Source organism: Mchenga conophoros, linkage group LG13 (genome assembly GCF_057382185.1).
Source record: "Mchenga conophoros isolate Kocher_MC1m ecotype Shallow Benthic linkage group LG13, M_conophoros_male_GT1.1, whole genome shotgun sequence".
NCBI lineage: Eukaryota > Metazoa > Chordata > Actinopteri > Cichliformes > Cichlidae > Mchenga > Mchenga conophoros.
Window position 1 is genome coordinate 7,494,751 of NC_140538.1, and position 144,179 is coordinate 7,638,929.

Here is a 144,179-nt window from a genome sequence, read left to right on the forward strand (position 1 = left end):
CTATTTCCTCAAGTAAAAGTTAGGAGATTATCACTGTGAGCACGACTGAACCTGAACAGAGAAACCCCGTTGAAATGGTTGGTTTTAGAAGAAAGAAATGAATAAACATATGTTACTTTACACTTCAGAGTTAATTGCAACTTGCAGAGGTTACAAAAATAACAAAAAGGAAGGCATGCTGTACTTTACCTCCTGTAAGAGTGAAAATCAGTTTACTCAGATTAACACAGCTCTTGTCAGCAGGAGATTGTCTGAAAGGAAATTGGTGTTGGCAGTGACAGACAAAAAGGACGTCAGAGACACAAATGAAGAGACGACAAAGAGCTGAGGTAGACAGAGAGAGAATTGTTAGCTTGGATGTGGATGGAGAGTGGGTAGGAAACCAGAGGTTATCGTTGTCCCTGGTCTTGATCACTGCATCATAAGCCAGGATTGAGAAATCTGCCGAGCCGTTTCAGAGAGATTTTTGTCGCCTACATAAATTTAATGGAGCACTCGCTGAGAAATGAAATGGCAGCCTCATATGTGGGATATTTACTTTATAGTGCTCCTGTGCCTAACGGTGGGGGAAGAAAGAATTCAACTTTATGAACAGATTATACACTAAACAAACCCACTATAAGGGTCAGAGGTCACCACAATGACAGATTCACTGACTGAATGCTCTTAACAGCAATGCAGGTCAGATAGAGTGAGAAATCCTTAAACCAATTTTGCTGGTTATTGGTGAGATTTATCCACATCTCTTCCAGTATATTTTTGCCTTGCTGGAAACTTCCTTTTATAAACGGCAAAGCTAAGGTTGATGTGCATTGTCTCCCCAGAGTTGCACATTGAACTAAGGTCTTTCCTATCATCAAACCCTCTGACTCAACTCCATATTATCTCAGCACCAGTTCTGGCTGCAAGATCCTCATCTCGCTGGATAATGACAGAGTAAATAAAGGGTGAATGTAGCCTCAGCAGGTACAGGCACATCTTATTTGCAAGAAATGTGCTTGTTTTGAAGTGGTTTGCATACAACAAAAGGAACCGTATGCTGAATTGATTTAAATTCATGTTATAATAAATGTTGCATGGTTTAGTACGTCCTCTCTGTCCCAAGCAAATTTACCCTCTGGCACTTATCTTGTTCTCTAGCTAGTAAAAGTCACACCCCCAAAGTGGTGTTTTCTTCCAGCTGAGTGGCTCCTGTCAGTCACTGCAGATGGGTAAGCATTGCTCCGAAATCGTTAAGGCTCTGAGGCATCTTGGCTCAAAGACTTGCAGCTAATATCACGCTTCACAAACCGGTCAATACCCAGCAGCTCCGTGAAAAAGCCCAGCCTGAGCCTAAATGCCCCCAGAACACTAGAGGACATGCTTTCATTCACCCCACTGCTCACTGAGGTCGGAGCCACCAAGAACAAATCAGCTGTCATATGTCTGGGAAGTGTAAGAGCAGTCACTCAATCAGCAAGACAGCCAGACAATAAATATGAAAGTCAGTTTTTCAGCTAAAGATCGCAGCTCGGGTGGTCGACTGCAGATTTTTGTTTGTTTGTTTGATGTCACAACCTTTAAAATCATTAATCAGTAGTGACCGGCTGATTCTGCTTATAATCTTATCCAATTGAAAGTTAACATATTAATGTAATAGGGACTTTTTTGGAAAAAAGCCCAGCTTAGACATTCATGCCAAATGAACACGCAGGGACACACTAGTGAGATTTATAGAAAAAGTTTTGTGTGGCCTGAAGCATGCGAAGATTATTTTAATGCTTTTGAACCTTCATTCACTAAGGACAGAAATCAGCAATTGTGGGAGACTATCAATCCATTTTCTTCTGCTTATCCAACTAAAGGACACAGGAGCCTATCCCAGCTGTTTTAGGACACACTCTGAACAGGTGCCCAACCTGTCATGGGATTAACACAGACACACATGTGCACAGGGACAAACAAACACACACAAAGCCACTCTAAAATCATCAGTTGTCTTTGGATTGTGGGAAGATTTGGACTGTGGGTAACAGAAACGCACCCCATAAACCGAAACAAAGTGGTGGAAAAATATTGTTTCAAATCTTATAAAAACTTAAATGCATCTATCTAATATAAAGTGAAGAAGACAAAAAATGCTAACAGGAGGTGAAACGGTCTGCTTCCAGGTGTTTGCAGCAGTTTTTCTTCTGAATGTATTAAATCTCTGCAGGATCAGTGTGAGCATCTCTGAAGTAAGAGAGCTGTGCTGATTTATGCATATGTCTCTGCAGAGAAGCAGCTTGGGTTTTATCCACAGCTGTCTAACATTGTGACAGGTAAGCTGTCAAACATGGAGGTTTCAAATAGCTTTTTGTTGTTACACAGTGACCGTCCTCAGGATGAGCCCTTGGTTCCATCACAGGCATTTTATCTTATATCTGAATATTTTTTTATCATGCCAAATTATTATGATTTTTTTTATTATCCAGTCTCACAGTGGGCTGTGTGTTTGTAGCAGTAATTACATTATTATGCATACTTTGACATTAAAGCGTACACCAAAATATTGCCATATGTAGACTAGTAACAAGGAGTGCACAATGCTGATTGGATACATTTCTATAACATAGAGAGTATCCAGAGTTTTCATCAGCTTCACAGACAGATATGCTGTTTATTTGGACTGATATGGAACTATCCTCTTTCTTATGCATGCTCCATTGTGGTCTCATAATCAGTTTTTGACTTGTGTTTGGTGCCGTGACAGTCATTAAATTAATCTGCTGTCATGATTGATTGCTGGGGCATTAATATATGGAAATTTAGAGTGGCTGATATTTTGGTAGGTTGAGCGGTGCAGTAGCTCTGTCATGCAAGTGAATGGGGGGAAGGGATTGCCTTGAAAAAGTCAGAGCCCTGAGGCCCTGTTGTACTTTAATTTGCCCTTGTATTACAACCTCTGTTTTCTCCACATTCTTAGGGTTGACTGAAAGCTAAGATACCAAATCTTACATTATGCATGTACACAGTTTTCATGGATGACATTGATTTTTCAAAACAAGAAACACAAGTGCTGTATGAATCAGTCTGTTTCATCAATGTTTATTAAAATTATTCATGCATTAGCTGTTTTGGAGTTCAGCTGAAATACAAAGAAACCAAGCATTTCTCATGGCCAGTAATGAAAGTGAAAAAAGTGAAGTCAATAGTGGAAACAGCCACTTCTGTGAAATTAGCCATGGCAGCATTCCATGTAGAGGAATTCTACCTAAAGTGCTCTTAGTCATATTATTTAAGAATTAGCTGCACATTCAATTGAAACAAATAATCAGCTAGGCAAACACTGCTGCTACCAAAGTGAAGATGCACTTTTCTGCAAGAAAGTGCTCCAGGCTGCCAAATAAACAATGCATGCCAGTGGTTTGCAGATACCCCTCATAAATAAGTCAGTTTCTTTGTTGCAGGATAAATTTTCATTAATATTCAAGGTGACCAAAGACTGAACATTAACAACCAACACTATTCCCCCTTTTAAGGTGTTAACAAAGAAATCTGTGAATTTCTTTTTTTTTCGTAATGCAGTGAATGAAGAGAAAAAGAGCAACATCACCGGTTTAAATGCTTACCATTTCATGGCTATCACTAGACCTTGACTAAAAGATCATGCTTTTATTTATGTATAAATAACATTTTCTGCTCAGCAAAAAAATCTAACTCCAAGCAAATCCAAAAAACAGCTCTGCATTTGCTAAATACTTAATAACTGACAGCATTTTTCTCAGTGGAAGTTACACTTAACATCTCTTCCTAACATTTATGATAAACACTTGTAATTGTAATTAGGAAAACAACCCATACATCACTGTTACCCTGTAACCACTCATACCCACTTCACAATGAACCGCAAAAAAGCAAAAAGCAAAATCAAAACACTGACCACCATTAAAAACTGTCCTTGGTCGTCATTACACGGGGTAAAATCAGCAGTAATTCCTGGATCAGATTGTTCTGCAGTGGTCATGGGTATTTATTGGCTCCAGCTCTCGTTGTCAGTGATGGAAATGTGGTGGACATACAATATTTTTCCCCTTTTTTTATTTCATGTCCAAGTACTTAAACCAATAACAGTGCATATGAGAAAAATGTTAAGAGATGCCTGACAACAACATGATAATAGTGTCAATAACCCATACGATTGTACCATTAACAGGATACATTTGTAACCTCACAAAATTCATATTTAGTTTAGACTGTGAGAAAAGTCTTGGATTTCCCTGTTTTGACATTTGGCAAGTTAATAATAAATATAAAAAAACAGGATGAATTTTAGCTTTCCCCAAAGACAAAATCTTTACACAGACAGTGAAGTGAAGCAGAGTGCGAGTACATCAGTCATTGGTGGGCTTTATTTGGTATGTAACAATAAAAACGATTTCAATAAATGATCCCTGACACGTGGCTTCAGAGGGCCTCAAATACAGCTGCAAAGCAGAGGGACAAAGTCAAGGCAAAATAAGCACTAATGCACCAAAAACACAATGTCAAAGTAATCTCAGTTATTTTCACTTTGATACAATTCATAGGAATTCATTAGCTGTTTGAGTTGCCACCAGGCAGATTTGGAAATGACATCCAGTCAACTACTATAGGAACATGCATAATTTATACCATTTTTTTTTTCTAAGAGAGCAAAAATGGCATGGTTTGGTCGAAAAATATTTTTCACATTATAACCCAGATGGTAGATTTGTTGATTCAAAAATGAAAAAATAATTCTGCATCCAGGATGAAACAGCAGGAAAAAGAAACTAGCAAAGATCTACTTAAAGGAACACTATTAATATGTGACTTAAGTAAATTAGGTTGGAAAAGGCTGTACTCAGTTGTACCACAAGAAATCGAATGGATGATATGTTTGTTGCATAATGTACAAAATACTGTATTTGTTAGTTTTGATCAAAAAATATTCTCAGCTCTCAATCTGAATAAAAAATATAAATTAATTAAGTGAATTTATTAACCAGATGTTTTAGTTGCTTCATAGGTGCAGCATATTTAGACAAACTGCTCTCAGTAAAGGGAACCAAATATTGGAATAGCATACGAATGGCAATGAAAGAAACCTCTACACATCCTCTACACAAACAATGTATGATGGCAAACCAGATCTGTGGTCACATTTAGCTCACCTTTGTAAGATACTGAATTTGCTTTTGTTTTTGTTGTGTATCTTGGTTATTGTAAAGTTTCATTTGCCCAGGGACCACATATGCCTTTGTGCATGGCATTTGCCTGTTCTACCTGTGCCTGCATGGGTCCTCTCTGGGTTATCCAGCTTCCTTCCACAGTACAAAGGCCCACAGATGTCTGCTGAGCCCAGGACCTTCTGCATCACTGGGTGGCCTAATAAAGAAGAAAATCATCATATTTTTCAAAGATCCACTGAAATGATGGATAATCACTAGATGGTTTTTACATCAGTATTTACACAGTGAATCTGCTGATGACACACAGAAATATTTGAAAATGCTGAGTAAATATTATCCATGGAAATATTTACAGTCAGCTTGGTCATTACCCTACAGGGCACTGAGTGTCATCCTGTCACTTTATAAAGTCTATGCAGAGTAGAAACTTTTTGGAAATGTCATGCTTTTTAGAAATGAAGCAATGATAAGCTTAATGCATGGTAATTATTGCTTGCACACCTCCGGGATACTGAGATAAGAAAGCGTGCTCTCCCACCCATCCCCCTGGAGATTGCAGTTAGGGTTCATCAGGACAGATTCCTCATGGCACATGAGCACTTTCCTTCCTCATGCATTGGACTTCTTAACATACCCTACACCCCACTCGCAAACCTACCATTGGTCAGGACATAGGTGATGTGTTACGATAACACACTTATTTGCTCAGGCTGTAACATTTTACACACTAGTTTGATTAGAAACTCTGCAGATCATGCTTTCACTTACATTTTGCACATCTCCCTGCCTGCTGTCAAAAACATGCATCCAGGCTCAAAAACTTCCTTGAATCTTATCTTTATCTGTCCCTTTGCAAGTTGTACCTCAATCAGATGTTTTTAGTGTTTCAGTGAAAAGTGTATAAATATTTGCCAGATGTTTTAGTCAGTAAGCTTCTGTCATAATAAAGGCTGGAGATTTAACCACTCTTCTTAGCAAAATTGGTAGAATTTATTTAAGATGGTTTGTTAGATTATAGATCATGATGCTGCCATCACCATGCTTGACATGAAGGTTACCATTATTGACAGCAGGTTGTTAAGATTATGAAGCTTCACCCTTACTCCTGTGTCTTGTCTTCTTGTCAATCTTCCTCCCCTCTCACCATTAAACTTTTCTCCAGACTTGGGAAGCTTGGTTTCCACCCTCTTAGTCCATCTACAACTTGCTTCATTGTGGACAGTGATGCTCGTGTTACAACAATTTCCAGTGCATGGCAGGCTTGAGACTTTGGATTATTCCTGATCAGCCTAACCAATTTCCTAACTTTTCTCTTATCCTCTCAATTTTATCCCAACTTAAATCTCTTCTCTGTCTTCTGTCTCTGTCTGTTCACCGAGTTTGCTGGACTTTCTCCGTTCTGATTGTATTGGTCAATCAGAACGAATGCTTTTGACTTTTTTTCTGGCAAAGAGAAACTATTAGTCTTACTTTATCATAATCACTAGTGTGACGTTAATAGGCCTTGGTCTTGTGAAGTTAAAAGATACTTTGGACTCTTCAGTACCATTTATTCAAATATTTTAATGAGTGTATGCATATATTTGAGGCTATACGTAGAGTTTTAAGCCTGTGTGGATTAGAGAAAATCCAAACTAAATTCAAACTTGTTAACCTAATTCTTTTCTTTAAAAGTCATTTTAAAGTCATTAAAGGTGCATGCTGTACAATCATTCCACCCTGAAAGAACAGAAATCAACCCCCCAAATTACCATGACATTCATGTTCATGATGGTTTTATGTAAACATCTGACCACATCTGGATATTCCATTTCTGTACCACTCTTTGCACGGCACCAAGCCAACGTCTCTTTGTGTAAAAGCTTGCCAATAAATGTAATTCTGACTCTGAATGACCTTTTTGCTGACATATAAATACTCAGAATACCCAATGCATGTTCTTTGTGCGTGATAGGATGAGAGTGGGTTTCAGCTTCTCACTTTCAGAAACGTTTAAAACTAAAATTACACTTCAATAAGATGCAGGCAGCTTCAGCCCGTATCTCTAGTTTCTCTGTCACAGTGCTTACTCATTCATATGCAGCCTGCCTCCCTGCTCCTGAAAAGCCTCTCTCACATTCCTGAGTGGCTGCATGGTAAGCCATCATGGCAGATAAAACAAGCACAGTGACGTGATCCAGGAATAGTTATATTAACTGTGATAATGCCACAAAGACCGCCGTATTATCTACTTCTTCATTCAGAAGAAGTGAGCTATTTACACAGTATTCACATCAGTGTGTGAAAACCCAATTTAGACAGAGAAATTACTTCTCTCACCTCCTCATTATGTGTTGGTTTCAAATGACAGATGACTGCGCAGCAATGTCGGACTTTTCAAGTGAACAATAAAGAGTATTTTTTAAGACAGGTGGTGTTTTATCAGGCCTGTTTTTCTTGTCTTTTTGTTTGAGTACAAAGACTGGAGGTGGCGAGAAGAAAAAAAAACAATACCTGAGGCTTTCTGTCACAATCCAAGAGCATTGTTTCGATTTGGCAGTTTTTTTTATTACTATTTTAAAGCTGTTGCCATATTGCCATATACATTTTAGAAGCAATAAATTTCCATGCTTGGACTCGAATGTATCAAATGAATATAGAGATGAAGAAAATTTGAAGCCTAGATTTTGATTTCTAGCTTCCATGAGCAGAGAATAAATTGTTCTGGATGTTGGAGGAGTTCGGACTAGTGTATATAAATACTTGCAAATTACAACTTCAGACCTAATTAAAAGGACTTCTGTTTTCATGCTATGAAGCACTCATTGCCAGCAGGAATTTATACTGTCAAACCAAAGCCAGTGTAGTGCTAAAATCTTTGGATGTGATTACAAGAGGGCGTAAACTCATTATAATTATAATTCTTCATTGATTAAAGCTGATTGACTAAAATACTTGGAAAATAATACAGATGGTGATTAGCTTGTATGTTCAAAGTGGTTATATATTTGTGCATTGACCTTATTTTAACCAGTTTATGGTGCATATGTTGCATTTATTGCCATAAAAATATTTTCATGTATTTTTGGGACAGTTTCTGGATCTAGATTTCGCTCAGAGTAAAGATTAAAGTAACAGCGCTGAGAATCAGACCTTTAATTTGAAGTCATCCTTTAAATTCCTGTATCATCCTTCACTGTGCTGCTTTGGCTGATTTGCAGTGACTGAGTAACTGTGCTGGGGATCCCGTCACTGACCACTGGACCTGAACTGTTGGATTACACAATGACAAACAGACCGTGAGCAGGAGCCCCGAACCCAGTGGGACCTAAGATGACTCTTTTTCTCAAATGTTGCTGGAACACAATAGCCCAGCCTGCAGTGGGTTTTCCATAGTTTTCCACCAAAGGATTCAAGCACACTAGAATTTCTTTAAGTCCTCTTAATGACTAAAGTACCTTGCTTTGGCGCTGTGACATAATGAAAGCTTTCTCACTCCTCTCTCTCTCTCTCTTTTTCTCTTTCGCTCTCTCTCTCTCTGACTGTGTGCCTCTCTCCCTCACTTACTTCTTTCCCCTCACTCTGCAGAGTGCAGCCAAACAGAGAGCAGCCTTGCTTCTGGTGCTATCTCTTTGGAGCCAGGCGGATGTTGGTAAGCACGTTGGACGCAGAAGCAAAAAAATTCATCAGGGATCTGGGGAGTGAGAGAGTCTGGAGGACTGAAGTAAAGAGGAGTGGAGAGGCAGACTGTCTCCCTCCTTCCCCGTGCTTTTCTTCAGCATCGTTTCACTTCGTCATGGATCTCTGGAGTAAAACAGTCCTGGGAATTAATGCACATGTCGCCCTTATATTATTCAGCTTGTATGGGGCAGTGAAAGCTGGTGAGTAGAATGAGATGTCATGTAAAGTTGTTTTGCAGTTTGCATTAATACAAGTAGCTCATTTGCCTTGGAGTTGGAGTTTTTGAGCTCTCAGATATTTTGCATTCTGTGTGTCATCCATAAAAACTAACTTTGCTGTTTCACATGCTTTTTACAAAAACAATATCTGGATTTGGGAAAATGCACTCAAATCTTTTCATTGATTTTGTTTCGGTTAAAAGAAGGCACTGGGAACCAGTGCATGAAGCATGGGGTTGGGAAAAGCGAACAAGAAACAATTTCTTCTCCCAAACCTTATTAAGCAGTTGCCCTTGAGCAAGGCACCTGCTCCAGTGAAGCTGCATACTTTAGAAGCATGAACATTGTGAACCAGGGAAAAAAGATAAAATAAGTTGTTGTTTTTTACTTTAATAATTCTTCATTTATTTCCTTAGTAGAATGTAGATATCAAAATGCTCAGAGTGTGAGAAAAAAGGCCTATTTGTTTCTGAAAACTTAAACTTCAGACTAAATTCACTAAGTTTTACTATTTTCATCTTTTTCTCCCTGTTTGTGTTTTGCAAATTCTTTTGCAGTAACACGTTTCTTTTGATTTATTTCTCCCTTTTTTTGTTTTAAATCAGTTGCCATGTGTTTTTTCTGATTTGGAACTTTTGAAGCACAATTGCTGATGATTTAGCAAAGCATAAAAGATCAACCGTAGGCATGAATCAAAGTATCCTGCCCTCACAAAGTGAAATATATCCCAAAATGCTTGTGTCACATAATCCCACTACACCACTGGGATCCAGATCACACACTGTTTTGATGGAAATGTTAACAGAGGGATCACTTTACATCTGAGTTGTTTGCATGTGCCACACACTGGTGTATCAGTGACAAAGCTGCTAACACAGTGGAATGAAGTGGGCAAATTTCTCCACTCCTAGAGGTGATGGTGTATTAAACTGTATTTTGAGTCAACATGCCTGAACAAATACGATTTATTAAGCTTTTCAGAAACACCACAGGCTTCATTCGGTGGAGGCAGCATTGGACAGGCAGATAAATGGTAGATATTACTACGTCAGGCTTATATTCCCCTTGACAGACAACAGCCGCTGGACACGGAGATGTGCTGATATTATGGGCTTTGAAAGAGTGAAAAAAAGAGATAAAGAGATTTCTCTGCCTTGGAGGAAATGGTTTGGGCTGAACAAAGTGCCTACCAGAAACTATAACTAAAACAAAAGAAAATGCAGCGGTCACTCTCAAATCAATAAGGCGTACTTGTAACCCATTTCTGCACTCTCGGAAAGCAAACATACAGTACATCATCCACTTAATAATCTCCAGTGCCCAGACCTCTCTCCACATTTTATTTGACTTTGTGTTAGTGCTGAGCCAGTGCCATAGGCAAGGTCTGACTCAAGCTATTTGTCAGAGTGAACAAAGGAGGTAAAACCGTCACAAGAGGGCAGATGCTTCTGTTTCTGCAGCTGGTCACAGTGACCCTGCCGTCCACCCGCTGCTTCTCCCAAAAGTACTGAAGCAGCAATGTTCTTTTGGGAGAAGCAGCAGGTGGATGGCTGGACAAACATTTCTGTGACATGACAATTCAGGCTTCAGACAGGTCTGTAATGGGCAGCCTGTTTGCCCTATGAAGACTTCTAACGAATGAAAAGGCTCAACATCAACAACAGCAGGTGTTCTGATTAGTGGGTGCCAGCAAAGATTTCAAGAGAATACATGAATTATCTCAGGTTATAATCATTAATGTTGTAGGAAGTTCTTTGATATTAGCCATATCCCATCTTATGAATTCCAAATGATACCAGTAAAAAAAAAAAAAAGTGGGTATTAAAGTGTACCCACATGGGAAGTGTTGTGTGAACTGGCGTGATGACCAAACGCGGATGAAAATCAGTGACATTCTATGCCCAACTCTGAGGTAAGCAATTAAAGTAACTAAATTAAGAGCACAAGATACGAGTGATTGACACATGACAGAAGAGCATTAGAGGGTTACCTAGGCAACTGGAACCTGGAATGTGCGTTAGTAACCAATTGTCAGCTTCATAGTGATGTGAAAAAAATTGAATCGCTACCTGTGTGAAAGCGACTTTGTGATGGTCTGCACACATGGAAGCTTTGCTTCAATCAGTCATGTCCTACAGAATAATTTGAAAGATGCTAACAATGGACATACACCCACTGGTAATTTAATGTATTAAGAATTAGCATAAGTGTCCAGTTTTAACATTCTTAGGGTTTTAGGGCTGTGTACACTGATATACATTGATTGAGGAATAGTTTACAATTTTAAGTCATCCCTCTGGACCAAAGAACCACAAAGAAGAACTTTTTTTTCCCTCCAGTGTGTTTCAATCAATTTGTGTTCACAATCTGTTTGTAATTTGCTCCTGATGAACTAAAACAGCTGCTCAGTTGGTGCCCTTGACTGTTTGTACAGTTATTTTCTGCAGATCATAGAAAGCGCAGATGCAATTTAGTGGTGGGATTTGTCCAGGATCACCAAGCTCCCTAATGAAGTTGTGGCTGTAGGAACAGCAAAGTAAAGACAGCTGATAACGAAAACTCTGAGGAAGGAGGAAAGATGAAGCTGATATAGCTAATATCTCACTAACACTGCACCTAACTGTTAACATCTTATCAGAATCATTCACATCCCAGCGTGACTAGATATCCTGTTCCAAGTCTCCCCAGTCTCACCTGAAGAAAGACAACAGTGGTTGATTTTTGACTACAGATTAAACGACATCTTGTTTGGATGATAAAAGGCCACTCACCTAAACACATTTTCCGTGTCTCCACAGGCCATTGTACAATAAAAATGACTCTCTTCTCATTAATTATGAGGCATTCATTAAATTCACATCCAACTTTCAATAACCGTTTGTTTCTCATTTCAAACCAACAGTCAAAGTGGTTCTTTTTACTCGCAGGTTACAAGTCTGCCGTAACCAACGAGAGTGAATTTTTTAACAATGACAGCAAAAAACCTTAGAGTGCTTAAGAAAGCCAACCCATGATCCTTCCCTACAGTATATATAAGAAAATTTTAAGCAAAACTTTCCCATTATATTGCTGAATAATGATGTGGTTATTACTATAGCTATGATCTTACCACGAATATGCTTTATTTATTTATTTCTCTGTCATCTATAAAATTAAAAGCTTAGGTTCTTTTTCAACCACAGCCTTCCTCTGTTACACCGTGCTTCAAAGACACGTTTTTCCGCTCCAAAATGGTCCCGCATAGGTTGTGTGAACCTGGCACATCCAGCTGAATGCACAGAACTACTTATCTCCTCCAATTATCTACACCACGTTCCTCCAAATTCACATGCTGACAAACACAGACCGCTAATGACGAGACAAAGCACGCGTCCAGACTGCTGTGTCTGTTCACACAAGACTTTAGACACCTAAAAGAGGTGCGAGGGATGTTTTTCTCTCTCTCTCTTCTTCTACTTGTCTCTAAAGTGCAACGTGGGATCATTATCTCTTCACTCAGCTGATTTTGGACTCTGTGAAATGTGTGTTTCACCCGGGGCCTAATGACAGATAATACCACTATCTGTATCCTACGCACAGACACACTAACCTGTGTGTCTGTGCGTAGGAGCATGCATGCGCTGATGTGTGAAACGTGTGCATCCTCTGACAAGAGGATGTGTGAACATGATGAAAGCAGAGCAAAGGAATGCTAATAAGAGATGTGCCTGTGAATGCACACATGATGGCTAAAAAATGTTTACATAATGCATGAATCACCAGTCTTTCACACATACTAATAACCAAGAAGAGAGGTTTCCAAACTGAAACATATATACGGTACTTAACTGGCAGTAGGTGCTGCATCTCGTAAAAACAAAAAAGCACAAGGAAGTGTTGTCTTCTTTAAGTTCAGTTTCCTTTTATAGTTAATGTCGTGCAGGCACTTGTGGAGATTCTGGGGAAAACACAATAGAACAAGAAAAGTTTCCAGTGACCTTAAATAGATCACCTTATTTTCAGACAGGGTAAAAAACAAAAATCTGAGGATATTTCAGCCTAATAAACGTAAACATGATCAAAGGCACGGAGGCTAAAGCTTATAGAAGACTGACATTAATCTCAAGCACGGATATTTATGCCAGTAGAAGAAATTAGGAAAATGTACCGTACATAATTTAAAAAAACAAATGCAAAATGAACTTAAATTGCAGGAACTGAAACAGTCATATTAACGTGAAACTGCTATGTGAACCTTCAGTATTTCAGCCACCTTCTACTTTAACTACAATAATTGCTTGGCAATATTGTATCGATACAGGAAAACCAAATATTGCTTTTCTATTAAATAAATTAAAATAACCTGGGAATAATATGAACAAGAGGATTCATCTCATGGATCACCATCTAATCTGCAATCATTCTCAGAGTGAGCTCAGCCAATCAGGAAGCTCTGTGAAGGTATGTCATTTCCTTGTTACCTGGAAGCAGGAGCTGAAAGTTTACCATCAGTGCTTGAGCTAAGCTACCGGTGCTAAAGCAGCTGGTCATGAATGAATCAACTTTTGAGTACTCTCTGCGGGGTTTTAAAAATGATGAAATCTTTATATCACTAGCTGAATCGCTTGTTCTTATTATCAGCATAGCAGCAATGTATTCATGTTTAATATATATTATTAGCTCACTGATACAGTCACTACCCAATTTACATATTTTATGGAGTTTCCTGATTTTCTAATGGCTAACTCGAAATTTTGAGTTATTTTCTCAAAATGTTGCCTTGTTTCAAGTTGCACAAGTTGTTCAAGTTAGTGTATGAGGTTTGACTCACTTTTGGAGCCAGCCTCAAGTGGCCACAAGAGGAAGTACAGTTTGGTCAAGCCGACATTCTTTTGTTCACAAACAGACTGAAGATGCATTTTCTGACACAGCACATTTATGTGCTCATAACATAGTCTAATGTTCAAATATGAAAAACTGATTTTAACCAAAAACCCTCGAGCACTATAGAGTGTGTGTCTGTTTTTTAAACACATTTTGGAAAATAAAATCTATTCAGTACTCTCAAGATGATTAAATTTGGTTGAAAATTGCATGAGCTGGGTAAATTAGCACCTGCCACAAGCCAAATTCCAGTAAAATATTTAAGTGGTTAGTATATTCCATTCATAAAATGAAAATCAGAAGTAATTATTTTGTCACTGGATGTTACATTTTCACATTTTATGATGTTAATTTCTCACCCTAGTCCTCAGAAAGATGTAAGCTGATGGGTTCCCAGAATGGGCATCAAATAACACCCTAGGCAGATGACCAGTACATCATAGGTCCAACACATCAAGACAGTGATTAGCAATGTGGCATCACAGCCAAAAGGTCCTGGGTTTGAATCTATAGCCCGGCTGTCCCCCATCACTGTGAATGTTGATGTTCTCCCCATCCCTGTGTGGGTTCTGTCTAGATACCATGACTTCTTCCCACAGTACAAAGACACGCACATTACATTAACTGGTGATGCCAAATTGGCTGTAGGTGTGAATATGAGTGTGAAAGTTTAGCTCAAATTCAAAACTAGGGATTTTTGTCGAATGAGCTTTAAAGAGATTTACACTAGACAAAGTGGGTAATTAATGAAATGCTGGATATGTGATTTTCCTTCAAGATTCGATTTGATTTCAGACTGTCCATTTCACATAGAATATCCAGATAAAATTTTTACTTTTCACTGTTTTGATATAAACATAAACCTGCAAATTTCATTAGTGAGGAAAGTGTTGTGCATTTCTTTACGCCTTTGATGTGATGGTGATGAATGATTCATGAGACACTGGTTTGTGACAGCAGAGATGAGAAAAGTGAGAGGAAGCTAAGGAGAACCCCTTGTCATATTTCTTCTTTAGTGTCATTTATGAAAATGTGTGTTCAGAGAAGGCGAGTCATGAATGTGAGTTGATGAAGTCAAGGCCACGTTACGGCGGCGGCACCCATCAGAGTAAACTTGGAGCTGTCAGTCAAGAATCAGGATTTATTAACCCAGAGACAAGTAGTTAAGTGATAAAACTGACAGTCCTGTGCGGTCCATCCATCTGAGTTTGTGACACACTGATATTTGCTCAAGGCCAATGCCCCTGAATCTCTGGCTCCCTAAACACACGCTCATTTATCACAGGGTCCTGTCATCACTGTAGATCATGTGTAGCTGGTCCAAGAATCTGTCAAACTCTGCTAAGATCATTGTGTTCGGTCACCGCATTGTTGTGGGTCCTAGTTTGTATAAGAAGAGAACTTCAATTTACTGGTTGAAGATTTAAACCTTGCTGTAAAGAATCACTTGAGCAAAGTGTGAGAATCCCAACATACTAGAAGAATAAAGTGATGTTAAACCTAACTCAGGGCCAGATGTATTCTTTTCAGATTTCTAAAACTCTCAAGGATCTCAAAAGTTTGATTAGCCAGATTTAAAATCCCATCATTAGCTATGAGCGGAGTGGCTCCATAGTGTCATGGTTAATACATTCAGCTTACAAGCAAATATTCTTGTGAGCACTCCCAGCGGGGGAGGGATGTGTGTCAGGAAGGCCATCTTGCATCAAATTTGCGTGAAATCAAATATGCAGACTCATCATGTGACATTTAGAACAAGAAAAGGAATTTCAGTGCATTCTTATTTAATTTGGACGTAAAATCAATCTTTGCACAAAAGGATATTAGACATGGTAATGAAGACAGCAAAAAACAGAAAAGTTCTCATAAGAAGATTGGAAGATTGTTCGTGAGTAAAAATCCTTTCTCCAAGGACACTGGCTTTGTTTGTTGGACCTTGATAGTTTTGCGATATAGTTTTTTCACTTAAAACATCGTTGAAGGGTAAATATGTAGGCCTCCACATTATATTTAAAAAACAAACAAACAAAAAGAAGTCTCTCTTTTTGTTTTAACTTGCTTTTTGTTAAGCTTGTGGTTAGGATTAGGAAAAAAGAAATTGGGTTAACCCCAAATAATAACCCCATGTTACAAAGGTCTATTTCTATTTTGCTACACTGCCAAGTCACACCCTGACAACTTGACCCCAAAAACAAGATTTTCACAGTTTTTGTAAAAATACTACCCTTGTACCAACGCAGCTGTGACATTCTGCTCCAAGTCTGAGCTCATGCACTGTATCTCTCTCATTAGCTGATAGACATGTTGTACCTACATGCATTTCTTCACAGAAATTAGAATGTGGAACTCCTCAGTTACATAAAAGCCTTTCTACAGTACTTCTGGGTCATAGTTTATTATTTATAATGTACTGTTATAATACTTCTACTTGTTAGTTTTAATTAGTAAGCATGCAGTATTCCTTCTGTGTTTGGTGTTGTACGTATTTATTCTGCACGTACCGTACATTGTTTACCGGTCATTTATTACACCTGCCCTGACTGTAATGCATTAACTTTAGGTTGATTTAATGGATGTCGCTGACAGCTGAATGTCATCTCTAACATGCATATTTTACGAAGAACAGGGACAACGTAATGTATTCATAATTCAGAAATAATTTAGCTTGCCACATGTATGCTTTGTCATCCTCACATTCCTTTGGACTGCAAATCATCTTCTGCAACCTACCACACTCAGAGCTGCCACTGTAATTAGATTAGATGCAGCATCGTGGCAAATGTGAGAGCGGTTGAAATGCCAAAACATAATCTGATATTGAACACCTTGGGATAAAGCTGAGTCAAAGCTAAAACTTTGAGATGTAAGAGAAATGTATATCTGACAAGCAATTTAACGATTCAGTAAACGAGGCTGAAGAAATAGCAGAGAAAGATGAGTGTGCACCGTCAGAGTACTGAAACTTTCAGTTCCATTCATTTTATGTTACTTCACTATATAATCAGTTTGAGAATAGCATCCCAGCAGCTGGCAAAGATTCAAAGACAAAAATCTACACCAAACAGCTGAGAAAACTCCCACTGTAACTACTGTGACCCCAAATTATGAATAGGCTAAAACTTATGCATTTTACATAATAATAATTAGCTGGTGACATAAATATTTCTCACTGATTAAAATCTAGCATCATCTCATTTGAATTGTTTTCATCCTTCCCTCTCATGCATACTAATCCTTCTTCCAGAAGCAAGCAGAGAATTGTTTGTAATAATCATAAAATCTGTCAGAGGCGCAGACAGCCACGGTTATAAATGCGTCTCTCTGAGATGAGATAATGAGTAGCAAACATTGTTTCATTTAGGAAAAATCATATAAGAATATGATCAGTAACCTAATTCAGTTCAAGTTTAATGTGTAGAAAATAAGATTTCGCAGCAACACTTAAATAATTACAAATACATGCAAAATTAATTTTTTCTTCATAAATAAAAGAAAATATAACAGTTATTGTTGCATCAATGTTGCATCCTGTCATGTTGTTGGCTTTTTGGTGTATTCGTTGGCTTCTGGTTTCCATGTTTACTTTTCCTAGTTCTAGGGTCACTGCTTGCTACAGCCCATTTAATTTTAATGATATAGGTACACTAACCGGTCCCTTTGTCTGGTACCCCTGTTCAGCTGCTGGTGAACGTCCAAACCGAGCATCAAGATGGTTGAAGAAATACGATTTAAGTGACTTTGAATGTGAAATTGTTGCTGATGCCAGACAGACTTGGTTTGAAGATTTCAGAAATTGCTAATTGCTAATTGCTAATAAAAAAATATCCAATGAGCAGCACTTCTCTGAGCCAAAATGCCATGATGATGCCAAAGATCAGAGCAGAATAGCCAGACTGACAAGCTGATAGGAGGCCAAAAGCAACTCAAATAACCACTGTTACAAAGGTGTGCAGAAGATTATCTGTAAACGCACAACATGTCGAACCCTGAAGAACTACAGCAGCCGCAGAAGACCACAGCGAGTGCCAAGTGCTAAGAAAAGGAAAACTAAGGCTATAATGTGCACAGGCTCACTAAATTTGTCAATATGATCCGAACTCTCAGAGTAATGCTTCCAGTACCTTGTTGAATCAATACCATGAAAGTTAAAGTAGTTCTGAAGGCAAAGTGGGGTCCAAACTGATACTAGCAGTGATTGGTGAGTGTATATTCCAAAGATTTTCCTTGCGCTTGTTCCTTTTGTTGTTGTACTTCCTTCACATGTTTACATTGTGTTCACATGCTCAAAAAATTAAGTGAACCTTCAGACATTGAATCTTATTGAATGGAATTTTAAAGTTTTAAATCTCTACTAACATATATTGCGCACTTTGTTAAAAAAAACAGGAAAAGGTCAGTGGAAACCAAAATAAGCATTAACCCTTTGAGGATTGGTTTTTAAAGGGGGATATACTTAATTTATCCCAAATTTAGGAAATTACTAATATTATCAAGTTTTGAAGTATGTCCTCCCAACAGGAAGTCTTATATCCTCTCCTGTGTCAACAGACCTTACTAAAAATGTATTTGTGTGTAACGATGAATCCCTGCCAACTATAAAAGTGCTGATCATTAGTATATGGACTAATCTACTTGTGCATTACTAGTTCAGGAACCAATACAATGAGACACAAGAAAGAAAGGCAGATGAACGCTGTAAAATAAAATCTTTTGTTGATAGTTCTATAAACTCCTCAGGGTAGAGGCAGTAGCATGAAGCCATGATGAAGTATGGAGTTAAATATGGAGGTTAAGGCAGTTGGTGTAACTGTCATATAAGTTATGCACCCAATCTGTCTTTAACGCACAAATGTACAAAGATGAAATGGCTTCAGGTGTATAGCAACAGCTTAAGAGAAGTCCACGCTGTGCTGTCTTTGCACTGTTGTAAATTTATCTGCTGGTAAAATCCAGTTTTTGGAATTAGCCTCTTGGTTATTTTCTCAAATGGGAAATACTAAAAACTTGCAAAACGATAATAATAAAAATGTCATGCTGTGACAAAAAAAGGCTTCCTCTTCACGCATATATGATTAACTAGTAGCTCCCAGTTATTCCAGCAAATGACAGACTTAATGTGATGAGCTGAATATTCAGTATTTCAAAAATGCAAAACAGGAACCATCAACAAGCTCGGCCAGCAATGACTTGTTTTTGTTTTTTTAGTATGTTCCTTTTGATTTCTATGCCGCATTACGTGAGTAGTTGGGAGTCCAATATTTCATCAGTAATTGAAGTCTGTGACGTTTTGCATTGTTTTGCCGTATTCTGTAACCTTTCCGGCACTGAGGAACCAGGGGTTTCAGTTTTCTGTCACTGCAGATGGGATGGAAGTTAAACGTGTATGCAGAGTATTGCTCCTCTGGTACTCAAAGGATTACAGTCACCTGCACATCTCAAGTAAAGGTCTGTTTCTCACTTGAAAACATTTTCGTAATGTAGACAGCTCTCTTGATATGCTGCCAAAATCTTATTGAATCTAAATTTGGTCAGAAAATATGCTTCACCGAGCTGCTACTTTTTTCTTTGCCCTTGGCCTAAATTATATGCGAATGTGCCAAGGATTGTACCTAGGACATGCATGAGCGAACACAAGGTTTTGCAGCAGCATGAAAGACTTCTACCTGTCTTGTTCCCTAAATATTCCTGCAATGAGCACAAAGTAGTGATGTGCGGATCGATCCTGAAATATCGATTCCTCCGATACCAATCATTTATGTTCTAGAATCGATTCTCACATTAAAATATCGATATTTTAGTAATTTAGAGTAAATTTGTAGTTTATCATTAACAGGAACACAGTGGAAAGAAACTATATCATTCGGATTGTCTACATTCAAAGGAACTACTTCCTCTTCCGCCTTTCATAGTCATGTGCGAAATACGGCTGTATAAATGTCTCGCAGCCCCTTTGGCGCGCGCACTCACAACAATGGCTGAGCTTAATTGTGCGGACGTATTTTACCTCCACAAACAGCTGAGACGTGGTTTGCGATACATGTGGCAAAAAAAAGTGCTCCAAGAGTGAGGTGTTGTGGCCATACTAGGGAGACATTCAAGAGGTCTGTTGGTGCGGGGGTGGGGGGGGGCGTGATAAATACATTTTACAGGGTTTATTTATCGGAAAAAATACGTTAAATCACCGTTATTATTGGCCGGCCCGGAAACAGCGGGGGTGTCCAAATTCAGAGGCTGCTTCTACCTGAGGACCCGCCCTTCGCGGTCTAAAGAAAGCCGGGTTGTACATCACGAGCTCCCTCGGTGGAGGGTGAATACAACCGGGCGCTGACGTAAACTCTTCTGTTTAATCATTTTCTGTTTGACGTTTATTCAGCTTTGTGAAAACCCCGGAGGAACCCTCCTGAGGGATTAATAAAGTTACATTTAATTTAATCTAATCTACAGTAATAACTTTATTCTCAGCCAAACTGATTTACTCACGAACAAATAAAACACTGAAAAAGCCAAACAAGAACATTTTTAGGTTATCAAAGTGACTTATATATCATGTTTAACCTGAGTAGCGAAAGACCGCGGGGGTTTGAAGACGATGTGTCGGCTCAGATATTTGAAGTTTACACAGCTACATTCTCACCTGAAAATATGTTAAAAGTTTTTTTGTGACCCAGAAAGAGAAATAAGAGTGATATTAAAACTAAGTAGCTGCCGCCATTGTTGGAAACTGGAATTGGCTGGGCCGCGCTATGAATTCTGCGATATGGTTTTTCAATTTTGTTGTCCGGGTGGAAAATCGGGAGAAATTGGGGAGAATGGTGGCTCCGGGAGATTTTCAGGAGGGGCACTGAAATTCGGTATTCTCCCGGAAAAATCGGGAGGGTTGGCATGTATGGTTGTGGCAACATCACTAACCTTGTCAAACACCTCAGAGTAAATCATATCACAGAATATGACGAGCGTATGTTGAGACGAACTGAAGAGGAGGAGAGGGACAGGTGCTGCTAGGGTGAGACAGACGTCTCTCACGGAGTCCTTTAGTGCTGCAGGCAGACAAGGTGTTCAAATAGCACAACTTCAGGTTTTTTATTTCTATATGATGAACTCTGCATTATTAAGTGATAAGAACAAATAATCTGATGTCCTGTAATCATTATGACGCTATAATTTGAGATACAATAAATAAAATACGTTTTTGTACAAAGTATCGGTATCGGATCAGTATCGTCGATACCACCCTGAATATTACTTGGTATCGGATCGGAAAGGAAATCAGTGGTATCGCACATCACTAGCACAAAGATGCTTTGATATTGTTAGAATTCTGCACCATACACAGGGGTCAGGCCCTCCCACCAGGGGAGGAAGCCACAGTTTCTGCTCAGTGCAGGAGCCCAGTGGAGATTTAATGCGTAGCGCATTTCTACATATTTCTTTTCCTTTTTCTTCTTTGATTTCTCTCTGGTCTCTGTTTTATTTTATTTGTAACCAGAATTTCCAGAACCTTATATTTGCATACTAAAGAAAAACATTGTCTCTGTGAACTTATTTTTATCTGTTACTCTTAAAGAATGAACTGCGAAAATTCCTCAGTGATTGTGGTTCATTTTTTTTTAGAATTGAAGACGTGTGTAGGATGAGTGGTGAAACATCTTCCCGAACTCAAAGAACTCCGGTTGGCTTTATTGTACACGTCAACATGTACAAGTTATTATGTGACACATCCCACAGCTGCCACAGATTTGTCAGCGGCACAACTATAATGCAATTATTGCAATCCAGCACATTCTAAAATTGCTCTACTGGACTGAAATCTGGTGACAGTGAAAACCATTTCTGTACAGTGAACTCACTCTCATGTTCAAGAAGACAGTTTAAGAGTTAGATTAAATGTTTTCCTGCTGGAAGCAGCCATCAGAAGATGGGTATATGGTCATAAAGGGATGGACATGGTTACACAACAGTACTCATTAAAACGATACCCAACTGGTACTAAAGTATACCAAGAAAATATTCCCCCCACCGTTTTACCACTACGGTGATACATGGATCCATGTTGTTTACACTAAATTCTTTGTGTAGCCTCAGTTTCCCATCAGGAATGCAACCCAGTGTGGTCTTCTGCTGCTGTAGCCCATCTGCTTCAGTGTTTGATGTGTTCATTCAAACATGCTTTTTTTCATACCTTGGATATAACAATCGATTTCATTTGATTCTCTGTTGGATTTCTGTCAGTTTGAAGCAGTCTGGGCTTTCTCCTCTCACACAACAAGTCATTTTCATCTAGAGTAAGGTCTCAAGAACTCAAGAGATGGTTGTGTAGGAAAATCAAAGCAGTTTCTGAAATACTCAGAGCACATCTGTCACCAATAACCATGGCATATTCAAAGTCACAAAAATCACCTTTCTTTCCTATTCAGATGCTCGGTTTGAACTTCAGTAGGTGGTCTTGAACATGTCTACATGCCTACATGCTTTGAGCCATATGACTGGCTAAACTGAAATTTGTGTCAGCGAGTAGTGACTGTATTTCTGAAGGTGTTACACGATCAATAGAAACAGCAATGTAACACAGTCTAACACAATATCCAGCCTCAAATATAACTCTACTTAACATCAGCATTAAGACATTATGTGTCATTGTTAGGTATTTGAAAATAAATTACTCATGTTGCCTCTTTAAAAAAAAGAAAGAAAGATGTAATACGCTTTGCAAGATATGACTTGCCCTGGATACTGTGTTTGACAGTGAACTGAGCTACTGACCGGCAGTTTCTGAGTGGATAAGCATCCGTTTCAAACAATACCAGCATGCCAGAGGTGTTTATAACAAGGCAAGACTGGAAACATTTTTTTTAGCATTCAGTCGCAGCTCAGGAGCTATTCAATAGGCAGGCTCCTGTCTCAAGCCAGAGATACATGCTGGAATGAAGGCACGCAAGTCAGAGCAGAAGAGAGATCTCCCCGATGAAATGCCCCATTCTGCTACCTATATACACTAGCAAAAACGTGACATTACGAAGCTTATTTTTAATTAAAACACAACTGAAGACACACATACTTAATTGGGTCTGTGTAAGCGCGCCATCATGAAAAAATGCAGTCCTGAGATCCCAACTGTAGTGGGAAGTACCACAGGGATGGATTTAAGTACTTCAACAGGTGTTTAGAAGTCTGTCTTTCTCTCTTTGGACAGATTTGTCAATACAAGTAGTCCCTAGGTGCTCACAAATAGAAATATAAACATCGTAATGGTCATTGCTGCCGGTGTGATGTTACTGCAAAATGGTCTCTGGTGCACATAATTCACAGTGATCCAGAGACTCCACTATTATCTGTATAATAATTTATCACCTAGTAAGGCTGAGGCCTGTCAAGCTAGCACTCCATTACTAGCCCTAACACCCAGTCCTCTGAGAGCCTACACTGTCTGCTTCTACATGGTGTTAAAAATATGCTAAGGCTGGAAACATAAATCTGGAAAGAAATAACCAAAAAAGTGAGTATAATGAGTACCAGAGAATTTAATTGTACTGTGTGGTCTCTGTTTTATGTCTTAACTCTTCCATGAGAAACTGAGCTCCAGTTGAGTAAGCAGTAAGTGTTCAGAGCCAGCTTAATTCATTATGCACAATTCTGTGATTGTCTATGCAGCTTCACAGCTAACAACACCAGCTACTGGACCTATAAAATGTTATGATTGCGTGAGTGCAGACCTAATAGTTAAAGTTAGTTAAACTTAAGTTTTCTTAAGAGAAGCCCTTAAAAGGTATTACAACCATTAGAATCAAATTTGGAAAAATTACAACATTTATCAATCCACAGGTTTAGCTTCATATACATGAGTGTGAAACAGCAGAAGAAGAAGTTCTATTGGGCTTAGTTAGGTTGTGACACTCAGGAGGCAGCTGACAGGTACAAAAAGGACAGTTGGAGTGAGGTCCTTGCAGTACGTGAAGCAAAAACTTGGATGTAGCAGGAGTTTGGGTAGGCCATCGAGCAAGACTTTCAGCCAACATCACGGCACTTCTGAGAAACCGTCAGGTAACTGCAGAAGGGCAAGCAACCTCCTTTTCAAAGTGTATACAGTGGGGACAGAGTGGTGCTGACCTTAACTGAGGTTATAGTCAGTTGTTGCAAAGAATACTTTAAAGAATGTGAGAGGAATTGAGGAGATCCTCAAAGTGGAAGCAGAGCAGGGGACGATGGGGATGACTCGCTTATCAGGGTGGCCGAGGTCACTGAAGCAGTCAAAAAGTGACAAAGCTTTGCTTTGGGTTTCTTAAAGTTGACTGACACACCTCTGCAGCGTCAGATAGACGTTAGGGATAGTGCCTCTGTATTGACACCGGACAGTGGTCACCCTTTTTAAGAAGTGGAACCAGGAAATGTGGTCCAGTTTCAGAAGCATTGCACTCCTCAGCCTATGACTTTATCCTGTGCTTTCTGTTGCTAAATGTGCATAGGTGAACTCAGTGAAGGTCTTTAATTTCAACCCACAAAAAGCTGCATTTCAAATATGTAATAAATGAATAACTGGACACTGAACAAAATAAATAAGAACAAGGTATCGAAGTTCTCTTTAAATTTCTTTTTAAATGGACACGAGAAATTTCAAATATATTTTAAATCATTAAAATGTTGACATTCAAGAATGCCTGAAATATCTTGTATTATAATGTTTCATAGGAGTTCGAACAATATATTCAAAGATACTGATTATTATTATTGCAGTTTTGAATTATATCTTTATCACATATGTTTGCTGGAAATACAACCAACGCCTAGTCATCCTGCATCATCACATTCTGCCTATTTGTGAAATACCTGTCTCACTATGTAGAATGTCACCTTTGCTTTTAGTCCTTGATGCACTTAATGCAGCAATATTTTTCCTGAGAAATTAAAACAGTTGTGTTTTAAGGCACAAGGTCTAGATTTGGAAGTTAGCAGGGTGTTGTGGTTAATGTCCTGTTTGGACATTTGTGTTGCAAGTTTCTTTTTTTACTTAAAACTAACTAAAACTACATGGTCTGGTTTAACTTAAATAAATGTTTGAAAAAAATCAGGAAAGCGTGACGTATGAGCACCCATATGTGACTAGTTGGAAGTGAGCTATCCATCTCACTACTGTCGCTACACACTGCCGCTAAAGGACACCTTGTATTCAAAATTAGCTTTGACAGCAACACAGAAATGGGAACCGACTACATAATAACTTCTCCGCTTAAAGAATCAAATGATCTCTTACTCATGAAAACTTTATTTCTTATCTTTGCATAATTTTAGACACACAAAACCACAAACAGTACACATTATACCTCTCTTTCATATTAATTTCCAACCTTGGCATTCTTGGAAATCTATATAGGTATTTTGTTTCGTGTAGGCAATGGCACAAACACCATGGTATGCCTAAACATATATACGGTTTTAATCTTCGGTGTTTCACCGAAAGAAGATCTGTTTACACCTTAATTTTCAAGTCCAGACTCTAAGTGTCTTTTTCATACACATTGAAAGGGGATGAAAAATGCAGCTGTCAGCTTCACCTCTCTCAGTTGATAATTGAAAAGATAGACTAGATGGCACTTTCATTCAGGAAGGGGTGGGGTGAAAAACTAAAAATATATTGCAAATCATCAATTGTCATAGGAACAGGAACACCTGACTGTAGACAACTGTGGAAGTCCTTTCAAGTATCAAGGAGACATTAGTAGATTTTTATAATTATGCATTCTCTTTAAGTTGCTCCCCTTTATCAGCTGCCAGACACAGGTGCTTTTGTTTGGAGATGAAGTGCACAGATGTAGATCTTTCAGAGTAGAATCTTTAAAAAAAAAAAAAAACATTTTATGCAAATAATCTTTAAACTGTGTAAACACACAAATGCCTTTTACGCTTTATCAAAAAGTTCAATTGTATTTAGCTTCTGATCATTTTTATCCTTAATGTCAGTACTTTTGTTTATAATCCAGAGTAATTTTGTACTTGATTTTTAATGCTTTACTTTTTACATTGCAAAAATCGCTGTACCGTGTTGTTTAAGCACAATTAAAATGATGAAAGTGAAAGCAAAGTCAAACTTTCTGTCTAATTTCCCAGAACAGGCAGAAATCCAATATCAAAGCAGGAAGGCAAAGTCTGATTAAATCTTGACTAAACAAAGCTTAAGATGCTTCATTTATATAATCTCACCAAGAGATATCTCTCTCTCCAAGCTCTCTAAGATATTTGGCTCCCGGCCACAAAGATCATCTAGCAGGAGGATTTAGCTGAAGTCCAATCCTCAAGTCACTTCAGCGGATTACTGAACATTTTAGTTTGTTAAATAACTGTTTATCAGACATGAATGCACAAAAATCTGCATATTTCTTTTCTTTATTGCTTATAACTGACAAAATGTTGCCTTGAACTTATGCTTGCAGTGTTTTTTTAAATGAACGTAAAAATGTAATTATGTATATTCATGTAATCCTTGGAGAAACTGATAAAGCTGAAAGATGCTGCTGAGTCTGTAAATTGAAAGAAAGGCTAAATGTTGTATCGTACCACACTCGGCATCAATTTAATATAGTCAATAAGAATTAGACAGTATGAGTAGCCTCACATGACATGACTGATCCACTCCACTGTTGGCCATTATGTTAAATGAATGTGTTTTGTCAGATGGCGAGAACACTACACAGCTTAAAGCTAATCATGAACATTAATCTCTATTGTTGTTTACCATTTGCAACAATGACGAGGTGTATGCTCACCTATTGTTTTAAATTATGTGTTCTCTGATTCTCAGAGGTGTGTCACAGTCCGCTAGTATCCAACCTGCCACCATCATCGTTCAGGAGCTCATCACAATTATCCGGCAGCCATGGACCCGGCTTTGCCAAGCTGAACCGGAGAGAAGGTGAGTAACAGTAATTACTGCATTTGTCTTGGCTGAAATGTTTTTGATCAATAAATCAAACTCCATTAGCTTTCCACATGGATTCTCCTAAGTGTTGTTCTTAGGGCACAAGGTAGGCATTACTTTTCATATTAATACTTACTCAAACGAAAGTGTGAAACTGTGTGATATGAGCGATTCTGCAGATTTTAGCAACTCCATCCACTGCTGTGTTTCAGCAACCCATGTACAACTGTCAATATGAAATTGGAGGGCATAACTCTAAAAGGAGCTGTTGTTAAGAAGCTAGATAAACTAAAGTTTAGTTTTTCTATATAGCACAGATTCACAAACACTTATATTATGGTAAAAAGCCCCTTAACACCTACAATATTAGAGAGTTAATGCCAATGATTTAACAGTCCTTTTTGCACAAGGACAGCATGATGCTTGGGAGCAAGATAGCTCTGAAATAACCAAGGCTCAAGTAGCAGCAGTCATCTCCCTCCCACACACTGGAGGCTTAGGGGTAAAGAAAGGAAAGAAAAGCAATACCTCTGTACAGGACAGAGTAGACAATGCAGTTGTGGCAGAGATTGCATGCAGAGTTTAAAAAAAATAAATAAATAAAAATTGAGAGTCATTGAGAGTCCCACTGAAGTTTCAGTCTATTGCAACTTGACCCAGCCCTAACTATAAACTCAATCAAGAAGTTTTAAGCCTAATTTCCTGAACTCAAACTAGGAATAGTTTTCACAGCAGAGTAGACCAATAGCTAAAAGTTCAGCCTCCCATTTTATTTTTGGAAACTCCTGCAAGTAAGCCTGCAGTTTGAGAATGATGTACTATGACTAAATATTATGGGCTGATCATTCAAGAGTTTGAATCCCTTCTACTCACAAATTAAATCTGGCATTGACATTTAGGAGAAATATGATCTCTCTCCCTCCTCCCTGTTAGTGCTCTCAGTGTGGTTTTTAAACTCAACTGAATAACTTCACTGGGAGCTTTGAGAATAAGCTAATAACAAGAAATTATTATGTATAGGCTAGAAGTTAGAAATGCATGGACTAGAATATAACCAGTGTTGTAAGTGGTGGAAAAGGGACAAAAATTAAGAGGTTTCAATGCAAAACTTAATAAACAACCTGAACCTAAGTTAGTTGGATTATAGAAGTCAGTCACAAATCCAAAAAACAAATATAAACAGCAGAATCAAAAGTCACCCAGCAAACATGAGGGACGACAACAACCAAGCAAGGGACACAAAAAAATCTAACAGAGGTCAGAGGAAATATATGGCTATTTATACACTAAGTTAATTAGGACAGAGTGGAAACACCAGGGGAACAAGACACAGCTGAACCAAGTCTGAAAATGAGACATGAGGGGGTGTCCAAATTCACGGGCTGCATCCTCCTGAGGCCGCATTTGTAGGCCAATTACGTCACAGCGATGCGACGAAGGCTGTCCAAATTCGTAGACTCAAATGCAGCCGACAAATGCATCCTCATTTTCCCCGAATTTGAAGGATGGGTTGGTGTGTCCTTCGTGGCCTACCATATCCCAGAATTCATAGCGCGGCTCAACCAATTCCGTGTGTGAATTATTTAGGACCCAAGATGCGGCAGCTCTGGTGCAAGTGAGTTTATTTAGCAAAAGTAGACACAAACAGAGATGGTGAGGGTGAGCTTAAAACTAAGAAAGCCTAAACTGGGAACAACTAAGGAAAAACAAACCTGAAATTTTGAGACAAGAAACCGAGATACAGGGAGACGGCGACGAGGAGGCGAAGAAGAACATAGGGAAAAACCACACAGGATGACGGCGGGAGAAACGCAGACGAACCAGCAACTAACAGAGGCAGACACAAGATTTAAATACACAGAAGGATAACGAGGGAATGAGACACAAAAGGAGGGCACAGCTGGGAGTAATCCGGCCTGACGAGACAGGGGAAAAGTAAAGTGAACACACTGAGATCAGACACAGATCTTCAAAGTAAAACAGGAAACACATACACGTAATGACATAACCCACAACCTTAACACAGACTGGGGGACACAGAACATAGGAACATGAACCATGAAACAGAAGAGTACAAACACCCAAGGTAACCAAAACCACAGAATAATAATAATAAACTAAAACATAAACACGGAGTCACAGACTCCGGATCATGACAGGTACTAAGTTTTAAAATTACTCTTATTACTCTTTCTGGGTCACAAAATAAACTTTTAACATATTTTCAGGCGAGAATGTAGCTGTGTAAACTTCAAATATGCTCAGTTTATCAAGATATCACATGTTTGCAAAACGTCTTCGGAGACGTCTGTTATCCACCAGCTTGATAGCTAGCCGGAAGAAGTATTATAAGTGACATTTTCAATGCTCATATTTCAGTCTGTGCTTTCACCGGTGCCTTCTAGTATAAAAGGAATCCTGGGCTTGCAAGACTTTTAAAATAGAAGGTGCGATCCTCCAAAATAGATTCATAGAGCGTTCTCCTATTGTGTCAAAGATATTATATATTTCTTAAAGCTAATAAAAATCAAATAATGGATTTGAAAGCTTCTGAAACCTTTTCATATTTCTGTGACTCACCACTGAATCCTATGATGAAAAATAGAGTGGATGCAATCATTTATTTATTTATCTGCTTATTCAAATCAATAACTTTTCCATCTTATTAAATACTGTTATTTGACCAGAATTGGGACACTGATGCAAAATGTAACCAGCTATGGGAATCCTTTCCACTCTGATCAAGTCATAACTTTTTAAAATGTATCCTCTTCACGCAGATGTATAGATTTTATTGTAGATAAACATTCTCATTTTCACTCTTTAATTCCACTGGTGGGTTGAGCGAATTTCCTGAACACGCCTCAGAGGTAGCTGTCTTTAAACCAGATGTATGCACTTCAGAACCCCAGGATCCTGCCATCTCATTGGCATTTACCAACATTTTGTTGTTTTAGATTAAAATTTTTCATGACATCTACTCGTCATCTCAGGAAACAGGCTCAAAGGTAACAGGCAAGGTTGGTGATGTAGTTAAGCCAAAGAGTGTTACAATAGTTTAACTATTCTATCCCTCCCTCTGCTATACTCACAAGTATTCACATATAAAATTTAGAAGTTTAACATTAATAAATTATTGCTGCATCATTGTCATTTTTTTAACTCTCCAGTGTTTTCCTTGAGCAGATGTAGAGGGAAGCTCTCCTTTGTTTCTGCTCTGATGGTGCAGCAGCGCGTCTGATGGTGCAGCAGCACGTCTGATGGTGCAGCATGCAACATTAAAGACACATTTCAGCTGGATTCACAGCTGACACCTTGTGATTTGACTAATCGGCAAAGAGAATATTTTGCAAACACATTAGAAGATAGAGGTCAACAACTGAATGTGTGGCTACGTGGTCACTGGGAAAAATTTTTGGTGCATCAGTCACCATCATTTGGCTGCTTTACACTCAAACCAGAGACATAAATCAAAAAGGAAATTTGATGTCTTTGTCTTTGACACAACTCAGGATGTGAATGATTTTCACCACCTAACAGACAGCAGGAAGCGCAGCCTGCAGGTTTCTGTTTCCTTGGTGTGTTTGATGGCAAAAGCTGTGAGCAAACACACCCACTGTGTTTCTCCACTTCTGTCAACCTGTTCCGTTTGTTTACGGATCCGAGTTTGATCTGCATAACAGAAGATGTGTTGCTTCTGAAGGAAGATTAAGTACATCTGAACAACATCAGTTAGTTTTTCTTTTTTTTTTCCCCGCACGGCTAAAAAAAAATCACCAAGGAGATGAAGATAGAAGAAAACTTGGAATAAAAACGAAACTGAAGCTAATGATGTGCGTCAGATTTTGTGCAAACAAGAAACTACCATTTCTAAATCAGAGCACTCATTTTGCCTGTACATGTGTACTGTGTCACTCTATGGTACTTAATTTGGCTCCACATTTTGTTTTGGCATATTGTTACACTGGATATCCTTCGTGATGCAACCCGCAAGTTAGTGAAGTTTCACTTGTTAGGGAAATATGTTACCCACCATAGGGCCTTACTCATATTGATTGGTATATACACATGCACAGCAAGATACAGCTGATTTGCATGCAAAGTGTACAATATGTTTTAAACATGAGACAGTATGGAGCCTCTGAGCTGAGAGGTTTAACTGTTTGCTAATACAGAATCTTGCAGGCTCTACTGTTTAGTATCAGTGAGGATTTAAGTTATTGCTAATAATAAGAAATGCTTCATTTACTTATCTCTTGCACTAACAGCTGGGATCATTAAGGTTACAAAGCCTTATTAGTTTTCTAAATCTAAAGCTGAATTACTATGGATTCCTTAACAGATTGCATTTCGTTTTGAAAGTATTAACACAAAAACTAGAAAGAATCCAAAATTTGTCCATGTTAACAGATTAATTAACCAGAGCTGCTTTTATTTTAAAGTCCCAACTGTTCTCCAAAGAAATCAGTGAATAAATCAGCAGCTTCTGTTCATTTACGTCTCCTCCAGCTGCTGCTAACACTCCTCATACTCTATAGTTATTCTCTAAGGAGCCACCTTATTCAGAGTTAATTTACCAGCACATTTAGCAGACTCGTATGGAACAACACAGATGTTTAAGAGAAATGGATTGCTAATTTTGCTTCGAATCACTGCGCATCAGTCTTGTTGCACTGTTAACCCCAGCATTAGCCTGTGAGCAACCATGATTATGCAAATGTTGCCTAAACCTCTAACTGGCCTTCTTCATATCCTAAAACAGTTATTGTTTCCTTATTTTACTGTATTTTGTTTATTATTTTTTTGCAAATTTAATTTAAATATTTGGGAACAAATTATTGGAAAAATAAAATGGAGCTACCATGTGTTTATTATTTCTATGATTTCTAAAAAATAAATAAATAAAAATGAGCTGAAGGAAACAAACTGTTTAAACATTAACTGATTTCCCACCAAAATCAAATCAGAAAAACTGCTTTAACATTTAGAAACGTGCACAACCTATTCAGCCATGTAATTCTGTGTGAACTGCAGGCTAATCAGGAGTACTTAAATTAGATGAGAGTAAATGCAGGGGTGCACTGAAAACAGATCTCATCCAAGAAGAAGAAAAGTTTATCCTACTGTAGCTTGCCATGTCAACATATACTGTGAAATCTCAGAAGTAATGAAATAATGATTACTGTTGTTTTTACTGTAATAGTAACAATAGTCATAAGAATGCTAATCTTGTCATATCACCTACCTTCATGATATCATTTTTTTTCTCCAGTGTCCAGCATGGACACCAGCAAACGCTGCAACCAGTGAAACTGTCACAAATATTAAACCAAACCTTCACAGTCCCGGGTTCTTGTTTACTTTTTATTAAGTTTTGGTTCTTGTTTAGATTTTACTGTTTGCTTTTATATTTGTCTAAATTCTTATTGTTTCATTCCCCCCCTTATCAGTTCCCAAGTAGCATATCCTCTATTCCTGCCTTTATTCCTCCCATTAGAGATGGGATCAGAGGAGGCGAGGAAAAGATGCAAAAGGAGAGGAGTCAAAGCAAACAAAATGTAACAAAATGAGACCTGTTTGACTTGGATCAAATATTTTAAAGTGTCAATTAATTATGATGTTTGATGCAATCGGATCATAAATAGTTTTGTTCATCGCCCAACTACATCTCTACTTTATGACATATAATAGTATTAATGATATTTTTTACATTTATGACTACTTTTAATTCATTTCACAACATGTGATAAGATATTATACCTTCTTTTGAATATACACGGAAACAGGGCTGTCAAAGTCCAGTCATATGATATGAATCATATGAATAAAACCAGTGAGTTGCTAAAAGAGCACTCGTGGTTTGTTTACAGTAGTGCTCCAGTCTTTGGGTTTGTCTGTCCTGACTTAATTTTTTCCACCTGCCCCATGTACGTCCCCATGTATGTCCTCCATGTGTGCATGCATTCTCTTTGTCAGATCATGTTGGACTTTTGTAGAGCCAAAAACTCAACAATTCACTTTTCTTTTTAAAACCTGCTTATGTGTCCTGTGTTTGGGTCCTCTCTCTCTCACCCAATACGTTAATTCTGATCTGTTCAACCTGAAAGCTTCAATTGCTACACACAGAAATTGCTGCAACATTCAAGTACAGACAAGATAACTTGCCATTTTTTGGATAGGTTTGGTGAGCTGCGGTATACAAGATTTGGACAGATGAGCACACCTTGGAAAAAAAAATCAATCAAGCAGCTGATCAGACAGCCCAATTTTTTTCTTTTTTTCCCATTTCTATTAACTTATGATCGATCAAATGTCCAGAAAGAACAGTACTTTTTAATCTTTAATTAGATCTGTCCAGTTTTTCTCAGCCTGACATAATTTATGCAGTGAGACTGACATGCTTGATGTCTTTTGTCCATTCCTTGCTTTTCCCCATTTCAATCTTTTCCCTTTTTTCCTCACATAGCAGAAATAATGGGAAAACAGACTTTTGTTAGCTACATGCAGCTAATTGTGAAGCTGTCACTATTGAGGCAATCTGGCCATGGCATTGAACACATCTGAACTACCAGATGAGGGTATTCAATCATCTGTCTCTTTGGACAAACATGCAGGGCCCAACTTTGAGGTCAGCTTCAAAATCCTAATGTGTAATCTCACTGTAATTAAGTAGAAAAGCTGGAAATCAAAATGATAATATCTCGTTTGGAGGGAAATTGATTCCTCGAAGAACTATCAGATTCTGGTTCCAAAAGGGTTGGCTGTGTGAAAGTAATATCACTGGCTATGCAAAAACATTTAACTTTTTCTACATTAAATTGGATTTGGGAGGCCTTTAATGTTCTCGGAGAAAATTCTGGAACTTCCTACTCCTTGAGAAGATACAAAGGATTAAGTGAGCAGAGCAGAAGTGATTTTTCTTTAATTTTTGCTTAAGTCTCAAACTCAAACTTTTAATTCTACTGATACCAAGTGACTCAGCGGGCTTTAATCACAGACTCAAAAGTTTTTCACAAAAAAGCAGACATTGCATTCATATATTTCTATTATCATTGTCTTTCATTATAAAAAGAATTGTGCTGGGAAGATAATGATACTGATGATATTTGGTGATATCTGTATGCATTCTCCTAAATCCACATTTAAACCTTTCAATTCTGTGTATCACTGTACCTTACAACTCATCACAGGTGATTCTTCGTCAGCCATGAAAAATGTGATAACCATGTATGTACGGTGTTTATTTAGGAGGCTCTATACTGCAAAGACTGCCTGCTTACCTCTGCTTTCTGACTCAATTTAAACACAGCACTTACAATATCAGATCCCAGGACACTTTAACATCAGCTGTACCTCTTATTCAAACTGAGCTTGGAAAAACTGGATTTAAATACTTTGCTGCCTATAAATGGAATGAGCTACAAAAAACCCAAAACAAAACACAACAAAAAAACAAAGAACTATGGCGTAACATTCTCTAATCTCTCTAACAACAACAACAACAAAAACAACAACAACAATAATGAACAATAGATTTGTCAGCCAAAAACACACATATAATTGAGCACAAGCTGCTTTAACATCAGAACGAATTATAGCTGTTTTTGGTATAATCACACTTTCTCTATAAGGACCGTTTCCTTTAACCTTCACAAAGTTGTTCAGTGTGTTGAATAATATTTTTTATGCATTGATTATAATTTCAGCTTGGCCTGGGATAAAAAGTGACTGATGCTGCACAATTGACTGAGAGTTACAGAACCCCTGAAGTCCAAAAAGACATTTAAAAAAATATATTATGTGTTCAAATTATTATCTTGATAAGATAGTTGTCTTATGAGGATAAATTATCTTATTCAAGCTGGGGTTGCTGATTCATCAAATAGGAAGTTGCTAAATATTGTTTTTTCTTACTAACAAAATACGTTTGAACACTTGTGTACTGTTTATATCTATAGTTACATTAGATATTGTTTTGTTTTTTACTTTGATGACAGATTTGACTTTTTCATATTATTTTATTTATATATTATTTAATTGCTTTACCCATTATCCTTAGTGTACAAGGACAGTTGTAGGCTACAGAAGACATTAGTGCAAAATATATAAATAGACATCTGTGAACAGATCCTCTCATAGGTTGTCCTCTGTGTCCACATATGGTCTAAAGATCAGTCATTACTGGGCAGAATAAAACAGCTGTCTATAAAGGACATGATCCTCCCATAGTTTTACTGCTGTTCTGACATTGTTTCTACTAAGCTTTCAGTGGAAACAACTTGTATTCACAGTGACAGTCACATCTATTAGTGTGGCAGATATATATAACAAGGTGTCTGCAAACATGGGAAACAACTCTAGTGTTGGTTGTCTCTTGTGTCTAATTGTGTTAGGTTTTAAATATCTCTTTGTGTTCATCTAGCGTTCTGTTAAGGACTCTAAATTACCTTTATTCTGAATAGTGCAATACAAATAAGTTGTTGACTTGACTTGCCTATGATTATACTTACACTATATGGTCAAAAGTACTGGGCCAGGACTCTTAGTCCTTAAATTATCCTGTAGTCACAACCTGCAGGATATTTTTGAGATAAAGTGTTAATGACTAATTTGCAAACAAATTAAAAGAAAAAATAGGAAAAAGAGTTATGAACTCTATAAGAAAGGCAGTTAAGTTATGAGCCAAAAAAATCAGATCTGCTAATGAGGGAGAAGCAGGATTAATAAAAGCATCTGTTTATAGTTTGTATACAAAAAACTTTTTTTGGTAACATCTATTGTTATTATCTAATTTCAGTTGAACGTGACCCAGTACTGCAAACATAAAAATCACCTTTTGGTATTTTAATAATTGCCTGTCAAGCTGTTTGTTTTTGCTTTTGCTTGTTTGTCAGTGAAATTGTGCAAACATGTCATTTGTTTTTCCAAAGGAAACATAATGAGGTAGAGGCCAAATAGAAAAATGCTGGTGCAGTGCCTTATAGCTTTCTTTAACATTTCTGACAGGAAGAAATCATCCTGGGAGGAAGAATTCTTTGATTTTATCTTGTCTTCACCGTATTATGAGCCTCTGCCATGTACGGTGGTAATATGGAGCCCATGAGCTCAGGGCGCAATTATTGTGTACTTGAATTGAAATGTCTTAGTTGCAGCTTTTATTATGCACAGAAAATATTTTAAGCCAGAGATTAAACTCTTTACTCCAAATTAAACATTAAAGAAAGAAGCTGATAAAGCATTTGCATTTAAGGTGCTTGTACTACAAAAAGAAGTTTGTTTGGTGAAATCAGTTTCGGAAGAACTTGCTCAAATTTGCCTGAATGCTTTTTTGTTCTTCTTAATTATGAAATTGTATTTAAAGCATTCAGCAGATGTTTTTGTATAGCTTAGTGCTTCTTGATACTATTTAATTTATTTTATTCCCCTTTGGTGTTCTTTTAGTCTTAACTTTCTTGAGAAAAGTTTAAAGGTATTGTACTGTCAAGGTTTAACCATTTTTTTTTTTTTGAAGCTCCAAAAAATATATAATGAGATAGAAAAGTCAACTCTCAATTCCTCTGGTTATTAAGGGTGTTTTTCTTTCCCTCCCCTCTCTCTTTTTCCCTCTGCCCAGGAGCTGGAGGTTGGTCTCCTCTGAGTTCAGACAGATATCAGTGGTTGGAAGTCGACCTGGGTGGGCGGACACGAATCACTGCTGTTGCAACACAAGGCCGCTATGGCAGTTCTGACTGGCAGACAGCCTACCTGCTGATGTTCAGCGACGCAGGGCACAACTGGAAACAGTATCGACAGGAAGGCAGTATAGGGGTGAGTTTGTTGTAATAGCTCAGAGTCATCAGAGTTGGAGGAAAGTGAGCCTGAAGCGTGACTAAAGAAAACAACATTTTCTGAAAAAATCAAGTAAAGGTGTTAATGTATTAAGGTTTCCATCATCTACAATTATGTGAACATTTTGAGCTGTGGAAATAGAGAACAAATCTAAGTCTTCAGGTGTTTGCTATTAATTTACTGCAGAGGGAGAGCATCAAGAGAGATTTAAAATGTGGAAGTCAAACCTCTAGTGTTAAAAAAAGAAAGAAAAAAAAATCAGGATGGTGTTTCATTTATTTAGTGTATTGGTTAAGTCAGGTTTTTTCTAATGCTAATCAGGAGAAGTTGTTTCATCCATCCACTGGTTATATGAAGTGGGAACAGCAGGCTAAGCAGGTTATTCCAGACGTCCTGCTTTCTAGGAATGCTTTCCAGTTCCTCCTGAGGGATCCCAATGTATTCCTCCGCCAGATATATAATCTCTAGAGCAGGTTCTGGGTCTACCTCAGGGTCTGATGGAGGTAAATATCCACAGAAAGACCCTCAAACTACTATAGTGTTCATGACCATTATGTTATTATTTACTGGTTATGAAGTTTTAATACTGTAACTATGAGCTTTATGATCTTTCGCCCTGCTAGCTATACTAACAAGTTGACTGCTAGTGTCACAACTCTAACTCCACATGTTCAACTCAGTAGTGAATCCGAATGCAGGACGCAGGGCGCAGGATCTATTGATTAATATTTGATTATTATTGGCTCCACTCACCACTGTCTTACTTTTTTTTCCCTCTTCCTCTTTTCCTGTCAGTCACAGAAGAATAACTCCTCTTTGTTGTCATTACATTTGCTTAAACAGAATCATGTACACAACTTCGACGGCAGTGAGTGTAGTCGGATGGAGCCCCTTGAGGGAGGTCAAGTCTCTTGTACACGGCCACTGTTGTAGTTTAAAGTTTGTCAGCCCTTGGGGGTCTCCCCACTGACCTGGGGCCCTAACAGTTTCTAGTTTTAACTAGTGGCAAATGGCGCCTCTGGGCACATATGAGACACCCTAATTAAATGCCTGAACCATCTCAGCTGGCTTCTTTTGACCTCTGACTTAACTGCACTGGAGATATTGCCCTGAAGCGGGAAAAAAATAGCATCAATTTGCCGCCCTGTGGGTTAACCACACGCCAAGACAGACACTAAGGTCAGGTGCAATGTGACCCAAGTGGGGTGCAGTGGCAGGGGCCTGGGGAGACTGACCAGCTGAATTGCAGACTGATTTTGGGGGATTTCGATGTGAAGGGAGTTACTGTTGAAAAATATAAAACATACATTATTCATTTTATTGTAAATTATATGCTTTTTAATTTTGTATTATATAAATATGTGTATTTAGTAAGGTGCCAAGCTTGCATTCCCTCTTCTGACCTGACCAAATTTAGGGGAACCAATTCTAAAAAAATCCCCTGCAGTGTTAATTTAGGTGACGCTGCTTTCTCGTCATTGGTGGCAAAGATCCAATGTTGTTTAATCTGCTAATATAACATCAGTCTTCAACACTAATTGGTAGAGTTAAAGGTTGGGTGGCATTTAAAAGTTTTACATATATATATATCAATTTTGCCCTTGAGAATGTTCCATGTTATTTTGTAGAATTGATAAACCAATTTTTCCAGTTGTGGCGAGGACGGAAAAAATTACAAAGATTTTTATATTTTCAGTTATTCTTTTAAAGGTTTAAAAAAAAAATGCTGAAATTAAAAAAGGAGTCTAGAACCATGTGGAAAGAAACAGTGCAATGTCATGGCAGTGAAACTGAAGGAGCTAAATGAAATTTAGCTATTGTTACTTTCTTTCTTAAACCTCTGTGTTTTTTCTCCTCTATGTTCTGATGTCTTCTTTGGTGGAAGCAAGACTGAAAAAATTATGTTATTATAACAGCATTAATAATTTAGAAAATGTTAAAAATATATGACCGAGAGTGTGTTCTTAGGTGATCTTGGGCTTACATCCAAATGCATTGTCTTGACTAAAATGCTGGATCTAAAACAGAAATCTGTTGAAAGTAAGCAGCAAAAATATAAAATATCAGAAGTCAGTAAAGCAGATAGCTTTTCAGTCAACTAAATAAAAAGATCACCTTTCCAGGAGTCTGCATTTCATTACTAGTGATAATTTTGCTTGGCCAGAAACTGAATATTAACAACTACCTTCCAGTTTATTCAAATGTACAAAAGCCAAAGTAATTAGCATCGCATTTTCTGATCACTTTCTAAGATCTAACAACTTTTTGCTTAAACCACACCTAGTGGGTAATGAATCCCAGTCATGCTGATGCTGTGGCAAATAGCTTTATTTTAAAGATTAGGAGAGTTAAGACTTTCACAGCAAGGGTAAAACTAATGTCAGCTTAATACTCCTTCTGAGGGAGAACAAAAAAGACTTCTCACAGCTTAAGAGCTTGTTGATTTCACACACAGCATAAGTCGGTATAAATCTGTGGCATGTCTCAGAAGTCCTTCCAAAGCTCTGCATATTAGTCAGCCTAGTTTATCACGGCTTTCAGGGTACAGAGTCGACTGCTGAGCAGCTTCATCAGTCACAATTCCTCCAGGACCTCTTTTTCCTTTAAGCTTAGAGGACAGAGTTTGTAAGGCTGAGTGAAGCGCTCATTCTCCAATTTTCGCTCTCATCGTCTCCTCTTTCATGCTTCGCATCAGCTGTTATGGTATAAAAGAGCAGGTTGTGTTGGGGATGTATATACTGTTCTAATTAAGAAATACAAATTCTTTAAGTGTCAGTAGAGGTAAATTTACTAGATTTGCATAACATATTTTCATTTCCTTCTGATGCTGATTGTCTCTTAAATATTTTTCTGTTAATGTTAGTGGAGCAGATTTGTCCTGGTCTATGTTATGACTCCTGGATGTTCATTGACTTTGTAGGTTTAGTAGTGGTTAAAGTGTTCTGAAGCAGCATTCTGGCACCTTCAGTTCACAAGCAATTAAACCTTATACACAGAATAATACATATTATGATTTAATTAGTTCGTTTTTTGTGTGCTGCAGATTGACAGCATGGAGATTTCTTGCCCAGTAATAAGAAAATAATTACATCCCACAGCCCACTTACACCTTCAACACATCCCTTCTGTTTTCTCCTCCCTTGAATTTGTTCATAGTCAAAATGTAAATAAAGTCTTGGCCACAATTTAAATGAAAAAACGTTTCTTTTTTAAGAGGCCGGTCATTTCAAATGAAATTATTCAAGCAGCTCACATATCATCATATGTAAACATGGATGCATTTAGCATTTCTGTGCAGTTTGTCACAAAATGTGTCCTCTATCAAATTCACATTTGTTCTACATATTTGACACTTTGAGTGTCATCAGTGACGTTTAAAAAAATGGAAACTTAAACTATGCATATATTGTCTTGTTCATTTTAAACTACTGTTTGTAAAGCAAGTGATATCTAAACGTGTGTTGCTGAATTATGTTTGGTGCACAGTATAACAGTATATACATCCCCAACACAACCTGCTCTTTTATACCATAACAGCTGTGGCATTCATGGTCAAATGTTAGGATGTAGATCAAGGGTATTAGATATGAGTCTATATTTAAGGTGATGATGCCTCAAAAAGCAGTGAATATGAGCTGATCACAACCAGCTGAAAAACCTACTGCTGCTCACAAAACAAGTTATTATGAAAGAAGTATTTGCTCCCTTTGGATCATCATACATATGTTAATGTAAGATAAAGATAACCTGAGTAATAATTTACTATTATTATTATCTAACCAAACCTACCTGGCACTTCAAACAAGGTCAAGAAGTCCAATGCAGTGATTTGAATTAGCGGCTAACCTCATGCTCCACACCCTCCTGTCAGAGCCTCGAGCAAGTGGGGACTGAATGGTTTGTTTAAGGGCTTTCCAGCTGGGCAGATGTCCTCCATGTGAAGGACGTTGCTCACTGAGCCATCCTTTATTTCCGCGCAGAGCTACAATTCTGCTGTTTAGGTTGAGTTTACAGTATTTGCATATTAATTAAAAATAATGATCAGAATAGGTACACAAAGTAACCTTTCAAGTGAAACATTTTAATTGAAAAGCACCAAGAGAGGGAATATTAAGAAAAAGCATAAGCACTTGTATTTTAGGAAAACAGACTAGGTTCTGCAATTTATAATGGAAGTCATTTACTTATTAAAAGTCTTTTACTTATGTCCCTGTTGGGTTCTGGGAGGGAGAAGAAAAGAAAAACAGTCAGCTAAAGGTTTAAAACGTACATAGAGGAATTTTAATGCATCACGTTAAGTCCAAGTTGAAGCTGAAACGCTAAAACAAAATGCAGACAGGCTGTTTTAGGATTGCAGAAGTTAATAAATGTTATTCTCCACGGACCACATGTTTACCAAAGCATTTAACGCACATAAAACTACAACTACTGCTTCACAAATCTAATTTTCTACCTGATTGAGAAACCATTCACCAGAAACCTGGCCCTATCTCAACAATATTCCCTCCATTAGGAGAAAAATCAAACACATCACTTCTCACAGATACCTTGGGGATAGTAGTTCAGCTTCAATGAAGAGATGAAATGTTCATTTTCTGTAAGAATCCTACTACAATAAATGTCCACAGGAGGAAATTTTAGTTATCTTTGTAGTGTCTCACAAACAAAATATGAGTCGACTGATGCATGAATGCAAATTCACAAAACCAGCTAACTGTGATTTTATGTCTTTGTTTGTTTTCTTTAAGGCATTTGCAGGTAACAGTAATGCAGACAGTGTGGTTCAGCATAAGCTACAGCACCAAGTGATCGCTCGCTACGTCCGCCTGATTCCTCTCAACTGGAATCCAAATGGTCGGATTGGACTCAGACTGGAAACCTATGGATGTCCTTACAGTCAGTTTTTGTTTTTCAGTACTTGTTTCTCTACACTTACAGACATTAACTGAAAGCATGACAGTAGATTAGACACTTAATTTTGTTTTTGCGTCTTGAAAAAATTATATAACACTTTGTATTTACTGTATATTCCTATTTGTGTGACTTTGAAGCATATTTTGGGGGTAAAATACCAAAATGGTTTTTTTTCAGTGTCTCTTTTCATTTTTTTTTTTGTTATGCTTAGCATCTAATAGGGACAGGTTTGCATCATCTAGCCTTGTGAGAGGGTTGGACATCAATGCATTTGCTAACCAATTCTTAGAATTAAACAATAAATTTCATTTCTTTTACCTTTGGAACCTTACCAAAGATTTCTTTCCTCAAAAGGCGTAAATAAAACAATGTGTACATAAAATAGGGGATGTAAATGTACCTTGGGGGTTGGTGAAGAGGCGGCAGATCAATGCTGATTACAGTAGAAATGAGCCACAGGTGAAACAGACAGTAGGAGCTCACCAAACACCTGCTCAGAGGAAGTGTTGATGGAGAGGGTTAGGGCGGAGCTATGGCCATGCTGGTTCAGCACGGTGTGAAAATATAACCTTGCAGCTTTACTGTTAATGGTGTTGATGCTAATGGGTTTAATTAGACTTTGACATGTTGCTGGCAGCGCGCAAACGTTTTGTGACTTTTCCGCACAACTCTGTAACTCTGTAACTGTATGTGATCTCCCACTTTGTAAATAAAAAAACAAAAGTCTTTCAGATCCCCAAAGATTTACCCCACATAAGGGAATCTTATATGAGTTCATTTTATTTACTTATTAAAATCTTATATGATTAAGGAATTTAAATTAATTTTTCAGTTGTTTTTTTTTTTTTTTTTTTACCTGCACTAACTTCAGTGTACACACTTTGGTAACAGTGGTAGAAAAGAAGATTTATGTAAAGCATATAATATACCAGCCCTGACAGACAAACTTTTGAACAATTTCAAGGCATATTTTTTTTCTGGTGCTTTCAGCCTTTCTGTCACTTGTAGAAGTTCAAATGCATTGGATCCAATAACTCATGTGTCTGAGTTGGCGTTTCTAATTTGACGCTTCAATAGAGACACTGTAGGCTAGAGATTTGTGTTCTTAAGCAACACTTTCACCATTAGTGTATAATTTTCTTCAGAGTGACATGAAAGCTGCACAGTGGTCATTAATCTGCTTTCTATAGTCAGACATCATTTGAATATTAGCTTCTCTTCTTCTTTTATTGATGCTTAAATATTAATATGCCTTTGGGAAGCGTTTACTGTAATATTTTATATGTATATGAACACTGCAGGTAGAAGATGAAGAATCCAGAATGTATGTTTTGCAACAGAAAATTGCAAAATGTGCAGCATATCAGATGGGATTTCTGGAAAGCAGGGTTGCATAATTAAATATTTAATGAGTGTAATGAATTATAACAATTACAAGCATCTGAGTCCAGGGTAATGATTTTGTGTGTGTGTGTGTGTCTTTTTAAAGATTCTGACGTGTTGAGTTTCAATGGCCAAAGCAGCCTCATCTACAGGTTGACTCCCAGGCCGAGGCAGATGTCCAGTGAGAGCATCAGCCTGAAGTTTAAAACCCTGAAGAACTCTGGGATACTGCTTCATGCAGAGGGACAGAACGGGCACAGCCTCACCTTGGAGTTAGAAAAAGGAAAACTTCAATTGCTCATCAGAAAAGGTACAAATCTGAGGTTTTTATTTATGCAGTGTGGAAACTGCCTGTGCTGCTGTTTTTATTGAACAAACTAAAAGAACTAACAAACAATTTGTTGGTGAATTACTAGTAGCTATAAAATGAAAGTTGTGTTGACATTGCAGCATTTTCTGGTGGATGTATTTCTTGAACGTTGCTTGGTCATCATTGTTATTAGACAGAGGGGTTTGTGTATATGCATAATCTTACACCTGTTAACTCTTAGATGAAAAGAGCATAGACTTCCCAATAATAATAATAATATAAAAACATGAAAACAAATTTCACTACAAGGGAAACCTCACTTTCAAGGTCAGGGCTTATCATTCAAGGTCTAGAATTCTGGCCCACTCAACTTTACAGCACTCCTTGAAGTTTGTGGATTTTCATTTATGCATAGCTCTCTTAAGTTCTCACCACAGCATTTCAGTTGGATTGATGTCTGACTTTGACTAGACCATTGAAACACCTTGATTCATTTTCTGGGAGATCCCTTTCTTCTGCAGAAGTGAGTGGGCCTTAACGCCCACTCACTTCCTGGGCCAATTGATCTTAGTAAATCACATGATAGGGTAGTTGATAGGGTAGGCTAGCTTTCACAGTGTGTTCACCCAAAACTAGGGATGGGTATCGTTTAGGTTTTATCCGATACCGGAGCCAAACTGGTACTTTTGAAACGGTGCCTGTGCTTAAACGGTGCTCGAAAATTGGTCCAAAAACCTCTCATGTTCAGCTGTTTTCCACTTTTTCTTTGGTCATTTTAGCCTTTTTGGCCAGGGTGACGGGAGTATCTGCCATCAAACAAGAAGACAGCTGCATGTAACTATGACGGTGTTTGCTAGTTCACCTTACATGCATTAATTTAATAACGTGGTTAGCCTACTCAACGTAAATTACACATGAACAACATTAAGCCACTCACCCAGAGAAGAACGGCTGCTGCTGCCATCATCATCCGTCATCATTTCTGCTACACTGGCAGGGCTAGGGGCCAGGACTCTCCTCTTTGGGTTCTTGGGGAATGTTGCTAACTCCGGGACTGATAACAGGCACCACACCCGCAGTAGATGTGCTGCTAAGTGTGAGGTCTTGCAGCAAGCTATCAAATACGTGCATTTCTCGGCTTTTAAAAAAACACTATGCGTTGCCGGGTGTTTCATCAGATTTGAGGTGTTACCTCCTTTGCACAGTATCAGCTTAAAGCACTTGTTGCAGGCTGCTGAGTTTGTATCTTTTACTGTGAAGTACAGCCAGACTTTTGACCGCTTTGCCTTGGGCATTTTTAATCTGTAGCTCTGCTCTAAAAGAACGTACGTACCTGGGTCTGCCTACTATCCTTGGAAAGGGAAAATGATTGGCTCGAATCAAAAGTGTATGACATCTCAGGGAAAAAAAGCACCAAAATAAAGCACTGAAATGTGCGCTGCTTTTCGGTCTGGTTACTACCGTTTATGTCAGAACACCGGATACCCATCCCTAGCCGAGACCTTGGCTGATTGTGACCCACACCCGTTTTCACACCTTGGCTCATGTGATTAGGTAGAGGATCAACAAGGGGTCCATGACCCATTCTGTTATAGATTTGCTAATGTGCTTGGGCTATTGTCCTGTTTCATGACCCAGTATCATTCAAGCTTTGTCTGGCAAATAAGAGATGGAATCATGTTTGAGTCTAGAGTACTTTGATACTCAGAAGAGTTCATGGTCGACTCAATGACAGAAAGAAGCCCAGTTGGTATAAGGTGCTGATATGCTGTGTTTGGTTTTCACCAAACCATACTTGTTCAGTCTTTTTCTAATTGCAGTGTTATGATAACTTTAGAGTCTGAGATGTAGTTTGTCTTGCAGTTTATCTGAAGCATTGCATTTTCTGACTTTGAGGTGAATTTGCTAGGACATCCACTCCTGCGAAGATTTTGGCATTGTGTAGTAACACACACCTGAATGCCAAAACCTCTGCTTTTATGGAGGTGATGATGTCACATCTGATGATGATCACTTAGGTGGGCTAGATTAGTAGCACCTGGCTGCTACCTACCCTCCTGATTCCTCTGGAAGCAACAAGGTTGTTTTTTCCATTATTGCACAGAGTCATGAGAAAACTTTCTTTTTCACAATATTTTATTCCATCACACTGCTATTTCAAAGAAGTTTGCTATGTTAGATAATATTAAAAGAACTGTAAAATATATATATATATAGTTTTTAAAGAAAAACTCAAGTAAGAACCAGCTGCCACAAGATAACCTTTCAATGGTTTATTTTATTGGTTTTTCATTTGGTTGGCAAACTTGCCAGCTTTATTAATGTTATCCCAGAGATTTTATGGTGGAGAAGAACACATTTATCTATGGTTTATGCTTCTTCAGTTCATCACTACAGGATATGCTGAATTTACATTTACCACGTGTAGTACAGTAATATTTCATAAAAGATCTTCCTTCAAGTAATTCTCTGGTTTTAATTAAACGTCTAACCTTTATACTTCTGCTGCGCTTCGTTTAATTTATTTCACTAAACAGGATATTCATTTTACTTTTATGTGGATAAAATGAAAATATCCTAGATCCTATCTGGGTTCAGTATGTCATCATAGGGACTTATTATTATTATTGTCACTCTCCAATCTCGGTTATGCCTCAATTAAAAACAAAAATCCACTCTGTCCATATTTGATTGGCTAGCTGACTTTTTGGGCATGTTTTCTCTCTGGTATTTTACTTTTTGTCATTCCACTCCCTATTTTATTGGCTGCTGTGGTTGGGTTTATCTCTGCCCCTCTGCCCTCTGCACTCAGTCTCTTCTTCTGCCTTAACAGTTCTGCATTAGTAATTTATCACCATCCTTTGAATATGTCATTCCAGTTCTCTGCTTGCCTTTCTTTTTATGTTTTGTTTTGAAATTGAGTCATTTACCTTCCATTAACTGTGGGACTGTGCTTATTTGTCCTATTCTCTCTCATTATTTTCCCACCTACTTGCCCCCTTCTTCCTATATATGTGCAACCTGAAAGCAATACTTTCAGGTTGCATATACAACTAACAACTTAAAAATATACATTTCTGTGAAATTCGTAGTAAAGTTCCAAAACATAGGGGGTGAGAGGCAACACATTATTCCACTTGAATTACACTGGTCTCAAAGTTATGCTGACCCATGAGACCTGACTGAAATGTCTAATTTACAACTGTAGTTCCTGATTGTACTGCAGCGAAAACAAATTCCTCAGCTTGAACATGATCAACACAGATTGCTTAAATTTGTTGAAGGTTTTTAAAGAACTGTGTGATAATAGATTTATGTTTTTTCACTTTTTGGACATGCAAGCTTGAATGAGTTCACTCAAAAACATTTTTGGCCATGACAAAAATGTCACTGTTGGAATGGCGACAGTAAGGTTAATTTTGTAACACGATCTTTTCTCTTTTTTTCCTTTTAGCTGCTACACAGATATGAGACTTTGTCGTGAGTTTCTGGTGGAAGTTGTTGTCTGAAGCAGCTCTCTGTGATTTGTGTTTGAATTTTGGCCTAAAGCAAATTTTATTGCTGAATGTGTTTTTCTTTAGAGAGCATATGAATAAACATCAGTTCATCCAGAATCCATCCTCGATCTGTGGGTTTGTTCCAAGATGCTGAAAAGAATAAATGCAAAAGGCATGCAGCCCACTGAGATAATCACTATGAAAACATTCAAAAATCAGGTTGAAGTTGACTGAGATGACAGAGCTTTTTGAACGCTGACCTCTTGATCATGACAGCATTTGAAAATCAGGTTTTTTTTACACCAGCCAAAGATCAACCTTGGATCAAACCTTGAGTTAATGTAAAAAAAAACTGACAGGAGATTCTTCAAAACACTTCACAGGTAAAGAGAAGAAAGGACAGTGTAGCTTAACTTTCACACATGGCTGAAACATGCATTTTTGGATGTCCCTCTTTTTCTGCACATATTCACAGAACTGCATGGATAGAGCTGGCCGTGCTATGTCTGATCAGTTTTGTTGGCCCAGTGAATCACTCTGTGATAATTCAGCCCTTTGTCATTCTGTGCACTTCTTTAAAAGTTTAACTTTCCAAATTACAGCAAAGGTAATAACTGACTGATTTGCACCTGTACCAGCATTAGATTGAGAGTTTTATTTGCCCACGTTCACAGTGCAGCCTTCAGCAGTATTTAACAGACGATGCTTAGCTCTCGAGCCCAGTTTGAATAAATACGCTGGCTCATTAAAATTCATGTGTTCTTTCCAGAAGCAAACCATTTCATGGTTACTATACATTCATCAAATTCTTGGATTATAGTTCTCAGGGTCATACCTATTTGAGCTTGTAATTAAGCTGAGTTCTCTTTTATTTTGGCTTTTGATTATTTAGTGAAAGCAAATCTGCCAGCAGTCATTGTTCACTGATCTTGTGCCCTCTGGTCAAGTGTTTTTGTTAGGTGAAGAATGAAGACAGTGCTGCTTAAAAAATGTAGCACTTTTCTCTTGTAAAATAAAGAAGCTGCCTACCAGGTATAAGATATAAATATATACATATATATCATGGAAATATTGGAAGTTTTCTACATGTAAAAATAATCCCTTAGGAGACAGGTATAAAATATAAATGCCTTTTTTGCAGAAATATGTAATATCAAGAAAATGACAGATGAGCAGACAACATCCCCAGAGTTTTCGCTATAGCTCCTACAAACACACTGTAGATATTTGCAGTAATAACAAGGAAAGCTCTACTTAAGGCCCTTTTTTCAGGCACCACAGGAGAGGGGGAAAAAACTCCAAAAGGGACTCCTTCAGGCTTCCCCAAAATAGTGAGGTTCCACTAAACAGAGGGGTCATGTCCCAAGGCCAGTAACTGTACACAACAGTATGCATTTAGAGTTGTTGATAAAGTGTGTCTCTTTTACTCACGCTCATTTGCACAAACAGAGTACAGTTCATTTACTGTCCATGTAGGCACACATGACAAATCAAAATGACAAACTGAGGAGTCTTAGGCGGCACATCAGAATGCCGAACATGTCAAAAGTGACTGGTCGTATTTTACTCCCAACAGGCAGCTGGGAATCGCCTGCATTATTATGAGCACTCAGAGCTTTTTATAGCACATGATGAATTATTACAGGTGTAAAATATTTAAATATTTCTTGTCATTTAGTGGCTGTTCTTCTCGACCCTGCTGTTGGATGCAGGTGATGACTCATTCTGCCAGCTCAGCTGTCACAGTGAATGGTGGGCTGCATGTCATGTTCAATACCGTCTTACAATATTGACTTACCTTGTTATTCTGCTCTGCCTGTATTGACTGATGCGAAGGCGTTGCAGGTTTACTCAGTCTTACGGGGTTGCAAATAAGCTGCTTAGCTTTCATCCAAGAAGCAACATGCTCATGTCAGAAGGAGCCGACTGTGTTTAATTTTACAGCCCACAGCTGAATCATTTCAGTGACACAGAGGCTATGTTTGACTCACAACTGTAAACTGATTAGCTGTAAGCCCTGTGAGACTTGGATGGTCTTGAGTTTGGAGCAGGCCCAAATGTTTTTGGATTTGCTTGCTATGTTTAAAAACTACTGAATATGATCTTCTGGATATTCCATATTGCTTATGCTCCAAAGGAGCCAATTCTTTAACAATGTAACAACTCGGGTACATGTCCACTTGCTTTACTTTTTGATGCATCTCAGAAACAATCCAGCAGTAGAGTAGTTGTACTGTAAATGCTTCATATCGACTTGATTTGCTATGTTTCTTGCTTCCGTTTTGTTTTAAACTGTAATTCCTTCTTTTTTGCTTACTTTTTTTTTTGCTTGCTTGAGAAACTTTTGCTCCTGGAGCAGCAGCTTGTGTTGTGAGCACATTTAGAGGTTGTTCATTATGCTTGTGTTGACTGATTGTGCACACCGTCTCAATCATTTACTCTAAATAGAATAAAATGAAAACACTGAAACAATTATATCAGTCTGTCATCTATCAGTGCCTTCTAACAAAATTAGATTTAGAGCTGCAGCGAAGTGCTGAAATGCAGAAGTAGACAGCAGATTATGAGGAGGTATTGCCCTGGGTAGCTGTCTGAAATGATTTAAAACAAGGACCTATGTGAAAATTAAAACAGCTTTGAGGAACTTTTCACAGTAAAAAAAATCTTTTTTATTCTGAGGGCATACTCTAAATTAAGATGATGTCATACTGGGAAATTTCCAAAAGTCCATCAGATACTTATACAACAAATATTCCAGAGAAGGATTTTCTGGACAGGAAAAAGCTTTTACGGTGGGATAAAAAATTCAAGAGTTTCACATTGTTTTGCTTATCTTCGTGGCCTGTTTCGAATAATTTAAAGATGTCATGTGAACTTTTCTGGTAAATAAAAATTATGTATACATTCAACAAATGTGCTGAATGCATTTCCTTCCTCATAAAACATTTTTAAAGTTGACTTCTTGCACAATTTGAACTTGTATTGAATTGTTTACCTCCATGTTCTTTTTTTCCCCAAACCTCTCTCTTGCTTTCGGTGCCATAATGATGTAATAATTATAATAAATGTATTTGTCTCTTTGGCACCTGTTGCCAGCTGTTTAACACTGGAATATTGTGAAACCATTGGTATGAAGGTGTATTGCATCACTGGTATGTGTGTGCATGAGAGAAGAATAATGTGGACTCAGCTGGCACGAGAGATGGTGGTTTTTTTATTAATATTTCCAGTCATCTGCTGTCAGGTTTTGGTGAGCACGCGTGGATTGTAGCCTCAGTTTTATGTTCTAAACTGACTAGAGTGGCATCCAGTGTGGTCTTTTTCTGCTTAAGCCAATCTGCTTCAAGGATTTATGTGTTGTGTGTTCAGAGATGCTCTTCTGCATTCCCTGCTTTTAGAATAATCCTTTAATTGTCCCACAAGGGGAAATTTGGATGTAACAGCGGCAAGAAAGACACATATACAAACAAGTAGTACACAAGACACAGAACAGAAACATACACAATTTTTACATATTTACATCAAGGACAATGGTTATCAAAAACAGATTAAATACAGATAAGAGGCAAACCCTGGTTATAGTGTGAATCGGTTGATAAAATAGTGCACGTTACAGCGCTGATGTAAACATCTATGTTTTTTGGGAGCAGTTTTGATTGTACAGTCTGACAGCTGCAGGGAGGAAGGACCTGCGGAAACGCTCCTTCATGCATCGAGGATGCAGCAGTCTGTCACTGAAGGAGCTCTGCAGTTCAGCAACATTTACATGCATGGGGTGGGAGACTCTGTCCATCAAAGATGTTATTTTGGCCAGTGGGTCCAGGGTGCATCCCAGAACAGAGCTGGCCTTCCCAATGAGTTTATCCAACCTCTTCCTCTCAGCTGCCGATAAACTGCTGCTCCAACATACAACGCTGTAAAAATGACAAATGCCACCACAGAGTCATAGAAGGTCTTTAAAAGTGCTCCCTGGACTCCAAATGACCTCAGCCTCCTCAGCAGGTAGAGTCTGCTCTGACCCTTCCGGTAAAGAGCATCAGTGTTGTGGCTCCAGTCTAGCTTATTATTCAGCTGAACACCCAGGTACCTATACGAGTCCACTATCTCAATGTCCACTCCCTGGATGTTCACCGGTGTCAGTATGGTGGGTCTGCGTCTCCGGAAATCCACCACCAGCTCCTTGGTTTTCCCAGCATTGATCAGCAGGTGGTTCTGCTGGCACCAGTCCACAAAGTCCAGAGTCCACTGTCTGTACTCTGAGTCATCCTCACCTGTGATGAAGCCGACTATGGCAGAGTTGTCAGAGAACGTCTGTAGGTGGCAGCGTGGGGAGTTGATGGAGAAGTCTGCAGTGTAGAGGGTGAAGAGGAATGTTGTCCCTCTGATGTTGTCCTGTTTTGGTTATTTGAGTTGCCTTCCTATGAGCTCGAAGCGGTTTATCCATTCTCCCGTGACCTCTGGCATCAACAAGGCATTTGTTGTTGATTCTTTGTAAACCCTAGAGATGGTTCTGCAGACAAATCCCAGTAGTTCAGCAGTTTCTGAAATACTCAAACCAGCCTGCCTGGGATAGTGTGACAATACCACATTCAAACTCACCTAAATCATCTTCTCCACTGTGATGCTCATTGTGAGCTTGACCAGGTTGTTTTAACTATGTCTACATGATTACATTCATAGAGTTACTGCCATGTGATTTGGTGTAATGAGCAGCTGAACCAGGTGTAAAGTGGCTTGTGAGTGAATATTTTACCCAAAACATAGAAGTTATTAGTATAGTAAAAAGAAAAAAAAACAGTTGTCAGTAGACTACACCTTTGCTCAGTTTCCCTGTTTCCCTGTTTCTCTTCATCCTTGTGCTGATCAGTGATGACTACTCCCATCTCTTTCTCAGGTCTCTCCCTCTTTTGTGCCAACTATCTGTTTGACAGATCAATTATGATTGATGACAGAACACAGTGAACTTGGCCCCAGTCTGTCTCCCTTTCTCATTCACTCATTCTTTCTTTCCCCACACAGACAAAGTAGTCTCCTTTCAAACAATATCTAATTCATATTTAATGACAGAGTGCATTTAGCTCCCCCATCACTCAGTGAAAGTGCTTCACTCTGCTGACACTTTAGGGAGTAGAAAGAATCAGAAGCATTTCACTGGTCATTTTTTTTTATACCCATCTACCTCTCTTTCTCTTTTTCTCTACCCCATTTAGTGTTAATTACTGAATGTTTCGCCATCTGCGTTTTCTGGTTCTTTCTGAAATGTAGACCTAGCCTTAGTTTTGTTTCCAAGATATAAACCCCAGCAGAAAACTGTGACACCGTGGCACCACTTCAGAGACCTAGAAAACAGCGGGGAGTTCAAGTTGATGAGAAATTTGAAACTTCATTTCCAGAGAGGAGGAGGAGGAGAAGCGATAGCTCCTGCTGTGCAGTTAGAAATAAATATGTCAGAGTCAAATTCTTTCACTGCAGAAATCATTTGGAGGAAAACAGAATTAAAATAAACAGTTTCTACATGGAAAAGATCCTGACAGCCTGCAGAAAGAAAAGTCAGTGATGTAATACTTATCGCCATTGGTAAAGAAAAAGGTTTTAAGATTCAACTGTTCTCTCTTTTAACCACTGTTACTACATGATCATGTCATTCTTCGTCTTCCTCCCACGCGCCAGGAAAAAGTTTGTCTCCTGACAGCCGGTATCTTGTGACTCTGGGCAGCCTGCTAGACGACCAGCACTGGCATCACGTTGCAGTGGAACATCACAGCAATCACCTCAAGCTCACAGTGGACAAAAGCACAGAGTGGGTGCACATCTCACCAACATTTGCACATTGGGACCATGATCAGGTCTGTATTTGAGGATAGGATGACAACTCATGAAAAGACAGATGGCAGAAAGACACCCACCTCGCAGCTGCAGACATTTTATTGTATCTGCTTGTTTGTGTACTCTGTCTCCTGTACAGATGATACTGGGAGCACAGCAGGGCTTCAGCTATACGTCATTCTATGGCTGTCTGGAAAACCCAGTTTATAATGGCCTGAACCTGGTAGACCTCGCTAAACAAAAAGACCAGCGGGTTACAGTGAAGGTAAACTTGCTCATAGTGTGCTGCTGAAAAAGCTATTTTGTGTATCTTTCACAATGTGTAGACAGGAGTCAAAGTAGAACTACCTAGTTATAAGTAAAAGTACTTGATTTAAACAATAAACAGATAAATAATTCTTAAAGGGGCCGATGTAAAAATAATGTCACAATATTCATGTATTTAAATGCATGTAAAAATGTGATTAGGAATTAATTTAGTTTTAAAAAGTTCAGTATAGTTCAATGTATCTCTCTGCATATTAAATATTTTCTGTCAGGCCTCTATTATGATAAAAATGGCACCTCAGACCAACATCTAGTCAATCTAAACTCCAGGTAAGTTCTGTCCTCTTGATGTCTGCCTGGAGGTCTCTGTCCAGGTGTTTCTTGACTGTCCTTTCTTTCTCTTTCCTTCATTGCATGTTAGAGCTTCTCTGGTGATGCTTGGTGATGATTTTATGATGACCTCACCTGGCCAGCTGCTTTTGAATCTCACACCGTGAGATTAAAACTTCCAGATGTTGATACACTGATAACTTTTGAGTCTCTCTCCTTCTGTGAGGGGAGTATCATCTTCCAACTTGCCAGTCCTGTTTGGCTGGATGGCATCCACCTCCTAGACTCATTACTAGCAGAGTGATCTTACATTTATGTCTATGCTTTACACATATTGACAGCATGGGCACATATTGTATCTCATTTTTCTTGTCCTGTTTTTTAGAGGAAAGTTTGACTTTCTTCTTTTTTCTCATTAATTCTGGAGGCCCTTCTGCAATCTACACAAATCTCTAACTATTCATAATGTGGAATATTTGTTTATAATGAGCATGGATGCTGAAACTGACTACAAACACACTTTGTAGAGACAATTTTAATGGATGTTGAAATGATGAAGTCGGGTAAAAAACAAATATTTTAGTAAAAATGGTGGAAAACTACAAATGCAACACATAAGAGAACATACTGGCATTTATATAGTGTCGTTCAAGTCTTTAGTGGACCACTCAAAGTACTTATGCCTGCAGGTCACAAAGTGCCTCATCACATATATTTATGCAGCACTTTACTTGTTTTATTTACCTTGCGTCCACATCTGCAGTCAATTTAAATTCACCAATTAATCTTGTTTGCTTGTGTGTGTGTGTTTGGGCACATAAAAATGTATGCGTGGCTTTTAGATCTCATCAAGCTACAGCAATATGTACAAGAAAACTGACCATCTTTAGCTTTCACCTCTTCAGTCTGCATTACTCTATATTGCTTTGACTACCCCACAAAGAGCTTTTAGATTTGATCAAGTGTCAGTGTGCTCTGTGCTGAACTGAAAATAGAAACCCAGTATTCCCACTAGAGGACACGGAATGGAACGTATCACTGTTGCTGCCCCAGCGGTGGATTTACTGCAATTACCACTTCTCGAAGCCTGCTTCTCACTCTCTCGCTATCTGTTTTTGCCTCTCCAAACTTCTGCTCCCTGGTGTGACCTTAGAAATCTTTTGGCTGACATTGGTCTTCACTAAGATCTGTGCTTATATTAAGCCTGACTATAATCATCATGGTAATGCTCCTATGCTTTTTAAAGGAGAATTGCTGATGACATCTTTGTGTATTTGGGTAGCACCAGACAGCCTTGGAACTAATTTATATTCAGACATGATTGTTTTCTATACTCATTCCTCTCTATTCATATATTTTCCTGTCTCCTCTTCTCTTTTCCATCTGTCTCAGGGCAATGTGACCTTTTCATGTTCTGAACCCGTTTTTGTTGCCATGACGTTCACCGGCCCCCAGAGTTTCCTTCGGTTGCCAAGGATAGATCAATCTTCACTGGGTATCTCAGTGGGGCTTCAGTTTCGGACATGGAACAAGGCCGGGCTGCTCCTGACCTTTGAACTCCCAAATCGAGAAGGCAGAGTCTGGCTTTACCTGAGCAAAGCCAGAGCACATTTACAGATCCACAAGTCTGGCAGGGCACCCCTGGAGCTCAACGCAGGTCAGTCTGACAACTCAAAATCATGTTAAACTCTTTCTCGGGTGCCTCCATCCTGCCTGCACTTACTAACTGGACTAATTTAAAGCCGTGATGTAAAAAAGGAGCTTAATGTTAGAAATTCAGTATCAAAAATCGTGATAAAAAATTTCTGTTTTGAGCCCAAAACACTGGAAGGCAGCAAGCTGATATCATCTAAACATCCAAATTTACTTATCAAGATACAAAATCCTGACCAACTCCAGAAAGACATTTTTGTGGTTAAAACTGACTCCCAAACATCAGATGTCCAAAGTGAACCATAATAAGTCTGTAGTATGAAGTCTGTTTGATGGCTGAGTGTTCAAATGTGAGAATTACACAGGTATTTTTTAGGTATTCTTCTTTTTGTATGCTTGCATGATTTTTCCAAGTGTCACCATTTCCTAATAGAAACTACTTCCAGGAGTGATAATAGAACTGAATGAAACTATGTCCTGTTATAGGCTGTGTGGCATTTGAGAAAGTGCAAATTATTCTTCAAGCATTGTTGGGAGTTCTTATGTTAAAGTAGTTGTAATATCACACACTTAGACATTCCTGAGCAAGAACCATCTTCTATTTTTTCCATTTTCAACAAATTATAATTGAAACATGATATCAACATAAAAACACTTAGACATATATGTGTGGCTCTTCAGGTTCAGCTCTGAATGATGGTCAGTGGCACTCTGTGGACTTGATATCAGGAGGAGGACGTCTGACCATCACAGTGGATGGTGATGAAGGAGCCAGTGCTCACGCGAGCCCCTCATTTTTAATTACCACAGGAGGTCATATATTCTTTGGTGGTAAGCGAGAAATGAACGATAAAACACATGCATCATTATTCATCTTTGTCTATATAATCTAATCTTGCATGCAGCGCATTCAGTTTAGTTTTATTTATATAGCGCCAAATCACAACAACTTCTTTATATTGCAAGTTAGAGACCCTACAATAATACAGTGGTATGGTAGAATGATGGCTTGATTTCTCTTGTGTTTCATTTACTGATTGATGTTTTCTCTTCTGTCCAGGTTGTCCTGCTGAAGAAAATAGCCAGGAGTGCTTGAACCCCTTCAAAGCTTTCCAGGGCTGCATGCGTCTACTGACTGTGGACAACCGGCCAGTGGACCTGATCAAGGTGCAGCAGAGGCTGATCGGAAACTACAGTCACCTGCAAATCGATATGTGCGGCATTATTGACAGGTAAGACCTAAAGGGGCCGTTTGCGACACTGATTTATGTAAATGCCATGTATTGGGTATTGCTTATGTCTGTCTCTCCATTTGTCCAGGAAAAGAAACGCATTATTCTATGTAATGCATTTGTTGTATTAACGAGGATTGTCAGAAAAGAGGATTCACTGGCATTAAAATGTTTGATTTTGTTGTCACGCTTGCTTTGTAAACCTCCTTAATCTCCCTCTGAAGCCTTTCTGTGAAATGGGGTCGCATGTGGATTATTAGGCAACAGTGAATATGATACAAACGCAATATGGCGTCAATGTTTCCCGAAATGTGTTCTGGTTAAGAAAACGTCATAATTTTTCATGTAGCTTGTCTCTGTTTCAACTGGTATGAGGAAAATAAACCTGGAGGCGTTCACACACACACACTCCGAAGCAATTAGTGTTCAGCAGCGTGCTGATTAAACTTTTCTTCAAGTTTCCTGATTGCTGCCTCTTCATTCCTGCTCTTCCAGTGGTTATCTGTGTGGCTGTGCTCTGCATCTGGTGCTGTGCTTTGTATTGACAGTATAACATTTTATAAGGACACCAGCACCATGTATGCATACATGCTGGGGACTAAAATGCTGTAGCTGAAAAATCCTTTTTTACCGTCTGACAGAATCGATATTTCTGGGATTTCCATATCATAAAATAGTCGAGCAACTGCAGCCACTAACATGTCTATTTTCTCTTTCCATACTGCAGAAAATGTCAAGTTAAGCTCCTCTGTGTGAGTTTAATGTTGTGCTGTGTGTGAGCAATAACACATTGCTCTCAGAACATGACATTAGACCTTTTTCCAAATCATTAGAGCCCACTGGTGAATGGCACACATATTACCCACAGAGCAGCTTTTGTTTCAATAAAATGTCAACTTGAAAAATTGATTTACATTTCTCCAACCCCTCACCTCCAACCCACAGCACACTTTGTTGAAATAAGTGGTGCTTGATTGATCATATGTATACCAAATGTATCAGTGGACTCTCAGGCTTGATTGAAAAATGTATAAAAAAAAGAATGATAAATGCAAATATTTAAAGTGGTGGAGGAAATACGGAGTGCTGCACCTGGCTTCATGTCAACTTACTTTAAGTAGAAAAGAAGCAAAGAAATTGGGTGTTAAAAAAACAAACTTTACCATCTGACAGAGCTGCTGAGTAAGTCTTTTTCTAACAGCAAATTTCCCCCTGACTAAAAGATTAAAAATAGATGCTGCTCTCCCTCCCCTTCTTTTTCACTCTCCGCAGTCACAATTTGCTGACCTCATTTCCCCTTCCAAATATATTTACGTACTCATTCACTGCTCTGTTCATCCAACCTTCGTTCCCTTTGTTGCTCATTCCTCTCCCTCAACACACCCCAAACTTTATTTCCCCTTTCCTTTCTCTCCATGTTCTTTTTTTCCTCTCGCTGTTTCTGATGTTCCGCTTCTTTTCCTCCAGTCATCCGCTTTGCTGCTTTCCGTGTTTTACACAGGAAGACTGAGGAGGAAAAAGTTAACAGCAGCACAGTTTTCTCAGACTTGTTCTATGGTGTGTAATTTTGACACGAATTGCTGTGAAAATTCAGGTACTTTTGTCCAGTGATGTATTATTCTCACATATACAACTGTGTACTGTAAATCTGCAAGTTTCCTTTCAATCTTATAATTCTATATTTTCCACTTAGGTCAGGCTTGACTCTCATGCTTGAAGCTGCCAATGCCTCATCCAAGTAAAATCACAATGCATTAGGTGCAATTACTTTATTTAACACACACTCACATTAAAAGGCATGAAATATTTTAGCAACTTGAGGTGGTATTTGCTCAGCATACTGATGGTTCTGTTTGCATCCATAAATAGGAGGTTTTGTAATGGCTGTGCTGAATTTAAACATCACTTCTTGTGGATGATTAATCTGGTTTTGCAGTATTTAATATGTGAGGTCCATACAGCACAAGCAGGGCCTGTAGTGATTTATCCTGTATGAGGGTGTCTCACTTGCCCTCTGGCCTTAAGTGCCACCCTCCTGTGCAGCTGATTTTACTCAGCAATTAGGCCACAGTATTAAAGACCGGGGGGGCGCTCCAGCCCTGAGAGCCTTTGTAGCTTTTGCTTGTGAGCTGTGTTTGGCACCTCTTCGTCCCACTCAGTGGGATGAAGTGGTGCTTGAGTCATTTTGTCTTATTGACTTACTGTTTTGTTTGGCAACAAACTTACAGTTTTATTGTCTTCTTGTCATGGTCCTGAGTCCGACGACTCAGTGCTCTGTGTTTCTTTATAATATTCTGTGTTCGTGTTTATTCTGTTATGTCTTGTCTGTTATGTTCAGTGTCTTGTCTGGTTCTGTGTCTGTTAGTTTCCTGTTTTATTCTGAAGGTCCTTGTCTTATGTGAGTGTGTTCACTTTACGTTTCCCCTGCCTCGTCAGTTGTGATTTCACCCAGGTGTGCTTCCCTCCTGTGTGTATTTAAGCCCTGTGTGTTCTCCTGCCTGTTGCTGGTTCGTCTGTGTTATTTGGTGTTTTCTTGTCTGTGAATCTCCTTCCGTCATCCTGTGAATTCTCCCTGCAAGTCGCTTTCTCTCGTGTTCAGGTTTGTTGTTTAGGTTTTGGTTTTCCCAGTGTAGTTTATGTCTAAGTTTGGTTTTTCGCCACACTCTCCTTTTGTTTGTTATCACTCGGGTTCTGTGTCAATAAAGCCCTCTCACTTCACTGTATATCCGCATCTTGGGTCCTTTGTTAAATTCACACGGCTTTCCCCGGCAGCCCGTGACACTTCTCTATTTTGATGGAACTTTTTTTTAGTTTAAATACCCCCCTGGACTTTTTAAGGAAACATAACAGTGGTTAAGAACAAGGTTTAGCCAGCAGTGGGCTTTCATAGACTCTTAATGAATAATGATTTGCGTCCAGTGTGGGTATTTTTAAAAAGGTAATATTTATGTAAAGAAAATTGTCGCAGAAGCTGAGATATTGGCATAGGCGTGTTATGTGTGTCATACACACACCTGCACATACAAATAGCAAACCCAACCTTCTAATTTAGTGGTCTATTTCTGTACAACTGGCACCAGTCTGCTTTGCTGTCTAATGTTTCAACCCCTCCACCTGTCACTGGGGTTTGTAATATATTTGTTGTTTTAGATTTTTATATAAGTTGGGTTTGTGTTTCTATGTGTGTATAGTTTTGTTTTTTTCCACTGCCTTTATTGACCATCTTTTTATGCGAGGAGAGGAGATCATTCCATCCCAGATGTCAAAATGAGGCGCCATCCAACCATTTATTAAAAATATCAACTTAATAGGCAAAGTGGCACACATCATGTAAATATTAATAATAAATTTGCTTTCCATTTGCATGACCTGCTGGTATGTTTTGAATTTTTAACAACAGGCTGTCAAACTCACAGCTGGTGCAGCTGCTGTAATAAAATCTGCTTCTTGTCCAGATGTTCCCCTGCATGAAGAGCGTAGAACTATATGAGCTCTCTAAATCAAGTTTATGTGCTAATTGATCAAAGTGTGTTTAAAGTTCACTATAGTTCAGTTGTCTTTACTAATGCCTTGGAAATGATGATGAATTAATTTTCACTTTGACTCAGCTGTGGTAAGTGACCAAAGTGAATTTAACTTTGGTCACAAAACTCCAAACCAAGGAGGGGTAATTGAGTTGGACTACTTTCCAGCAGAAAGCCTATATGTTATCTTTAAAGTTCCAACTTTTGTAATGGCATTATTTTTATGTTGTGGTAAAAAGTTTAAAATAACAGAGTAGCGGTAAGATACTCATTTTGTAGTCCATCTTATGAACAGATATTAACATTCTTAATTCAAGCCCATTAGACTTTGTGTAATGTACACATTACTGGAGATAAATTTCAGGAGTGGGTCCACCCCTCCTAACCTTTCGGTTCTCACCTATGTATGTTCCCCCAGTTCACCAAGCTGTTCATTCTTGTTTACTGGCCCCACCTTCCCTCTCCTTTTCAATTCTTTAACTTCTTCACTTCTATTTAGTACATGGGGATCTGCCAGGCCCGGGAGCCATCACCAGTCCCCTTTGAGGCCTTCCCCAAACCGCCACTCAATTCATGTCCAAGCCATTCACCTTTACCTACTGAAGCACTGTCAAACCTAAAATGAGGACGTGGGCCCAGCTAGTGAAGTTTATTATAAATAGATTTATGAAATCCTTCATCCAGCCATCCATTCGCTTCTGCTTATCCTTTTCAGGGTCGCGGGGGGTGCTGGAGCTTATTCCAGCTGTTATAGGGTGAGAGGTGGGGTACACCCTATACAGGTCGCCTGTCTGTCGCAGGGCTAACACACAGGAACAGACAACCATTCACACTCACATTCACTACCGCATTCACACCTATGGGCAATTTAGATTTTTCAATTAACCTATCCCCACAAACTGCATGTCTTTGGACTGTGGGAGGAAGCCGGAGTACCCATCTTTTGTCTTCAGTTGCCTTTATTGTCTTTGAGACTAAGCAAACAAGTTTTAATAAGACCCCAGAACTGATGCATTCTCTCCCTTTCTCCACCAAACTGGGCATCGAGAGCTACTTGCACTGTTCTCTCATGACGATGGGGTATTTTAAAGCAATTGCCTCACTGAATAACTGATGCATTAAGCTGAAGACCAATAACACAGAATGATGTGTGTCATAAAGCAGTTCATTAAGTAGTTCCCCTGCAACAATGTTACATAGATATGGAGACGTGTGCTTTCTTTCCTGTCTGTCTCTCAGATGTTCCCCCAGCCACTGTGAACATGGAGGCAGCTGCAGTCAGTCATGGAGCACCTTCCACTGTAACTGCTCTGGGACCGGGTACAGTGGAGCCACTTGTCACAGCTGTAAGGCCATGATGTTTTTTTGAGTGGTGTCGTTCAAAGGTCACAGATCTGTATTTCAACTCATGTTTGGGAGTTTCCGTTAACCAGCGGTCCCCAACCTCCGGGCCTCGGACCGGTACCGGTCCATGAGTCGTTTGGTACCAGGCCGCTAGAGTTGAGGCTCAGGTGTGAAATGTATGGTTTTCAGGGTTTTTATCAGTTTTCAGTGTTGTCATTTTTTTTATCGTTAACTCGGTTTTCCTGGGTCTTTTCACGTGTGTTATGAATAAATCTTCTTTTTTTCGGTACCGGTACTAGTTTTATTTTGTTGTATTTATCGACGACACGTTAAATATTGTCGGGCATAAACTGGTCCGTGGCGCAAAAAAGGTTGGGGACCGCTGAATTAGACAGCCTGCTGCTTTAACTTTCCCTTCAGACATTTTTGTGGCAGAAGGTCAAGCAGAGATCTAACTTCTTTCCAGCAGTCATGATTGTAAGCACTCATGGAATAACTCTTAGCACAAAAACAGAGTGATTTAGAGGTCACACAAGAAATGATGAAAGAAGTGATACACAACTCTATTGGAAAATACATCCTTTATAAGCACTTTAGTTTAAACCATGAGGCAGTTTCTAAGACGAGCATGTAACATGTGCTTCTTTTTAGCAAATTAATGAATTTCCTTTGCAAAAGCGTTGCTATTTTTTTCTTCCTTTCAGGGCTTTGTAAAGTGCTCATTTTTGACCATCTAACAAAACTGAAAATCACTGGATATTTTACAGGACAAGCATGGCTATGCAGTCTTTGTTCAGCAGTGGCAACAGCAGCCTCTGTAAACCATAAGTGGTAATTACAAGATTCTAGTGCATTAAATTAAATGGTAAATGGACTGGTGCTTGTATAGAGCTTTATGTAGCACTCTTGTAACTGGGCACTCAAATTGCTCTTTACACCCATTCACTATATTCACCCATTCACAGTGTGCTTTATTCCATGCTTTCAAGTGGTTTCAAGCAAGCACAAGAGCACAAGATATGATATCCACATCTATTCATCTGCTGCTGAATAATTTTTGTTAATCAAGGTGCACCAACCTGTGGACATAGATTTGGGTTTAGAGAATATATCTTCAGCTTTTATTGAGGTTTCCATTTTTTTTCATTAATTTGACCAGTATAAACAGTACAATCATAATTCATATTAATATAATAATTACAATTATTAGGCAATAATTCATTTTTTGTTGCTTTGCACTAATATAAGAGTTAAAAAAAAAAAAGACCAGCAAAATTAAATCAGATATATTAGCATAAACTTTATTCAATAAACCTTGAAGATATATAGCCAGATACACTTGCAACCATTAGGTGCACCTTTTTTGTACCTGGTTGGACTTGAAAAAATGTTCTCTAGTCTGATGATTCTCAATCTTCTATTGTCCAGTCTTGGTGAACTGTGAATTGTAGTCTCAGTTTCCTGTTCTTCCTCAGTGGCACCCAGTGTGGTCTTCTGCTGCTGTAGCCCATCTGCGTCAAGATGTGACATGCACCTCTGAATGCCTTAGCTCTACTGGTAACTTCCTATCAGCTCAAAGCAGCCTGGCCTTTCTTCTCTGACCTCTGGAATCACCAAGTCACTTTCACCCAACTACTACTCGCTGGATATTTTCTCATTTTCAGACCATTCTCTCTAAACCCTAGAGAAGGTTGTGTGGGAAAATCATCAGTTTCTGAAATACTCAGATCAGCCCTCTATCGCCAACAATCACGTCATGTTCAAAGTCAGTCACATTTATTCTCAGTTATAATGTTTTCCATAAATTAAAAAATACTAGTGCATTAAATTAAATAGTAAGTGGGCTGGTGATCTATATAGTATATAGTTAACTTTATGAGATTGTTTTGACCATGTCTACATGCTCACATGCATTGAGTTGGAACCATATGATGAAGTAATTTAACATATTCATTAAGCAGCAGTTGCACAGGTGCACCTATTAAAGTGATGAGTGTATTAAATGGTAACAATAATATCACTAAAATGTAGCTAAACAGATAATCCAGTGGAGAAAAGTTGGTCCCTCTGCATCTACATTGTAAAAAAAATCTTAAGTTACTTGCAATATGTTGAACAAGACCAGATGCTGAAAAACGAAATGAACAACCACTGTGCAGTTGCATAGACAGAAAAACAAACTTAAATGTCTGCAGTGATGATGACGAGGATGTCTCTCTCTCCTCAGCAATATACGAGCAGTCCTGCGAGGCTTACAAACACAAAGGCAACATTTCGGGGTATTATTACATTGATGTGGACAGCAGCGGACCCATCAAGCCACAGCTGTTATACTGCAACATGACAGGTAGCTGATACACACATCAAAACACACACGCGTCAACATGCCTGGCGCACAATCTCTTCCCCTCTCTCTTTCATCCTGCCTTATTCTTCCTCTTTCAGTCCTGCATACATACAAATACAGATACAGGTGAAAATTAAATACACGCTTTCCCTTATTCTTCTTTCATTGCACCAGAGGACAACACATGGATGGTGATCCACCACAACAACACAGACCTAACGAGAGTCCAGCCATCACCAGAAGTGAATACACATGTAGTGCATTTTGAATATGCATCTGATGAGGAGCAACTAGCAGCAATCATAAGCCTATCAGAGCACTGCGAACAGGAAATTGCTTATCATTGCAGGAAGTCACGCCTACTCACCTCACCAGGTAAAGACCTTGGATGATCTTTAACGCCAAATTTATGTATTGTTGTGATGCAGTTTAAACAGGCAGTTGAAGTTATTTTGGACCAAGCATGGGTACTTCAAGACAATAGTTAAGACTCTTGCATAGTGTGTATTGTGTATCACATTGCATCATAACAGGTTTCTGTTTTTAATAATAATTAATTGTTTTTTATAATGTGAGATATGATCAACAGAATGTCTGTTTTACCTTTGGCAGCCAGCAGTAATAAAAAAGTAGGACCTTTTGACTCAAGGCAGTACAGGTCACTGTGGTTAGCACTGTTGCTGCACCGCAAGAAGGTCCTGAGTTCAATTCCACCATCAGGCCAGGGTGTACCCTGCCTCTCGCCCTATGACAGCTGCAATAGGCTCCAGCCTGACCCTAAAAAAGGATAAGTGGAAGCGAATGATTGGATGGACCTTTTGATTGAATTTACTACCATATAGTTGTGGTTGTGGTATAAAATCATTCAGTATAGCCATGTCTTTTTCTTTTTGTGTTTCTTTTTTTATTGATTACAATAGTCTACAAAAATGTGTCCCATTATAGAAACATAGCTACCATCTGGGGATCGGTCACTTGATATAAGTGATATGTCTGTGTGTTTCAGAGGGCTCTCCCCTCAGCTGGTGGGTAGGAGGCCCAGATGTGGGACAAATGCACACTCACTGGGGCGGAGCTCCACCAGGGAGCCAGCAATGTGCCTGCAGTCTGCAAAATAACTGTGTGGACTCCAGATATCACTGCAACTGTGATGCTGACAGCAATGAATGGTACTGTATATCATAATACTCATATCAAAGCAATTATAGTGTGACGTGTTCCGCTATAAAAATAGCTCATATCCTCACTGCATTTATAAGTCACCAAATTTGCTGCCAGTGCAGCAGATTTTTGTAGGTGTGGCAGCTGCAAGAGCATAAATCAACAACATGTATTATCCTTTACAGTGAATCACATTTTATGCTAAAGATAGATATGTTTTTCCCTCCTCTAGTTTGGAGTTTGTTTTTAATAAAAAAAATTCTGCTCCTTATTTTTTAGGACTAATGACTCAGGCCTGTTGACCCATAAGGAGACACTCCCGGTTAGATCTCTGGTGCTGGGTGATATCCAGAGACCTGGCTCCGAAAGCACCTACAAGGTGGGACCTCTCCGTTGTCATGGAGACAGTAAGTCGAAATCAGAGTGCCAATGTCAGTTTGTCACTTTGTACATGTTTTTAAAATGATGCAGGTGTGTCATGTCAGAGTTGTAAACTCATTCCTGTACCTTGCTTCATGTTTAAAATGCTTTCATGCATTTTGCAGAAAATGTTTGGAATGCTGCATTTTTTGACAAGGAGACATCATACCTCCACTTTCCTACATTACATGGAGAGCTGAGTGCCGACATCTCCTTCCTGTTTAAAACCACTTCATCATCTGGTGTCTTCCTGGAAAACCTGGGCATCAAAGACTTCATTCGAATTGAACTCAACTGTGAGTAAAACCTCTCTGGTGAGATGTCTAATCTAGACTTCACTTAGATGTGAGTACAAACTGAGCAGGAAGAAGAGTCCTCCGAGTTAAAGTTTCATGTGGTTTTAACTCAGCCGAGGTGATGGTGTCCATCAACCCTTCAAAAGAAATACTTTACAGCAGCACTGCCATTTATTTCTCCTCCTCTGGGAAATCACAGAATTGTTGTTTTTGATGTTGTTGTTGCAGCCAGCTGCAGTGCTTTTATAACCACCAGAGCGTGTAGCTCTCTATCACTCTACTTAAAACACTGAACTACCATGTAAAAGAAACATTTGACCCACCTGCAGTCATTTATATCTGCTGGTGGAAGTCCCCACAGACATCCCTGCAGAGCAGACATTATGACCAGGGGTGCATATAAATGGTCTGTAGGTGTGCATGTGCTGTCAAAATAAAAAACGCGCACCAGATAAGAAGTTGCAACGCACGTTTGCGTACATAAGATTTTCTGGAGGGATTTTCACGGCATATTTTGCACCACATCTCTGTTCATTATTTGTTTGAAGGCAGCTCACCTCCAGTAACCACTTTTCCGAGAATACACACTTCTTTCGCGGTTCGGACTCCTTCTGAAATTTCTTTGGAGGTGGAGGAACACCAAAGTAATTGCTTAAAGGAGCTTCTTCGACTTTTTTAAAATTTCTAAACAAATGTCTGTCTTTCTCCAGAAAATCTTATGTACGTAAACGGGTGTTGCAACTTCTTATCTGGTGCGCGTTTTTTATTTTGACAGTGTATGCGCACCTGCGGACCACTTATGTGTACCCCTGAATATGACAACAGACTAGTCTAGCATAGTATTAAAAAAGAGATGCTGGCATGGTCTGTGTGTCAGTTTATGTGAACTTGCACTGAGAGCATATGATGTGCCGCTGTAGATCAGGAGGCAGTGCAGCCTGTCCAGTAATCAGAAAGAGTGTGGTTTGATCACGGGTCTCATGCTCAAAGTATCCCCAGGCAAACTACTGAATGCCCAGCATATCGATTGTGTGTGTAGTGTTATTGATAAAGTATGCAGAATAAAGTGGTGTATGCAATGTATGCTTGAATTGCCTTGTACAGCAAAAAGTGCTTCGAGTAGTAAGACTACAAAGGAGCTGTATAAATGCAAGTCTATATACTTACAAGTCTATTTACTATTGTAGTTCAGCTTGACTGAATTGCTCCAGTTCAAACACTGATGTGTGTGCTGTTGTTGCTTTCCTCTTTGTTCCTCTCTTGATGAGGTGCTTCACTTCATGTGATTGCAAAAGAAATCGAATCTACCGCTGTAGCTGGTTTTACCTTAAAAAGAAGTCCATGTAACTATATATGCTTAAGGCTAGCAATCAGATCTGACACTCGATTCAGTACTTTCACAGTATTTTGCCGTAAGGCTACAACTGTTGCACTGTAAGCAAGACAGTATCTGCAGTGTGGAGGTACTGTTACTTCCTTTCCTTTTTTATATTCTCTTATATTATTTGTTTCATTTTCTTTTCCAGACTAAGCAGCTAGCTCAACATGCAACATATTTCAGTTAGAATAATTAGAGCTTGAGTAATAAAAATGATGAAGGCAACAAAGCAATAAAGGAGAGCCGGTCCTGCTGAAGATAGAAAACAGGAAGAGGGAGAGCTAGCCTTGAACTTAGATGTGGATTGCTGCTCTCTGAACATCCAGAAAAGGGATTAGAGACTAACGGACTGATAGCAGGTGGATGAGGAGGTTATTTGGCCAGGGGAATGATGACAGAATTAAGAACAAACTGAGTTTGGTAGCATGGGAACTCAGAAGTGAGGAAAAGAAGAGAAAAGGATAAGGATCTTTTCAAATATCCTTTTTCCTACTCTCCTACCTGCCTGACGTTCCTTAAAAGCAAACCCTGAAAAGAATTTTAAAATGGCAAACATTTACAGCATATATATTTTTGACATAATTTCTCCTCCTGTGAACACCATGAATTCCTTGTACAAGACTGATTCTTTTACTACTTAAGTGATATATTTCTTCATATTACTTAGGTAGTAAAAGAACTTCCCCAGGATGAGGCTTGTCCTGAGTTCCTAAAGGCTCTGGATGTTATAGGGCTGTCTTGGTTGACGCAGCTCTTCAATGCTGCATCGAGATCAGGGGCGGTACCTCTGGTTTGGCAGACCAGGATGGTGAAGACCGAAGGGTGTGTTCCAACTATATGGGAATCACAGGTTCAACCTCCCCAGGAAAGTCTGTGCCAGGGTGCTGGAAAAGAGAGTCCATCTGTTTATCGAACATCAGATTCAGGAGTTGTCGTCCAAGGTTGCAGAACACTGGACCAGCTCTTTACCCTCTCAGGGAAATTTGAGGGTGCATGGGATGTACTTCTGGAGTATGGGGTGTCTGCCCCATTCTTTGCAAGAGCTTGGTCCACATAGCTAGCAATAAGTCAGACTCATTCTGGTAGGTGTGGACTACACCAGGGCTGCCCTGGGTGCTGGCCCACCTTGGTGTTTCCCCAGAGAAGCTGGAGGAGGTGGTCAGGGAGAGTGAGGTCTGGGCTTCTCCAATTAGGCTGCTGGCCTTGTGAAGCAGAAGAAGATGGATGGACATTGACTCTACATCAATAACTTTAGCTTGTTTCTGTGAAAACAAACTAGTGCTTTATCTTTGTAGCTGGTTGTCACAACTACAGTACTTCATTTTTATCTTCCAAAGTTGTCAGCAGTTTTATGTGACATGCTTACGAGCTGCTTGGTGTCAGGTTGTGTTTGCATCACTTAGGTGATACATTACTTCAGCCTGAAAGTGTTTTTTCTCATCAGAGTTCCAGTGGTGCTCGTGTGTCAGCTGCCTCTGTTCCTTATCTTTCTTCCACAGATGATGTACTGTAGTTCTAACAGAGAATGAGGACTTCAGAGTGAGCATGCTGACAAGTAAAAGGGGAAAGCAAGAAAGAGTTTAGCAAGATAAAAGATCCTTTGTGGTTCCACTATAAAACAACACAAAGTTGCTGGTGTTCAAAACAAAGGAACATGCTCTACTGGTAATAATTCCTGGCATGCAAACAACTTGATGTGATCAGATTTGGCTATGAAAATGTTGCTCTGTGTCCTTTCTTTCTATTTTCTGGGGGAAAATAAATAAATATGACAGACAGATGACAAATTAAAGGACATTGTAGTGAGTGGATGCAGTGGCTGTGTTTAGCTGTGGATAGTGTTTTACTGGCATGGTTTGTGTCCACCTGTCTCTTCAGTTTAAAAGGTTATTGTAAATCAATACAAAATGGCTTTGAGTTGATCACCTTTAACCTACCTGAGTCAGAGACTCACCAGGCAAGGCAGGAAACTGCAGTGGGCTGCCAAACTTTAAGCTTTAGCAGTGGCAATGCTCAAAATTTGCAGTGACAGTGGGAGAGACCTGACTTGACCTGGCCCCGCCTGACTCAACTCATTCTGCTTACCGACCGAATGCAGTCTTTGAGCCTGAGGGACATACTGTAATAAACAGCATTTGCACAAATCATGGCCCCCAACCAATATTCACAATGTTTTTAGATGGTGTCAAAATAGTTATAACATAACTATGATGAATGCTGGTTGTAGAGGCCTCCTGTGAATTGTTGCCTGGCGCCTCAACCGACTCTAGAATTACCACTGAACAAAGCGGTCTCCTCCAAGGTGGAAGTGCTCCCATCCATATGATGTTAGAAAATGATTTGAATCATATGCTATGGTCTTTGCAGTCATCAGAACTCAAGCCACCTGAAAGTCTATTTGAGTTTCTGCAGAGAATCAATACCAAGATGCAGTGAAGGTCTTCTTTTGGCAAGGTAATAGCTCAATACATTAGTAGGATAATATTTTTTCCTTTACACTTGTTACCCACCATTAATTAGTTAGAGGTTAGACAAACAAAAGCTCACTCAGTTAAATCATGCAAATAATGAGCACATCTTTGTGTGTGAGCTGCCTTGTGTGCAGGGCAACAAGTACCAAACAAGCTGCAGGAAGGTACAGGAGACACAGAAGGTGCTTCTTACATGTTCTAAAATAAGTCTTATTTTTCTTTCCTCTCTGATGCAGCCTCCAATGAGGTCCTCTTCTCCTTTGACGTGGGTAATGGTCCATTGGAGGTTTCGGTGAAAGCTGGATCACCTCTGAATGACAACAGGTGGCATCGTATTCAAGCCGAGCGAAACGTTAAAGAGGCATCGCTTCGCCTCGACGAGCTTCCTGCTGTCACGCAGGAGGCGCCGGCTGATGGGCACATCCACCTGCAGCTGAACAGCCAGTTATTTATAGGTGTGCAATCAATTCAAAGCTGCTTTTTTTGAGGTCCCAACAAAAACAATGCGACATTTGGTTTTTACTCATGTAATTATTATTAGAGATTAGGATTTCTATCATTTAAGTCCATGCTTGTTGTTGGAGCTGTCAGATTTCTACTTTTATTTCTTAAACTTTTTCAAATAGTCTGTTTTCTGCTCGGTCTTTGTTTCATTGTGTCCCTTATTTTTACACACAAAACCGCTCTGTGCTCATAGGGTACATTTTCATTGACCCCCTGGGAGGTTGGTGGATTTGCATTCTCGTCACAGAATATATAATCTTCCACGACTCCACACTTCCCTCATAGTGCACAAAGAACATATTGCATTGTCTGCTTATTGATCCGCATTGATGCTGACAGGTTTAAACAAGTCCACAGTAAAGCAGTTCTTGTTTCTAAACCTTACTTCGATATAAGCTTAATAGACTTAATAGAAAATCCCCACAAAGTGATAGAAATTCCCTGGGGATGTGTAGAAAAAAGTCACAGTTTTGTGGTCAGTGTCCTTGCAGTAACCTTGGTAGAGTGTTTGAACTCAGTCCATTAGTTAAGGTAGTCATTTCCTGACAGGTCCTGATGAAACTCTTGGCCCTGATACGAACCTCATCAACTCTGCAGCCATGGGAAACTGTTTATCTCATCATAACAGTCTTGAGATTGCCAGTTTGGCAGTCTGAGACAATTATAATGTTGCAGAGCGTGAACTCTGAGGACAGCTGGAGGTTGTGATGCGAAAACTCAGAAAACAATAACTTTTTGAGTTTAAATTCTGACCTGGAAGGAAAAAAAAATATTTTCCTGTCACTGTCAGCCAACCAGACAGGACAAGCAGACTGTCAGAGCGATTGGCAGGTCGCTAACTTTCTAGATAACAACAATCAGCTTGGTGCTGGGTGAGCAGAGCCACAGCCAGTGAAATGTCAATTTCTGGAATTTTTCACCTGCCAATTTGGGTTTCATTGTGCTTCATTTTAAAAATTCAGTATGAAACCGATGACAGGCCTTTTTTTCTTGGAGGTGCAGAGTATGTTCTGCCATTAATAATAGAATCAGATCAGTCAGTTTTGCTTAAGAATTTGATAACACAGATTGTTTGTCATTCATGCGTGTCTGTACAGTATGAATGCATAAAAATCATATAGGTAGTGTTTTAGATTAAGATAAATTACATCTAAAAAGATAAAGCACTGCAAATATGTCTCCTAAGTTGCATTGTCCTGCAGCACTTTTATTTCACTGTGAATGATAAATATATAAAAATAAACTGGTTAAAATAGAGTTACATTCAGTTACATTCATAACTTTGTTAGTTCCAATTATCAAAATTATCTCTTTTTCACCTATTCATCAGGTAAATCCTAGACAACCTAAGACCAGGTGGCTAAAAATGTTCCCACAGACTGCCACAGTTAGAAAAGGTGTTTTCTTTTTTAAATTAGCAATAGATACATCAGCTTTCAAGAAGGGAGCCTTTCTGCATGTGCAAGAACCATATTTGCTAGATTAGTTTTATGGCAACTGTTTCTCAAATGCGAGGATTTGTGATTTATACCACTGTGTTTAAATATATTTTGGGTCTTGGACAAACCTGCAATTTTTAACTTGTTCTCAAGGCAACTGTTAAATGTTTAAACATCACTGGGATTATATTATTTCACGTTGGTGGTTTGCACAGAAACATAAGTAGAATAAAATAGACAACAGAGAAAATTCATTACAGTGTATGCTTTTTTTTCTGTGTGTCTCCTGTGTGTTCAGGAGGCACAGCTTCAAGGCAGAAGGGCTTTCGAGGTTGCATCCGCTCTCTGCAGTTGAATGGCGTCACTCTGGACCTGGAGGAGAGAGCAAAGATCACCCCTGGGGTTCAGGCAGGATGCCCAGGCCATTGTAGCAGCTACGGCTCGCTGTGCCAAAATCAGGGTCGCTGTGTGGAGAGACCCACCAGCTTCTCCTGCGACTGCAGCTCATCCGCTTACACTGGACCTTTTTGCAACAAAGGTACAGAGACTTGGTCTTCAAGCTCAAAGATGCACAATGTCAAATTGAAAATTACATTAAAAATCACTTAAAAGCTTAAATTTGGGGTTTAATAATATGTAGCCTTGGGTCACTTTAGCAGTAGTGCAGTTCTTGTTCTTCCTCTATCAAAAGTCACATAATCCAAATTAACACAGGAACCTGAAGAATGAGTGTATCTTTTGAAATTTTTAAAAACCCAGTCAGCATCTCTTGAGCAACTGTAGTTGCTGACCTCCAACACAGCCACCTTCATATGCGCTACAGTGCAGCACTTGGATGGCCTATAAATAAAACACATATACAGTAATGTCATATATAAGTGAGGTCACACCCAGCTGTGCTGGGGCACACTCTGCATACTCTACTGTATATACACAAGGATTAGCTGAGAGGTTTGGTTTGTACATGTAGATGTACGACGACCAGTGTTGGAGACCAAAGTACAACCAAAAGTATTGCTATGATGTGCATCAGACGTGTGCTGTTTTTGCCTTTGAAATAGTAGTTTTAAAGATAAAGATTAAGAGATGCATCATAGACAAGTTGCACTTATCGACACTACTGTAATTGATTGTGACATGTTGGCCTTTCTGTTTATATTTATGAATTAGACAGGAATTATTTGCTAACCTTTAGCAATCCGTTTGAGAGTGATTGCAATCAGTCAAAGCTGGACAGCAATAGGAGACAAGTTGCTTCCCAATCAAAAGGCAATCAAAAGTGGTAACCCAGAGGCAGTGTCACATGCCCAACTTCAGATTAACTATTTGCAACTACTTGTAATCAGTTGGTGAATGTGTACAAACTCAATTAAAACTTATTTATAAAACACAAACAAGGTCAAAAAGTGCCTAAAATCAAGAGAAAATATAAATAAATAAAACAAATGAATGAACAACACTGTTAGAACATAAAAGATACAAGCTTACCAGCTACCTTTTCTATCACCTTAAAGCTACCAGTTTTTCCTGTCTTTAGCAGGTTGCTGTCCTATTTTCGGTTTAGTGTGACTGAGACATAGTGTACTATCACTTGTGTCTTCATTCTGAAAGGCAAAACTAAGTTTTAAAATCTACTCAAATCCTTTTTAAACTATGATGAAAAAGGATCAGTACCGCTGCTGACCAACACTGCTGCATGCAGGTGTATTTGATGTGGCATCTGCCGTCAAATCTAAGCCAAAATGCTTCGCATTCATTTTGGCTTGGTCCCGGCACTGAGAGTGCAAAAGCTTGCAACCTTAATGGCAGGAGTAAAGCCAGCCCAGGCAGGAGGAAAAGATAAGAGCCAAAGAGGAGACGTATTGATGTGGTGAGAGAGGAAGATCAGTTATGTTGACTTCTTAAAGAAGCCAAAAGAAGAGGAGGATTTTAAAATGGAAACCAGAAGCTTTGTGAAGATTTTCAACTGAACTTTTCTGACAAATGTTTCATTTTCCGAAAACTGTCAGTAAAGAAGCCCCTGCTGGGCATCCTGATGGAGGGATTCTGTCATAACACTAGTGCGCACCCATACTTCTTTTTATTTAAGTTATCAGAGAAATATTGAGTCATTACATCGGCATAGTAACACAGCTTATCTATATTCAGTTATTAACAATCCCAGCTGCGTTGCTTGTTATAACTCTGCATTTTTATCTACAGTGGAAATCATAACTCTGACATCCGACTCTGTTATAATTAGAGAGCCAGATTTGTTGTTTTTTTTTCACCTGTCAGCTGGTTTCCTGTGGCTGCCTTTTCACCAGCTCACTAATTAGGTGTTGTCAATGAAACAGAGGCACAGCACATTTAAATATATGAATCATTGATATTGTCTCTTGTGAGATTAGTTGTCAGTATAAAGACATATTATTTATAGCCATGTAAATCATACTATACAGTATCTGCAGAATGATGTGGTTCAGTGAAATGACACGACTGGGATAAAATGTTTCCGGGGCTTATTTATCAGGTATAATGTGTATGAAATGGTAAAGAAATGCTTGATGTGAGGAAGAAGAACTCCTAGCTAAAATCTAAAAGCTCAAGTAAAATCTTTCACAGCTTGTAAATTAATCATCTACATATTAAAATATAATGCCCGCCACAACTACTGCATAACTGCTGTAACTTCTATGTTTGTAATTCAATTTATCGACTTACTCCCTACAGAGGTTTCAGCCAGCTTCAAGTCAGAAACATCAGTCACCTATGCCTTCAAGGAGCAGATGGTGAACGAGCTGAACAGGAGCAGCAGCAGCAGCAGCTCCTTCCCCTCCTCCATCTACTCTGACATAACCCTAAAAGCAGAAAATGTGTCCCTGAGCTTCAGGACCAGCCAGAGTCCTGCTCTGCTCCTGTACGTCAGCTCCTACCACAGAGAGTACTTTGCTGTGCTGCTCAGCAAGCCAGGTGAGCACTGAGATCCTCTCTGTATTTTTAATAAGGAAAGTGTTCTTGCATCAAATACTTTGACTTGGCCTTTATAAAATAACCATGACCTTTTGTTGCTTATATTTATAAGTTGTAACAGTGGTGTTGTAGCATAAGGCAAAAATTGTAGCATCAGTTTCCTGTTTTTAGCTCGCAGGAGTGGCACCCAGTATGGTCGTCTGCTGCTGTAGCCCATATGATTCAGGGTTTGAGTTGTTATTTGCGTTACTGTTGCCTTACTATCAGCTCGATCAGTCTGTCTATTCTCCTCTGACATCAACCAGATGTGTTCAGTATTTACTCTTTTTTTAGACCGTCTCTGTAAATCCTAGAGATGATTGTATGGGGAAAATCCCAGTAAATCACCTGCTTCTAAACCAGTAAGCTTCAGAACCAGCCCGGACAGTCTCATTCAAAGTCAATGAAATCTCTTTCCTTCCCTGTTTTAATGCTCAGTTTCATCAAAATGTAGACATGGTCATGGTCAATGGGCCTCCATGTTGCTACCATTTGATTGGCTGATTGCGTATTTGCCTTAGTGAGCAGTTGAACAGGTGTAACTAAAAAAAAAAAGTGAGGAGTGTTACAAAAAATGAAACGTTTTTTCAGTCTTATCAAAATAACAGATTTAAATGGATTTCTAAAGCTATTTATTGGTGTTTCTGTAATAGGCATGTAATAGTGAATGACATCAAAATCAAGAATTCAGGCTATGAAGGCCTCATCCATAATTTCAGCTCGTCTCCGTTTGTCATCCTTCTTTTTTTTAATACAACGAGTCTTCCTGCCCTCACTCACCTTCTTTTTCCTATCATCAAGTTCCCCTCTTCTCTATTCCTGTTCACTTCTGTGTTTAATCAACTCACTGTGAGTTCAGCCAAAGAAAGAGACAAGAGGGGCCCATCTGAGTCGGAAAGGACAAAGAAGGCTGATAGACCTATTGAAAGTGGGATACCACCTAAATTAGCTGTAAATAGACTGCGAATCGGCTGCTTTAATAACCCAGGAGGAAGCTGATGACCAGGAGGTCACACAGTTTCCATGGTGATCAGGTAGTCAACATGACAATAACTGAAGCACCCCATTAAAACTCTTGGACAAGCCTTTTCTGGTGAAAAGACTCTGTGCCAAGACTGCGAGCAGCTTGGTTGATGTGTCGCTGCTGCTGCTGTGCTGTTACTGCACCTGTGTAACATTTTTATTTTCTCTATATTTCATCGCATGTCTAAATAAAGGATACGTCTGCTGAAATTCAGCACTTTTGTGATCGTCAATAAAAAAGATGATCAAGCCAATGATTAGCCAATCTACCACCATGTTTTGGTGGGGCACTTGGGCTCAGAAGGCAAAGTTGGTCCCTGTCTCCTCTTGACTGCATGTTGAAATGTTCTAGAAAAAAGTAAGATACAAAGGTCTGTAAAATGGCATTTTAGTGTGAAAGTGCTTTAAATGGTCAGTAAGGCTAAAAAGTACTGCATGAACACCAGTCTATGCACCATTACAATTGACACCAATCAATATTTTCAGGTCTTGTTCTCTGCTGTCGTAAAGAGAGGCGAGTGTGAAGTCGTACACCAGATTGATTAAACTATTCCTGGATCTGTTCTTTGACAGAAAATGTCATCAGCTTCATCCTTTTGGCAGTTTTAGCCCACACCACACACATTGAGATGATTCTGGGACCGTAAACATGGTTTGCACTGTATTTGAATTTTAGTGGAAAAGTCAGCTCGTGAAATTTATCTTACTAATATTCAGTGTTTTGTTATGAAGCTAATGTTGTCTTGTAGGCTAACAGCTGTGAGTGAACACAGGTTTTGAAAATCCTGATGCTGAAGAATTTAGAGCTTAAAGCATTGCATTCAGGGAGCTACAATAGTGAAAATTATACTGAATACAGCTTGAATGTGGTAGTATCATTACATAATTTACCATAATTATACTTTTTTCTTGTTTTAAAAAGGTTAGAAGGAAGGGGCTTGTCTTCGGTAGCTGACTGAAATTCCTTTTATAAGCCGTGTTTCCACTTTTACGCTTATAATTCGTGAAACCAGTTGTTAAATCAGTGAGGCTCCACCTTCACTTTCAACCATTTAATATCAGACTGCTGAAATGACAGAATTAATACCTCTTATTTCATCTTGTTTATCTAATAACTCCACCGCTGAGCACATGTGGTTAATAAGTACATAAGAGGTAACAGGTGCACTGAAATTTGGGATTCATTCGTGGGATATTTTAGCTACCTGAAAGCGGTAAAAGTGAAAGAGTGATTTGACTGTCTGTAAACAGACTTATTCTAGTTTAGACCCATCTAGTAAAAGCATGGAAATGCCTTTTCCCACACTTGAACTGTTATTTCTACAGGAAAATGTGTTTTAGACAGCATTTTATAGGCTTTTTTTAGGGAGTCTCTACATCCATTCGTGGATGATGATAAGAGCGGAAATTAGCCTCGGGCACATACAGATAATATATTTCTAATAGACTGAACAAAAACAATGTGCATGCAAATTTCTCTTTTTTTCCACACAGTTTTAGTTGTGAATCTCTAGAGTTTTATACTTCTGGCACCTGGTGTTGTTAGTGATGGCTGAACCTTTCATCTTCAGTATTTGCTAACTTTTTACCACCTACTAGCTTAAAGCTTGCTGACAAACTCTCTCTGTGGAGTAATTTCAGTCTGTCAGCTCAGCAATCACCTCCCCTGACTTGTTAATCGTGGTCATTACAGTGTGAACACACTTTATAACTGCCTTTGGCTCACTGCTGTTTCTTCACCTTTAATAAGCACGGTTCAGAAGCCAAACGGGTGTTAAAAGTATTAAATTGTTTAAAAAAAATTATTAGCAGAGCTGAAAATATGAATAATGCATGATTTGAAAGTTGGAACAGGTTTCTTTCTCACCCCCATTTTTTTTCTGCTGCTCTCACTTTGTCTCTCCTGTCATTGTTCTCATAAGCAAATTATTATTAAAGATATGCTGATATGAATAGGAGTAAACTAAAAATAATGTGTTTAAATTCGCAGTGGATGACGGAACATTTGCTTTTGAGAAAAGCCTGATCAGCAACACATCTTCCTACAACCAATGGAGATCAGTCATTATTCATTTAAAAAAGGTGTGAGGAAAATCAAAGTACTTCATGCTGTAGAGAGCCTGGCTTTTCCAAATACTGAATTATTTCGGGATATTTTTTGGATCATTGTTCAGTTGCTAATACCCTTGAAGAGCTAGATCTTTTGAATTAATATAATCTTCAATATATTCATGATTATATAATGAGGCATGTTTATGGAGAAAATTTGATTGGGTCTATTTTTAATATAAATAGGAAGATGGCTTTTAAAATGCTACAAACGTAAAAGGTTTATGTTTGGAATTAAGTCATGAAGGTTTGAAATTAGGAATTGTGCACTCACCGGCTGCTTAGTTACAGTTTTTATAGTACTGGTTAGGAATATGTTTTGTCTATAAAAATCTCTCAATTCTTCGTGACACCTTTATACTCCATTCTCATGCTAGGTTTGAACTTCAGCAGCAGAACTTCTAAAGCCCCCCTTATTTTAAGCACAGGCTGGAGGATCCAGAACAAGGACCTCTGGAGCATTTAACAAGGTTTAATGGAGTGAATAACACCAATATAGAGAGCTGTCAAAATGTCAAAAGAGGAAGCACATCAAGTAAATGTGATGAAAATGGCAACAGAGAGTGGACAAGGAGGGAAGTGGAAAAACCTTTGCAGAAGAGCAAAAAATCACTCAAATGTTATCAGAATCAGAATCAGAATACTTTATTAATCCCTAGAGAAATTTTGTGGGTTACAGTTGCTAAAGAACAGTAGCATTAACAATAACAAATTAGACTATTTATCAATATAATATGTTAATATATGAGGAATAGCACAATATATACAACAAATACAAGTCACCAAGTAATAAATATTCAGGGTTGACAGATGTGATTATAAATAAATATCAATAAATTGACAGCAACATTACAGAGTAAGAACGAGTATGTGCAAAAAGGATGTAACCATTGCTTGATACCACACTGATAGCAAAATCAAGGGGAGAGTAAGTGACACGACCGCATTATATATGCAACAGGTTGATGAGTGGATGAGATCAGGCAGAAACAACATAAACAGTTCTGAGACATGACAAAAACTATTTACTGGATGTAGACACTCCTCCACTTCATAATTTGCATCTAAATTTGCCATTTACACCTCAAGTTATTAGACACTGCAATTGAGACTTTTCTAGGGAAGAAGTGCAATTTTCATTAACACATAAGTGGAGGAAAGGAAATGTGAGTTTCCAGAAAGATGGCTCGAATAACTTTCAAAGCAAAAAAGCAACAGAGGATCATATAAACAATCCTACAATGAAAGCACACTATTATATAAATGAAGTTACTGATAACATTCACAGTAAAGTTGAAAAGGTAAACTGTGCATATTGACAGTGGTGTGTGAGTTTGAAAACAGAAAATGTAAATCTTGGCTGTTTTTGTTTCATATTAACCTCCTAAGACTGGAACTCTTTCATGGCATGCATTTTTAATTTCTCTTTGCTATTTGGGCTGATTGGGACCTGATGAATGTGAAAACAAAGAATTGCCTGATTTTTATTTTTTACCTGATTTTTGTTTCTGACAAAAATGATCCACATATGAGGACATTCATTTTAAATTTCAAAAGAACAGTGGCAGTATAATGTCCTCGTAAGTGGATATCAGGCCCCTGTGGGGCAAAATTTGTTTTTTTGGGTCTAGACAACCCAAAATGTGATGTCTACATATGTTGACGCCAGGTCCTAGGAGGTTAAGAATTATTTTTTTATTTCTTCTTCACCTTATAAAGTTCAGCATGCTCTTGAAAATGAGCATCACATAGTCTAGAATATGCATGAGATCCACACCAGCCACACAAAAATCAGTTGGTATGAAGGAATTCCAATACTTAATTTGGTATTTTAATATCTAACGCCAGCTTATTAAAAGAAAGGCAGGGACAATGAATCCACACAATGGACAGAGATGGCAAAGAGGAAGGATGCATGGCGGCAATGAAAGCTTTCTTTTTTGAATATAATCGGAGAAGAATATCTCTTATGTAAGGTGATTTTAGACAATATTTTCTTCAACTACAGGAGCTTTTGAAACTTCCCATTTAAACATGTATTCAATGTTATTCAGTCCTGTCTTTTGTGCCACACAGAAATATAGCAGTTTACTGTGCTGTTGCTAACCACAGATAAGCTAGAGGTGAGGTACAGACTGGACAGCAGCAAAGATGCAGAGATACTGAGGAGCAAAGTGAAGAACCTCGCCGACCGACAGCTGCATGTTATTACCATCAGTCGACTGGCAGACGTTGTCTCTATGCAGGTAACACACACGTGCAAACAAAAAGCACTCAACCCGTCTTCTTAGTCAATAATAAACAATAAGTCAGCCTCTGTCAGCGGAAAAAGCAACAGACAGGAGGTTTATGAAATAAAACCTCTCTGAAAATCAGTATTTACCAAAGTACTTACTAACTATTCAAGTGTTGGCGTTTATTTGAAAGCCCGTTTTGAAGGGAAACCTTTTATTTTCTGTCAGATTGACCAGAATCCCAAAGAGGACTTCAACCTGACATCTGGTGTAGAATTCAATGGCATAAGGTCGCTGGTTCTTGGCAGTGTGCACGGTAAGTGAGACAGCAAGGCCTTTCAGGCTGAAGAGCACTCAGACAGAATATTATTTTTTCTGCTATATCAGACAATAAGGCTTTCAAACCTTTCCTCACTGGTTCCCTCACTGGAGGCGGTGTTGTCTAGACTATAGGGTGTATACGACACAAGGTTTGCTTTCAGTTTTACTGCACAAAATGACAAGAACAAAACTCCTTCCAGGCCAGAAACAACTATTCCCTGCTGTTAACATAACACCAGCTTTACTACAACTTTACAACTTCATTAAGTGCTAACCATAGACAGTATACAAAATGAAAGCTGCTGTGACATCACCCACCGGTTCCTGAAAGACTGAGACGAATGTTTCTGCCATTGCAATCTTGGTTGCATTCAGTTTTCTGTTTTTGAGACTTCTAGATCATCTATGTATATTTTCCCCTTCTGAAAAAACTAAATCAATTGCTTAATATTTTTTAAAGGAATTTTTTAAAAAAAGCCAGATGCAGCAAAATACATTGCAAGTTAAATTATTTTTATGCAAATTCATCAGATGGCTTAATAAAACTTCTGTTTTATAAACATTTGAATTTTCTGGCAACTATTTAATCATTCAGGCTTTAAAGGGTTAAAGCTGTGTGTCCCGACTCCAGCCAAGCAGCTAAAGCTTGACTTTCAACAAGTAACAAAATCAGTGACCTCAAATGCACTAAGATTCGTTTCAGGGTCACGTCACAGGCAAAAAGTACAGAGGAGACAATGAGCCAAAGAACAGAAAAGCTTCATATGTGTCTTCATGCTTTCTTGAGTATTTTGGGACTTTTTTGTTTTGTTTTGTTGGATCCTCCAGTAACCTTGTTTTTGTTCCCAGCCATTTGTCAGCATTATTTGTCCTTTTTTTTTGTCTTTGTATAAAACATTTGATCATTTGTAACAACTAAATGTACGACATTAGCATCTTTAATAGAAGGTTCATTGATGCCAGTTTTTACCTCATAGCGAAACTGCATCAGTAACCTCATCATTGTCATCTTCTCCTAGTAATTATGAGTGCATTGTAGTGGAGTTAATAGACCTCAGACTATTTGGAAGAGAGAAAACCAGACACTGATTATTTGGTCAATACTCTAAATCAGCCGCTGCACCTACCACTTTGAAGCAATATTCTTTCAGCTTGTTTTCTTATTATCTGCTTTTGTTATGCCCAAAGTATTATTTTTCCTTTTTGTTCTTTAGCAGAGTTACAGTAGCACTGCTAAAGCAAAATCAATTTTAAAAAAGTGAAGTAATCACCATCCTTACTGTACATTTTATAAAACATCACAGTCTGTGTGCTTGTCTTTTCTCTATAGATTCTGAAGGGTTGGATCCGGACTTGGCTCAGATTGCTTCTCTGGGTTTCACTGGCTGTCTATCTGCTGTCTTCTTTAACTCCATCAGCCCTCTGAAAGCTGCTCTGCTCCACCCAAAAACTAGTCCAGTTACCGTAACTGGTCCGCTGATCCAGTCCATTTGTGGCTTTACTTCAGCCAACCTCTCTCATGCAACAGAAACCACACACCATCTATCAGGTAAGAGGGTTATTTCCTTGCTCTCTTTATTGGTGTTGGAGATTGAAGGAGATTGGAGTGGTGGCAATGATGGTCAAACTGTGTCTCCAACACAGTTTTGTTCTGTCCCTCGCATGGCTTCAGATCACGCAGAGAGAATTTCAGAAGCAGAGCATGTTGTCTGCATGGGGTCATCTGTTTTGAGAGTTGACTGGATTTTCTCTGCTGTTCCTGTATCTGACTTCCTGCTCCCCTTATCTGATTTGTTCAGCTTGAAATGGCTTACATAAAAAAATAGAGCTGGTGCTGTTTGCGTGACGCAGAGTGATTTGCTTTGAAATCACTGGCTGATTTCTTTTCTTTTCAGGTGCTTTTTATTTTTGTTTCTTTGGACACCTCAGTTTAGGCATCTAATTCAGGCCTCTTTACACTAACTCTGCATGTTGCAAAGTGTCAGTTAGCTTGTGCATGTGCATGTGGCATCAGGAGATCCTTTAAAAGCATCCATATGGGACGAGTTAAGAATGACACCACTGCTACTGCCACAGCAGAAATGCCAAAGGACACCCGAGACAGCAAGTGTTTTGCCAAATGAGAATGAAAATTAGAAAGGACTGGTGTGTCATGGGCAGAAAAAGTATTACTTACTTTCACTTTAGACCGTATATGTGTTTAAAACTATTAATACGTTTTGAAAATATAATATTGTGTCTCTACCAATGATATCTGAATTTCTAAAGCTGCACATCCTATTTAATGAGCTGTTGCTTCCTCAGTTGTGTTATATGCAGATCTGGAACCACGCATAACGACTAGGTGAAGACAATCTCGACGTTTCATGGGGCAATTTCTGCTGGATGATGGTTTTTCTGCATTATTCCTGCGACTAGGATAGTGTCAAACATCAGTTTTTTTATGCCAGCCTCTACAGATGTTCTTTTTACAATTGCAAATGCATGTGTCAGGGAAAGGAATTAAATGTAATGACATTATCCTGGTGGTTTGCATAATTAGAACATCATCCAAATAGCTTTGAATATCATCATAAATGCAATGTCTGGTCTCCCCCTGCAGATTTTCAAATAAACACTGCTACAAAAAAAAGAAAAGAAAGATGCTAAACTGCTTACCACTCAGACTTATCATGTCTCAGGTTTCTGCACAGCGGAGCAACAACAGTCATAAAGGTCATGTGCTATTCTTGTAAAAGTCAGCCTAAACGTATTACAGAAAATAAAGGCATATATTAAAACACAGATTTGTAGTTAGGGGACAACGCTTGGACATGTCTCATCTGTGAAAGCTACAGCATCCTCCACACAGGTCAGATAGTGAGTAGCAAACACATCCTCCAATATTTGTAATGTTCCTTTACCGCACAGCCACGGGATTATGTTTCCCATCAGACTCAAATAATTAATATTACTGAAATTCCTATCATAGGCACTTCTGTGTGGGTGATACCTCTCCAACTTCATGATGTGGATGACTCTAATGCTGTTGTGCACTGCAGTAACGGCTAGAAAATGAGGCAATTAATTTGAACCAGTGGTGAGAGTTTGCGTTGTCATATCCTTCCCCTGTGGTCACTCATCTAATCCACTCTGAAGTCCCACCGTAGATGATTCCCGTTTCCCCCTCTCTGCATTCTCTTTTCAGCATGTCGCAATATCTATTTTTCGCCTCACTAATGGCCATCCTTTGCTTCCTTATTTTTCTTTTTCTCTTATCTATTCTCTGTACTTTATTTCATCATCTTCTTTCAGTTCCCCTGTGATGCTTGTGCTGCAAATTCCCTCTTTTCTCTTTCATATTTTCATTCTCCCTGCACCTTTTCTTCTATGTCTCTGTTCTGCAGGCCAGTCTGGATCAGTGGGAACAGGTCAGCCTTTAGTGAATGCCATCAGGAGTGACTCAGCTCTCATCGGAGGTACTGTGGCAGCAACCTGTTTCAATGTGGCTCTGCCATTATCATCAATCATGAGACAGAAACTGTGTACAAAGCCAACGGGGATAATGTGATGTCAAGTCAGTTAATAGACAGTTTCAAACTTGTTCTCCTATCACATCTTTTTTCCTTTATTGGAATTCATTTATACCTTTCTTTTGACACACCTCAGTGCAGAGGAACTGGCATTGAAATGATGATTAAAACTGAACTGCATGTTGTGCAAATGAAAGCCCACAGCTGCCTCTCAAACAGCTTGACTGTGTCTGAATACACAAAGGAAAACATGGCTAATTAGAATACAAATTACGTTCGACTCCAAGTACAATTCCTGTCAGTTTTTGTTATTGCTAACATCAGTGTAGATACCTTCTAATAGCTCAAATTGCCCAGGGAGCCTGGAGAAAATGTGGACCCTGCAGTACTAATGATGAAGCAAAGCAATTTTGTTTCCTGTGTCTGTTGGGCCACTGACCACTCACCTTCAGATAGGAGTTTTATTTCATAATGTTTTGTTTCCAGTTTGGCTCTCCGGTGATAATTTATTCCAATTGAAAATAAGACAAAAGCACTCAATTGTAACCAGTTTAGTTTCCTGAATCTGCTTTCACTGTAGAACAGCAATGAATAGTTTCAGCCTTTTTCAGGAGTTTCCAGAGGTTGTGTGTGTCCTGCATTATGATTTGCATAAAGTAGTCCAGATGGTGGGCACATGCCATGAGTCTATAACTGGTTTTATTTCAATATGTAAAGGATTAAGAGAGTTGCAGTTATTTTTACAAGAAGAAATGTTAAGATGTATGCAAACTTGAAGAAACTTTTAATTTCAGCTTTGACAATTAACAGGTGTTAACAATTCATGATGCATAAAACGTTTTTTCTTTTGATCACATACAGTTCTGACATATTTTAAACTGTTGCAGGTATATTTTCAGCAACGTATTATAAAATAATATCTCACCTCCATGTTACACATATGGCTGGGTGTTTCATTAGAGACTGCTGCTCCTTTTTCTCCCGACTCTCTTTCCTTTACTGACAGCTTGTGTACACCGTACTTGTGGTTCTGATGAATTACGTAAAGCAAACAAAAGAAAATCATGACATCCTTAGAACAGGGTGATATGTGCTCTGGCTTTCTGTGGAAGTCTTGTGAAAGACAAAAAATATATACCAATGAGGCCAATTGAAATTTCCTGAAATGTTCAAAACTCAGTCCAATCCACAAATTGCTGGCTTGAGAATTTCACAAGTTTTTCATTAGACATGAAGAAAAAGCAGAAACATAGACTCAAACAGATTGTCTCTATGAACACTGACTTTTAGGGAAAATGCTAGTGTGATACCAAGAAATTATGAACAAGAGTTTTCATTTTTATCAAAGGCAAAAAAATATGCTTTGAATTTCAAAATTACATTTTTAAAACTGTTCCATTAACACTGTTCAGGTGTGTTAATGGAATTGTTCACTGTTCACTTTTTATTTTTGTGAATCAAATCAGAACTTTTTGATTGCACCTCATAGTTGCATACCCTGTATTTGCTTTTTTAAGTAAGGCCACCGTTGTCATATACAGTTTGCATGGAAGAAGTCTCCAACAATTCTCTATGTCTACAGAATTGGAGCCTAAGCTAAGGGATGTTCCTATTGGCTGCTTTAAGGCACTTTAGTATCAGCTTTTCAGACTGAGAAGTTACATCCACTGTTTATGTGAAGTCTATGGTTGATGTCCTTAACATATACTTATATTGCCTCTGCCATACTGTTATAACTTTGTCCATTTATTTGCTTTGCAGGTGTGATAGCTGTGGTGATCTTTGTAACCGTGTCTTCATTAGCCATAATGGCCCGATTCCTCTACAGGAGGAAATGCACATGTCAGCGCCAGGAAGTAAAAACAGTGAAACCCGAAGACAATCCAGAGTTGCCATTCAGAAGTCGGATCACTTCACAGAACGGTCCCACTGAGAACCAGAAGGAATATTTTATTTAAGTGACGGTTCAACTTGCTTCTGACCTGGCAGTGTTGGAGCTGAGGGGACAGACAGAGATAGAGATGCCTTGTCAAGCCTCAGTGCTTTACACAACAAACTGAGCCTGACTACTGGCTCAACAAGACAGGAAGACACAGACAGAAACTCATGTTCTTTCATTTTGTTTGCTTTGTTTTTGCTTCTATGGTAGTGTTTTTAAACTGAAAAACTGTACATAGAAAATGATGTAAATGTTACAATTCTGACTTTATATCAACCAATCTTGTGATTATTGAAAGAACAGGACAAGAACAGGAATGATGTTGATAATGAATGTCTGCTATTTTATCAGTGAGCTCAGTTCATTTATTTTAATGTTATATTTCATGGTGGGAAAGAAAAGTGTATCTGTTCACAATGAACATGTTTGTGTTCTCTTTTCTTTAACATCTGTTATTCATGCTTCTTTCATTGTTACACAAAGCAAAGTGTGGCTTGTATTCATTTTCTGAAATCTGTTATCTGAACAAAGGTGGAAACCACAGATTGGTAGAAGTTGAGGTACTGATTTAACTTCTTTGCTCAAGTAAGTAAAAACCAAAAGGCTTTGGTTATGTAAGGACATTGCTGACTATTTTGGTTCAACGATAGCGGACTAATGTCTTCATTTTCTCTCACGATGTCACTTTTCTCTAGCGCAGGCATGTCTTTGCTTTCCACTCATATTCCCTGCATATATGTTTTTCGTCTTTCATCTCTATCACATCTTTTTATATCACGCATGATAAACACCAGTAATGGATACACCACACTTCATTACTTCCCGCCTCCGGTTCCTATGAAGGCATTCCACTTTTTGTCCCAATATCATTTTTTTCCTTTTATCTGAAAGTCAGTTAAGTATGAACAACATTTTTATGTATCAACTGGCGCAGACCAAAGGACTATATGAAAAATGTATAACATAAATATTATATTTTGAGCCAAGTACCTCCAACCCACTCTCTGGCCAAATAAAAAACCCAAATTGCTCCTATAAGTTTCACCTTCATTGAAAACAACTTGTTTAGGTTTATCAAGGTTTGGTTTAACAACACAAGAAATATATTGCTGTACTATGTAAAATATTTTGTCAACCCATCACTCCACCCCAATCTCCTTTCTGTGGAAGGTTAGTGAGATTTGAAAAACCTCATCTAAATTCTTCAGTTTCTCTCATTGTGTTCATTGCTCTTAGCCGGGAATGGTGTGAAAATTAAATGTAGTGAACCGCTTGCACACACAGTATATGGTCATGTTTTTGCTGAGAACATTGTAAATTGTCTTTTTCTATGGTGTATTTTAAGCAAGGACTGGATTTCAGTTTTATTGTATTTTCTCTTTTCATCCCAGATGTCATTAGATTTTATTAGCTGATTCAGCAGCATCTTCGTGTGCAAGTTAAAAATTTTCATTAAAAAAGTGAGTAAATGACCCCTACGATAAACCCGAGTTGAACTGAGGAGAAGTCGTGGAAGTGTGTTTCAGTGATGGCACCAAATGCTTGAAGACGATGCAGGGCATGCTGGGAAAAACGACATAGCTTTATCACTCCACTACATGTAGAAGCATGCAGACGGGCCTGGAGGATGTGGATGTAATGAAGAACAGAAGACCAAATAATAATGTTGATTAAATGCAAAACCACAGACTAAAGAGGACACTGAATCAGTTTATATAGTGTGAACTCTTTAGTGAATGTCGTGTTGAGTTGTTTTGAAGAGTACTTTTCAAGGTGGTGTTGATAGGTTTGGTTCTCTTCTAGTAGTGCTTCACTTCTGAACTATAGCAGCACAATCCTTTTTAATCGTACTGAAGGTTTACTGTGGTGTTAGTGAGTTAGAGTGACCTGCTGTTAGAGTTTAATTTGTACAGCTATTTTAGTAACAAACACGGTTTTTTGTCCTTGAATTGAAAATAAATGATCTTTTTCTGAAGTGGCTTTATCTTTTCTTTCACCTGAATTATAACCCTGCAATTTTATTGCATTATTAACCTTTTTGTTCTGTTACTGAAGCTGTAATTTTTCCATCACTGACTCCATTAACATGAGCACAGTCTCTGCAAAATGGTACAGAGTAGAGTTGAATCGATGAACATGAGCTTTAGAGCTTGATCAATGAGCGGCTTTTAGTACTTGCAAGACGCTCCATCAATTGAGATTTAGACAGCTAATGTCTGAATCAATTATTTCTCTGTTAAATTAAGTCGAAACAGCAAATTTAATTACCATACATTTACATCTCTGAATGTTAGGCTCTATAAAAGTTAGGTGGGACTTTTTCTTCGCCATGTGACATTTCTAATGGATATGAATATGCATCTATCTGCAGAGAGGAGATAACTTCACCGTTTGCTGCTTTGTGATGCATTCAGGTGCAGAAGATGTCGATGTGCACCTAGCCTCTCTCCGAGCTATAACAATAACACGTGAACACAAAGCTTTGACATGACTGTGCTTCCCACGATTGCTGTCCACCTACTTTGTATGCACTCACACACATACACACACATGCCATGACGATTCAGGTGACAGCAGCTGGGTGGTTGTCAGCAGGTATTATTTACAGGAAGAGACACATCGGTGCCTCTAATAGCACCTCATTAGGGAGAACAAGAAAAGGACTTGTTGTAATGACACATGCTGCGGCACTCGGAGGGAAACAAATCAGATCACGAGTCAAGATTATTGTCAGTTATTTGAGGTAAAGCAAGTTTTCAGCAATGTGTGAATGCGTGACAAGGCTGATGTTATTCTGATTGCTTAAATTAGATTTGATGATTACCTAAGGAGATACTGACACCAAAACTGTGAGTTTGGTTTGGTTTGAGAAATTGCTATTGTTTTTGTAAGCCAATGAAGCAGATGGAATCTGATTTTCTAAGAAGGCGAGGGAAGAAAAACAGAATCGACTATTATTGCATGGTGATGGAAAGACTGTCTAAAAGCTTTTTTTAAGCTTTAATTTAATAGGGACAATGTAGTTTAACACTGGTCCAAAACAGAGCATGGAACTGATGTACTGCACAGAGTTTACAAGTATTGCTTTTTTCCAACTGTGGTCCCCTATTGGGCTTTTGTATACATAGTACACAGATAGAGAAGATTTACAGTGTTTAATTACATAAAGCCAAAATACACCATATTCACAAGACCATTGTGATACCAATCATCTCTGATTGGGGTTTTAGGTTTTGTCAAGTCAGCAGTAATCTCCTCAGACACGCTTGGGAAGTACTTAAACTGTAAAAAGCAGTACATTATATATACAGTCTGGATTACAGACAGCCATGTGTAATTTGTATATCTCATGGGAGTTTACCAATATAAACTCACTTACTTGTGTAAAAATTCCCATCATCATAAATACCATCATCACTGACTTTGTGTTTCTGCATGCACTGTAAACATGAGGGAGAAAAGGGTGTCCACAATGTGCGTGCAGGTTTTTGATACTGTAAGAATCTGCTGTTGACAGACTCGAGATCCTGCTGTGACTCGTGTCAGCTGGTCAGCGATGTTAAAGAAACCTCGCTGACAGCATGCAGACCTTCTGTGCTTGCACACCAACAGTGATGTCATTGGGGTCAGCAGCACGCAGGCCACAGGCGGGACTGCTCAGGCGAGACAATTTTTGTGTGTGATGATTTTGTGGCTGAAGAAGTCAACGGGGACACAATGAGACAGGGACCACGAGAATCATAGGAACAGCTGCTTCTTCTTTTTCTTTCTTTAAACCTCCACCACATTAGTGACCACAGCAGGGTTATTATTCTGTCCTCCCTTCTTTTAACTTCTACTTTTCTGAATTGTGTGATTGCAGCACCCGTGGGACAAATCACACACCGGTTCCCATTGATGTCCATTCTTCATATAAGATACTGACAGCAATATCACCGCCATGTGGCCTCTTAAAAGTGGATGTAAAATTAGCGCATGCAAAATTATTTCGTGGTTACAACCTGCAGATCAAAACAGCATCATAACTACCTGCCATTTACTATTTTTGCATTTGGATCGAGTGCTACTAGCTTATCATTAATCTTTTTCTCAGTCTTTTTGCACAACCCACTGTCATTGTTTGTTTTGCACAACCACCATCATTGTTGCACTTTCTATTGCACTGGTATGTCTGCACTGTCTTGTGTGTGTATCGATCTGTTCTGACTGGTGTTGCGCTGTTTTTGTTTTTTGCATTTTTTGCACACTTGCAATATATGTAGTCCTGTGCTGATTCTCTGTTATATATTATATGTAGCACCATGGTCTTGGAGGAATGTTATCTCGCTTCATTGTGTACTGTAACAGTGCACATGTTTGAAATGACAATACAGCCACTTGACTTGACTTGATCTCTTATCTTTGGGGCAGAGCATGATGGGTTGTCAGCTAACTGGATGGTAAATGGCTCTTCCAGGCCATATATCATATCATTTGTGTTTAGTGTTGAATAAAATTGAATTAAATTGTTTGGATTGGAAAATGTGGCGTATAGATGTGTGTATAATTCGTATTACAACTGTTTCTTTGTTTTTTAAACACAATTACACTGAGCCTGAAGTATTCAAGGAGCTGCAGTTTGTGGGACCTCAACACTGGCGGTTCAGTTGAATTTGTGGGGACTGACTCACTTTTGGAGCTTGCCTCAAGTGGCCACTATGTAACTACTGGAATAAGTGTAACCACTTTAGTAGCAGTCCCACACGTGATTCACCATGTTCAGTATTAAATTGAAGAGCTTGTATTTTGGATGTTTTGCTGATGCAGATGGTGTTTGTTGTCTGTCTCGTTTGGCTCTGTAACATTTTTTTCCTCAGTCAATGACTTGTTTTTATTGAGAGTTAATTTAAATGGCCCTTCTGAAAGTCTAACAGTCTTTTATGGTTTATAGAAATGGCCCCAAACTGCAATGAGTCTTTGGGGAATATCTATGAGATTATTTTATTTGAACATCAGATGCATAGCTGAACTGAGATAAAACTGAGCTTGGCTGCAATGAAGAATGAATATACCCAGGGGATGTCACTAATCTGTAACTCCCAAATAACAGCTCTAGAGGACAACTTTTAATCAGAGTGTTTGAAGATGTGACTGAGTCTCTTTGTGAGTGAAAAGCACAAGAAATGGGTGGTTTTTTTTAAACAAAGTGGATTTAGCCACAAAAAATATTACTTAGAAACAGCTGGTTTCACAGGATTTCTTGTTAAGTGTGACTTGTAAAATTATATATATATATATGTGTATATATATAGTAGGGTGGGGTGCACTTACTTACTCACTCAAGTTTGTGAGGAAGTGGAGTCCAATTTTTTGTGCGGCACGCCCTTTTGTGTGGACCTGAAAAAGAAACTCTGGGTTAAAGAAAGTTGATGACCACCAATGTGATACCACTTAACCATACTATAACCAGAGATTTAGCCAGTTAACACAAAGCCTGGCTTTCTTCATCATGGATGAGATCATTTGTCATTTCATGGACATATTAACAACATCATTGTGAACAAAAACAAAACTATTGGTCCTCATCACTGGCTCTGTCCAAATGTTGTAAAAAATTTTGGAGGGTAATTCAAACTACAGCAATCACACATCTTTGCTGGCTTGGGTTCCTGAAATCTCAAATGAATGCATAAAACTTATCAGTGCTTAAACAGATCCATTTGCAAATGCATTATTCATATTCCTAAGGTAACCACAAACATTTTTGAAATAGCTCAGTCTTTGATTGCTTACTTCAAAAAAGCCCCCTTGCTTCTGAGTGGATGAATACATTGGCCTTTTGCAGAGCTGTTGCGCAAGACAGGTCAGGACTAATTAACATTTCTAAAGATCCTGCTCACCTTTGTTTAAAGATGTTTTAAAATACATTTGCAGAGTTAAATTTTCCCAAGTTTCTCCTTGTTTTCTGTTTTTACACAGTACAAACTTAAAGTAAACTCTGATTTGAAGATGTAGCTTCACAACAGCATGTTCAAAGCTCATCCACTTCCACATCGCCTGTGGTAGTAACATAGTGAAACTTGGCAAGCAGCTGTAATCAGGTCCGAGTATTTGATCAGCAGCTCTTCAATAAAGAAGACTTTATTGAACAGACTGAATTCTAAAAGCAGTAAAAGTTCAGTTTGAGTTTATACTTTAAAAATGCGGTGCAGTCAGTTCGGAGGTGGTAGACTCAACTTTTGACAAGGAGAATGGAGTTCAGCTCTCATCTGACATCAGTATTAAGTTTTGGTTTCAGTTCCTTTTTAAGCTTTCCAAAAGTACTTTGTGTGGTTAGCAAAAGATCTGGTCTGAGTTCAAATACACTCTTTTTACAGAATATAAAACATTCAGTGGCTTTTGTCCCACAGTGAAATGAAAAGCTGATGCACACAAAGATCTATATTCTAGGCGCTGCCATGTGTCTGTGCCTTTTAAAAGTCAGCGCACTGTTGGTCTGTTTGCCCACCCTAAGTGACTTTCTAACTCTGTCGAGTTTAGGACTTTTTCACATCATGTTATGCTTAATTTATGTCACTGCAGTTGTGTCTAATTTCATAGATATTACTCTACACAATGCCTACTACTTTTCATTTCTTTTAATAATCAGTTTCAATTTAATTATTCACTTCACTTTAAATAACACAACCCACTACGTCAAAGCACTTGAAAGTGGGAAGGAAAAACCTCCTTTTAACAGACAGAAACCTCGAGCAGAACCAGGCTCAGAGTGGGGTGAAGGGAAAGATGGAAAGAGTACAGACCAAGAGAGACAGGACAAAAGACACAATATACAAGAGATCCCAAGTTTAATAATTACTAATGATTAAATATAGTAGTGAAGCAGAAACACACGGGAAGTCAAAAAGAACTATATGATGTTTAGGAGCATTTTTTGGATGAACTTGTAATGTTACTAATTATCATTTTATCACTGCCTTCCACAAAAGTAGTCAGGGCACCTCTGCACAAGCTTGATTCACTCATTACAAAACCGTCTCACATGACTTTTTGTAACACCGACTAATTGTGTTATGTGCATCAAGTGTGTGTCTACATATCACATTTTCAGTCATGCAAATATTCATTAAACACCGATAGGAGGTTCAGAGTGACGGTATGCTCGCAAGGGGACGTTCCAGCTCCACCACGGTCACCCACACGCAGTGATTTTCACTCTGCATATAATCGTCTTTGCAGCAGCATCTGTGTTCAAGTTACACCTCTCCATACATATTTATAACCACTCGAGAGACAGCTGGGTTATGTGCTAAGTTTCCTCTCCTCTGCTGTGTAATTATTCAGTCTCGGTGGCTACAATACATCAGTAATGCTGTTTATGGCTCAAGGTCAGGGCCAAATGTCCACAGAGATGAGGCGGTGATGGATTACTGCTTTTAAGAGTGTTGAACTCTGTGGAACAGTGACAGATTTCAGCAAATCAAAAAAGACATTTTTCTCTGAGTCATTTTATTGACGCCTCAGACCTCTCAAAGTAAAACAACCTAAAAGTTTTCCTGTGTGTGCCTTCATTTGTCTTTTACCCAATCTGCTCCATCTAGATAATCAACAATCTCTTCAATTGTACAGAGCGCTTTAGTCTCTGAGCTCACTGTTTGAGTTTACATGTCCACCTGAAAGCAAAAAACGCTAAGCTTTGGAAAACACAGTCTGTGCAACCTGTTCTGTTTTTAAACACCACAAAGCACAAAGATAATGTGGATAAATGTGTAAAAGGTATATTGTTCGTGGTGCAGGGTGTATTGTGGTGGTGATTGTTGTTTGTGTTGGTTTTAGCATGTGTCTCTTTGCAGATTTGAGCATGATAAACAGTCAGATTCAGCATGGCGCACTGTTCATGCATTAAAAAAGTTCTCTTTGGTTTCACTGAGCTTCTAGTGCTCGTTCTTTTCCTCTTTTTAATTAGGCTAAGTTCTTTATTCTTGAGTCTTTGGTTTTTCATTTGACTTGATGATCAGTCTAGTGATAAAATTGAGTTTTGTAATCGTGTTTTGGTTTATGGTTTAATTTTTTTTTCTCTAAAAAGAAGAGGAAAGAAGACAATGGATGGATGGATGGATGGATGGATGGATGGATGGATGTTTTACTTCCCTCAGTGTTCCTGTCTGTCTTGTCTCTTTGTTTTCATGTTCTAATGCGAGTCTTCTTGTTTACATACTCCAAGCAGGTGTCTTTTCTGTTGCTTCTTGTTTTACTTTGAAGATCAGCCTTCTATGTCTGTCATATGTCTATTATGTGTGCACCTACATGTGTTTATCTTTTTCATCTATTAATATTATTACTATTAATAATAATGTTTTCTTGTTTTTTAATGAGTGCCATGGGGATTGACGATTTTTATTCTGTTGTGCTGGTTACAATGACAATAAAGTTATTCTATTCTAGTCTAGTCTATTCTATTTTATATCCTAATTTACCTCCTGTCGTTGTAATCCATGATTCCTAATTGTTCCCCGTCTGTTAACTGTGTGCACCTGTGCCTAATCGGCTGTCTCCACTTTCCTAATCAGCCCTCTGTGTATATATAGTCCTGTGTTACCCTCACTCTCTGTCAGTGTCTCTTGTGCACAGCTGGTTTCTCACTGCCCGCTGACAGTCTATGACTTTTATACTTTTGTTACGTTCACATTTTGGTTTTTCCTGCATGATAGATAGCTTGATTTCACTGCAATCTACAGTGTCCGGCGTTTGGTTCCCTACTCCTGCACTTTATCTGACTAAACCTGTTGGAATTACTTGAAATTATATTTGCCTGTGATTTTAAATCACTCTCTCAGAATAGTTTACTCTAATCTGACTAATGTAATCACTGTTTAAATAAAAGTAATTGGCCTAATGTGTCATTTATACTATAATTGTAATTGCAGTGTTTGCCTGAATTCAGTTTTGTTTCTTTGACCTCTTTTATGAGCTCAACATTTATTACTTTTGTAAATATAATTTTGGGAGGGGGTTAAATAAATGAAAACCATATTTTTCTAATAATTCCTGGGACTCCTCCTGTTTTTCAACTCGGTCCATCACATGTGGTCACATTATAAATAGCTGGGAGTCTCTGCTGTTCCCTCACTTTGAGTAGTTTTGCATTGTTGCTGTTTGATGCTGCTTTTGTAGAAATAACCCAATTCTTACTTTCTTGGAAGGCTTCCAAGAAACAGGTGAATTTGTCCTGGAAACAGAGAACACTGTTTCAGTTGGGATGACTTGGATTTGATCTGTAACTTCAGCTTGTCACAAGCTTGGATTTATTTTGGTGGTTATCATTTTTTAATGTCAACATTGCTTTTAACATCACAGGACATTTGAGCTGTTGGGCAGATAGCCTTAAAGCAGATCTGCTACTGCTGTGCTTTTTGCTTTGCCTCCTTTTTAATTTTGTTTTGGATGTTGATGGACCTGGGTACGTGTCTTGAAACCGGTCAGGTTTTTTTAAAACAACAAATATTTACACATACATCTTTGTGTGTTATATGAAAGGCTTTTATTGTTTTTAATATATTAATTTTGGATTATTTTAGAGCAGTTGGTGTGTGGTTAACAACTTCATAGTACTAATAGTTACTTTATTTGCTTTAAACAGCACATTAGTTTATTTTTGGTTATTTTGAATTGTGTTTTTTTATTGTTAATTTGTTAGACTACTGGAAAGAGGCCCTTCTTATAGCTGCTGATCACCACTCTGCTCCTGTCATAGAAAGAATGTATTTGATGGTTTTTCTTATGTTTTGGATATACAAAGAACACCTCTTTCTCAATCCACACTAGCAATGTGTACCTAATAGTAAAGTGTCTAGTGAGAGTATACAGTTGTGATGGTGTTATAGTCCACACAAGTTATATAACAGCTGGGTAACATTTCATTGATGAATATGTGTGTGTATGGGCTACAGGTTTGTGTTTAAAAAAAATCTCCAACTGTTAAGCTGTGTTGTGGCTCTATTTTTTTTTCCTCTTTTTTTATTTATATATATATATATATATATATATATATATATATATATATATATAAATTTATTTGTTCTTTTATTTAATTGTTACTTTCCAAAGTTTTTAAAAGCACAACTCAGGACTAACATGAGAGCCACACAGATAACACAAACATGCAGATCAGAGGTAGAAAGTTGCCAGGTTTCCACAGAGGGTGCTTTTTATTGTGGGTTAGTCATAAAAATGATGCAGAAAAGTTAGACTCGGAAAATTCTGCTGCCTCAGAAACAGTTTTTATCAAATTTTTGAAATGGAAACTCATTTTCTTTGCATGCTGTTCCATACACAAGCGTACCAACACAGAAAATGGCATCTTATAACATCATTTTATTCTCATTTTGATATCTGCACATTGTATATTAAGCGTTAACATCTATTCTCAGTACGCAGTTAACACTTCCAAAGTTAAAATTTTCATGTACTCCACAGATTACACCAATATCCCAGTTGATGGAAAAAAATCAGGCTCCATCATTATTGTTAAACCAAATATTACATTTTCTACCCTGAAAAGAAAATGCAACATCTTCATTTTTGGTCAGAAATGAGTTTTGGACCGTGTTCACTAATGTCTGTGTTAGACACAAGAGGATGAACGATAAACAATAATCTTGCTTGCTCAGTCAACATATTACATTCTCTACTTTTGGCTCAAAGTACAAAAACAAGTTCATTTCAGCTCCACACTGAACCGTTGTTACGTCTTCTGTGGAGGTTATATTTTGTTAGCACGACATCTCAAATGTGAACATTTTAATTAAATTTTGTTGTAAAGTTTATCTGTGGATCAGGAAAGAAGTGATGTTGGTGTGTTTGTGCGTGAGTGCACACAGGTTCAATAAATATTCATGATTTCTGCTGAACTTGTTACTGAAATAAAATTGGAGTGTGTGTGTGTGTGTGTGTGTGTGTGTGTGTGTGTGTGTGTGTGTGTGTGTGTGTGTGTGTGTGTGTGTGTGTGTGTGTTCTGATTCAGAATTATCCAACACATTTCTACCAGTTTGTTTGCTTTTTTTAAGCACTGGAATACAAAACACTTTTTCTTGTTGTTTGTTTGAATTAAGAAGCTTTCTAGGTTACTGTATATGTGTATATATCCTGTGTTGGGTGCCTTAGGGAGCTTTGCTGGTACAAAACATTTTATTTTTAAAGCCATGCCATCTGCATCTTTCTGTGTTTTGTGTAAATGCTATGTTAAGCTATTTTAAGCAAACGTTTTATTCCCAGCATGGCAGACACTGCCATTCATCAAAGTCACTGAAATGTCATACAACTACAAGTTTCACCCTTAGTATCTATGCCATGGCTATATGCAGCCCATTCTTTTGTGAAAGCCACTGGCTTTAAACTAGGAAATTTTTTGCGTCAAAACCTGGTCAAACAGAAGTAAAAATCACGTGGAAAATAAGTGAAATGCACAGATGCCTAACATAACGGTTTCAGCAAGAATAAGGAAGAAATAAGAGGCAAACACCATATGCAACACTTCCAACCTTGTGATGCAGACTTTATTTCTTTAAAATGGCGCTATTATACCTCAGGAAATCTAGACTCTGGTCCCCACTGTATCACGAGGGCACCAAAGGAGCCTTTTATAACAAGGAAACACAGCATTACTTTGGTCCATGGACAGCTGCAGACAAAGACAAGCAGGTGTTCTTTGTGTAGTACACTTTTTGTGTTCCCAGAAAGAGGCACACCAGGGTCACTGCCATAAATGTTTTTAGGGGTTAAAACACATGACTTGCCATGTCTAAAGATTTCGCATTAATAAAAGCTCCATGTGTAAGAAGTCTTTTAACTAAATATCAATAAAAGCATTTCTGAAACAACACAGCCTGTCTTCACTTAAAAGGGTGAAGACTGGAGGTGGTGCAAAGAAACACGACTTACAGCTGACCGACTGAATGGAGTTCAAGTCTTTTTCACCCTTGAGCTTGCGCAGCTTTTCAGCTGCCTCTTTCAGCTCAGCACAACACATGCAGTACCTCCCGTCAGGTCTCGGCATCCCATTGAAATAGGGAATGCATGATATGGTGATGGAGAACAGCTGTGTGAGTCAGCCTCCCCTGACACCCCCCACTACCTCACCCCTCCCCTGCAGCTGAGCCACAAACCACACCCCACCACAACAACATGCTGTTGGGTAGATAATTCTATTTAAAAAGCGCTTCATAACCACAAACATGATTTTGAGGTCCAGTTCAGTTAGTTGAGTTAGTGGAGGTGAGGTGATCGGCTCCAGCTGCACACACACAATAATCAAAGCAGTAAAAAAAATCATCCACTCTACAGAGGCAAGGCAAGGCAAGTTTATTTGTATAGCACAATTCAACAACAAGGTGATTCAAAGTGCTTTACAGAGACATTAGAAACAAGAACAAATAAAAAGCATGATTTAAAATTGAATAAAACATGCAAATAAACTAACTAACTAATTAACAAACAAACAAACAACAGTATATAAAATCAAAACAGATAAAATCAGAACAGTAGATAAAATCAGTAGTTAAATGTAAGTTTTGAAATTTAAGCTTAAAGTGTGGATTTGGTGCTTTATTCAAATGCAGCTGAGAAGAGGTTATGAGAAGAATCCACATACACTAACGCAAAGTTAGCCTAGTTCATACGAGGTTGGAGCTACAGTTTTTGGCACATGCTTCGTTCTTCATCCCTCAGAAGTTGCCACTTGTCGGAGACAGAGTCTCTCTATGTAGACACTGGAAATAAGGCCAGGCTCTTATAGCTCAAACATGGTATCCGACTTATCAGCGAATTCTTCCAAAGAAAGTTAAATATTGAATAATGTGTGTAGTTGATCTCTTGCAACTACACACATGGTTTCTTTTAAGGTTTAGCACAAGAGCTCAGGGAAAGGTTACCAGTCTTTATTACAAAAGCCCTCCAACAGATATTCTAAGAATATGCACGGACAGGAGGTGGAGTCCAAAGAGGGGTTTTCAGTGAAAGTGAATGTTGGCCATTATCCCATCAATACTTCTGTGGTTTTCATATGTACTTAATAACTGCACAACCTCTGCCCCTAGAGAGACAAATTGTATTAAACAAGCAGGAGAAACATAATAATCCTTGCATACCTGCATTCAGTTTTATTCTAGTTTTAAAAACTTCATATTCTGCAGCACAGAATGTTCAGTATGAATAATCTGTGGTATTGTTTTTTTACTGTGTGTAGGTGGGCAGAGTACTGAATCACTGCAGTGATGTTAAAGAATGAGCAGCTGTTCAGTCATCGGTATTTGAAGTGTTGAGGTGTCTCTAAAACTTACTCAGTATTCAGTCTGTTGCTGCTCCCTGTGGACTGATGACTGAGAGCTTCCTACTTTGTCAAATCCTCAGACACTGTCAGCATACCACAGTGCAGTCCCAGAGGCTCATGGGTAATCTTCAATCCATTGACTCTGTGTAAATACAAGTGTCATGATCTGACTTTTGATTTGTGGGCCTCACCAGCAAACACTTCGAACTTTGTTCCCGTCTTGTTTCTGCGACAGCTTGACTTCTTCCTAATCTGCTTCGGTATTCTTTTTATTAAATATTTGAATCAAACACAGCCTGGCTGTTCGTAAGGTAATTATGGGGCATACTGATAAAGAAAATGATAATATAGTTAAGGCTTCTGCTTTAGCTTTAACTATCAAATACTCCTTAGTGTATGTTGAAAGGTGAAAGGTGAGTTGTATGAATCATTTCATTTATGATGGCATCATTTATTTTCAGTAGGTGTAAATATAGAGATGTACTTCCAAGGCAGAGGGTTTACAAAAATAAAGTGTATCCCTAAGATTAAAAAAAGAGAGAGATGAACTAATAAATGGTAGAATTTAGTGACCAAAGATGAAGGACGAGACTTCTTGGATTGTCTCTTGGTCCAAATAATCACACACACTTGCCCATATTAAAGAGAAAATTCAGGCAAACACTATCCACTCCTCAGTTTAGTAACTTAGACTGGCTGAGATGAAGCCTAGCAAACAGCTAGTGGTTATAGCCACCTGTCAGTAAAATAGTTTTGCCCTGGTGGCACGAACCATAACCTTTAAAATTCAATCAGAAGAGTTCTAAAAAATAACATGCAGATATTATGTAGGACGATATTAATTATAGATATTAAAACTGTTTGGAGAAACTGCAGCTTTTTGCACGACTGAATTTTTGTCATTTTTCAACCTGATATATGGCTTAATCTCTTATGGTTTCAACCGTAAAAAAAAAAAAAAGAGAAATCAAAAATTAAGTCATCAAAAACTCCAAACGTGAAGCCAGCTTGGATCACAGACATTTTGAGAAAAATGTTGTTTTTAAACGATCCTATCACCAGGCCAGAGCAAATTCTAAAACATGATTTCGTCTGATGAAACTCTCTAAACATTGTAAATAACAGTCTTCTACAAATGAAACCCTGATTTTACTGAACCTGTTCTGAAAGTTCAGCTCTGACAATGGAAATGAAGCACAACCATCCTGCATCTGTTTTAATTACAGTAGCACCAGGTGGCCTCCACTCTAAATGTGCCAGCCCCCTAACCATGGCAGCAGAATGAGGTTTAATAATAGATGCACACTTTCACTGCTGTAGGAAACTCCAGTGAGGAAAAGGTTAACAAATACAAAGAATTAGTCATATTACAATGAGGTCACATTTATAACATTCAAACCAGGCTGAATCAGAGGTTTCAGAAAAGTTTGGTTAGGACTGACCCACAAACCCATGCCACAGGCCAATTCAGGAATTCTCTACTACACAACAAACCATGCACATACAAAGAAGCTTGCACATATCCATCGGAAATATTTTACTAGGATGTTTGTCTTTTTTTTGTGGGGGGGGTTCACTTCTTTCTAAAAGGAAGGAAACAGTTTACTAAGAAACTCGGTTAGATTCTAAATAATGTCCTGTAAATTCCTCAGTCCAGCTGGGGAAAGCACTGTACACTTAATGGTATTCCAGTGAAAACACCGATCCTAAAGATCTTCCACAATTAGAAGATCTTTAATTGATTGGTATGCTATGCAAAGTTGTTTTCACTAGGTGAAAGTGATTTTATTTTTTTAATAGGCCATTGTATAGGCCATATTTTAATGTGCAGAAATTTAATATGCAGGTGAGAGGACAGGAGGTGTAAGAACAAGAAAGGCCGCAAAACAGAGTGAGCAGAAATCACAGAGGAATGTAAAGAAAGCTGTGACCGGAAAGCCTTAGCCTTAGGCTGTGGAGTTATGCTTGCTATGGACATCCAGCATAGAGGAGAAGCCAGATTCAGCAGTAACACTCAACATGCAGCACGAGACAGAGAGTCAACTCAGCTGCGAAAAGCAAAACTGAGTCTTTCTGTTACTGTTGTGGAAATGTTTTTTTTACACATTTTTTTACAGCTTTTATATGCTTAAGAGCTTTTAAGTATTTCTATATATTGTATATTTTCTTGTAATTTATTTCCTTAACTATTACACTTGTCTGTTTTTCTTTGTCACTATGCTTTTTGGCTGGTCTCCACCAGTTTCCCCTGTTAAATAGTCTCTGAGCGCTCCTGCTCTTGATCTAAAAGAGAGGTTGGACCACAGAAATGAGAACAAACAGGAGCATTTATAGACATATGAGAAGGAGGGGAATGCATGAGGCATGGTCCTGCAGCTGAACTTCAGCTAAATTATTTCCAGCAAAAAAGCACAAAGCTATTGTGTTGTTTCTGGGATGACGTGACAACTTAAAAGCAGAAAATGTGCAAAAATCCTTTGCACATATTATATTTTTAAATTCCAACACCTTCACCAAATGTTGAAGAAAACAGTGAACATCCTCCTAGCTGTGCTCATGAGCTTGGACTTGGACAGTTCAGGAGCTTGTGACAATCCACACAATAGCAATGTGTGGTTAACTAAATCGCGTGCATGATATCAAGCTTTGGTGAAAAGAAGCATATTGAAAGCAATTAATGACCACATGCAACTTCAAAACATGATGGCCACACATTTGTTCTTTTAGCTGTATTTCCCAGATAATAAAACCTTCAGAAAATCAGGAGGCTTTCCATTTTCTTGAGCACGTCTACACCAGCTGCAGGAATACGGATTGTGTCGCTTTGCTGTCTGGACTGCAAATGAGTCTGAGCAGCCCAACATGAACCCGTCAAATAATTTAGGACCAAGAACCATCCATACAGAACACAGCAATTAGAATCAAATTAAAGCAAATGTGAGTAGAAATGAGCATGGTTATTTCTTTGAGTCAATGGCAATTAAATTGACAACACTAAATTGAAGCTTAAAACAAACCCTGAGGAATAAATGCTAGAGGCATCATGGCTGCTATGTTTGATAATTTTTACAAAAGTTCTAGTGAAAGCCAATTAGTTGTTTTAGCATGCAGGGAGTACAGACTCCCAACAAGATGTGCTCAGAAGCATCTAAAAGCTGCTGTTAGCAGTGCTGCAAAGTCTGTGTGACTCACGTCCAACTCGCAGAATTGATCAAGAAACTAATTTTATTAGCAAATTTGGCAGCTGAGGTCATCCATCAGACGCGGGCACTGTTTCAGCTGGCTGCAGTGTCTTCACATCTTTTCTCCTTTTGGCATTCCTCCTCTTCCTCTGAGAGAATAGCGATCAAACACATAATGAATCCCTGATGATCCACACATGCTCGCCGTGCGCACACACACAGACACACAGGCACATGTGCACACAGACTTTGGATGAGCTCCTAAGTCTCTGTAGCTGTTGTCACTTTGTTTTCACCTTACCACTCACTATAGTGTGTGGTTGTGTGTAGGTGTGTGTATGTGTGTCTGTGGTGAAACATATAACAGATATTTGTTTTTAATTATTAAAAAATGATCTCAGTTTGAATTTCATTTATATAGGTCTAAATCACAACAATAGTTACCTCATGGCACTTAATACTGTAAGGTAAAGACCTTTCACTAGTACAGAGAAAATAGATAACACCACAACAATCATATGACCCCCTATGAGCAAGTACTCCCTTTTAATCCCCAGCAGAGCTAGGCTCAGGGTGGGGCAGCCATTGCCGAGACAGGGTGGGTGTAAGGTGAGTTGGACAGGACAAAAGAAAAAAACTATAGAAACTAACTGATTATGTCAGTTAGCCTACATGTCTTTAGAGCAGGGGTGTCGGACTCCAGGCCTCGAGGGCCAGTGTCCTGCAGGTTTTAGATCTCACCCTAGGTCAACACACCTGAATAAAATGATTAGCTCATTACCAGGCCTCTGCAGAACTTCAAGACATGTTGAGGAGGTCATATAGCCATTTAAATCCGCTGTGTTGGATCAAGGACACATCTAAAACCTACAGGACGCCTGCCCTCGAGGCCTGGAGTTCGGCACATGTGCTTTAGAGCATGGGAGGAAATCAGTGAGTTCAAACCCAGGATCTTATTGCAGTTTACATGATCGTTTTTGTCCAGATTTATAATAAACATTAGTGTCACCAAATCATGCCACAGGCTCCATTCTGATCCTGAGATGTGACATTGAATAATGGCCAGAAAAGTGTTTTACAGAATATGATTTTTCCTGAGTGAAGTGAAGTGGACTGGCATTTATGTAGCACTTTTCTAGTTTTGCTGATCACTCATGATACTTAACACTGCTAACACTGGCTTTTTCATACATATTCATTCAGCACTTTCTTACATTTAAGTGCTTTATTCAACTTAAATTAGGAGCTCTGGCACATTTTGAATAGCCTTTTAATGTATCATGCTTTTCTTTGACTTGGGAGGAATCTGGTGGAACATGCAAACCTTAAAGACCCCGAGCAAACCAGGAGCCTTAAACCAAGAATCGCTGTGACTCAGCTGTAGAACGAGTGCACCATGCATAGAATTGATCCTTCACATCTAGCATAAAAATGGTCTTGCTTAAGCATTTTTGACATTTTTATTGTTTTTGTTTGTATTTAAATTCAGAAGAAAGTGACCTGAGGTCACAGAGACCTTAACCATCGACTCTAAATTCCAAAATCTAGTCAGTTCTTCCTTGAGGCCAAACACGTCTTTGCCAAATTTGAAACAAATTCCCAGTGTCCCATGGGTGTTGCTGGTGGATATTATTGTCATCAATTGTTTCATTTTATTTGTTTGATGCTGTGTTTTTTCCCCCAACTTTTCCCATTGTGTAATGCACATGAACAACATTACTAAGAGACACTCTGTGTAATAGTGTCATGCCCTTTGGAAGTCATCAGAAATAGATCAACAGTGTTTGGAAGACAAAGAAATTGCCTAAAGCTGATTTTTCTCAGGAAACATTCTGTGTGCAACACTTAATAATCGACAACAGATGCCAAAATGGGACTACTGGGCTACAACTGTACATTTATTTACAAAATATGCACTAGACGCATAATATCACAGAGGTCTGATACATAATCCCATAAGTCAGGGAGTAACAAGAGTTTGTTTGTTGTTTAAAATTGCTGCCTTTCTCCACTGTAGCCTTGCTGCTGTTCTCTGCACTATAATCACTTCTTAACCTTCTCTGTGGTGTTGATTCTTGGAACCTTTTTGCTGGATCCTGACAGCATGTTGGCATGTTGATACACCTCTCCTGTTTGGAGAGGAGGAGAGTGGGTTTCTTTCTAGCTTGTTTCTTGTTTTGTTTTTGTTTTTTGTTTTTTTTTTTCGTTTGTTTTAGTGCCAAAACACGAAGAATGAACCCCAGTTGTATCACAATGTGCAAATAAAGCAGCACCCTTCGTCTTCCTCCTGCTGTTGTTCATTAGGTTGGTCCTGACGTAGTGTTTTAAGTGTTATTTGTTTTTTGTTTGTTCTTTTCATCAGTTTGGAAACTTTTCCTTTAAATGTTTTTATATCCTGCTGCCATTTGGTTTTACTACATCTCTTCCTAAATAGGAGTTTCATCAGTGATAGCAGAGATATCTAAACAACCTCTGCATGTTCCATGGAAATTTCTAAGCCTGGACTTATTCCAGTGTTGAATTGACTCTCAAGTGTCAATTTAAAATCTTTAATCTCAGGTTTATTTGAGCCAAGTCAACAAACATGCTAACATTTCAGCCTTGTGCTCCTCATAGGACATCAGAGAAAATGAAGGTCAAGAAGATGGCTTACGTGACAGTCTCTGTGACAGTAACATTTATAGATTTCACTGTTTACTGGAGAAGTTAGACTAGCTGGGAATCTGTTTGACTTCATGATTGTGTTTGTCTGTTGCATTTTCCGTTTGAGTCCTGCTCTGTAATAGTGTCACAGTTTCTCGTAGACCAGGACAAAACATTGAGTCAGAGGCAAGACAAGGTGGTAACTTAGAAAACAAAGCATGTGTTTACAAGCAGGTCACTTGTATAATGTATGCATGGACTAGTTAATGAATGAATGAAATCATGCTTTAACTGAAATGGTCAAAGTCTGGGAGCCAGTGTCAGTCAGTGCTTGTGTGGCCCAGATCACTGGGCACAGGTGTAGCTCACTGCAGAATAAAGCACAAAAAACAAAACAGCAACAACTAGTCCCCCAGGCGGATGCAGACTGATGGTTGTGGGTCTGTGGCTCTTTCTGTGAGATTATCGTGAATTCATGTGCTTTTATTAAGCATATTCTTTACGAAACTGAGACTGGTCTACTTTGTCATGATGTTTTGCTTAAGTGCTATCTTTTTACCTTTTGGTATTCAACACGAAACTGCAAGATTTTGGTTTAGATTCACAAAGAAGTATGCTCTTTTGACTTTGTTATTTAAAGAAGAATGTATTTGTTTACATAACTGTGCTACTTTGGTATGTTTGCTATGCTGTATATCAATTTCATATGGCATGTATTTTATTTTTCAGCATTTTGCTCCAACTGTTTATATTAATCAAAATAAACTAAACATAGACACACGTGAGAGAGACATTTGTTAAAGAAATGTGTTAAACTCATTGCTTGAGTTGTTTCTCTTTGACCGATTCTGCAGTTGTTGTCTTTGCTTTGTGCAGTAGAAGCTGTAATAATGGATTGGATTTATATAGCGCTTTTCAAGGCACCCAAAGCACTTTACAATGCCACTATTCATTCACTCTCACATTCACACACTGGTGGAGGCAAGCTACGGTTGTAGCCACAGCTGCCCTGTGGCTACACTGTGGGAAGCGAGGCTGCCATATCGCGCCATCGGCCCCTCTGGCCAACACCAGTAGGCGGTAGGGTAAAGTGTCTTGCCCAAGGACACAACGACCAGGACAGAGAGCCCAGGGATCGAACCGGTGACCTTCCGGTTACAGATATGCTTCCCAACCCCCTGAGCCATGGTCACCCCATAAGCCATGGCATCTTGTTCATCCTGTTATTTAGCTGGGAGTTGTTCCTCCTGTGGGGATATTAGTAAGTGAAAGACTGATTGCCGATTGCAGTAATGCGGTCATAGAAAGTCTCTAAATAACAGAGGGTTTCCTTTCTCTGAAGTTTATCTAGAAGGCAAACGCAGCACTTTTTACAGCTTCTGTAGCTGTTTACTCAGGTTAATGTGAGGTTGTGCTTCACAACTAACATACACATAAATATTCAAATAACCATGTTGTGTGAACACAAACAAATTCCTACACATACTGATAAGATTTTTTTTCATTAGTCTTTTTTTGAAACTGAATATTCAAAATACTTGGATTTACCTTCACAGTTTTTCCGTGCTGTTTCTTTTTCTTTCCTCATTATCTCGTCACCATCTGCATATCTACACAGGCTTCTTTAACTATTAATCTAACCCATTCGATCAGTGTTCCATGTGTTTTTCTTTGTGCTACTCATTATTCTCTTTGTGGCTTAAATCTGGCTCGTGTGCCAGCCTGCCACTCATCGGCTGCCTGGCAGCTATCTCATCACCTCACCAGCCCACTCACCTCTACCAATCCAGTCTCTCTCCATGCTCTGTCACCAGCCAGCCTCAAGCTTCAGTACTTCCAATACTCACTTTTTACAATAAAACATTTAAAACTGACTCCTGGTCTGTTAGAGTCCATTAACATTTTGCCTGTTATTTTATCTATAACCTTTGGTTTGTACTGGGCCTTGTTCAAAAGTCAGAGTGAGAGATCAAAGCCAGATTAAGAAAAACCTAAACCTAAATCCTCTTTTCTAAGGGATTCAGATGGTTTCCTTTTGAGCAGGAGGCTCACTGCAGAAAAAAACAAAGTCAATGAATCCTATGCTGAAAAATTATTATGCTGATGTGCGTGGCTCCTCCAGAATCATGATGACCTTCGAGAGGTCACTGAATGTTTTGACGAGTATGAATGATGTGAAAATGGTTGTCATCGTCCTTGGTCTTGAACACAGAGTTGAGTTTTAGACTTTTACATTTCAGTTTATTTAGTATTCTCTGTTTGGTTCTTAATCTCTTTACAGGTTAAAATTTCATGTACGTCCATTAATATTTTAAATCTTACTTGTTAATTTTAGTTTTTGGCTATATTAGAGTTTATTTGATCCTGCAGCTGTTGCCCCATTTTAACCCCATGTGTCAAGTTCTCCTGTTACTCATTTTCACTCTTACATTTGCATTTAGGTTTATTTCCTGCCATTGTCTTTATTTATTTTACCTGTGTCTGGTTTCCCCAGCTGTGTCTTTTGACCCTGTTATCTTGGCATTTGTGTGAACCATTTTCCTACCATTAAAAAGTGCATTTTGACTTTATTTTTCCGTGTTTTGGACTCATTTGGACTTTCATTTTGTTCCTTATTTTCTAAATACCTTGACAATGGTCACCAGATCTCTCGGGCAGATCTCATTAAACACCTGCTGGTTATTTTGGCCACTAAGGTGATAACGTATCTTCTCAAAAATATTACACTTTCAGCTGCATAACCTGAAAATTTGGACAACCAAGACATTTCTTTCATCGTAAAGGTTATGTCATAATTATGCTTGTGCTGAGTGTGTTGTTCAGAGACAAAATAAAGATATTTAAAACATAAATGGCATGGCAAGGCAAATGTATTTCAGTTACAATGATGACAAATAACGCTGACATTTGGCGAATAACCAAACTTTATAAGCAAGTCTTACCAAAGTCTAAAAGAATGACATTATACCCACAGGCTAATGAGCACTGACTCTTCTGTGTGCATCTGACGCATACATGAATCATAAACTTTACCGAATATGTTTCTGACAGCTGTGAAAGTCATGTTGGCATTCCCTTTTTTCAGGATTTCTTAAGAAAGGAAGCTGTGATGAGACGGACGGGACAGACAGTAAAGGTCCGTCTTTGTCTACCTCGACAGCTCTCATCTCCTTCTTTCTCTGTCACCCTTTGTCTGCCACTTTTTCTCTGTACTCTTGAATCTCTTTCTTGTTGTTTCACTGCAGAGATTGATGATTCAGCCTCTTGGTTCACTTTAATTTATCTTTCCTTTGTTCTACAGCTGAGATCAAGCTGCAATCCTCCGTTTGTTCTGTCCTGTCTGTGTGTGCATTCTTTAGAATACTTTTTCCTTCAGATTTCCTTCTTTCAATAAAATTCAAGTTGTAATTGCACATATGATTCAGCCCATTTTCTTCTGCTTTTCACCTTAAGACATTGGTGCAGTGGTTATTACAGATGCTTCATTTTATTGGACTTGCCAGGTCAGCTTGGGCAATTATGTGTAGAATTCTCCCCGTGCTTGCATGGATTCTCTCCAGGTACTCCCCTTCCTCCCATAGTTAATGTTGATTCTAAATTGTCCATAGATGGGATATTTGCAATGTATCACACTGCCAACCTGTAAAAACACGCAGACTCCTACTTGCCCCAGGACAGCTAAAATATACTCATGTACCAACATATATATCCAGTCTACTCAAATTAATGTTCCTGAGACCTTGTAGGCGTTGTTGTTGTTTTTTCTATATTTCAGTAATATACTCATATCCTAATTTTTATGCCTAGTGGCCTTCATTTGGAGTAATTTCAAAGGGATATGGACAATGACTTTCTAATTCTATAAATGGAACGTCGCTTCTGTTTATGAAAGCTTAAGCAGTGCCAAAGTGCTCTAAACCTGCTGGGTGAGTTGTGAAAGACCTGGGGATTAACCTATTCTATATTCATACAGTAGTGACTTATCAGACAAATCCACCCCTCCCTGGTGACAAACAAAATGACAAACCTAAAATTTTTAAACTGGATTCCATCCATCAGTCAGTGAAATGAAGCTGGCTGGAGGAATGAAAGTACCATCAAAGATATTTAATAATTTATCAATTATGTCCATACAAAAGGCACAAGGTAACAGTCGAAAAACGCACCCCATCAACAGGGAGAACAGGGAATTTTCAGGAGAGCTAAACAGAAACAAGATAAACCACAGAAATAAGCCAAAATACAAGGAAAACCCAAGAACCTAAGCTCAACAAAACCATGAACCAACCGCACATTGGGTTGTTGGATTCAGGCTTCTCGCCTAAACTAGCTCAGGTAAACTAGACTACTCGAAAAACAAAGGCAAAAATACTGCCGGTAACTCCCAACTCATCCTATACTCAATAAACAAAGATTTAAAAGCAACCGAGAGATAAAGTCAGTGGTGATGGAGGCAAGGGAGGAGAAGAGAGGGACCAAGAAGCCAGCTTGCGATCTTAATGCTCTGCAGTCTACGGGTTTGTATTCATACGGTGAGCCTTCGTCAATCAATCAGCACTGAGAATATATCAGAGACGTGAGAGAGAGGTTAGGGTGGTCATACAACCACAACAAGATGATGATTGGATCAGTGCATTGAGGTTGCATTTAATAGCATAAATAGAATTAAACTCCTGTCACTGTGATAAGGTGAACAGCTGAAGTTAGTTGTATTATAGTGTTGATCAATGGAAGTGTCTTTCTGACCTGTAAAATCACTGTATCTGATATATCCTTGTGGCTCCATGGTGCAGTGGTTAACACATTCACATTCACCAAGCTATTGTACTCCTAGTGCTGGTCCCAGACCTCAATAAGTGGGAAGGCTGTGTCAGAAGGAGTGTGGGCCAAATAAAACATGCAGATCCAAGGGAGCAACCAAAACGGCTTTCGTCACGTTTGATGGTTATTACAGGCAGTATATGTTAGTTATCCCTGGCCCACATATTTATTCTGCAGGATCCATTTGCTATATACAAATTTGACCTTTGACCTCTCTCAAGCTATCATCATTATTACAAACTATAACTATGAACCTTTCCCTACCATAGAGCTGCCGAAATGACAAATGTGTGGATGTCCAAGCTGACATGTAGTATATACAGATACTCCGAATAACCTCCAGGGCTCCTTATCTGTAAGCACTGGCCATCTTCCTCATCCTGAAGCCTCTCGGTCTGTCAGTGAAATACAAAGTGACGCAAAATGGGAAAAATACAAATATTAATGCAGATGATCAAAAAATCCTGTCTCTCTTCTTAGGCTTTTGTGACTGAAATCACTCCACAAAGTGCTGTGATAGATTGGCCTTAATTACCAGCTTAGTGTTTAAGTAAGAGTTGTGGGGAACTCATGATTAGATGCTCTAGCCACAGACATTAAAAGGCAATGTTTCCTTTTGTTACCATTTGCAGTAGCCAGTCTTGTCCTGTCAGCCCAATGCAAAAAACACACCATGATTATTCACAAGGAAAAACAAAAAGCACTTTTTAGATGCAAATGCATGTTGATAAAGACATCAGATTCACAAGGGCTATTGTTTGGTTTCATCTTGATAAAGAAGACTGGGGGGGGAAAAGTTTTGCAATGCAAACACGCTCAGATTCTAAAGACATGCAGAGTAACTTTAAAATGCACACAGGGATACGAGCAGAGTCTCTTAGAACCACCATCCACAGCTTATTTTTCCACAAAAAGTGAAGCAAAGAAAAGATTATTATATCTTAGCAAATCTCTTCATTCGACCTCTGATGCTTCGGGTCAATGGTGGAAATTGTTTTTGTGGCCACAGAGAGACAGAAAATAAAACTGAGCTCAGAAGTTTGTAGAGAAGGTCTCTGCTTTACTATCAGGCACTAATTGGTTTTTCTGCCTGAGGGGAGGTGATGGTAAGCTGACGCGGCAAAGGGCCAGAGAGCTGGAGCCACAACCAAAGCTGGAAGTGATTGACAGCTCTGCAGCTCGGAGAGTCATCTGCAGGATGGGTGTTGTGTCCAGATGGAAAATGAGTCAGAAATGTGTCCTGAATGATGGTACAATGTGCAGCTATTTAACAGTGTGTACAAAACTAATAATTGTGTGTGTACTTGGGAAAATTCCAGGGTGATCCCATTCAATGTCTTTTTTGTAAAGTGGAAACAGATGGAACTTAATGAAAAACACACATCCCATTAATCTACTTTGTAACCCATTTTCTCAGATGTCATGGCTTTTATGACACTTTTGAGAAGATGACAGCTAAACGGATAAGCTCACTATATGTTTGATATAGCGTGAAAGAGCAGACAGTGAGCTGGAGTTTGTCATAGGAAACCACTAGAAACAAAACATGTCCACCTGTTTTTGTGAGAAACACTTTTAGACCATCAGAGCGATGACAGTTCCTTCACACCCCTTCAAAGGCCAGTTTTAGGTTTAAGACTCCACAGCAAGGTAAGGGTTTGGCATGCAAACAGAGATGTGTAATTGTTAGTAGCATTCGGTGTACACTTCAGCACTGGATACAAAAACATGGCCAGTTTAACCTCGTCTGCAGTCACTGTTTAGTAAAACTGAGCAGAGCATGAAATGCAAGTTTTACAACCCATGAAATGAGACCAAGGCACTAACCACAAAACCAAACACAAATTAGTGTGTTCAAAATCCCCGTTTCTGTACTCTTACTTCAAACTGAAAGTAAAAGTGATGAGTTGTTGTTTACCGTAAAATTTAACAGCAGCAAAAGAAAAAAGGACACGTTGGCATACACACCCAGGAAATATCATCGCTTTCTGTTAGAAACTGTTGAGGTTTCACAAACAATTGTAAATACATATTGATGTGCTTTCACTCTCTGTACCGTCATAGTCTAGCACTTCCACATATTTATGTTTCATTTGTATTGACATTATGATGATGAATTCTGTAGAATCAATTATTTATATTTATGAGCCAGTGCATTAAAGAGCAAAGAAGCAGAACTATTCACTTCTTGTGAAAAGCACACTTTCTGGTGAAGCCGATAAGATATCTGAGGCTTTACTGACATCTTGTGGGATGTCATGCTTTTGGCCCAACATTGCCTACAATGATAACAGGAGGTTATATTGACCAAGAACACCACATGTGCACTGGTTTTGACAGGTTTCATAAAGACAAATTTGATGAAGTTCTAAAGCCAAAATGTGATCTAAAATGTATTTAAATTTAACACATCAAAGCTGATGATAAAATGAAATGTTTAGAGATGTCATGTGATAGATGGAATTTGCAGATAAGATCAGCGCTCTAATTTCTCAATGCTGTTGTAACAGGCCCCTACTGAGCTGGCTGCCAGCAGAACCTGAAAGACAATAGGTAATGTTTTTTCCTATCTCACTTCTGCAAAGTCTCCTTTTTTTTACACATTCAATTGTTCCAAATGCATTTTAAAGTTACCGATGTCATTACGGTTGCTCGGAGGTAATAGTTACACTCTTTTTTCACATAGGTTGACAGGACAACTCTGCACAAACATGGCAGAACTAAGAGAATTAATATAACAACTGTGGACAGTTATTTTGAAGGCACTCAAAGCAGCCTGTGTGAACTCGTTAGCTTACTTCTATGCAAAGGATGCATGCTATGCAAAAGTTTAGAGAAAAGACAAACAGAATTGGCACACCCAACATTTGTACTTCACTTGGTATGTCAGTTATATGGACTGCATGTGAAAATTAAGGCCCTTATTTAGCAAAGTTACACATGAAAAACTTACACAAGACAAAAAAAAAAGTATCACATAATATGACCACACATTACAATGTGTTACTGCTGTTCACAGGAATCAGTTTTACAGTATATTTTAAGCAACACTACCATAAATCAAGGCTTTTTTCTTTCAAATAAGAGAAAATCCCTTGCTAAGTGACAGTATCTAATTTGGGAAACTTTGCAAAGAGAGTAACAATACAATCTTAGAGCGGTACAAGACGGATTAAGGAAACCTCCACTTGCATACAATCATCGCAGTGAAAAACAGTACCAAAGCTCAAATACTGTTACTATTTATGGAACAGGGCCCGTGTTCTTCTTGTAATTATTCCGTTGACCTCAGGATAATTTCCTTGAGTAGATTCCTCAGTGCTGTATCACAGTGCTGTATGCTCTCATAACAAACAAATCACAAACAATGAACCATGTTTACCTGCTTGTTGTTGCGCTGTGGCTTCAGTCAAAGCAGACGTGACTGACTGTTACCGAAGTGGCATAAATCACACATGGGGAGTTGTGTAATTTTTATCTTTTAGTCAGCCTTCCAGTTAGACTGGTCTACCAAAAATCTGTGAGCACACTAGCCAAATATCTTAATAAAATACACCCCAGAGGCTAAAAAATACCCAACAGAAACAAAGAAAAAAAAAAAAAAAAGAAAGTACAAACTAACTCCTAGTGAACCTTACACTGAGGCTATGGATCCAACTCGTTGACCTTCCTTTTCATGTGACCAGCTGGACACCTTGGAAACCTGCTGAGTTTATGGATAAACTCTTCCCCCAAATTTTAGGATCATTAAATTAGTTCACCAACTTTTCCTTTCACAATAGATGATGCATAAATGACTCATACATAAACAATCTGTGGTAAAGTCACAGTTGCTTTTCTTGCCTCTGAAATGAAAAACCTCATTTGGCTTGCAGGAACCGATGCATAAAACCAACGTTATGCTCTTTCACCACCCCTCGCACACACAAAACTGGTTTGCAACCACCAGTTCACTCACAGATGGTGAGACAATAAGCATAGTCCAACATCTGATAATCAGTACAGAACCTGGAGCTTTTTAGAAAAACTTAACTTTTAGAACTTTCAAAAGCACAGTGCTCCCTTTAGGGGAATTTCCACCCCTTAAAACATTAAGACAAGGTTTATTCTTTTAGTTCAGCCATTCTACATTCATTCTATAAATAATACCTATAAAAAAACAATATTTAAATCCATTCATTTTAGCAGATTCAATCCAATGCCTGAAAAAGTCTTGAACTTCAGAGGATTTAGAAGATTTACTTTGTGGAAAGTCATTGAAGACTCACAATAAAGCACCTCAGAACAACATCAAACTTTTTTTTTTTTTTTTGTATTTCCTCTTCCAAGGAAGCTAAACAGACTTACTGTGACTGCAAAGACTACATCTCCTTTTGGAGGGGTATTAAATTACATGTCATGTGGTTTCCCGTTTACTGCAGGTTTAACCCTGGCTGTGCTCTCTAGAGCCACCTTTTACCACAAGTGACCTGACAAGAATTGTGGCAATTTATTGTAAATGAAACATTTCAGTGAAGTGGTTTGCATGATAACGACCTAGAAGTGACATACTGGTCTGCGAAAGAGCATAAGGCACTTGACTCAGTGATATGTTTTTTTGTGTGAGGACACACTGAGAGAAAAAATGATCATAGAGATATGGGTTCTGTGGTTCACAGAAACCACTGAAACTTTTACACAAGTTCTGCTTGCTCAATAAGTCAGAATATCTGTTTGCAGCTTTCGTGTCTTATCACATTTCCCGTAAATTAGAAGGGATTGGGGGAAAGGCATTCAATTTCAAAGAAGCTGGTATTTCAGTCGATATTACAAAAACCACGAAGTGAAGTGGTGGTAACTTCAGGCAGACTTTGCAAACAGGTTTGCATAAAAACATCTATTGTCAATGAGATTTTTGTTTCCAGATGATTACATATGTTGGTTACAATGTTTAAGGGATCCATGGGAGACATATAGTGCATATTCTTCATTCTATTTACTCATCTGCCTACACATCTTTTAATTGTCTCATTAAACCCTGCTGCAGGTATGACACTTTAACATAATCAATTAACTCACACCTGTTAGGAGGTGGTGGGTAGGTGTATTGTTGTTGTTTGGTTTTTGTTTTCCTTTTTGGCATAGGTAGGTGAGGCGGGGCTTGATGGCATTCCGGTGTTGTGCCAAAAAGTGATTGTCTGCCAAAAACTGATTTCCGGTATTTGCCAAAAAGCAATTGCTCATATTTAAAGTGCTATAAGTAACTTGTTGGGCTATAATATGTTAAACATATGTCAAATGCATCCCTTATGGATGACATAAAGTCATCTTGAGCCACAAACAACATTCGTGTAACAAGATACAAGCCGCAATCAGTTTTTGGCAGCGACTTTTATATAACCTTTATTTATGCAGTAAAAAAAATCTCATTAACATTAAAAATGTATTTTGTAAGAGTAAGTTGCCCAACAGGACAGCAGAAACGGCAGCAAATATTACAATAGTTCTGTAAAAATATTTTAAGTGGGGATAAAGGACCGGATTGGTTATAATGTAAGTACAAGTTGTAAAGATACTTAAAAAACAGATAATTTTTTAAATTCTTTATGTAACCCCTTTGTATCCCCTGTTCACTGAAGTCTATTTACGAACATACGTAAAGATATTACACATAAAAAATACACAGAAACACTGGAAATCAGTTTTTGGCAGACAATCACTTTTTGGCACAACACCGGCACACCTGCGGCGCATCGGACGTCATCAGTGAGCGCTTTTATGGAGCTGAGTCACGGACGTCTGGTGTCGGAGTATTGTCGCTGTCACAAGTGGTAACGTGTTTGTGCAAGCTGAATCTGCTGATTCCACGCTATTGAGCTGCATGTTTTTAGGATCCATCTTCTGCCTGCTTCTACTTTGTTTTAGCCTGTTCCGCTGCCTGCTCGCCTGCCTAGTTTCTTTGTGTTGGCTACTGTGGATCCCTGACGGAGAGCTACGTTACACCAGTCTGTGATCACTGCTACAGCTGTAGTTTTGTGTTTCAAGTAAGCTCTCCAACTCTCTCCGTCCACTTTAGTTTAAATCTCGGCTGTCGACGTTACTCCGTAAACTCTGTTTGTCCCTCGTTTTCAGGTAGCTCCGGTGCGTCATCTGCCCACCCACATACCTTGGCTCTGTCTCATCTCTTCGGCTTTGCTCTCCTTGCACATTTTTATTTGTCACTGTATATAGCCCCCTCCCTTGTAAATATTCCCCATCATTGTAGATAAACTTGCATCACAACTCTCTTGTGCCCGTGTGTGTTTCTGCCACTAAATCCATCCGTGCAGTTTTCCTAACAACACCTGAGTAAGTAGTTATTGTTGGCACGTGTTGGCGCGCCCACACACACTCACTCACACACACAAACACCAGAGGTGGGACCAAGTCATTGTTTTGCAAGTCTCAAGTAAGTCTCAAGTCTTTATCCTCAAGTCTCAAGTCAAGTCTCAAGTAATGTCAGGCAAGTCAGAGTCGAGTCTCAAGTCACTGGTAAAAAAGTCCGAGTCAAGTCACAAGTCTGAAACTTTGAATTTCAAGTCCTTTCGAGTCTTTAAAAAAAACAAACGAAAAAATAATGTTGCAGTTATGCTAAATGTAAATATTAGACCATGTAATTTTTAAATCTGTGTTTTTCTCAACACATGACAAAATAGTGAACTTAGAAAATATACACAAATTGTGAAATTGCACCTCTTTAAAATGCAGCTCAATTAAACCTAGCTCCAAGAATAATTTTCACCGACAGTTCTGAGATAAGCTGCATGTTATTCTTGGATGCGGTTGTAGGACCAGCTTTAAAATCGCATGACAAAAATATCATACACATTAAAAAAAACTGTATCACCAACGTAGCCTGGAAAACATTTGCTAGTTAGATGAAGTCAGCTATCTCATCTTAGCATATTTATATGCATATTTATAATTATACGCTTCTTGGAGTGAGTGCATACACTCATGAAGTTTAGTAACTTCAGGTCACTGCAACAAGCCCAGGTACAGTTTACCGCCGGATGGGTGCAGGACCTTGAAATGCACCGTGTAGAACGAAAGACCATCGTACGTATCATAAGTTTACCAGTCTCACAAATTGTCGTCATAAATACACATTCCTTAACCGTTTATTAATAGGACCTTTGAGCTCAACGGTAATTAATTAGTAGTGGAAATAATTTCTGGTACCCATCACAGAAATGTAGCAGTGACAACAATATTGTATGCTGTAATCGTACTGGGCAATTAGTGATACAAAAAACCTGTTTTATCCTGTGAATAAAAGTATATGTTCTTGTCAATGTACCATAATAACAGAGGCGAAACACAATATTGTGTCAGGACAATTCACTATTTATGCACAATAAATAAAGGAGCATAGCGCGACAATTTCTGTTCTTGCTTGTAACCTATATCACCAATTATGTTATGAAAATGACGTATTAACTACTAAAAAACACTGACCTTCGTGTAAATGCTTGGAGCAGATTAACCTGTGAGCTGGAGTGTTCTGGGACGTTATATTTGGTCTTTGAATGGCTGCAATCCAGGCCATCCGTCGCGTCTTTGTTACTTCGGAAACATGAACAATTTCTCTTCAACGACGTAATCCGATAACAACCGATCTCTTTACCCGTCGGCTTCCCGTGGCTGTCATGCGACCGGCTATTGCAGTTAATAATACAACAGCTTCTTGACATTTTTGTGTTTCTTTTTATCGCTGTATAACTGATTTTAATTGAAAGCCTGCGTGCGCTAGTACCGCTTGCCACGAGTTCCCAGAATCCTTTGCGGTTCTACCCGTGAATGACGTCACATTTTCAATCTCTATATAATATGCATGTTAAATTTTATATTTGGGGTAAAATATCAAGTCTTTTCAAGTAAACCGGTTCAAGTCCAATTCAAGTCCCAAGTCATTGGTGTAAAAGTCCAAGTCAAGTCACAAGTCTTAGAACATTTTTTCAAGTCAAGTCTAAAGTCATAAAATTAATGACTCGAGTCTGACTCAAGTCCAAGTCATGTGACTCGAGTCCACACCTCTGACAAACACACACACACACACCTATAAGATTTTTATCATACATAGTAATATACATTTAATCACTACCCTTGTAATGATAAGGACTTACGTGTTTAAAGGTGACTCAGACAATTGCTCATTCTTGCAATCGTGCAGTAATAATTAACATATAGCTTAGGCAAGGCAAGTTTATTTGTATAGCACAATTCAACAACAAGGTGATTCAAAGTGCTTTAGAGAGACATTAGCATGCACACACACAAAAAAGCAAACAAACACTGATTCAGCAACTGTAGCAATTTGGTTCTCTTTTTCCCAGAAGTCAGAAGTTTTCCAGTAACTGCGTCACATCAGCATCAGCATCAAGTTGACTTCAAGTTCCAGCAAAGCAAAGCCAGTTGCAATATTTAAGCTTGTTTAAAAAAACCACAAATCCTTATAACAAAAAAAAGGTTTGTTTCAGCCTTTTTACACTATTGTACAGTTGAATTTAGAACAACATAAAATGCAAAACCCTGGTCTTTAAAAACAATAGATACAAAGTACTTTGAAGTGTGTTGCTACATTGCACAACAGGAAAGTACTGTTTTTAAACCACTGAACAGTCACTTTAGTGTTAAACCAATGATAAGGACCCGCATAAGATGCACTTCTACACTTTCTAAAGTTACTTAGTGCTAAAAGCCAAGAGCAACTATTTCTAATCCTTTTGTTAAGATTTGGACAATTTGAACTGAGCACCTGAGACAAAGAGATAGAAAGAGTGCGCTAATTTAGGATTATGTTGTGGTTTTGGGTGTGGTTACCCAAAGACAAGAGGCATGCCTGAGTTATGGGGGACAAATCTAAAAACTTGCTGGACTGGTTAAGTCTGACATCAAGGTGGCTGTAGCTCAGGTGGTTGAGCAGTTCACCAACTTCTGTCTGCTCCGGTCTGTATTTATGCCAAATATGCTTGGACAAGATATTAACCCCATGGTTACTAATCCAATGCATCCACTGGAGTATGAATGCATGTGAATGTTAAATAGGAAGCAATGTGAATGTGTGTGAATGGTTGTCTGAAGCACTTTGAGTGCTCAGATAAAGTAGAAAAGCGCTTTATAAGAACAGTCTGTTTGACTTGCTTAGACGTGATAACAGCTTAAATCATTCTATTCATTTATGTAGGTTTAGAAAGAAGATATTTGTTCAATACAGCATAACACAAAGATGACTCCAAACACACTTTGAAGCTTCAAAGTATACACAAACTATAAGGTGAATGATGAGTCACCCAGGCATTACATGTCTGTTTGTTTATCTGATGCCATGACAACAGTTTATGACAGTTTAGCAACATGAGATTATTTTCTGTTTCTTTTTATCTAAATCAATTTATTGTTCACAGCTGTTGTTCTCATTTATGTCACTTTTGATGTGTAGCTTGACACCCTACAGAAACCATTTTGACATTCCAATTTGACTGAGAGGCCACTGATGTTACTGATATGTCAGTATTTCATTTGAGTCTCCAAACTAAGCTTTACAATTCCCATTGAAAACAAAACCACCACATCATGAGTCATCACCCCCTCAGTTCAATTCAATTCAATTTTTATAGCACCAAATCACAACAACAGTCACCTCAAGGCGGTTTATATTATAAGATAGACCCTATAATAATAGATACAGAGAAAAACCCAACAATCAAATGACCCCCTATGAGCAAGCACTTTGGCGACAGTGGGAAGGAAAAACTCCCTTTTAACAGGAAGAAACCTCCAGCAGAACCAGCATCAGGGAGGGCCGGGGCCATCTGCTGCGACCAGTTGGGGTGAGAGAAGGAAAACAGGATGGAAGACATGCTGTGGAAGAGAGACAGAGATTAATAACAGATATGATTCAATGCAGAGAGGTCTATTAACATACAGTGAGTGAGAAAGGTGACTGAAAAGGAAAAACTCAATGCATCATGGGAATCCCCGGCAGCCTTACGCCTATTGCAGCATAACTAAGGGAGGATTCAGGGTAACCTGGTCCAGTCCTAACTATATGCTTTAGCAAAAAGTAATGTTTTAAGCCTAATCTTGAAAGTAGAGATAGTGTCTGTTTCCCGAATCCAAACTGGAAGCTGGAACTGCAGAAGAGGGGCCTGAAAACTGAAGGCTCTCCCTCCCATTCTACTTTTAAATACTCTAGGAACAACAAGTAGGCCTGCAGGGCGAGAGTGAAGTGCTCTAATAGGGTGATATGATACTACAAGGTCATTAAGATAAGATGGGGCCTGATTATTTAAGACCTTTGAATTTTGAATTCAATTCTGGATTTGACAGGGAGACAATGGAAGGAAGCCAATACTGGAGAAATCTGCTCTCTCTTTCTAGTCCCTGTCAGTACTCTTGCTGCAGCATTTTGGATTAGCTGAAGGCTTTTCAGCAAGTTTTAGGACTTCCTGATAATAATTGTGTGGATGCTTTAAGCATCCACACTATTGAGTTCCTGTTTCTCTTTATTCTTTATTATTATTATTATTCTAGTTGCTTCCGTACACTTTTCGCCGTTAAACTACTTCCACAATTTTCAGCCGATTTTCACCGTTCAAATTTTAAACTATTCAGCTATTTTTGCTAATTCCTGCTACGATTTTTGCTATTTTTAACTATTATACTTTTTAAAATATTAAGCTTTTTTCCTTTAATTTGTCCCATTGAAATGAATGGGAAACTTCAGCAATTCTGCTAAAATTTGCTTGTTTTTGAAACTTAACTACTTCCTCATATTTTCACCTAGAACAACCATTCAAACTTTAAAATGTTCACAAATTATTGGGCTATTCAGGTATGATTCAGCTTTTTCAAATCTTTTACTGTTTTACTTTTATGCCTCTTAAAGTTTTGAGTTGCAAAATTGTGATTTTTCACAAAATACATGTGTTGTTATGGTTGCTATGCTCTTGGCTTCCAGTGTGCCACTGAAGGTTTTGCAATTTTCACTTCATGTCCGAACAACTTCCTGCTACTTGCTCAATTTTCACTCAACTTCCACAAATTATACATCAAAACGTAGGTATTTTTGCTGGCTTTCAGAAAATGTCACCATCATTGTTGTGGGATTTATAGAATTTTTGCAAATCTCCTCAGACTAACACAAGGTCAGAAAACTCTCCATATAAAGTGAATGGAGAGCTTGTTCAAAATCACCGCTGGATTTCTGTAATGAGAGGCATATTCGAATCGTCATATCTCCTTAACGAAGCAAAGTTAAGACATGAGGCTTGTCCCCGAATATCTTCAGACACCCCTGACGCTCACAATTCAAGAATTTCTTTCTCACCTATTACCGTTCTGAAATGAGTTGGACTTGTTTGAGGGTAGGAAATTTGTCCTTCGCTCAGATTTCTTCAGATTTCAAACTGTGGAAATGAACCACTTTTTTCTCTCGTCATAACTTTTTGTTGGATTTCCACAGAGACCTGAAAATTTCCATGATTGTTCACCAAATCCTGCTGTCTCTTACGGTGAAAGAATGATATCGATACTCCAAATAGATTTCGAGTTAGAAAGCGTTGTTTGAGGGCAAGTCAAGGCAGTTTTTGCTTCGCTCTACTCAGTTATGGTGCATTACAAGTCAAATATCTTTAATAACTCATATTTTAATGATAAATTGTAAACACTGGAAGATTCCCCCATCTCTTCTGAACAAAACGGTGTAAGAATGACCGCTCTAGCCCCTATGGTTAGGAAATTATGGTCATTTGTTTGAGGGGAGGCCTCACTATGAGAAATAGGCTGCAATAATCCTGTGCCTCTCTGTGCTGCGTGTGTAAAAAGAGGCACATGTTTTGGCGGGAAAAAGTACACAGGCTCTCTGATTGGTGGATTCAAATTCAGCAGCTCCCAGGCTGACCTAGAAACTTACTTCTCTCTCCCTGTGCATTTTTTTTGCTGATTTTTTCATTTAACAAGTATATTTGAGGGACCCTCAGCATGTTCAGCATTTTTTTAGCTGTCCATTTTGCTTTTCCAATTTTTCTGTTTAACTTATTACTATTGTGCTAAATAATACTATTTCTGCTATTTTATAAGATTTGTGCCTAATATAGTATTTCTGCTAAATTACAATATTTCTGCTTTTTATACTATTTGTGCTAAAACATAGTATTTCTACTAAATGTAGTATTTATGCTTAATCATACTATTTCTGCTTTTTATGGGATTTGTGCCTAATATAGTATTTCTGCTTTTTATAGGATTTTTGCTCAAACATAGTATTTCTACTAAATGTAGTGTTTATGCTTAATCATCCTATTTCTGCTTTTTATAGGATTTGTGCTTAATATAGTATTTCTGCTAAATTATAGTATTTCTGCTTTTTATAGTATTTGTGCTAAAACATAGTATTTCTACTAATTATAGTATTTATGCTTAATCATAGTATTTCTATATATTTCTGCCAGGTCCCCAGGCAGCCAATCCTCTGTGAGGACTGAGAAATTCAAATTTTCAAATCAGGGCCTGCACGGCTTCCCAGCCAATCATATATGTGTCCTGAGGCATTCAAATTTGCATATTGGGGCCTTCATGGCTTCTAAGCCAGCCAATCATATCTGAGGGCTGAGGAATTCAAATCCACAAATCAGGGCCTGCACGGCTTCCCAGCCAGCCAATCATATATGTGGTCTCAGGCATTCATATTTGCATATTGGGGAATTCGTGGCTTCTAAGTCAACAAGTCATCCATGTCATATATCTCTAAAAATTCACATTTTAATGATAAATTGTTAACACTGGAAGATTCCCCCATCTCTTCTGAACAAAACAGTGTAAGAATGACCGTTCTAGCCCCTACGGTTAGGAAATTATGGTCATTTGTTTGAGGGGAGTCCTCACTATGAGAAATAGGCTGCAATAATCCTGTGCCTCTCTGTGCTGCTGCGTGTGTAAAAAGATGCACCTGTTTTGGCGGGAAAACGTAAACAGCCACTCTGATTGGTGGATTTAAATTCGGCAGCTCTCTCCCTCTGTGTGTGTGTGTGTGTGTGTGTGTGTGTGTGTGTGTGTGTGTGTGTTTAGTGGGAGAGAGAGGACCCTGCCCTTATTTGGCAGCATGTCATTGTAGGATTTAAATTGAATATAGTTAGACTGGTTGACTGGATTAGAGCCTGTGTTTGTGTGTCCCTCTGTGCATTTGTGTTTCAATATGCCTCCATATTTGTAATTTTGTAAGTTATTACTATTCTGCTAAATCATAGTATTTCTGGTACTTTTCGGTACTTGTGCTAAATACAGTATTTCTGCTAAATCATACTATTTCTGCTTTTCATAAGATTTGTGCCTAATATAGTATTTCTGCTAAATTATAGTATTTCTGCTTTTTATACTATTTGTGCCTAATATAGTATTTCTGCTTTTTATAGGATTTGTGCCTAATATAGTATTTCTGCTTTTTATAGGATTTGTGCTTAATATAGTATTTCTGCTAAATTATAGTATTTCTGCTTTTTATAGTATTTGTGCTAAAACATAGTATTTCTACTAAATGTAGTATTTATGCTTAATCATAGTATTTCTATATATTTCTGCCAGGTCCCCAGGCAGCCAATCCTCTGTGAGGACTGAGAAATTCAAATTTTCAAATCAGGGCCTGCACGGCTTTCCAGCCAATCATATATGTGTCCTGAGGCATTCAAATTTGCATATTGGGGCCTTCATGGCTTCTAAGCCAGCCAATCATATCTGAGGGCTGAGGAATTCAAATCCACAAATCAGGGCCTGCACAGCTTCCCAGCCAGCCAATCATGTATGTGGGCTCCAGGTATTCAAATTTGCATATTGGGGAATTCGTGGCTTCTAAGTCAACAAGTCATCCATGTCATATATCTCTAAAAATTCATATTTTAATGATAAATTGTCAACACTTGAAGATTCCCCCATCTCTTCTGAACAAAACGGTGTAAGAATGACCGCTCTAGCCCCTATGGTTAGGAAATTATGGTCATTTGTTTGAGGGGAATCCTCACTATGTGAAATAAACTGAAAGAAGCAGGTCTATGTCTCTGTGCTGCGTGTGTAAAAAGATGCACCTGTTTTGGCGGGAAAACGTAAACAGCCTCTCTGATTGGTGGATTCAAATTCAGCAGCTCCCAGGCTGACCTAGAAACTTAGTCCTCTCTCCCTGTGTGTGTGTGTGTGTGTGTGTGTGTGTGTGTGTGTGTGTGTGTGTGTGTGTGTGTGTGTGTGTGTGTGTGACAGAGAGAGAGAGAGAAAGCCTTTTAATGGGATGATCCCATTGTAAGATTCAAATTCAATATATTTAGACTGGTTGACTGAATTGGATCTTGTGTGTGTGTCTCTCTGTGCATGTGTGTTTCCTCATGTGTACATATTTGTAATTGTGTGGCTGTCATAAATTTTTTTGCAGATTTTTGTCATTTAACAAGTATATTTGAGGGAACCTCAGCATGTTCAGCATTTTTTCAGCTGTCCATTTTGCTTTTCCAATTTTTCTGTTTAACTTATTACTATTGTGCTAAATCACACTATTTCTACTATTTTATAAGATTTGTGCTTAATATACTATTTCTGCTTTTATAGGATTTGTGCTTAATATAGTATTTCTGCTTTTTATAAGATTTGTGCTTAATATAGTATTTCTGCTAAATGTAGTATTTATGCTTAATCATACCATTTCTGCTTTTTATAGGATTTGTGCTTAATATATTATTTCTGCTAAATTATAGTATTTCTGCCAAATTATAATATTTGTGCTAAAACATAGTCTTAATTTAAAATTACAATATTCATAGTTCATCACAGTGTCTCTGGTAAATCACAATATTTCTGCTCTGTTGTACTATTTTTCTAAATCATAGTGTTTCTGTAATGTTTAAGTATTTTTGGCTAAATATATTCTTTCTGTTATCTTATACTATTTCTCCTAAATTCTTGTATTTTTGAGAAGTTATCATATTTCTGGTAAGTTACAATATTTCTGCTAAATTCTGCTATGCTATTGTATTTCTGCCAAGTATTATATTTCCTCTAAGATATTGCAGTTCTGCTAAGTTATTCCATTTTAGCAAACTTCTTTTGCTTCTGCAAAGTTTTTACAATTTCTGCAACTTTTCAGCTTTTTCAGCTACTTTTTGCATACAGCTTCAGCTTTAAGCATCCACACTGCATTTTCGCAGGAAATGCAAATTTTTCTAGTTAATTATAGTAGTCCAACCTGGAAGTAATAAATGTACGAACTAGTTTGTCAGCGTCACTCTGAGACAGGATATTTCTAATTTTAGAGATGTTGCACAAATGGAAGAAAGCAGTCCTACATATTTCTCAAAAACATAACATTCAGCCCATTTTCAATTAATGTTCCATTTCAGAAAAAGTTTCAGATATTTCAGAAAATATTGTGTTTCTTACACAGGTCATCTAATAAACACATATTTAAACACATATATTCTTTAATTTTCTTTTTTAAAAAGAAAAAAATACACTATGGTTGTGGCTGTTTTGTGAAAGGCTGTACTACAGTACATGTCAATGCAGTATGTGAGAGGGAGCAGGAGTTATCTCTCTAAAGTAAATCATTGCTGGCTGTGATTTGCTAACATCAAATTCAGTTTAGGTTTATCTTGCTAATAAACCTAATAGATCCCCTTTTTCTGTCTTAATTCTTCATGGCATAGATTCAACAAGGTCCTGGAAGCTTCTCTTATATTTTTATATAACAGTATCAATTCCCAAGGCAAAAGGATTCAAAAGAAGCAAACTTCCAGTTTGCAAACACATAATCAAAAAAAAAAGGTGTTTACTTCACACCCTTATACAACCTCCTTCTATTTTTAAGACAATCAAAATGGAATTTACCTAAAGGTCATATGAACCATTCATGCAGTTTGTTTACGCAACTTCGCTTCTTGTCTGATGTCATGGCAACACTTTTAAAAAAAATGCTAGTGACATAAAGTCAGTAACTGTAAGTGGAGCATTTAGAAGAAGTGATTGGAATATATTTTCTCTCCCGTTCAGGGTGTGGAGTCCTGCATGGACCCGAGGGGAGACACACCCTTGAAGACAACACAACAAAGGAGGCAATAAGGAAGAAAGGAAGAAAAAGACTCAAGGAACTAAACTGCACTAGAGATGTACCCAACATAAGTGAATCTGAAAAACCTTCCTACAGTTTAGTGTCAATTTAAACAGCCGCTCAAGTTGTTTTCCTTATTAAAATTATGGTTGTCTTTTGGAGAAATGTACAGTATGTGAAAGGAAGTTGCAGCCATTATTTCTTAAGAATGTCTTTGACTGTTTTTGTGAGTAACATCTTTTTACCCTCATGAGTCATGGCTTCTTTCTTTCTGCTCATGCGTAACATTTTTTGTCACATGTACAGTATGCTTTAACTAATGACTGGGCTTTTCAATAAAGAGTTGTGAACCAGTAAAGGACCAAAGAGTTTATAGTAACTTAAATCAGGCTCAATATCATGTTATAACTCTTAGTTTGTTTATATATCTTGTTGAAATCTAAGATCAGTGTAAGTGTGGCTTAGTCCTGTTTTAATTCAGTTTTATCTGCATAATCCCAATTCAAAACCCAGCAATGTCATAGAGAATCCCCTACAGGAAAGCATTTGACAACAGTGGGAAATCTGCAGTGACTGGCCCTCAGGGCCTAAATGGAAAGGAAAAAAACAAATGAGCAAACAGAAACAAGAACACAATGTGAAGTGTGAGAAAGCATAAGGTATGATAAGCAGAAGTGAAAGAAGAAAAAAAATGGCAGAGAAGTGATGACAGCGCAGGTCTTAAGCACAGCCTCGCTGATTGCCGTCAATGGATATCAAGTGGGCAGCACAGGTGAAGAATCAAGGCTCTGCCCACAAGGCAGACACAGGAGAGCACAGGAGGGCAGTGGAAAAACACCAGGTGCTCACCTGGATCATGACACCATTACAATAGAATTTAACTAAAACCTCTAAGATACCTCATAAAAATGGGAAGTGAAACAGACACAATGTCTTTGTGTCGTCTCCCTGACGATCCTGTTCCCTGGAACTCAGAGAGCTTTTCCCAGGAAAAGCACTTTTGTGATTTGTTCACTTAGAAAGGATTAATTGCTTCCCTTTGTCAAAAAAAATGGTAATATCATGCAGCGGCGCAGCTCTCCACTGGTAAGGGTAATCTGGCTCCCTTGTTGAGCTCCAGCCAAACTTTCATGTCATAAATTCCCTACAGTTGTAAGCTGCTGCTGCTGCATGTCATCTTACTGAACATCTTAGCAACTTTAAAGTTAACTGCAATGTTTTCATTCTGAATAGGTTGAAAAAAAAAAAGAATGACCATTTTGATGAAAGTTGGGTGTAGTTATTTTTCCTCTGTCATGCCTGTTTCATTCATTTTGGAAGCACTGTCCCTGCATAGCTACCTTTTTAGTGTCCCCACCAGTGCAGACCAGGTCTCACAGCAGCCCGAGCTCAAGCAACATACAAAAGGGATGATTTTGGGGTCAGCTCATGCAGCAAGACTTGAAGTTTGAAGTCTAATTTAAAAATGAATCTGGAGCCATGCTCCCTTTAGGTATAATAAAATGTCCAAAAATGGAGTACACCAAAAAGTGACCCGTGTCTGAAACCTGTCACTTTAACAGACTGATTATTCTAATCCTTTTGCAAACCCACTGACTTCAAAGGGCTTGTCTAAGACTCTCAGAGGTATTGATTGTTATGCTGCCAGTCCTTACTTTTACTTCCGAACTACACATAAACTCAACCTGAGCTAAATGCTGAGTCACCAGGCTTTTTCCAGGGAAGTCAACTGTCATGTATTTTTTGTGAAGTCAGGAGCATAAGTCATTTTAATGTGACACATTTAATGCAGTTGTTTTGAGCAATTTTGCAAAACTTCCTTTTCAGCTTATTTGTTTTGACGTTCGAGGACGTGGGAGCTGTCCGTAACATGCTGCTGACAAGGTAATTTAGTGTTATTGGAGCATTTTGGAGAACTGATGTGAACATGAAGAGGAAGAGTACAGTGGCATGACCATATGACACCATACCCTCACTGAAAATTAGACTGAGGTCATTTATAACATAGAAATGGATCTGAAATTGCAGCGCTTCCATTTGAAAAGTTGCCAAAAAATGAACTGATCTCAAATAATCACTCAGTGAGTTCATGTATTTTTATTCAGCAGTGTTTATCATTTCCTGAAGCTGCCATGTGATAATGTGTGATGTGTCTTTGAGAATGCCTCTTAAACTAGACTCTCATGGGGCTGTCTGCCTTCACATGCATATGAACTTGAACGTCCCCTAATGTTGTTTTGTTTTTTTGTTTCTGCTTGTTTACTATACAGATTCTAGGTATGAGCAACCATCTCAGCTGTAGGCAAAAGATGACAACCAAAATAATTGTAAAATATATTTTATTAGTACAATCATAAAAGAATGAAGGACAAAACAGTCCAGTGTACCACTTGCAACATGGATAAAACATACATTCCAAGGCCAGAGCCAGTTATGCCACAAGTCAGGTACTCTTTACATGTTGATTGCTTTAACTGGGATCAGCAGTTGTCCTCCAACACCCACCACCCTGTGAGCAGAAGGCCGATAATCATTCTGGCCTCGGCAACCCAACTCTGCCTTTAGGCTGCACCATATAGTAGGCCCTTGTCAAAAACAGGGTCTTGCAGGTTTTATGGAAAATGCCATTTTTGTTCATGGTTGGTCTAATAGCCCCGTGTTGGTGTTCTTCCTGCATCATCATAATGACACTTATGTCTAAGTTCAATAAGCACGGTCAGTAATCTCTCATATGCCTACTTTCCTGGGTGTTCTGTTTTTCTGTATAAAACATAATGTTCAATACTGATATTATTACTCTAGTCAACCTCAACCTCTGCTTCAGATGGTTTCAATCTGTGCTCTCTGTCATTCTCCCTTTCAGACTCTTTTTCGTGCAACCCGCTGATAGGTTCATAGCATAAACCTATTCGCTGGAACGTTCAAGACAATTTACTACACAGCAAAAAGTAAGACACTAGTAGGCAAAGTTCTTTGTGTTACTCATGCATGAGGGAGACCTGCCTGGAGCCAAGTGTCGTTCCACCCACTTGACCTCCGTCAGACTCTCAGCCAGGTTCCCCATAGCACTCGTTTTATTGTGGTTACATGAATATGCATAGGTTCATTAACATATGATGTTTCATACACACACAAAGAGTACCTTGCCTGTGCGTTGTGCAAGTATGTGTGGGGTCAGAGTGTGACCCCATGAAGGCTCCCCAAAGCTGGTGCCAGGAGTCTAGCGGTCCCTCTAAACAAAAGGCTCTTACACTCAAACAGATATACGTGTGTTTGCTATACCATATATCAGCAAGAGAAGATACGACCTCTCCTAGGAGGTGTGTGATCTATGCCAGAACACTCTGTAGAGGAGTGAAAGCACCCCCCTCTTCATGCTACACAGAATTGTTACAGACCTCCTAGGATGAGACATTCTTTCAATCTACAAATGATTATATACTTCTAAGCATAAATGACAATGAACAATACAAATCTAACACCCACCCTCGTCATTTCCACCTCAGCTGAGCTGAGCTGATGCAAGCCCCAGTCTTCCTCTTAACCACCACCAGCGTCTGGACTCCGGGGGGTCCTGACCTAAATCCTATCCCGCTGGGATTCTGTTCTGCCCTGATGGATCATCTAATCGCCAAAAACATTAATTTCTATATCTTAATCAATCGTCTTCAATTCTTCCAAGTGAACCCTATACTGTGGGAACTGACCAATCAATTTGTGATCTCCTAGCTTTGAAATGTTGAGGGGAAACAAACAAAAAAAAAAAATTCCTTTTTTTTTTTATATAAAACTCTCTTCTGGAACAAATGATGTATGAACAACAGCAAGACAGGGATTTCAGATCGTGCTGCCATGTGGGTTAAAGCTGGTAAACTGGAGGAACCATCTTCTAGCTGGTTGCAGACAAACACTGAAGTTGTAAAACCATGATAAAGACCGTGATAAATGTATTCCAGCAGTGAGAAGGTGTACCTGCAAAAGCAAAGAAAATGAGTTTGTTATTAATTTTATGTTAATTTAACATAAATTTGACAGTTAATTGCTTTCCCTAAGATCCAAGATGTGCAATTCATGCATCATTTAAATCTAAAGTAAATCGTGTTTTTCACTCAAATTAGCCTTGTAACATTTTAGGAAATACACATATTCACTATTGTGAACTGATTGATACCTCCTAGCCAAACTTTTCATCTACCTCTAAACAAAAAGGGTAATTTTATGTATTTGATATCTTAAGATGGTGAAGATTTCCCTCAAGGTGCTGCATGTTCTTAACACACAGTTTTCTACCATCCTTCATCTTTATAAGATCATACACCTAAACTAAAATGTCAGATTTCTTTCTGTTTAAATGTCAGACACCTTCAACCTGTTGTGACATGCTGTCACCTGAATCCACCTATCTGCTTCTTGTTTCACTGACACTCATTTTACCACTGACACACGTCACACGTTAAGAGTAGTGGCAATAAACAATATCCAGGAGGCAGGTTTACTAAAAGTGAAATCATACACTGTTAATTTACACCTTTATGTTTATTTACACATGAATAGCTGAGCTGATCTGGCAGAGAGTCCCAGATGTTGATACTATAAACTGCACTGTAACTAGAGACAAGAGTTTATGCTAACAAAGACAGGATGTAGAACACATAATGCTGAGCTGAAATTAGTCACCTTGGTGAGTATGTTTTAACCTTTTAAACAGATAGTTATGAATGAAAAGAGAGCCAGAGACTCATGGGGACACTGTGCATAACCATACAATAACAGGGACTCTGAATGTGCAGGAAGGTGTGAAATTTCATTAAAAGCGGTTTTTATCTCATATGGGTCTGAACATGAGTGTGAAAAGCTGTCAGCCAACTTCTGACCCTGAATTGAATAAGTGGAAGAGGATGGATGGATCTCTTGTAAACTTTTCACACCTGTTTAAAGATACAACTCGAAACCTAACTGCAATCTAATTTCATACAAGTAGTGGTTTTACCTTCACTTTTCTGAGGGTTAGTAGTTCCACTGCAGCCTGCTGTAAACACAAGATATTCTTGCGTTAGAAAACATTTTATATCAATGGTAATAAACATTTATATGTCTAGAAAATCAGGTAGAGAGATACTCACTGAAACAACTGGTTGTGTGTTGTATCCCCTAAGCAGAAAAACAGAAAGAGAAATTGAGTAAGCTTTTAGTTGTCTAGAATTAAATAAAATTAGATTCATAAATTAAATTCATAGCTTTTAGTTTCAGAAATTGTATTAAAATGCCACGTCTGCATTAAATTCTTCCATGTGTTTCTCAGCATGCAGTACAAATGCTGAAAGTGTAACACCTCAGAGACGCAGTCACGGCTGTAGTTGACCTGCTTCAAACATGCACGGGTGAGAAGAGTCCTGATACTGCTGTTCGTCACCAGGCCAGTCACCGTCTCGTTATTATTCACCAGCACATGACCCTGAAAGCAACATATGACAAAATCACAACACTGATTAAATATTAATAATAACATTAGTTGCTTCTTTTCTTTTCCTATTGTGTCTGTAATGACCAACACCTGCATGTTTTATGTTATGGCTTTTTAACAGAGGTAGAATCCCAGTAGCACAAGTGAAAGTGGTAAAGAAACTCTGGCATGTTGAACCTACAGTACTATTCATCCAGGAGTAGATACATCTGGTTGCCTGGAAATCTGGAACAGTGTAAAGGGTCCCATAAGCATCTTCAGTAACACTGCAACTGATGTCCCATCCACAGCAAAGCACCACCAATGCAGCTGCTAAGAAAAGACAAGCAGATGGGAACACTCATCACTGCAATGTTATACCTTGAAAAAACACAACTGTGTGCATGCCTCCACACCCACACACCTGTGTGACAGAACAATGTTACCTACAGCTGATCATCACAGTTCTTGGACAAGAATGATGGAGAAGCCCAAAGGGCCAACCAAACTTAAAAAAATCATCTGCTGGGAATAATTTATCAAAAATACACATCAGGGAAAATTTTTATAGCATTTCATGAGCTAGGAAGACATCATTTCGATTTGACAGCATTTCTAGAATATAATGGCAGATGGCATAAAGATTAACTGAGGCTTTTGGGAAAGTGTACGAGGCGTTGTCCCGATCCTGAAATTCAAATAAATTATCTCCAATTTAGTTAAATAAAATATATTTCTTAATCTTCTTAATTTTTCTTGATTCACTAATGGTCAAAAAACTTTTTTATATTCCTGTGAGTTAAAATTGTTTAGTCTGTTGTTAATTTTCTTGCTGGGGGTGGATGGGTGGAGAACACTTGGACTAAGACTAAGAAACTCAGTTACATAACTTTGGATAGCATCATATCTGTAAGGTGGTGCTTGGGGAAGTGATGGCTCGTTTCTGTGCAGGGGTGGTCTTTTATCCAGCTATGTGTTGAACACATGTGTCGGACTCCAGGCCTCGAGGCCTGGAGTCCGACACCCCTGAGCTAGGACAAAAGCTCTTATTCCAGGTAACAGCACAGACTGGCATCATGTCCTTCGCCAGCCACTGAAACTTCAGGTCACTGAAACTTCACCCACTGAAACTTCAAGTCAGTTCCTGTTCAACCTTTGTCCACAGTACTTAACAATAACAAACATCAGATAAGCACATCACACATTTCTGCAGTTTACCATCCATCCTCTGGAGCAGGGGTAGGCAACTCCAGGCCTAGAGTGCCGGTGTCCTGGAGGTTTTAGATGTGTCCATGATCCATCACAGCTGATTTAAAGTGCTAAATGACTCCTCAGCATTTCTTGAAGTTCTCCAGAGGTCTGGTAATGAACTAATCATTTGATTCAGGTGTGTTAACCCAGGGTGGGATCTAAAACCTGCAGGACACCGGCACTCGAGGCCTGGAGTTGCCTACCCCTGCTCTGGAACCTATCCCAGCTGGGGCAGACACAGCCTGAACACATCATTAGCAGGTCCCAGGACTAACACAGAAAACCACTGTGTGACTCGTCATTGTGACAAAACGTTTCTCCCACTGACACTGCTTTTGGGATTAATTAATTAATTTGGGATTCCTGCCCTCTGGGAGGCGCCACAGGAGCCTCCGGACTAAGACCACCAGGTACCGGAACAGCTTCTTCCCCACAGCTGTCAGACTCCTGAACTCTGCCTCCTGACATCTGACCCACGTTAAACTCATGGACTGAACATACACACACCCACAATGGACAACTGTACCCTCAAACACAATAATAACATGGACTGAACCACCACTCACAACCACCAGCACTTTATATAGCCTCTGTAGAAACTATCTACACCCTCACTTATCTTAACTGCACTACTGTATAGCTCTGTGTAAATAACCATTCTGTACATTCGATAATCTTTAATCCTACAACTGTTTACAACTTGCATAGTTCCCATCAGGGCCGGCCCCTGGCATAGGCCGTATAGGCCAATGCTAAGGGCGCCGTCCATCAGGGGGTGCCAGTGCCACAAATGTTGAAAAAAAAAAAAAAAGAAGAAGAAGTTGGTACTATTATTTCTAAATACAAAAAATAATCCCACGTTAATTAAAATGCAAAGTAAAGCTTATTTAATAGAAATATTATTTGTTACAACATTACACTACACTGCTGATGTAGGGGGGCGCCACCTAAAATCTTGCCTAGGGCGCCAGATTGGTTAGAGCCGTTTCTGGTTCCCATTTCTGTATAGCTGTATATCTCAGATTCTGTAAAGTTATTTATTTCATATTCTGTATAGTTTTTCATATTTATATCCTGTTCATAGCCTGTACATAGCTTGTACTCACTACAGCCTGTACATACTTATAGTTATAGAATATTCACAACATACTTCATACCGTGTACATTATAACATACCATAATAGACCCGTTTCTGTAATATACTCGAATATCTATATTATTGCTAATATATATTGTAATATATCTATATCACTAAAGCACTTCTGGATGGATGCAAACTGCATTTCGTTGCCCTGTACCTGTGCATGTGCAATGACAATAAAGTTGAATTCTATTCTATTCTATTCTATTCTAATGCAATTTTATTTATATAGCACCAAAAATGGCAACAACAGTCGCTTTATATTGTACCTAGAGAGTCTCTAATAACACAGAAAAACATGCGGACTCCACAAAGAAAGGTCCCGGCCAGATGGAGGATTGGAACCCTGGACCGTTTCGCTGTTAGGCAATATATTAATCTACTTACCAGTGACAAGCAGATAAACTTCGCTGTGCCTCATTCTTGCGGTGATACTCGCAAGTCCTTTCCCCAAATCCGATTTAATATGCTGGTTTAGCCTCTAATGTATCCAAGTGCTCTGCCCGGTCAGTGAAGAAGTGCTTCTCCTTCTCCTGTGAAAATGAAAGCGCAACTCCTCGTGGTGGGAGAGGGGGTGGTGGACCAGGTCGGCTGGATAGAACTCACTTTGACGCGAATTACTGAGTATGCATGCACGTTTTGGGTTTTTTTTAAACGTCAAAGGATATGCCATCTAATACAGACACAAATGAAACTGATAAACACTTTTTGTTTTGTTTTTTACTTTTTTCCACTTTGCGGGGAGTAAGTGCACCCTCCCTGCGAGGTGCGCCTGCTGCTTGCCGCACAGGGAGGAGAGATTCTCTGGCTGGCTCTAACGGCATCTAATAACCAGCTCGCAAAATAAAGCAAAATAAAAATAAACCAAACACAAAAACACAAGACCTTGTGATACAGACTTATAATGTGCACCGACCTGTTTTCTAAATTCTATAACACACATATACACAAAAAGTGAGCCAGAGAGCCCTCTGTGCGCCTGCTTGCTGCTGAGCTGCTGTGCTGTCCTGAAGTCTCACACACAACCAAAAGGAGAGGAGAGCGAGCTGCTTCAAAACAGAGCACATTTCATTCACAATGTTATCAATCCAAGCCCATTAAGTTAATTATTTTTTCCTGGATTGTGTGAAATATTAGGGGGAAACAATCCTATACAAACTGAATCTGTGCACTAAGGTGTAGGACTAATAGGTTATGTTGTGATGATTCTCTGGTTGGGGGATGGATGCTGATATTGAGTGCAAAATTAACACCAATGGAAGATGGACAAGAAAAGTTCAAATCCATCAGGTGCTCAGTTTAGAAAAAAGAGAAAAGAGGAGGAGAAACGAGCAAAAGATACAAGTAAGCAGATGTGACATTTCAGCTATTATGACATGTATCCTGAAACAAGATAACATTAGGATAGTGAAAACTTCTGTTTACGTTCGTTAGCCACTTGGCTATGAACGTAAACAGTAGACAGACAGTAGACACTGATGTGGCTTATTGAATCTTTTGGCCTGTGTTCAGCACAATATTAACTGGCCATTAAGTGGAAGACGTGTATTGTTTATCTGTCCCGTATTCTCAATGTATTACAAATTATAATGGCCATTTGTTAGCTGTTTGCATTCCTGTCATAGACAGTAAGATCTCTATAACACACTTCCATAATTTCATTGTACATGTACAGTGAAAACAAAGGGCTATTTTAATCTATTCTATCATAAGTTTTCATCCAGTACTACTGAAGGGAACGTGCAGGGAACAAAGCACCACAACTTTCCAGTTTTTTCATTGGCTAGGAAAACTTATAGGACAGAGCAAAGAAGGACAAAAATCAAAATGAGCACTCTCAGGTTTCTCTAAATATAAACTTTTAATGTTCCAATAATAAAATACAGTGGCAGAGCAGTCTTCAGATACAGTGAAGTTAAATGGAAATACAACTTCCATGAAGCTGGGTTAGAAGATTTTCATTATGTCATGCAGTATAAAAATGCCTCAAGACCATATTCTTTAATAAAATCTAGTACTGTACACCAGGTACAAATTATATGTATATAAAAGATCCTCCAAAAACGTACCAACTCTGCATTTCCACACACACATCCAAACACACCTTGTTTGTTTGTAGCTGTGTGTTAAATGCCTGTGCTTAGAATATTAATGGAATGAATTTGGTATTTTAATAGTAAGTATCTTAATTCATATCTATATAGACATTTCATAATAGTATATTTTAAATATATACAGTAAAATAATCTGGCATTTAAACATTGACATGGACATATATCTGCCTTCTTATATGCAAAAAATATATTTTTAGCTTTAATAAAGACATTTAAGGAAAAATGATTTTCTCTACAAGCTTAGCAAAAAGATTACAATCTATATTAAAGGGGTTACAGACAGTAAGAAGTACGGGATAAACACTTTCACAGCTTGACCTTGAAAAGAAACGCTGGTTTTGTGGCAAGACCTGGTTAAGCTATGTTGCTGCTGGGTTTTGGTTTGAGGTTTCCACAACCTCAGGAATATTCCACACTGAACCAGTTAATGACATGACACTGGTGACTGTGCAGTGATTATAAAGGCTGAAACTAATTAAACACTAATTGTGCTTGTTTGCAAGCCAAATTTACCACTGATATATAACCTATCACAGAGAGGGATGGATATAGTTCTGATTTTAAAAATCAGCTATCAATATTTATCATTACCTTATTGGTATTCTCGGTGATGCTGATATTTCACAAGAAAATCTGAACATTTGTCCACCTACTGAGAACAGGCTAATTGGGTTGCTAATTCATTAATAATTGATTAAAAATGGACGCCATTGCTTTGCATTTTTAGTTTGGCAAATCCTTTCGCTATCATCATCATCAGAGCTGGGTGGCTACATTGAGGGCTAGTTTCCAAAGTGGAAGCTTTTGGTTTTAGCCTGATTACAAAAGAAAAAGAAAGTTATAAAGAGAAGCTTATAGGAGGAAGACATACTGTAGCTGAAGTTCTGTCACACTACACCTAAACTAATCAAACTATACACCTCATAATATGCAATACAGTAGACAATACATGCTTCCTCAAATCACATCAATACACTGATTCTCCTGAAATGATTGAACTCAAAACAAAAAAAATGAGTAAATGACACATGAAAGAGGAAATATACAATCATATTTTCCCAGAACCTGGCAAGCGGTGGCATGTTTATAGAATTCAATATTAGAGATTATGTTACCTTACTTAGCGGAGGATAATTTCAACTCCAACATGAAAGTGGGGCAAAGCAGGTATATTTCTGTAATATAGGAACACTGCTACTCAAAATGTAGAGGCAGTACTGTAAAAAGCTTAAAAACTGTTTTGAGCATATATGTTTGAAGGCATTCGTGATAAAGAATAAAGGATGTATCATCAGCCGGTGTTGACGATGAATAAAAAGAACCAGAATTTTAATTACTTAACGGGCAGACAAATGAATTTCCGATGCTTTCTAGATGTGCTGGGCCTTCACATTTTTACCGGTTCCTCCTCAGGACACAACTGTAACAGAGCAATAACAGATTTTTATACATAATATGCAAGATGAGCATGAGGTTAAAGTGTGTGCAAAAGTGAACAGAAATGAACGAAGCCTGGTTATAAGTCTAAATATTTATATTTAAAATACCTCAAAAGTCCCAGCAGCAACACCAGCACCAAGAACGACACGCTGGCAATATTGCTCCAGTACTGTCGAGAAATCCCTGCAAGAGCAAAGAGTTTAACGGTTCATCTGCTGAAATCTCCATTATACATGATTCTAATCAAAATCTATAAGACAGTCCTGTATCCCTCCTAAATTGGCGTCTTTGAAAGGTGGAAAGTTTAGTAATAGACATTTTTCGACACTCCTTGTCTTTTATCTGTCCCGAATTGTCGCTTTTTTATTTAGTTTGCTAAAGACAAAAGCTCTTTCTACTGAAACCTCAAGACAATTCAACTGGTCTTTAACTGTCATCACCTAAATTCACACCTCTCAGAGACTAACCACATAGGTTCTAAATTTCCCTTTACAAGGGACAAATCCTAACTCACTTAGCTCACTGTGAAATCAGCGAGCAATGTCTTACAGTCCATAGATTTGTTTTACAAGTCATTTACAAATTAATAACTGAGAAAGTCAGGCTGGGAGTCTGTTGCTGTCTCGTGTGTTGTAATTATGAACTTTCTATAGACTCTATGGAAAGCGATTAGTTTTAACAAAGGCAGGGTGACGAATACACAGCTATAGGAGAATTCAAACAACATTCTTGAACTGGGAAAGTGAGTTTTAAATGTTACATTACTACACAATAGTTACTTATTTATGAATGAGAAGTGAGGCAAGACACTCTTAGGTGACTCATTCATCAACAGGAAGTGGAGAAAGGTGATGTAATAAAAAACAACAACACCATCTAAAGTCACACCCTACACTTCCTGCAGTCATTTATCAGTGGTTGTTTCAGATCCTCATCTCATTTTTTAATAAAAGAGAAAAACTTTCATACCTGTTTTAACATGAAACTCATTTTTAATACAAATCTTAACTACAATATAGTTTTCTACTTTGCTGTTCCCTACCTTTTTCCTCCAGAGGCGCCTGAATTATGCAGTCAACTGTAAAAATGAAAAACAATATCTACATTTGTATCAATGGATAAAAACATCAAATAATCTTTAAATGTTAAGGAGACAAATACTCACTGAAGCAATAAGCCGTTTGTTGTATCCCCTAAGTACAAAAATAGAAAGAGAAATTGGGTAAGTCTCATACGTGTACTGAGCTCATGAGAATGACTATGTTTTTAAGTTAATGTCGATAAATGGATAATTGAAGAACTTTAACTTGTAATCTTCTAGTCGCACATAACCAATATGGTTTATACAGTATCTCTGCTTTAAATTGTTCATGTGTTACTCAGTAAGCAGGTCAAATGTCAGCAGTGTGACACCTCAGAGACGCAGTCCCGAGTGTAGTTGAGCTGTGAGAAGCATGTGCGGGTAAAAAGAGTCCCAATACTGCTGTTAAACACCAGGTCACCCATTTTGTCCTTCTGGTTTGCCAGCACGTGCCCCTGAAGGGAAATGCATGGCAAAATCACCACCTGTACAAAGTCAGTCTAAAGGTTTCAATAATAATGACAGTGTCGACAATAAATCAAGCTCATGAGGTGCTTATAATTTAGAAACTCCTGTGTTTCTAAATTATAAGCACACCTGTGTTTGCACACCTGTGTTTGTAAGCTACACCTGTGTTTTGCATGTCAAACACAGGTGTAGCTTTTGGCCAAAGACCAATCACACAATTTGTTTTAATATTATTATTTGCACCTGTGCTTTTCATGCTTCGATTTTTTAACATAGAAGCAGAGGTTTGCTGGCAGAGCAGCTGTTGAACTTACAGTGCTGTTCATCCAGGAGTAGGGACACTCAGTTGCCTTCATCTTTGAGACGCTGTAAAAAGTCCCCTGAGGAAGCTGAGTGGCATTGCACGCAAGGTGCTGTGCACAGCAAAGACTGAGGTAAGCTGGGGAGAAAAGACAAGAAGACCAGATGTAGTGATCTTTATTTGAGCATGACTTTATGCACCGTCACTTCTGGAAACTTGACTTCTTTACGTTATCATGACCAGGCCATATGTTTTCTCTCTGTGCCCAACAGGAGAAGACCACAAGCTACATGTTTTTTTGGGGGGGGGGTTAATTTATGACAGAACCACTAACATTATTGGATTAATGTTAGTGGTTCTGTCATAATGGCTTGTGGTATTCGTGTGGTCATCTGAGACAGTGGATCAATTGTGAGAGCCCAAAAAGACCGTAAAACTTTTTTCTATCCCTGTAATCCCTGCGATGAGATGCACACTCTAATCAGTAAATCTGGTATTGCAGGGAGCCACACCTCTCACGCAATGCAAGTCCTACAGTGAAAAGAAAAAAACAGATAGTGTTGCCTCAAAGCTATTTTCGTGGTATTTCCCGCTGCTGTCCAGTCAAAGCTTCCGCTTTGCGCAGTGCGTAAGGGTTGCCTGCTCCGTCAGAGCTGGCAAAAAATATCACGTGTTTTACGGCAACTACATGCCCCCCCCCCCCCCCCCCCCCCCCAAAGAAAAAAGAAAATAAATAAATAAATGTAATAATAATAATAATAATAATAAATTTATATAATAAAATACAAATGAATATGCTCAGGTGTTGCATCTAAGAATACTTTCCTTTGACTCACTGAGTAAACAGACTACTGTTTAGTGGTGATTAAGTTGATAAAGGTGATAAAAAAAAAAAATAACAAACGCATCACATTGATGCAAATTCCCTGCGATGAGGGCTCACTTCACTTGACTGCAGTTGCTGACAGACTGAAGGTAACAATGTGAGAGCTGCAGACTATTTGGCTTTAGTTGTCCAATGAAATGTTATATTAATCTACTTACGAATAATCCACAGAGCCAGAGTCCACATCGTCTTCGTAGCGAGTCTAGTTGATTCCAATTTCTCCCGGACAGTCACAGCGCGCAGTTCTCCACTGTGTCACTAAAGGGGATTCCTTAAGACTACTGACCTGACCTGCCTCCGCTATCAACACGCAGTGAAGGCAGGAGGAGAAGAGCGAATGAACGGGTGGTCACGTGACTCACGGAAAAGTCCCACATAACTTTTCAGCGATTACCATTTCCCTTCTTGTAGTAAAATGCGTGAGGCTGTTTTAGTTATTTACTAATGCAAATGTTTAACTGCTTTCATCTTTTCCACATTGTCCAGCTCTTTAAAGATGTAACAACGAAGGGAAAGCCACACAGTAACAATTTCACTGAGAAAATTAATTAATGATAATTCGAGATAAGGCAAAATTTGAAAAAAAAAAAAAAAAGAAAAGGTAGGCTAAATGGCCTGTATTTGTATAGCGCTTTACTCGTCCCTAAGGACCCCAAAGCGCTTTACACATCCAGTCATGCATCCATTCACACACTGGTGATGGCAGCTACATTGTAGCCACAGACACCCTGGGGCGCACTGACAGAGACGAGGCAGCCGGACACTGGCGCCACTGGGCCCTCTGACCACCACCAGTAGGCAACAGGTGAAGTGTCTTGCCCAAGGACACAACGACCGAGACTGTCCGAGCCGGGGCTACCACGATCGCCCCTTGCAGAAAGAAAAAAGAACAAGAAGAAAATTAGGTTTTATCCTATAAACTACACGTGGCTTAAAGTAGGCTAACTACAACACAATCAAAGCAAATGAAAACAGCAGCAGACTGCTTTCAGGGAGAGAGAGAGAGAGCCATATTTGAAGGAAATTGTAGCTTACTGAGGCTCCCAAGCAGGAGATTTCCTTTACTGGAGAGGAGGAGCTATTAATTAGGACCTGAAAATGAGATCACAAAAAGCAGGCCAAGCCACTAGGAAATATTCCTAGAGCCATCACATGGGGGATACCCAGGAAATCCCAAGCTCAGTGACATCACTGTCTGCTCTAGGATCTCCTCTTTATTGGGCATACCTAAGATACCTCACCTGCTAGGTGCAGGAAGCATCTGTCCAGGACTTGTCAACATGGCATTTCTGATGAATCTTCTGACAGTGGATTATTAGGACCTAGACCACCTGTAAAACGGTGACTGCTAGAATGGAATCCAGGAAGTCTGGAGGCTAATCAACAAGTTTTGCTGATTCATGTTACATTAGAGATTCCTGAGCAGCTTTTTGCAGTTTGCACTGCCCTGCTCAGTAATGCCACTGCCATCAGCCAGTGCTGTTGCTAGGGAGACAAAAATGTGCATTCCTCGATTGGTTGGTAAATGGTTGCTGGCTGTGACGAGGGGAAATCCTTCAGAAAGAATGTGCCTTACCAGAAACCTCCTTGTGGTTTGTTAGCTTTGGCTGCTGTAAATTAGCTTTAAAACTGCGATAAAAACAGAGAATCTTCACCTTTTCGACTCCGAAAGAGGTGCCTTAGAGCTGTGACCGAAACATTTCCAAAAGCCCGCACTTTTCACAGTTTTGCTGCCACTTGGCAAGTAGTTTGCAAGTTTTTGCAGACAAGTCAGCATTTACCATGCAACTATGGTTTTACCATGGTGGAAAAATTGGCCTCTCGGCGAACAGTTTTGCCCAGAATTTTCCACATTGACGGGCAGGAATAAACAGCATCCAGTCACCAGCCACTCACTAAGCTTGTGTGACTGGGGCCTGACTCCTCCTTGAAGGACACTAAATATTCTACAAGTTGGTGAAATCTTTCGTCCAGCTATTGACAATGAGTCTGAATTTAACTGTGCACTTCATAATAATAAAATACATGCTTTCACAAATCAGGTTAATACACAATTTTCCTGAAGTGATTAAAATCAGAAAGAACATCTGGAAAAACAGCCAATGCATTAACCCTCTCAGGCTCAAATTAAGTTTTAGTTGCTAATGCACAACCAAGTCCTGCAGTGGTACTTCTGAGTAAAAAAAACTCATAAAATATGTATGTGGGGTAATCAGGTTGTTAGTGTTTAACTGTTGCAAATCTGCAACGCCTGCCTTGAGAGGGTTAAATGAAATATGAGAATGTAAGTATCAAATAGGGGAAACCCAGAATCTTTCTCTGCAGCAGTTTACAGGAGTCAATACTGGAGAGCAGTATGAGATGATAAAACCAAAAAGTAATTAGCTGTGTTAAAAACATGTTGTAACCTCAATGAAACAAAGTAAGGAGGTTAGAAATGGTTATTCAATAAAAAGCAGCATATAATTATTTTATGACTAAAACTGTGGCACCTTTTATGAACATGTCTTTTTTCTAGTCACCCTTTGACTCCATGATCCTTGTTAGCACTGTAACAGAATTATAATCTAAAATGTCCCTGATGAGGCTGGAGATGTAAAATTTCAGCAACTGACAAAATGTCTTTAGTTTTATAGTTTTCTGATTTCCAAAGTCTCACTTAAAGGTCAGTCTATACAATAAACACTACTCCAAGTACTGACTGAAGCTGAAAAAAATCAACTTGATTAAAAAAAAAAGAATTTTTAAATATTGTTTTTATTCTTAGAATCAGGAAAACGCATCTTCATTTTTCAAATACCAGACAACTGTGATTGAAAAGACTGAAGTTAAATAAAAACAAATAAAAACAAAAACTTCCATGAAGCAGGTCAAACAGATCTGATGAGCTTCCTCAAATCACACCAATACACATGATTCTCCTCAAATAATTGCACTCAGAGAACATCTGAAAAATGAGTAAAGCAATAAATAACATATGAGAGTAAACATAAAAAGGTGTTTTCACTGAACCTTTTCCTGCAACAGTGGCATGTTTACAGGACTTGATAGAGGAGAATGTTTGATGAAATGTAACTTCGCTGTATCTAACTCCACATTATCTGTGCTGATTCTTCACACTGTTATCAGCACTGTAAAAGATCAATAACAGATCAGATGCCAGATGAGTTGGAGACTGTTGCTGACATCATTGTAATGATAACTTATGGTACGATCAGATATGTTTTCATTGTTAGACCACCTGTACCTCTGTCTGTGCTTGCTATTTATTATTAGAGAGCTCATAATCTTTATGGTAATCAGCTGTGTTAAGAAGTATGTGAGGTGACTGATGCCAGTTTTGAGAAATAAATAATGATTTCTGAAAATACTTCAGTCTACCTTCCTTATTACTAACATTTACCTATTTATAGGCTTATCAACCTATAAAAGAAGGGCCTTCACTTCAAACATTGTTCTTTTTTAGTGGTTATAAAGTACATAAAATGTAAAAACTAAAGTTAAACACAACAAACACATAATAGCAAATGTGGTTAAGGTGTGGGCAGATTGTCATTTCCTTTTTGGTTCAGAATAATCCTGACTGTGTCAGGAATAATTGATTGTTTTGAGTAAGTGCTGTCGCTGCTGTTATGCCACACTTGTAAATCTCTACTGCAGGCACTCACTAAAAAGTGACAGTGTAAAGATGAACGTAGCTAGCGTGTCGTAAACTCCCATTCTGAAACTTTAAGATGTCGCCATCTGGGTTGCAAGAGACTGATTGTGACAAGTGGTGGGTCTGATTGTCAAACAACTTGCTCAGTGGCAGATGATTTGTAATTGACAGTCATTAGCCAATGAACAAGTAAAGAATGCTATGACTTGTCCTCCTTTTTGAAACGTGGTATGACTGAGAATTACAGAATAGATTTATGTTTTTATTTAGACCATGAACTCATGTGCAAAGTGTTTAGAGAGGTGAAGAAAGAAAGCCCTTTTTCCCCAAGACTTCAATCTCATTGACGTCTTGCTGCAGGTTTAAGGCACTTACAAAGTGCACTAATTTTTATAACCCAGAAGTCATTCTGTTTCCCATCTTTGGCTCGACGCTACAATTACTCTCAGTGGTGATCTGAGACTCCCTTGTTGAGATTTATTAGTGCAGTGAGGGAAGTGAAATGAATTTTAAAATACATGTCAAATGCCAGAAGCTTAGGAGTTGATAACCCTGACATGAACAAAGTGTTGTTAATAATAAACATCAATGAAACACCTGCAAATGCAGCACAGAAGTACCACCATTACCAGCAATGCTGTGAAAGAGAAACTGATAATGTTACTCCAGTAGTTTTGGGGAGTCCGGCAGTCAGCTGTAAAAAGAAGACATCACAAACATTATGCAAACTCCTCTAAATGGAAATAAACATATCATCAAACATCCCTATAAAATAAAGCAGAAGGATACTCACTGACACAATATGCTGTGCGCTGTATCCCCAAGTTCAGAATAAAGACATTTTCAATTTAATGTCATAGTTATAAAAGTGCGGCTGAAATGTCAGGTGTAAAGTGGTTACAGTTTATATTATTCCAGTTACATGTATCTAATCTGGCTTTTAAAGTGTCTTTCCATTAAACTATTCATGTGTTAGTCAGTATGCAGTTAAAAAGTGAGCAGTGTAACACCTCAGAGATGCAGTCTCGAGTATAGTTGAGCTGGCTCAAACATCTGCTGTTTGTAACACTCCTGTCACTGCTTTTCAATATCAGGTCATTTATTTGTTCCTTCTGGTTTGCCATCACGTGACCCTGACGGTAACATATGGCATAATCCCAATAGTTTTACACATTCATTCAGTCAGAGGATTAAAATAGTGACAATGGAGACATCAAAACAATATGTGTGAGAAACATCTGTATGTCATAGTGCTGTGCTTTTTTAA

The 144,179-nt window shown here is 38.6% G+C and overlaps 3 protein-coding genes across 3 annotated transcripts; 1 reads left to right on the top strand and 2 right to left on the bottom strand.

Moving 5' to 3' along the window:
- Positions 1–8,749: 8,749 nt before the first annotated feature.
- LOC146560777 (contactin-associated protein-like 4) lies at positions 8,750–87,047 on the top strand. The gene is made up of 24 exons (XM_085296221.1): positions 8,750–9,031; positions 26,703–26,813; positions 36,433–36,626; positions 41,396–41,543; positions 43,051–43,254; positions 52,422–52,597; positions 52,717–52,842; positions 54,567–54,831; positions 55,509–55,658; positions 55,888–56,059; positions 60,823–60,929; positions 63,155–63,274; positions 63,449–63,649; positions 64,281–64,443; positions 64,715–64,842; positions 64,981–65,151; positions 69,237–69,455; positions 71,242–71,481; positions 73,656–73,895; positions 79,179–79,312; positions 79,529–79,616; positions 80,952–81,170; positions 83,008–83,079; positions 84,895–87,047. Exons 1-24 carry the CDS (start codon positions 8,797–8,799, stop codon positions 85,089–85,091), a joined length of 4,080 nt encoding a protein of 1,359 aa, XP_085152347.1. The 5' UTR covers positions 8,750–8,796; the 3' UTR covers positions 85,092–87,047.
- Positions 87,048–128,390: 41,343 nt separating this feature from the next.
- Positions 128,391–133,468, bottom strand: LOC146560778 (uncharacterized). The gene is made up of 6 exons (XM_085243245.1): positions 133,352–133,468; positions 130,775–130,905; positions 130,462–130,584; positions 130,253–130,280; positions 130,120–130,158; positions 128,391–129,101 (listed from the first exon to the last, which is right to left on the bottom strand). The coding sequence occupies exons 1-6, from the start codon at positions 133,383–133,385 to the stop codon at positions 129,019–129,021; spliced, it is 438 nt and encodes a 145-aa protein (XP_085099371.1). The 5' UTR covers positions 133,386–133,468; the 3' UTR covers positions 128,391–129,018.
- A 1,376-nt stretch (positions 133,469–134,844) lies between these two features.
- Positions 134,845–139,834, bottom strand: LOC146560779 (uncharacterized). The gene is made up of 7 exons (XM_085243148.1): positions 139,413–139,834; positions 138,382–138,506; positions 137,932–138,054; positions 137,684–137,711; positions 137,561–137,596; positions 136,626–136,701; positions 134,845–136,498 (listed from the first exon to the last, which is right to left on the bottom strand). Exons 1-7 carry the CDS (start codon positions 139,438–139,440, stop codon positions 136,474–136,476), a joined length of 441 nt encoding a protein of 146 aa, XP_085099274.1. The 5' UTR covers positions 139,441–139,834; the 3' UTR covers positions 134,845–136,473.
- Positions 139,835–144,179: the final 4,345 nt, after the last annotated feature.

Coding starts and splice junctions, on each gene's coding strand:
- LOC146560777 (XM_085296221.1), top strand. CDS start 8,797: ATGTTGGTAAGCACGTTGGACGCAGAAGCAAAAAAATTCATCAGGGAT. Junction 63,275..63,448: donor GTTATACTGCAACATGACAG/GTAGCTGATACA, acceptor TCATTGCACCAG/AGGACAACACATGGATGGTG. Junction 71,482..73,655: donor TGGACCTTTTTGCAACAAAG/GTACAGAGACTT, acceptor TACTCCCTACAG/AGGTTTCAGCCAGCTTCAAG.
- LOC146560779 (XM_085243148.1), bottom strand. CDS start 139,440: ATGTGGACTCTGGCTCTGTGGATTATTC. Junction 136,702..137,560: donor GGCGCCTCTGGAGGAAAAAG/GTAGGGAACAGC, acceptor TTGCTCTTGCAG/GGATTTCTCGACAGTACTGG. Junction 136,499..136,625: donor TTGCTGCTGGGACTTTTGAG/GTATTTTAAATA, acceptor GCTCTGTTACAG/TTGTGTCCTGAGGAGGAACC.
- LOC146560778 (XM_085243245.1), bottom strand. CDS start 133,385: ATGAGGCACAGCGAAGTTTATCTGCTTGTCACTG. Junction 130,159..130,252: donor ACACACAACCAGTTGTTTCA/GTGAGTATCTCT, acceptor TTGTGTTTACAG/CAGGCTGCAGTGGAACTACT. Junction 129,102..130,119: donor TAACCCTCAGAAAAGTGAAG/GTAAAACCACTA, acceptor TTGCTTTTGCAG/GTACACCTTCTCACTGCTGG.